The 139,419-nt window shown below is 38.3% G+C and overlaps 1 protein-coding gene across 1 annotated transcript; it reads right to left on the bottom strand.

Moving 5' to 3' along the window:
• Window positions 1-29,988: 29,988 nt before the first annotated feature.
• On the bottom strand, window positions 29,989-117,745 carry ADGRL4 (adhesion G protein-coupled receptor L4). Its single transcript, XM_035537715.1, has 16 exons — window positions 117,693-117,745; window positions 102,224-102,284; window positions 100,506-100,655; window positions 64,958-65,110; window positions 57,854-57,924; window positions 55,937-56,110; window positions 55,664-55,847; window positions 53,248-53,364; window positions 51,917-52,110; window positions 50,455-50,625; window positions 48,743-48,946; window positions 47,499-47,719; window positions 47,333-47,399; window positions 32,703-32,794; window positions 30,926-31,094; window positions 29,989-30,403 (listed from the first exon to the last, which is right to left on the bottom strand). Exons 2-16 carry the CDS (start codon window positions 102,243-102,245, stop codon window positions 30,341-30,343), a joined length of 2,052 nt encoding a protein of 683 aa, XP_035393608.1. The 5' UTR covers window positions 102,246-102,284; window positions 117,693-117,745; the 3' UTR covers window positions 29,989-30,340.
• Between the last annotated feature and the right edge of the window lie 21,674 nt (window positions 117,746-139,419).

Raw genomic sequence — 139,419 nt, 5'->3', positions numbered from 1 at the left:
ATAAGATATGCAGTGTATTATTCCCGAGGAAGAAGCAGATAATGCTCTGCCAGTTCAAACAACAGACATTGACTTTACCCTCAAAAAAAAAAAAAAAAAGGCAAAATCATGTACCAGTATTTAATCAATGACTTTGACTTCCAAAGGTTAAAGGGTCTAACCATATAAAAATAATAACACAGTTTGTTTTTTAAGTTAATGTGAAAGTTAGTTCAGGAATAAATTGAGCACTATATGTTTCATTACTTTGAAGGAAAGTTTCTAGGTTATTATTCACTGTATAGTATGTATTAATCATAATCCTGTTTTCTGTATAAGACAGTTGCAGTTTAAAATACTAAATGGAACACTGATGTTTGTATCTGCTTATTAAGCAAGTGTAGACCCTCAACAGTGCTATGTTTCCACATTGCCTGTGAACATCAGAGGATAAACTAACACTTGAACACATCTTTGGCTAAGACTATGAAGAATTAGTTTCTTTACCCCCAATATAAATAATGAAGGTTGACAAATTCCTACATCCAGGAGAGGTGTGATCTGGATGCAGATCCAGGTCTGCAATTTATAGGTGTCTGGTGCCTTATGCTCTTAAACAATTGCATTTTCACCCTTCTTGCAGAAAATTTCTTACCCATTTGACTGGGCACAATTTTAACTTCGTATGATAAAGACTGCCTTTTGCTGCAGGAAGCATTTAACACAGTCAGAATGCCATGAATGCTGTTCTCCAGCACTGTGTGTGCAGCCTTAATGGGTAACTGCTCAAATTCTATTTTCAAGGCTTTTTAGTCTGAATACAGGCAAAAGTTAAAGGCAGACTCTGGCTGACTACGCTCCCTACCCCACAATGAAGTTTTTCACTCAGTTTAACTGGAGCTCTATCTACTATATACTGACACTAATTTGCTCTTTGAGCAATCTCTGCAACTTTAGTGCAAATATTCAAGGAATTAAATAGTTCTTAATACAAGTAGAATTTGAAAAATCTGCTCTATCGTATGCACCTCTCAGACCATTTTTGAATAGTTCTTTAAGGTTTTATATCAGAAACTGATCAATTTATTAACTGTTTATTTATTTATTTGTGTATTTACTGTAATACCTAAATTCATTTCCTTTGATCATCTCACCATTTAAAGAAAACACTGAGAAGATAATTATTCTCTTGGTGTTTAATTTAATTTTCAAGAAATTCCTGTATGGATCACCAAACAATGTTGATCTGAAAACTGAAATGGGACATAATTATCCAATTCTTTAATTCTTCAGGGAAGGCAATGGAATAAAGACAGGCAGCTAGATTCCGTAGATGTTTCCTACACTTTTTTTCTTGTCAGCTTTTCTTTCTCTTCTGATAATTTATTTTGTGATTCATTCATTCACAGGTTGAGTTTCTTCTGTGATAAACTGATGTAGCTCAGTCAAATTACATGGAATTGGATCAGTTTACCCCAGCTGAGTATCCAACTCAATATTTTTAATTATTTAATGCAGGAATGTGTTGGTTGATGCTACCTTCTTATTTTTCTAGAAGTTTTCTAACAACAACTACATTTCTTTAAATTAGTTATTAGCACCCCATAATTGTTCCAGAGTGCTCATGCTAAAAAACATAGAGCAATGTAGTTGCTACCTCGTACATGCTTCCAACATTCATAATATTTATGCTTTTTTTCCCCCAGAATTTTTGGACACTGACACTAATAACATGGAGTGAAAGAACTAAAAGCAAACAGAAACTAAGTGTCCTCTTTGTTTAAAGACTGATTTAAGACCTTTTCTAGAGATAATAAAACTATTTGGTTTCAGAGTTCTCCAGGTTTTCTGAAGTGAATTTTTCCTTTACCACTTGTAAAGGACTAGTTTACCACTAGTGCACCTAAAAATACATGCAGAGTATAAACTTCTAATAAATATATGCATTAAAAATGCATATATATTTTAATTCCTAACGAGTTGTACAAATGTCCTGTACCACTTACACTCTTTGTCAGACCACTACTGGCAACTACTCTCTTATGCAGATGCCTCTGGCTCCCATCTCACATGCAGTTAAAGCAGAACTGACTATTAACACAACTTAACACAGACTTTTCCATATGTTAAAAAGCTCAAATCTTTTTCTCAGTGAAACTATTACTCATAAATAACAAAATAAATAAATAAATAAACAAAAATCTGGTCATGTTTAGGTTCTACAGACAGCTCCTGGGCTTTCTGTAGTAGTAGCGTGCTCAAGCCATTGTTCTAATGGATGATAGTGGTGCCATTGTTGAACCTGGAGTCAAAAGATTGTATCATTTTAGGTAGAAGTGTTGATACTAAATAATTCAGTGTCTTTCTGGAAGGTAGCAGCCCTATAACCTTTCAGCTCTCCTCACCAAGCAATCTACAAAGAAATGTTGCTAGGAGAAGCTATGGAGGAGTGTGGGAACAGCTCATCTTCCAGGCATAAAAGTAACTGCTAGTAACAACAAAGGGAAATTAAAATATGAGATATACAGCCGTAAAAGAAAATATGCTCTACATGAAAGCACATCAGCAGCTCCATCCTTAAATTTCCACTCACCCAACATGTTGGGAAATGTATAGAAAAAGATAAAACAGAGTGACAGCAGTGCATGTACCAAGACTTAGGCAATGTCTGAAGAGAGAGTAACAAATGCTCTGTCTTAATGAAGCACGGAATAGAAACTGATCTTGGAGTACAGTTGAACAGCCAGACCAGTCACCTGGGAAACAAGAAAAAAGGGAAAACAAGCAAGTAGTCTCAAGCCTCACAAAACATTCACAAAATAAAACTACCACATACTTACAAGTTAGTGGCTAATAGTCTCCAAAATTATAGAACTGTCTATGCTAAATGTAGACATACTACCACAGGTACATAAGCCAACCTTAACATCAAAGAAGATAATTACTGAAACATCACGCACAAAGTACATAGAAAGAATATTAAATAAAAAACATTAAAGGTATTTCTAGAGACATTTTTCCAACTGCAAGGAGCAGTTTAGTGATGGGTTTGAAACAATCTGCCTTTTCATCCTGAAGCTGCAGCAAATGGGAGTTTTTTTTGTCAATTAATGAGTAAATTGCCTCTTCCTCGCAGGAAGGGTGAACCCTGTGGACAGATTTTCAAAATGCACCTGGATTAAGCCCATGGACATCTAGCTGTGAGAAATAAGGTGCCAAAGACAACCACCAAAGGCAAATCAGGGCAGTGTAGGAAGGACAGTCACTGAAGTTGGCCTGAGCTGCCTGCAATGGCATGGTTGCACAAGGGGCAAGGAGAAGACATTCAGCAATGGTATGAAAGGGCAAGTTCTGTGAAGCAGCCACTTTTTCCAAGAGTACTCCCCTCCCTTACCCTGGAAGACAATGGGAGCACACGTCACCGAAGAGCAGGAGACACACAGAAAGCTGACAACAGCTTCAGATTGATCTGGAGGGAGGGGGGGAATAGATGCCAGCCTTCCCAGGTAGGGATGCATTCGATTTCTTATCATAGCACTTTGCACACACTGACACTCATTTTGCCGTGGAGCTTTATAAGATCTTTGACCCAAGACAAGTGTTTTTGTCCCACTAATTATGCTTAACTGGAAATCTATTGTTTTTACAGAGAGACTCTTTGGTCTTCTGAATAGGCAGATGGAAAAAAATATGAGGAAAAAGGGGATTTCAAATGAAACACACAGGTGTTATTTTGTCTGTTTTATTACTTCAATATTAAGTAGTTTATTTTTGGCTCTCTGTCTTGGGGGAAAAATGTTTTGAATTTACCTTTGTAAACAAAAGAATAGGGAGATATTTTAGACAATTTTAATAAATACACACCAAAAACTACTCTGGAAACAAATGAGAATAATTTGAAGCTACACAATAACAAGAAAAGATAGATATATATAGAAAATTCTATTTTTCCACTTTGAAACCCATTTAAAATTCTTCAGATGAGCAGGCTGGAAAAGGTGTCTACTCTAGTTTCTTATCTGAAGCCAGGAGCAAGTGTACAATCAGAAAAAAAGGAACCAAGAATAAACTTTTCTCCCTTTGATCCTTCCCTGGGTCCTTCAGAACAATATAAGAGAGCTTCAGGTATTTTCTTTTTCTTAATCTTGCACTTCTGGAAGACCCCTGAATTTCATATATTCTGCTTTTCCCAGTTGGCTTTTCTCTCTTATCTGGAAAAGTTATTCTAATGTCTCTTACCGTTTTCAGCCTCTCTCTTGCTTTGTGGCATTACAGACACAGTTACTGTGTCCCAAACTCAAAGCTGAATGAGAAGCCCACTACAACAATACCCCTCAGATGGTTCCTTGATCTCTCAAACAGCCCATGCTGTAGTTCTCTAAACCTCTCAGTAATTTACATTGCTTCATGGGGACTTAGACTCTACTAACTACGAAGAAGACTGAATAAAACTGAGTACTCCTCTTAGCAGTGCAGAGAGTGGAAAGGGAGCTGCATTTAAGCCATCCTTTAGGTGCTGCTGCCTCCTCCTGTGGTGCCCTGACTATGCCACTGTCACAAAATTAGACTGCAACCTCGTCCTTTCCCACCCCTGCTTTACATACATAAAGGTGTGGGAGGCACTGTCTTCCCAAACCTCTCCCAAAACTGTTCTTGTGTTTATGGTGGGCATTGCTAATAAACAAATAAGATAAAAAAAGCACGACAAAAATTGCAGAGTTATTTGTATAAAATGTTCTATCCCTTTGCGTGTATGCTATGCTGATTACCATGTATGTTAATGGCTCCATAGCAAAATGTAAATGTTCGTCACTAGAAATATGCTGTATTGTCCCACAGGGACTCTGAAAGGGAAAAAGCCCAGCTTCACCTCATCATTACAAAATAAGGGATTGAGAGAGAGGGAGAAACCACAAACACATGAGACAGCAGTCCAAGCACCTGATTCCCTTGCAGCAACGTTGCTGGCAGCAATTCATGTGCTGTGGTGGGAGGAAGGAACTCCAAGCAGGGATGTAAAGAAAGAGGAAAGAATGCTGACTTCTGTGCTCCAAGTGCTTCACTCTTACAAATAAATGTTGCTGTTTGTTTGTGAAGTACAAGAGACAACAACACTTAAGGTATATCTGCTTGAAGGAGGTTAACAGGGAAGCTCTCTCTCCACATTTCTGTTTCATTCTCTATTTCATTAGGTAAGAACTCTCCAGCAACAGTTTACCTTAACCTCATTAACAGTCTCTGAGAACTGCTTTCTCTCCAGCTTCACTTCCCCCAAATGCTCATGATCAAGAAAGACACAGTTCACAGTTTTCTCTTCCTCGATTTTTTTTTCCCCTTATGAAAGCCTGCAGTATGTAATGAACGATTGCTGCCAGGAGCACACTGCAAAGTGTCTATGTGACGATTATGTGAAAGGTTCATAGTCTTTCACATTCCATAGTGTAGGAGTGAGCCTTTGGGGCACCTCAAAAAGTTTTAAAACACTTGATTTCATTCAGGGAAGAATCAAAGAGTTTCAGTAGAAGAAATTGTCTTTACACACATAAAAAATGAAGGTTTTTAAAGGGATCTTTTAGTTAGATGACAGAAAACCTGCATTTTGTAATACCGCAGGGGTTCTTTTAATAAGTCACTGAAAAGTTCCATTTGACAAGTTAAACCTTGAATTTTTTTTCATACTTATTATAGCCAAGGAGGTGCTAACCTAATACAATGGGCAAAGGAGTGTTATCACAATACAATAGACCAGACAGAGTTAGTACAATACTGGGCAATAAGGGATCTCACTATAATGAGTGAGAGAAGCAGTGTCTGCAACATAAGAAGCAAGTTTCAGAAAAGAGAAAAGAAATGTGTTTGGTTTGTTATTGGTCATTTTATAGCTGCAATTGTAACCCAATGCAAAGACTTCAAGATGCTTAAGAGTCTTCTTTAAAAAGCAGAATGATCGTTTCAAAGGTTCACAGGCCAAAAGAGACCATTACAGTTTCTGAACCAGGGGCCTCAGTAACACAGGCTATAGATTATTGCAAAATGTTGCTTCAATCAAACCTGATATTGGAGTTATATCAGCAGTGTAAGGCTAGAGCTTAGTTTGGTCTTGTGTGTTGCTCACACTGATGCACTGTGAGGACTATGGAAGTCCTTAATTAACACCAGATCTGAAATCAGTTCTTTCTCTCTACACCTCTGATATCTATTTCCGTGATTTATATATATATATATACACATATATATATATATATTCATGGCATTGAAATCATTTTCTCCCATTTATGCTCACTTCCCAGCTCACGTTCAAATTTCAAGGGGCTTTAGATTGGGCATCAAGATAGACCTATTGAAAGTATGAAAGGTGTTTTGCTAGAAGAACATTCTCATCCACCACATCATTCTAAAGCACAACATGGGCAAAGGATGCTCAAAAGAAATTCATACGTTGTGCTATATGTAAATCTGTGCAGTTATTCAGCAAACTAAACTCTGCAAATGTATGTGACCTACTTTTCAGATTGTTTAGCACTTAATAGTATCCCTGCTGCCAATCAAATGGCAACTGCAAATATAATATATGCCCTTGATCTGGGAAGAACAGATCTATGGATAACTTGAATAACACTTGGGAAAGGTATAGGAGAAAACGAGATGGGTACGAGGTTGATTTTACAGTATAGCTGTATGAAGACTTGGCTGGGGAAAATGTGCTGCTCATTCACTTGATAAGTGGCCAGACTGAAGTATTTGGGGTAGAATGGTGATATGGAGCATAACTGTAACATACAGAGATACAATTTGACTCACTAAGTTATGCATATGATAGGCATCTGAAAGTCCAAGTAGCACCTTTCCTGATTACTAAGAAGGTCTAATACAAAGCTTCATACAAAACAGTGACATGCTTGAAAAATGCCTGTTAGCAGTCATAATATACAAAGCACTAATTTTTCTGATGTAGATATGAAAAAGAGGCAAGCAATGTGTTTTGGAGTTACCTGGTATAGTACAGTTTAAGGAGGAGTGAACTGACTTCCGGATTTGAATTTCTGAACATTTTTAATAGGTTGATATAGAGCAAAATGTGCATTCTTATTTAACAGAAAAGCTGCTTAGAGGTTTGTAAGCTTGAATTCAAACATGACAAAACACAGCAAAGTTACAAATATCACTAGAATGGAACAAACCTTCTGGCTTCAGTAAGACCCGATTTATAGGTACTAAGAAAAAGAAACAGAAATATTTCAGAGTTCCAATTGCTAAATAGCCTGCAGGAGTCAGAAAACTTGGTTCTGTGGTTGAGGCAATGGATATACCCTGAGAAGAACCGGTTTCAATTTATGGTTCCATGTTGTTCTTGGAGCAAATCACTCAATACAAAATGTGGATAGTATGTCATGCCTATTGGACTATAAAAGTTTTAAGGCAGGGAAAATCTCTCACTAGGTGAAGACTCAGAATCTACTTCAAAGAAATATCTATTTTGACTGAGAGGCTGAGGTATCTCTATATTAGAAATATTGATCAATAACAAAAACAAATACTTCCCAACCTCCCCTAGTTGCTGGTTCTTAACTCAGATGTGATTGGGAACACAGATCTGCACATAGCTTTTTTTTTTGTAAGGTTCAGGGCAGACAACTCTTGCTTGCTGAAGAAGAGGAAGTCTGGAAAAAGAATAATAAAATGAAGCAGAGAGGTAAGAAAATGCAAGAAAAAGGAGGAAATGATGGAAGCAAATGAGCTGGTGAGGATATTCTACTGGTCTGCTGATGAAGAGCAGTTGCTCCTGAAGACCTCCAGTGAGACAAGGGAAGATATTTGGCCAAGTGATGGTTGGAAAAGTTCTGTTGAAGCAGAAGACAAAGTGCTGGCAAAATAGAGGCAGAGGCTCATGTGATTCACACATGCTGCCTGAAAGGCATTTCCTTGTCCACATTTGCAAGTCAGGAACAAAGACTTTTCAGGTCTTTTTTGCTTAGTATCAGTAAGAACCAGTGCTTATCCCAAACAACTTCCACCTCATAGTCTAGCACTACCTAGAACAGAATTTTGTCAGGTGAAAAATGTTGTTTTCACCTCAAAAATATACCAAATATGGGGATATTGGTTAAGGGGAAAAAATATTATGGAGACAAATATCCACAAATATCCACAATTCATAAACAGGGTACAAAGCATAAGAAACAGCAAGGATGAGATCCTTTTTTTTTCTTTTTTTTTTTTTTTTCCTAGCCAGTACTCCATGCTAAAACTAACCCCTGCTCTGAGTTCTCTTCTTGTGCCTGTATTTGATGCTTCATGCAGCCCTCACCATCCTACCTTTCTCATCTTTTTCTTTCACATATCCCTGCATCTGCAATACTGCTGTTCTTTACAGCATCTCTGTCACACAGGATGGGTGCTAATGGTTTCAACAGATGTAGATGCGTTTTGCTTAGAATGGAAAGGGCATAGGTTACAGAAAGAACTGACCCCTCTCTATCAGCCTTGTTCTCTCCCTTCTCTAAGTGACTTTGGGGTGTAATGTGGTGGGAAGACACGTAACAGATGGATAAAGTATGGTGAGAAGTTGTTTTTATCTGCCTCTAATTAAACATGGAGATAGAGAGAGCAGTTTCTGGGCATTGGGAAGAAGGTTTGTTTGGCAGAGGTTTCGAAACTTGGTCACATACTTTTTGCTTAACAGCTTACAAGATAGTGTATTTTAAGACTGAGTAAGTGTTTATGATCTGTACTGAAAAAAAGACTATGGGATGAAGGTTGCTGGTGAAAGCGGTTTCAGATTATGCCTGAAAAGGCTGGCAAGGATGAAGGAGTCACTATTTAGCCTGGCCCTTAACCTTGGAGAGCTGCATGCTGACCACCCTGCTTCTGTTCAGTGGCTCCTCGCAGGACAGAACAATAGGTGTTACCATCTCAACACGGGAATTCAGCACACAGTGATCACTGCACCCCCATGCTTTTGGAGGAGGACAGCAACTTCCTTAAGTTGATACAGACATGCATTTATTGCTAGGGGAATCTAGCTTCCCATTAAGTGCCTCTCAACTCAAATAGCTCCGATTGTTCTGTCTTAAAGATGTGAGACTTTTTTTTTTTTTGTGAAAGCATGTAGAAAAAGACCTGTACCACCAAAGACAACTTTTCTTGCTTCTTATCCTTTAAATGCTTTGCAAAACGTTCCTATTTAATAACAGTTATCTTTATGTAGTAGCTGAATCTTTTCATAAGCTAATAGTTGCAAAGCACTGTCTACTTTGCTTAATGATACTATTTTCCCAATATAAAACAGGGCTAATGGGTGTCAAATGTGAAAGCAATATTCCTGCAATTTATCACTTAAGCCTTCTTTCACTTTTTTTGGGGTAAATTGTTGTATTTTTAAAGAGGAATTGATTGCCTTGAGTGAATTCTTTTATTCTTCTACATTAACAATTCATGAATGAAGCCAATATCTGCAACACAGTCTTCAGTTCCTTGTCCCACCAATAACCTCGGCTGTGTCCTGGAGGGTAAACTCACACTGCATCAATCAGCAGTCTTCGTGGTCTGCAGAGTAGCCATATGAACTGTGGCTTACACTATGTTCTTGTTTGCTCCCTTGACTTCTGGCAGTTGGGAACTGCACAAAAATGAATTAACTGTTGTAAAGTTTTGTTTCTGGTATGCTGTGCTTTACATGATTGGAAAGTTACATTACTAGAAAGAACAAAGAATATATACATTTACTTTGTGGTTCAGAACCAAATGCCAATGGTCAAATGATCCTTGTGCACCTTTGGTCTCTGCATTTCCTTTCTCCCTGCCATTGTTAAATGTTGGTCGAGTCCAGTTAAGGTTGAAAAGATTCTGGATGAAGGAGATCTTAGTTAAGGGACATTTTGGACTGCTTAAAACAAAACAACAACACCAAGAAACCACCGAACACTATAAAATTGAACTGGAAAAGGCAAAAAAGCCAGCAGTTTAAGAATACATTTAGATTGCACCTGCAAAAGAGTTCATTCAGTTCTTTCCATGAGTAAAACCAGTGCTTCTATTCCCAAATGAGAAATAAGCACACAACACTAGGCAGGCAGACATCCAAATGCCCATACTTAGTGTAGCTGTGTGCCTACAAAACGCATGTAGAAAATGGAATCCATGTCTGCAGTCTTCAGCACACCTTGTGAAGTAAGAGCTCTTGTGGAGATAAACTAATCAAAATGCATTGTAATGGCTGCCTTTGGCTGGTGGTAAATCTCATGTCTGGCATGTCCCTCTCCTCACTGCTGCTGCCTCCTTTTTTGAAGGTGACCTGTCCTTAGGCACATTTTCCTCTTTTACCAACTTTTCTGGCTCAGTCTCCACAGAAACATGTGTGAACATTTGTCTTTTTCTTCCCTCCAGCCAAGTTTGTAGTCTCTGTACGTTGCAGTCCATACCCACACACCCATGTCCTGATTCTGCCCTGGAACTTGGCTGGTTTGCACACCCCAGGCTGTGCTAGAGCAGGCATCATGTAGCAGTAACCCCTTTTGACTTTGTGAACATGTGCACCTTTACATAAGCAGAAAAACATTACTAGTGTTACCACACAAGAGGACACTCCTAAGATCTGGGGCTGATTTTCCACTCATTTGTCTCAGATTTGTACTAGAACTGTGATTTACTGCAGGTCTTAAAAAAGAGAAACACAAATGTGCGCACACTACCTATACTTGTTCAGACTGTTCTATTTCCCTGTATATGATGCTAACTCTTTTCTTCGGACAATTTTTCTAGTTCAGTTTCATCATGCCACTTGATATGGCTGATTATATCCCTGTATAGCAACAAGAACACTCCTTCCCCCCAAAAAACCTACTGTTTTACGACAACAAAAACTTAATGCCTTTCATTAGAAATAACATTTTTTGTGTGTCTGATACCCAATACAACTAAATGAACTGTTACTTTATTTTCTCATGAAAACAACAAATGAAGAAGCAAATAAGTAGCTTCCCCACCCCACCCCCATCATTGAAACTATATTTAAGAGAAGCTGCTGTGGCTTCAGTTCTGAAGCATTTGACCTCCTTGGGATAGAGGAGATATAAAAGATGCTTATTTGTTTGCAGACTGTAAGATAACAAGTAGCACAGCTGAAAATGTAAACCTGAGATGACTCTTCTTACAAATGATCTTGGGAGAAGAGGGGAAGGTACAAGAGAAGAACAAAAATGAAAGCGGCAGAGAAAGGAGTGATAGACATGCAGGTTATATGAATAAAGAGCTAAGAAAAGACCCATGGAAATAATTGATTTTTTCTGATTTACCACTGACATTTCTTAAAAATCCCCAAGTAATTTGACATTTACCTGAACCTGATCTTTTTTTTTAATTATTATTATTTATTATTATTTTTTTCTCAGAATTACCCACAACTGAAACAAAAATTCCTTAGGGTTAAATAAAAACATTTCATTTTTATATGAGCTGTTTTTTAACTTTGATTTGAGCCATTCTTTGAGACTTTGAAGAATAAAATAAGGACTTGAAAACAAAAGGCTTGATTTACAGTGACTTAGGAAGTCACTTACAAAACTGAGGAAGAAGAAGAAGTTATTATGGTGCCTTTCACAAAATGGAGCAGGACCAAAGCCTGACATTTGGAAAACCAATTTCACCTCCACTGAAGCTGTAGCACAGATATTAATTTAGCTCTCCTTTCTTATCCTCATGTCATTTATTCAGACAAACACTAAACAAGATTTTGATTACATGTTCATTATTTAACATGTTACAAAATAACGTCTATAGATCCCAGCTGAGATCAGGGTCTTATGTATGCTAGACAGCATTAAAGAGATGACCTTGCTCCATATGAAGGAGAGAGATTTGCATGCTGTTTATAAGCTGTAGCAAAGACATAGAAAGGCTAAAGGTTTCTCATTTGGCCAAAGCAATCCCTGGAAACCGAGGTCAGAAATCCCAAGTCCAGGTTCAGTTGCTTTTCTGACAAATATTCCACAAGACACTATAAAACTCTCTCCCCTGTCCTTCCATCCCTTTATTCCATAAACTGGTAGTGCTGAGACTCCAGGAAAGCTCTGACCAGATAACCTTGATTGACAAAACATTTTACATGGACAAGGGCAAGGTAAACTTCCCCAGACTAGTCTGTGGTGTCATAAATGTTTGCAGGATTGACTGTTCCCTCCAGAGGCAGCCCCATGCTTCACCGTCCTTGCTGCATACAAATGAAGTCACTCCACAGCACAAGCGAGTGCATATGCTGTGGTGTGACCTCCTGCTTTGTGACATCCATCAGTGAAATGTTCTGTGGTAGCAGCTGCCTGAAAATCATCTGGTACATGAATTTTTACTCTGATTTCACTAAAACCCAATCAATAAGGGCACAGAGCTTTAGTGTTCTCATATACCTGCTCTGCGAATAAGGTAAATGAAATATTTGCGCAGACTTTTGTGATTCGTTTTGAAGCGCCTGACCAGAAATTGGAATGTCAGGAGCTTGAAGGAGGGGGCTACTGACAAGCAGCATCACATGTGCATGAACTGCAAAATCCTCCCTTCTTCTGTGTACTGCTAGAGCAATCCGAAAATCAATCAAAAAGCAAATGAATGCTAAAAAAAAAAAATCTTTAGAGATTCACTTGGCATAAGTTAATATTGTGCTTTGATGCTGGACTCCTAGTGAACATGCATTTTTGATTAAAATAAAGGAGCATTAAAGACAGGTGTTCAAGCATAAGTGTATCCCAGCTATACCCATATTTGCATAGGAACTTGTGAAAAAAATTCTTTGGACAAAATACTTGTAACTATATTATGGGGGAATTCTACTTTTCCTATAAACAGAAAAATGATAAACCAAACTGATTACTTTTTAATTATGGAAAGATTAGATCGAAAATAGAAACAATTTATAGTAACAATTGTTCACTGTCTCCTCTAATAATAAAATGGGAAAATCAAATGAAAGTGCAAGTAGCAGTTTCAAAAGAAAAGGACACTTTACTGAACATGTCATTAAGCTCTGGGGATCCTTTTCCACCTGTGGGTGGCTATTGAAAATTTACATCACAACAAAAAGCAATTGGAAAGTTTCTGAAACAAATGGCCATTAAGGCTAATACAGAGGTACCACACCTGGATCACATAAGACCCGATGCCTCTGGTGGCAGCAATGTGAAAATATCATATAAGCTGCTTATTTTCTTAAGCTCATTCTTAGGTATTCTCTATTATTTATATTCACAGAAAGGACATGTGGCTTTGTGAGTAATAATAATAGTGCCTACATTATGCAGAGGAGTTATTGTTCTTAAATATTTTGTTAGTGTTCTTGAAACATTCTTCTGCTAAAAAACAATGCAACAAGATGAAAAAAAATAGTGGTGTACTTAGAAGACAAAACAGTGGCTTGAAGAAAAATCTGGGAAGGGGAGAAGAGATTTTGCAAAAGAGCTCTTGTTCACTTTAAATATCAGTATTATGTTTTGCTTTGCCATGGTGTACACAGGACCAAACACATGAAACAACTAGAAGCAGAGACTAGAGTGTTTTAAATGAGATATTCAGATGTTTACTAAACAGAAACCTATCTAACAGTTGTTATTAACCATTTCCCTCCTCCCAGCTTTTGATTTTCACACAAGTGTGGGTAAAAGATAAAAATACCTGCTCATGGCGATTACTGTTTTAGGCAGGAATAGACATTTAATTAAAACAGTAATTTACTTTCCAGCAACAGAATTATGTGGTAGACTTTGGTGTTCAATAAGAACTTGTTATGTGATCTGAAGCCTTAAAACTGGTTGGTGCCCTGTCTTAAAGTCCTTCATCTTTCCTGCTTTCTTTATTTTTGCTCCTATCTTTTTTCCTAACTGTCCTTTTCCAGTTTTCCACAATTATAAAAGTAAATGATTTCAATATGATGCAAAAGAGTAAACAAACCCTTGCCCTGCAATTGTTCTAGGCACTGTGAAAGAACAAATAATCATTTTGACAGGTAGACAGGAGACAGGTCAAAGTGATCTGCTCAAAGTCTGCCTTCAAGAAAGGTCAGCAATGTAAAGCTTTTTTCTCTTTTCTTTTATTCCTCTTTGTTTTCTTTCCTTTAGTTTCCCCCCAAATTTCAGGGTGACCCAACAGCTTTTGCAGATATTGAGCTAAATAATCAGTGGTTTTGTTCATAGCAAAGCCATTTCCTTCCTAAGACAGATATTGCAGAAATGTATTATCTTTGCAGTATTTTTTTAAACATAAAATCCCCCTGATATTGCATAATGATATAAAACACCATTGTCATTATGCATTATATATATAAGACCATAAATATGCCCTTAACAGTAACTTAGAGCAATGGCATTAAGTACCTTTCTCCAAGACAGAAAGTTTGGACACTTGAGTGGGAGAAGCCCAGTTCACCAGCTATTAATTTATGCTTCTCATTATTTCATGGAGAGCTCCACAGCTTTTGAAACAAGACCCATGCTTTGAAATAATCCAGAGCCCTACAACAGGGAGGGTAGCTAAAAAAAATCATCATCAAAAAAATCATATACTACTAAATATATTGCATATACATCTTTATGCATATCTGTATACACATATGTATACAAATATTAATTTATACCTGTTTTTAACCACACATGTATACAGATATGTATACATACTAATTTATATAAAAGAGGTTTATATGTATATATTATGAATAATATATATATTTTTTATTCTTCTCAAGTACCTCAGACCTCTTTTTCTGAAACTCCATTCATGTTCTTAATGTTTTCCCTCTCCCCCAGCTATGAAGATTAGGCTTTTCTCCCCTCTCATGGCACCTGGCACCATGCTGCAATCCCTGCTTTCCAGTAACCAGCCTTTTTTAGCTGGTGTGTGAACTGCGTTATCCTGCTCTGGGGACAAGGGGCAGCTGGGATGCTTGTTCTGGCACTCACGGCCTTGTGTCATTCATGTGGGACTGCTGTGGGAGCCGTGGCCACAGTGTTCTGGAGGTGAGGTGGTGGCCAGAGGTCCTGCTGCTCCCCCAGCTAGGGCTGCCAAGAATGAACTGAGGTGTCAGGGCATACTTGTGGCCCAGTGCTGGCCACAGAAGTGACATGGACAAGGTCTGTTTCTGCCTGTGCAGAGGGGTTCCAGGAGGCATCACCAACCCACTTTAGAGAACCCTGTGTTCTGGTAGCGCCTGACTATACATTTGCTTGTGTTATTATTTCTCATGCTAGCTGGATTAAACTAACAAGGGTAATTCTAGGACAAGCTACAATTACACTTGCTTTATGCTGTGCTGACATGCCCTTTGACTGTTTGATTGCAACTGGCTTTGGATCAGGGCCTGAAGCCAAAGCTGCGTCACTAGCATAACATGCAACACTCTGTGCAGAGCCTCCAAGTATAAGCCATCACCTCTCTGATCTAAAATACACATAATTGCAATAAGCTGGCAGATCCTCCAACATTTCACAGCACATAGAAGAGATTTATTAACACAGATTTTCTGTTTGCAGATAGAGAAATACACAGAAGGCCAAATTCTTAGCTTGCATGAAGCATTGAAGCCCGATGCATGGAGAGGAGATGAACCTCTGGTGTGTGAGCGTGCGTGAGGACACACTGCTTCCATTACCACTTTCATTCTTTGAAGATAAATCTTGGAAGGTGCTGAAAAGCCTGACAAAATGGTTGTGGCTTTACAGTCCAGTTTAGACTGAAACACAGCTCCGAGAAAAAGTGATTTGGGCATTCCATAGTCTGGTGCCTGTAGATAAGTTTAGGTCCTGCCTTTTACATACAGCATGGTGGCAAATTCTTACTAGCAATCCATCCATATGACCGAATTGCAGTTTTGATGTTGTGGAAGAAGTGTAGCTAGGACTAGTTCAGCAGCCAGAGATGTTTGGGGGGTACCTTAGCAGCTCAGCTTTCCATGCAGCACAGGGCTGTCCTGGTCAGAGAGACTCTGCCCTTGGCTCTTCTATACTGTGCAAGCTGGGGACAAGCCAGCTCCAACTCTAACACAGTGGGTCTGTCAGAAGAGTACCACAGCTACCAGTACATCACATATCATCGAAGATACCAGCATCAAAAACAAAAACAAAACCACAAAATAAACAACAACCAAGCAACCCCCCAAATCCATCTCAAAAGCAACTGCTTTTTCAATCTACATAATCTCTTTATCTGTCACATGTTTTGTTATGTATCAAGCCATTAATTTCAAGAGGGTCAACTTCACTCTCGCAAAAAAAGGGAACTGGACACAATGAGTAGGTTTTGGTTAGGCATGGTACAAAATTTATGGCATTTTTTCCCCACTACCGTTATGCTACAAATGCATTTTATGTGAGTATATCTTGTTAGACAAGCAGGCATTTGCAAAACATTGCAAATGCAACAGAGTATAATGAGTACACTTCCAGTGAGGATATTCTAGTACCCTCCAGGTCTTGATTGGGCAGCTCATTTAAACATCAGGTTAAATCCTGTTTAAGTGAAGTGCCTTATAGAAGTTTTTCAGCAGTGCTCTTAATGGCTGCAAAAAAAAATGTCAGGAAACGTAACGAAGTCAGTTCTCATTTTCTTTCTCTTTTTCAGCTAACCATCCTAAGAAACACTACTCTCACATTTTTTTCCTTTCCTTTTTTTTTTTTTTTTTTTTTCCTGTCAGATGCTTAGATGAATTCTATGTGGACTCAGAGGGAAATATTTATTTCCTTCCCCCACCAAGCATTGCATCCCCCAATGTCACACCACCACCACCGTTTATTTATACGGCGGCACCGTGCTCCAGCCTCACGCTGCCCACTCCGCCTCCCCGTGCACCTCGGGCTCGGGTCTCCAGCCAGCCGCTGCCGCGTCCAGCTGTGTCCAGCTGTGCCCCCTCCAAGGGGTCGCTGCGGCAGCGATCCCACGGCCGGAGCCGCGTCCCCGGCAGGTGGCACTCGGGCTCTGCCGCTGGCCCCCGCAGGCTGCGGGGCACCGGGCTGTCAGGCAAAGGACGGGGCGTTTGCTTGCAAACACCGGTTTCAGCCCTGGGATAGACGTGGACGGGGGCTTTCCGTGCTTAAATCAGCGGCAGCAGCCGGTGTGAGCGCGGCCGTGCTGTCCCGAAATCACGCCTGCCGGGTGCGCAGCAGGGACGGCGGGGGCTGCGAGGTGCAGCCCCCCCTCCCCGGAAAGAACCGGGGCCGATGGCTGAGCATATGTAATATCACAGCAAACCGTCACGGAACCAGAATTTAAAACGTCTTTATTATCCTCACGGGGGAATCTCTGCAACAAGAGGGGAATATATGTGCATACTGTAACTCCTATTAGTGTTAAAGGGAATTATGTGTGTAAATCCCCAAATCCCAGTGTACAAAAGTGAGAGTGTCCCCGTAAGGGCCTGAAATATGCATTTGAATTAAGCCTGACTGTTGGGAAACTCATAATGCTGTGGCTGGTATTATAAATTTATACTTACTAGGACTAAGTTTCACCTGAAACAACAGAGCCTGAAGTGTTATTTGTTCCAGCAAATTATTTTGTTAGATGTGATAATCAGTTCACAGCAGGACTGCAAGAGACTACTCAGATTGTTGACAATTCTGGGTCCCATCCAGCTTCAAGTAGCTTCTGAAGCGGCTCCAAAGGCCGCAGAGGGGGCTCCCAAAGCCAGCACCGTGGGGAGCCGGAGCAGGGCTGCCTGCCTGCAGACACCCCCAGGGCAGCACAACACTTTCCTAGGGCAGTGTTACCTGTTCTGCCACGCAGCCCCCTGCCAGCATGGGGGGGGGGGGGGGGCGCGGGGGAGGGAGGGGGGGAGGGGCTCAAGGGAGGTGCTGCTGTTCCCAGCCCCCTGTATTTTGCCAAGTGGAGGGGATTTTTTTCTTATGAACTATGCGCCAAAGAAAAGACAGTCTGAGGTGGAGGAGCTGCCGCAAATCTGTTCTCCTTGACTTACTGGGCTACTTTGTAGTTTATTTCAGGAGTTATGTGACCTAAGGGTATGTCTTCCATTAACATCACTTTTCAATTAAGATGATGCTTTTCACAGAAGCTGTTGTCCTGGGTTTCTCATCTCAGTCTCAGATCAGATTCAATCTCAGGACACCCCATTGCCCTGGGGCTGGGAGAAAGGCAAGCCCTGCCCTGCCCCTGGGTGCCAGCAGCTCCACAGGGCAAGCAGTCACGGTGCTGCAGGGGGGATGCCCTCGGGCCTGGGGGCTCCTAATGGGGAAACATGTCCAAAGAAACCACATCTCTAGCCTCAGTCTGTCCTATGTCACCTTCAGCACATTATTATATGCCCCTATACCTTAAGGAACATGAAAGCATAGAAGACGTGGAGAACCAGTGCTACTGGTGCAGCAGCAAGAGTTTCAGGGCCACTGAGTACAGGGACTGCCACAGTGATGGTGGGAAACACCTGCCAAACAGCTCCTCACCCCCTCCCACAGCATCACATTTTCTTCTCCTTGTCTCTTTTCATACCAGTGCCCAGGCTCTCTGTTCTCCTTGTCTAGACCCTTAGAGCAGCCGTGCGTGCCCCTTAATCCTGCACAGTCCCAAGGTTAGGCTGAAGCAGCACATAACACCAGCCTAGCTTCAAATACCATTCACAGAGACAGTGAGCTGCGTTATTCTGAATGAGTCCTTAATCTATTGAGTTCCTTGGAATCGTGCAGTTAATTATTTTAAATCCCTATCTCCTACTCTGAGCCTGGGTGTGACTCCAACAAATTCACTTTCGAGTCCTGTAATGGAACAGAAGTATTTCCAGTCCTCATTAAAAACACCACAAAAGCCACAGCAGCAGCTCTGTGTTCTTGGTAATGATTTGTTTCACTGATAGATCAAACGGCCTGTTGACAATGGTTGACTGCAACCGACAACCTCTTCTAATAAGATAAAAAAGTTGTACATTTTATTGATTATAAAGCAAATTGGTTTTTTGTCCCTTTAAATTTTTTATTGGCTACAAAATGGAGGACTTATGCCTTTGAAATTGCAGCTTGCCATGACATTACAATGAATTATAATCCTAACCTATTCATGCTTCCTCAAAGGCCTAACCCATTTGCCTGCCTTGTAAGCATGTTGTAAAATGCCCCACATTTACATATATATTTTTGGGAGGTTTTTATTCAAGAGCTACAGCAGACATGAGAAAGGGAAAGGGATTGAATGGACAAGAGTTCTCAAGTCCCTGGAATTTTAAGAGACTTGCTATATCTCATTACTAGGTAGGAGCTCAAGACAGATGTTTTTGGATAAGGTTCTTATTTTTTTGCTACACAGGAGGTAAAGTTTTTAATCCCTTCTGGCTCCAAAGATCAACGTTCCCGAACATCCTGGGAAACATAGCTCATATTGCCAAAATAAATCTACCATTTTCCAGATCAGTATTTAGGGTCAGATCTTACAGAAGCCTGAGGCACAAAGAGCTCTTTAAATGCCCACGACAAAAATCTGGACCCCAAAATCTTCTCAACATCTTTCTCACAAGACTAGATATTTATCTCCCTGCCTGACCCAGAGCTCTGCTGGTGCCCCTGTGCAGAGCGCAGCCGTTACGTCAGGGTCTGCAGGGATGCAGAGCCCGAGTGATGCTCAAGGCCTCTGCAAAGAGGGAGGCCAGCAAACACCTATGGCCATCAGGTCAGATTGCCTCAAATGCCATTGTGTCAACCTTACTCTCCTAAAATAACTAGAGGGGGATAGAGGGGAGAAGAAAACAGTTGCAAAGAAGAAAGCCAGAGCACTTGACTCTGGCTGCAGAGCTGTGCAGCTGGGACAGGGGAAGGGAGGATTCCCAACTTCTTGTCTTTCATTTCAGTGCTATTTCTGTTCTCTTACTCTTCCTACTCATCCCTAGTGGCTGGACAATATAAATGCAAACAACAGCAACAGAACCCAATCAACAACAAAAAAGAACCAAAAGGGAAAAACAGCCATTGCTCTGATATTAAAAGAATGGATGTGGGGCACATCTCCTAGAAACACTGGATCCAGAAATACGATGGCAATTGCCTTTCTGGCAATCACCTCTGTGCTGAAAGGACAGACTATCCTCCTTTTTTGACCTTGCTCTTATATATGGGAAATGGGTATAAAACATCAGATACCACATCACCCTGAAAAGCATTGCTCTGCACTGAGCATTCCATCCAAATGACCCTTTGTAAGTTCTCATTTTCATTCTCCTTCAGTAAGGGCAAAAGCACACACACACGCTCAGACACACACAGAGTCCACAGCAGGTGACAAAGGAACAACTGAAAACTCAGTTCCCAGCTGCTTTAGGGTGGGCAGTTCATGAGCAGCAGCCTGCAAAGCAGCAAAGGGCCACAAACTGATGCTCCTGGCCTGCAGCAGCCACAGGGCTGTCACCTTCTTGGCCCTGACTTGTGCAGATCTGGGCGCTGGTCACAGCACTTGCCTGGGCTGTCAGTGTGGCTCCAGAGGTATGCAAACTGGACCTGAAATATAGCCCTTCAATGTGGGAGCTGCTTAGTTCCAGTATTTCCAAGAGTTGTTACCAGTGGACTAAACCTGAGGCATTTATATACCTTATTCTTTTCTAAAATTAGTGGCTGAAGTGGTTTAGTAACTCTTGAATGTCAGGGCATTGATTTCAGTGCTAGTGTTTGAGCTTAGGTGTCTGAGGTTTGAAAATTTTGGCCCAAGTACATGGCTTATTAGCAGGTACCAGCCGTTCACTCACAGAGGATCAGCTGAGAGCAGCTTGCAGCGCAGCAGTTCGTGCTGTCTGTCCTGCAGGGACTGGAAGCCCTTCAGCTTCCTGTTTGTCAATTGGGTGCTCTTGCCGGTGCTCAAGTCAGTCAAAGGGAAAAAAAAAATTAAAAAAAAATGCAGAGCTTCATAGAAATATGGCATTCTTTCCTAGAGTGGAGGCAAAACAAACAAGTTTGAAGTAAACAGTCTCTACCAGCAGATCTTTTCCCCTTTTATTGCGTGCGTTACAATGCCCTTCAGCCAGCAGAAGGCAGAGAAAGTTCTGCCAGGAAAAAGAGTTAGTTGAAAGAGTTTACTTTAAACTTTTGTTTGCTTTGACACACACACACACACGACAGCCCCTTTCTTCTTTTTCAGTGCTTGATAGAAAGAAAGAAAATGGATTTCTCTTTATCGACTGGTATACGGCTGGCAGAAGTAAAGGTAAGTTTCCTTATGGTCATGCCTTTGTGCTCAAACATGGTTTGGGAGAACATTATAAGAGATAAAGCAGGCCTGTCCTGCTCACCTAGGACATGCAGAGCAGTGGAAAAACAAAACAAAACAATAGGCCTGCTCAATAAATATCTTTCTTCGAAGTCTCTGTCCTTTTTGTTATAAAGATGGAAGTTGCATTCAGTTTTCATTCACAATTCTGTAAATCTGGAGTTACTGTAAGTCTACTGGAAGAGAGTTCAAAAAGCTCTGTAGTTGGTTAGGACAGAAATTCTGCCTAAAAGTAAAGCAGCCTCAAAACAAAAAACTATCACCTTTTCTGAAAAATGTTCCCAATTCCAGGCAGTTCTAATGTTTTCTTCTGAAACAGACTCCTTGATCAGAAGTTAATGAAACCATGTCACGTGAAATACACAGAGCACTTTATAAAGCATGTAAGAATAATAGGGTTGTGTCCTGAAGAGTTTATAACAGGCAGAACAAGACACAGAAAAAAGAAAGGAAGACAAAAAGAGATTTCTAACAATGTATAATTGGAGCAAGATAAAACTGAGCAGCAGTTGGATTAGCGCAGCATGAGTTTGTTTTTAAAGTACATCCCTTCTCTACACTTCTACCCTTGCTGTCTGCCCCACTGCCCTGACCTTGTTCCCCCCCATTTCAGAAAAGCTGTCCCTCCTGGTTTCCCTCTGACCTGCATTCCTCATAGCTGGAATGCTCGATAAAGACATCTGTAAACCCAGCCAGCTTGCCTAAGATCAGGAGATAGAGAGGGTGATGTTAGCATATTAACTGATTGGTATAAAACAAAAGGGGGAAAAAAGTTGTCAGGAAGCTGAGAACTTTTGAACCCATTTAAACAAATAAGTGGTAACAGAGCAGGCTCCTCTGTCACAAGCGCCTACTTTGCAGGAGTCAAGCCAGGGCATGGGTGCTACAACCAGATGCAGGGAACATCTGTCAGAGAAACACGAGACCCTGTTGTTCAAAAGGAGGACACGATGGGACTCTGCTGCATGCAGGACATGCAAGGGACAACGCAGCCTCTTTGTGTGCTCCCCTAATGATTATACTTTGAAAGGCCCTGGGCTGGTAAAGAAACTGTGTTATACTAAAAATAATTGCAGTAAGACCTCAAGGTATGCACAGACATTTATCTAGTAATAGTAGCTGGCATTCCTGCTTTTGCATCAGCACTGAGAGGGTTAATACCTTCTTCGGGCTGGCCTCCAGAGATTTTGCTCTCTGTGGCTCCAGATGGCTTTCAGAAATCTCTAAAGTTTTGCTGCCCTCATTAGTGACAGATGTGGGAGTTATAATTTGAAATTTAGGTTCACTAAAGTAAAGCATTGTGAAATCCCAGGAACCCGCGGAAGCACTCTTAAATGCACCAGTGGTACAGATCAGAGAAAACATGTTTTAATGTAATGCTGAACAAGAGACTTTATTATCAACAACATCACTTTTCTTTCCCCCTCCACTTTATCTTGGACTTCCTGTGCAGTTTTCCTGAGAGCCTCCTGCTTTGCTTTTTGCTGCTCTCAAACAGCAGCAGCCCCAGGTCCTCACAGCTGTTGGCTCACTGTGGTGGGCACGCTGGTAGCCAGCCTGCAGGGTTCTCTGCCAGGGCCGAGCCCTGCACACCTTCCACCAGCACAGCAGCAGCCTCCTCCTGCCTCCAGAGATGCTCACTTCCTTGCACAGCTGGAGCCAAGCACTAATTCCGCACTGCTATCAGCCAGTTTCAGTAAATTTACTTCAACAAGCACCTGAAATAACCCCAGCCATTGCTTTTGTCACAACGGTGGGCAGATTTTTTCATTGCCTGCATGCAGCACATTTGGGAACCACAGCCTGAGCGTGCTTCCGTTACAAACTCCTTCCCAGTCTTCCTGCTATAGAAAGGGGAGCTCTGAAATGCGGCCACTCTCCTGGAGAGGATGTTTGCTTTGGCAACCAGCCAGTAACACTCTGCAGCACCAGACAGGTAAAGCCTCCAAGGTCATCTTGTATTGGCACTATATGAGCCCTGGAGAAGATACTATTGCTTCACTGTCATTACATAAAGCCCTTCACCAGCACCTCCTGTACGCAGAACGAGACGCAGTACAACTGTCACTTGCTACATCTTCCGTTAGTGTTGCTTGAACTTTGATCTGAGGGAGGAGGCCTAAAATAACCATGCAACTTGTAATCATTTCTGAATGGGCTAGTAGGTAGTACATAGCTGAGAGATATAACTCTTTGGTCATTCAAGTAGTTAGGATGACATTGACCACTTGAAAGGATGGCTCACAAAAAAAAAAAAAAAAAGGTTTTATATTATTATTGTAGACTATGAATTAGCACAAAGTATATTTCTGATCATCCTTCTCAGTGCACATAGATACATTCTCTGCATGTGCTGAGATGGATGCACCCTTAAGTTGTCAGATCCAGATGGAAGCTATTAATTTATGGCTTACAGAATATGTATTCTACATACACAACTTCTGTATGAAGAAAGTAATAGTTTTAAAAGAGATGAAAATAAACAAGAATATCATATTCAGGCCGTGTGATAGGATAAGTAAATCCCATAGGCTTCCATGGTTTCATGGAAGCTGAGCAGAACCACAGGATCTTTCCCTCTTCCTCTCTTATTGTAAACTTTTTCCTGCATTTTCTGCAGGATAATGCCATCTGATTCACTAGCCTGTAACATTTGTAGCCTGGAAGTGTTGCATACAAATAATTAATTAGAAAGGTAGTATATAGAATATCATTGAGGTTTTCTTTAAGATCCAGTTGATGACTTTTCAATTTTGTTTAGCTTCAGGGGAGACATCCTTGCAAACTGTTACCATTTGATGCTTCTCTCATTTTCTCAATAATCCACATTTTTTCCTCCCTCCTTTAAATTGACACTGCCTTCTCTTCCCCCTTATTATTTGCCTTTTATCAAGTTCAGTTGTTCAGACAGGGAAGTGTGTAGTCCTCTAGATGATCATTCTCTGGTATTTATTTTGTTCCAGAATTTACTCTTCCCCACCCCACCTTGGAAAATTTACATTCTTGAGTTAGGTGACAAAACAAAGGAATGTCTATTTTCCATCAAGCATCACTGAGATTACTTCCTCACTGCAAAGTCAAATGTTCCACTCCAGCCTGCTCAGGTTCAGCTGGGGGCTGGAAACCAACTGCACATGAATTGTGCATCCTGGATTCCCTGTGGAGGTGAGGGGCTGTGGACAGGTATGTAGGTTCTCAGTGGTACCTGCCCCAACCATTCAGAGAGGGTCTGTAGGCACCACTACTTCTGAGAACAAGGAGTTGCACCCTGAGATGTTTTGGAGTTATAATATAAGAATTAAGTGCTGATAATAACAAAGACGAACCAGAGCTGAACATAAGAAGGAAGGTTATCTATCCTTCAGTAGGACATGCACTATAATTTCAGTGAGGATATACTTTGCTTTTCTCTGATTCCATGCAAGACACCTGCTTAAAAGCTGTACAAGCTGCCTCCCTTAGCTGGCACATATTCTAAATGGGTTACAGCTGCTACTAATTTCATTTAGGGCCTAGCCCCTCAATGACAGAAGACACAACTTGTGCACAGGAGTTTGATGAGTCCTAGCTGGGTATTTGCACATGGTGTTTCTGCAGCTCTCATATACAGCAAAGAACATATTTGCAGCTTAAGAAGTGTGACCTGATCTTTCATCACTAGCATAAGTGAGCTGATAATAACGTGTGGAAGGTGGGCATTTATAAGCCCACAGAAGAGCTTATAAATGCGAAGAGGGAGAAAACCCCCCACATATATTAAGGAAAATAAGGATGAAATCAATAATGGCTCAGTAGCAAGAACACTAACTTTAAGTTAGTTTAACCATCTTTAAAAAAAATAAAGCTCATAACATCTGTGAATGAGAAACAGATAAACGAATATCACTATTGATAATGAGCAGGGAGCCCAGTGCCTGGGATCATGAGTTTATGCAAATTTGTTATTACTGCAAATTGGCATCCTAAGACCCTGATCGTGCAACACTTGCACATATGCTTAACTTTATGCACATGAGCAGTCTCATTAACGCCAGAGACTTAGTTGTGCATAAAACCGAGCAAACGCATGAGCATTTGTAAGGCTGGGATTTAAACACAAGGGATGGAAAACAAATTTACTGTATCATCAACAATTATTTCTGAAACCCAACAGAAGCCAAGGTGGTGCCAGAACCCTGCTCAGTGTAGAAACAGTCAAAGAGAGAGGAGAGGGATTTAAGGTTGCTACCTTTAACTCAATCCATGAGCCCCAATAATAGGTGGGGTCAAACTCAGAAGGAATACATCCCTACCCTGGTTAAAATATAATTGCTTTAGAGGTATTAGCATCAAAGTATTTCCCACAACATTTTACAAGATAAGCTGAATTGCCTCCTGAAAACAACAACAAAAACCCTTTTGTATGAGATTTCTAACTTAGTTATTGTAAAGAAGAACTGGTTATAATCAACTTGGATTTGACTAAATTATTCAGCAGTGTCTCACAAAAGTGTTCCAAAATTAATTTAAATAGTATTAGGTTTACATGGATTCAGAGCTGACTGCAGCATTTATATAAATAATTATGATAAATACAAAGGCTTACATTGGAGGGAAGTACCTATTGCACTGCAATGAAGACTAATGGCTAATCTTAGACCTAGTTTTAATTAGAATATCCAGCGATGCTTCAGAAAACAGAAGAACTCCCTTATGTTATGAAACCTGATGAAAATATTCAATTTCCCTGGGAATCCAAAAGAATAAACACAATAAAATTTGAGTACTTACCAGCAAGATGAGAAAAAAACAGAGAACTGTAAAAACAACTTCTATAAAAGCAAAGCTTCTGCCAGGTTTAAAGGGATAGCTCTGGAGAAGGAATGCTGGGAAAAGTGCAACCCTACATTGTGAAGATGTAAAAATAAGGCCTCCACAAAAAATTAAGGTCTTATTATGATAAATAGAATTATTCAGAAATCACATTTATGTTTCATGATAATTTCTGTGCATTTTTTTGGCTTTTCATTTGGTTTTAGATTGCAAAATAGTATATTCTCAGCAGCTTTTTTTATTGATACTTTTTTTTTTCCTTTACTTTCTGTTCTTTTCAGCCAGTAAAATTGCTGCTGTCAATTTTGCTGTGTAAGAGTAAAGTTGACAGAATTACAGTGCTTTGAGTTAGTCACATCTTGTGGCTTGTTCTGAAGCAGCAGTTCCAGGACCTCGGGTACCACGTGTCGCCATGTATCTGACTCCTGGCAAAGTATGGATAGTGCAAGGGCTCTTGGTTCTCTGTATGGTTTTGTTCGGAGGGTTGTCATGGAGATGGAGAGTCTGAAAAAGGCAGCACGGTCTTTCGCTCTGCTGCAGTCTATGTGGACGGGCTGCCCACAGCAATGGCCATGAGAGCTGAGCTGGCACGGAGCCAGGCAACTTGTGAAAATGCTTTAGCACGTTTGCACTTGACATTTTGGTTGTGGTTAAATAGAGTATCGCTGCATTGATGACCAGCTGTTTTCAAGTCTGCATCCATCTTAAAGGCTTAATTTAATATAAAAATAGCTTTGGGGGATGACTTTGGTGAGGTAACATCTTCGCTTCTGTAATCTCACAGCATAGTCACGTTGCGTGTCCTGAATATAAGAAAATAGAGGGAAAAGAGTAATACAGGCTGGAGACGTATGTTGGTGAGGAGTCCTTCCTCCTCCTCCTGCTAGTTCTTTTACTAATGGAAAGAAAGTTTTAACTTTCATCGTGAGTTAAGTTTTCACTTTTTTTTATCTCATCTGTGAAGTTCTAAAAGAATGAGGCAGGACTTCTGTGACTAACAGGCATCTGCCAAGAGTATGGTTCTGAATGGTGCTGTATGGGACTATCATGACAAAGATGCAAAAGTGGCATTATTGGTGAGAAAAGTAAAAGTGTGGAGGTGCAGCAACTGGTGGAACCAGCCCTGTGAATGTTTGCTCATTTTGTCTAATGTCACCATGTGCAACATGGCCTTTTAAGGCTACTCAAAAAGATGCATGAGTTTGCAAATTCCTGTCTTCAAGACACCACCATGTTCTGAGCTGAAGGACTGTGAAAGGAAAGTCTGAAACCAACTTGGACAGTGGTGGTGTTGATGCCTATCTATTTCATCCCAGCAGGTAAAGAGTGCTCCCAGTCTGTGATGACAATTAACTCTTAAATGTTGCAGTTTCTTTGAAATACACTTCTAATTCTTTGAGGAAATGATTATTTCAGAATAGTCATTTTTAATCCAGACATTATTTATTATATTCTGAAGTGCACCTTGAAATGCAACACTGAGCACAAATTTCTCTTTGATTGGTTTAATGGAAACAATTTCTCTCTTCAGCAAGCACTTGCTTTCACAGTGAAACCTTTACATTTTACTTTTATCTGTCTTGTCAATCACTGGTATTTTTTTTCTTTTGCCCCAACTGGAGGTGTCATATACCTCTCAAAAGAATGCAATCTGAAAAGATGCTGAGCAAAGTCTTTATTTTTCAAACCAGACAACTAGTTACAAGTCAATCTGACAAATAGGTCACAGAAAAACAAACTGTTTTTCCATCAGCTGATGCATGGCACTTGAGCACAAGTTTCCTTAACTTGCCCATTACTAATGCCCAGATGTTATTTTTCCAATTTGATATTTCATATCCTAGACTCATGGAATAATTCAGGATGGAAGGGACCTCAGAAGGTCATCTCATCCACCTTCCAGCTCAAAGCAGAAATCAGGTTGCCTGAGGTTTTATCCAGTCCTAAAAACCTCCCAAGGTTTTAATACAACTGCGTAAGCTCTCCAGACAACTGTTTCCAATGCTTGACTATCCTCACAGTGAAAAAGATTTTCCTGATATCTTGTTGAAACCTCTTTTTTTTTTTTTTTTTTCCTTCAGTTTATGTCCATTGTGTCTCCTTTCTGCTAGGGGCTTGTGTTACTAAGGACTGTGACAAATAAACCTTTTTATTTCTCACCAGTATTTCTCTGTGCATTAGGAAGGACAATTACACTATCCTTCAGGCTCAAAGGTGATGAATCTAAACAGAGTTTCTTTGCTCCTTATGTACTGTATTAAAACATGAAAACTCATCTTTGCATGTAAGGAAAACAGAGTTTCAATGAAGATCTGACCCACAGACTGGAGAGCACAGTTTTCCTATACAAGATGTTCTTTCATTAAAAAGACTATTGTAACCTAAACACTTCATGATATATTTTCTTTCCAAAGAACTTTTTCAATCTCACTGAGCACGCTGAAGTCATTATACTAGGGATGATTCTTTGTCCAGCCAGCTTTACTATAGGTTACTTTTCTGCAGGAGATTAAAAATGATGCATTAGTAGATATCATTCTAAAAATACTCTTTTAAGTAATATATAACTACATTTTTGCAAGCCTGGAAGAACATATAGAGCATCGAAGGAAATATAACAAATAATTCAGGATGAATAATATATAACCATGAGAACTTTTCCATTGTATTTATTTAAATCAAAGGAAGTATGTTGAAATGTGAAAGTTAAGCACTTCGGTTTATTCACATATTTTATATTCAAAGGACCAACCAAAATATATATTTTTCTTTTCAGAAAAAGAATTCCTCTTGTGGTTTCCAAAATTTTGACAGAGATATGGAATATACCTAATGAAGCCTGTCATTGTAGTACATACAATGAAAACCTTGTGTATACATATAAAATCCAAACAAACTGACCATTACTAAAAAAGGTTCCCTTTAATATAAATAAAATTCAGAATAGTCCTTTATTTTAACAGATAAAGCAGTGGAATTTATTAACAACTACATATTTACAGTGTCTGACTGGTAAAAATACTGGGCTCCATCTGAGATCCTAGACACTTCCTGAGAAGGCCACATGGGCAAAGGATTGCTCAGCACTTCATATAAGTTATGTGCTAAAAGGATGAAATTAAAGCATACTTTTAAAATGAACACAATGGCAAAATCGGAACTGCTGATGTAACATGGTCATGTCCTGATGCAGCAAAACTTGCATCACAAAACGTTCTCTCTTTGATTTCAGCAGATTTGTGTGTGTTCCTAAGGTTAAACACAGGATAAGCGTTCCAAACTCAGGAGCCTTGGAGGAAGACAACTGTTTGAATCAAAGATGCTACAAATAGAGAAAACTGCTGTAATTACAATTTTACATAATATGGACATACATGACCTCAAATTTAAATCTGTATTCTTCTCCATGGGTGATTTCTACCTCTTTACTTTTCATTTGATCCTACAAGGTCTGGATTCCAACTATCTCTATTGTGACAAACTTTTGAAAGCATCTCCTTCCCACAGCCTCCCAAATCATAGTGCCAGTTTAGCAGATCTCAGTCTTTTTGGCAATTAAATTAAATTAAAACAAGAACCAGATATTTTTCAAAGTATTCACAAAATAATCTTTCACTTACAGAATGGCTGTTCCACCATTCTTGTATCAGATCTGATCTCATCTCTTTAGATCTAAACACTTCTTTAACAGTTACAAAAATAAAGAAATGATTAATATACAAATATATATTTCAGAGTGATAAGAGAATAATATTTTAAAAAATCCTTTTTTTAATCTACTTTAAATTAAAAGAAATGTTTTCAAAAGTCTGGACTGTAGCAGATCTTTATCTATTGACTCTTCAATGGAACTCATTCCCTGCCGATGGCCATATAGAACTTAATGTAAGAAGCTAATTACTATGAAAAGACAGTGAGCAAGATTCTGCTACCAAGCGATTCAAAAAATCTGCTGTGCCAGTTAGTTTCTGGTATCTCTTGTTCAAGAACCTCAGATATTTTTTAATATCAGAAACAAAATATAAGTCACGAAAAGTCCTGAGCTCCTTTAGAAATTTGCTTCTTTCCCTGGTCTTCATTAATACATGTTCTGCAATAATCCAGTTTGTTTTGTATACTCTTTGTATACAGCGCAAAATAAATGCTTTGCATGAATGCACATGTATGTACAAAACAAGTCAGTAATTCAGTTAAGTGATATGTCTGTTCACTGGGTCATTTCATACTTTCACAATACCATATTTTCCTGTAATATCTGTAACGACGTCGTCTAGGTTGCTCCCTTCTAACACCATGATGCTCATGCAGGTTTTCCTTCTGTTTATCTTAAGCAGCCAAAACAGCAAGGAACATTTTTGAACAACCTATAATACTCTTCCTGAATCTGAAATAAAAATATAGATTTGGAACATGAAACATTAATAGGTCTATATATGTTTTAACTAATTGTGCACTGATCCCTTTGCTAGATGTTTTAAGGTGGAGCTATTTTTTTTTTCCTTCTTCTTCTTTCGGACAGGATACTGAAAAAGGATAATCTCAAAATTGTGTGGGTAATACGAATCCCGCTACTAGCTGCAAAGACTGGAATTGAGCTTTACTGAACGCATTACGTTACTTCATCTGGCTAATGATGAGTTCTACATTTTTAAAAAGCATTTTTCTGTATTTCATATTTAATAAAAAAAAGGGAGAAAATTTGTGTGAAGGCAAGAATCAGACAGTTGTTCTGCCTCTACCAAAGGCAACAGCAATATATTTCCCCTCTTCTCTTTCCACCCCCAACAAGGGCACAAGGAATTCCTGCCTTGCTCTTATAAAATGTTTGCACCACAACTTGGCTTCAAGACTGGACATGTGCCTGCATGGTTATACGTGACTTCTCCACAAGGAAGGGGACACTTACCTTTCTAGACAACACACAAAGAAATATGAAGATGAACATCCCCTGAAACGCATTGAAGATTGTAAACAGATATGCAGTCACCACAGATCCCTGTACGACATGGAGGACACCGAAGATCCAGGTAGCCCCAAGAAGGAACAGGAGAGCAAGAGCACCTCGGGCACAGGACCTGGGGGAACATTGCAGACAACATGCAGGCAAGTGCTGTTTCCCTTCCTTCACTGCTTGGAAAGGGGAATGCTGCCTAGGCGATTGGTTTCAGCTGCAACGGCCTGAGAAGTGCAAATGCATGGGCTGCTCTTTAGGGTGTGCTGTAGTACTGTGCCACGAATAAGCTCACACAATCGCTGAAGAAGAGTAAAAGAGTAAAACTGGAGGGCCTGAAAACACTGGCTTCTTTAATCTTCAGATATGTTTTCTCTGGTGTACTGCAGCACCATATGATTTGATTTAAATCTACTGTTAGTGTAATTCCCCAAGGAAAAACATATGTCTGTTATGAAGCATTCCCCCACTTCTCCTCCCCCCTCTTACCCTCCTCAAAAAATAACCCAGAAAAATGTACAGTATGCTTTTAGGTCAGTACATGTGCATGACATCAAAGGGTTCCCAGGCTGCCTCTCAGGTTCACTGCAGAAGATGGTGCAAGTTGTAAAACTAGACTTTGTTTCTTTCATTCTTTGTCTTTTTAAAAATATTTTTTTTTGTTTTTAGAGCATAAATACTCTCAAATATTTCCTGGGTCAGAGTATTGATACTTTAAAATTATAGGAGCTGATTGGCTATGATTTTTTTTCCAACATGCTGTAGAGCCCTGCTCACAGACTTGAGCAAATTGCAGCATGTTGTCTTGGAAATAAAACCACTGATTACTTTCTTATTCTTTCTCAGCCCAGTCATTGCAGGACTTCCTTTGAACAACAGACATTTTTAGCACTGTTCCTCTGAAAATGAATAATTTTCAACTTCATTAAAACCAGCTCACCACATGAAGCTACGAAGGGTGAGGAATAAGAGAAAGTAATCAATCAAACAATTGCTAAATCCTAACTATAAATCTAGTGCAATGCATTGAAACTGCAGGAGCGTTCCTAAGCAACACAAACAGTAAGTTGTTTTCAATGTTCCCTGTAGTACACTTCAGCTTTTCCTGCACAAACGGTTTTCAAGGTCCCTATAAATCAGTTTTAAAGAGAGTGAGTTGATGGAAAAATCATAGCAGCATGCAAAGTAAAAATCCTGGAGAGAAACACCCCTCCACACCCCAACACCACAGAAGCACGATGTCCTACTGTAGATTTTTTTTTTTTTTTTACAAAAAATATGAATGGCCTGATTCTCTTATCACTGGATTTCTACATGCCTTCTTACTTCAAGGCAAATATTTTGGTCCCAATTCAGGCATAAGTTTTGAAATCTGTTTTGACTTTCACAGAGGCTGTAGAAAGTATTTAAGAAAAAAAAAAAAGGAAATTATTACTTTAACCTTTCCATCAGCCTTTACCCTTCAGTTGACATGGGCTACTCATTGTGTTCCTCTAACATCTCCCACAAGCCCAGTGTTACCGCACGAAGCACTGCTCAGAAGGAATAAAGATTGCAAAATCTACCTTTAAATCTATATGAGGGAATAACAGAAAGAGAAGAAAGTCTCCCTCCCCCCCCGATCCCCCCAAATCTTCCAGAAAATTAAATTGTAATTTTTGAATCCTTACTTTTGTCTCCATCTGTATTTAAACTTACAGAAGGTAGAATTTGTATTAAATGACAAACTTACCTTATATTCTCGTAACAACTAACTTCTGGCTTTAACATTGCAGTGTGTCGAAATACTTTATAAATAATCACTCCGAAAGCCAGCAAATTAACCTGGGGGGAGGAAAGAAAAGAACTTTTTTAGTTCAAACCAGGGTGCTTTTGAATTTCAGTAACTGTTACACATTTAAATGAAACAAGTCAGATATAGTTTCTGTGTATATGAAACCTAGAGAATCCAGTGCCAGAAGGGAAAAAAAATCCTTTTCTGATTCACGTCTATTAAAAAAATATGAGCCCTTTAATAAAGATTGATCAAACAGGGCTGTAACTCTATCTTATCTCAACAGTATCACTACCAACAGTCTGCAAATGTTTATTGATTTTATTGGTAAAACTCTTTGATTTCCTGCTGAGATTTTTTTTTGTAAGTAGAGATGTTTAAGCAAAGAGAAGAAATGAGAAGAAATGAGAAAAAAAGAAAAGAGCCCCCCCCCCCCTTCTATTATACTGTGTAGATTTGACAAAATGCATATCTTTTGCTTCTGAATCACATTAATAACATCATATGTTTGGAGGTCTTTTGGGTGTGAAAACTTTTAAGTGGCACAAAAAACTTTGAGGTTTACACACAAAAAAATTAAGAAACTAACTTTGGTTGAAATGTTCTTTGCTCAGTATTCTCTCCTCCATTTTATGTTTGTTTCATTCGTGAATAATATCCGCGTATGTATGTTTATTTTCTGCCTTTATAACGGCATTGTTTTATTTGAGTTTGAAACACAAAAAAGCAACTAAAAGAAGCAGTTTCGTAAATGATGCTCAATTATGGTTCTGAACCTTTGCTTGGATAGGCTTCATTGATCATTCACTTAAATTTCTACTGCATTCCTTTAACAATGTGAATGGGTTTGCTCTCTCGCTTAAAATAAAAAAAAAAAAAGAAAACCCTTATTTTGGTTCACAGCATTTAACATGAAAATCTATTTACAATGTTAATAATTGGACCAAATTTTATCTGGATGTCATCCAGAAACTATTTGTAGATCCTTGGTTGTAATCCCTTGGTTGGTTCCTGGGGGTTTACAGCTGTAGACTGAATAGAATTAATACCTTCCCCAACTTGTTTCTTCAGAAAGACTGTGTTGTTTTCCTCCCTCCTTCTTTTTCTTAAAAAAAAAAAAAAGTGCTTCCAAAATGAAAACAAAAGCCTACTATAGGAGCACAGCATCACTTTAAAAAGAATCACTTTCTTTTGTTAACACTTGTTATGTATGTCCTTAGAACATTTTTGTTATGTCGAGGGGGAGTATCTGATATTAAATTCAGGCTCTGCTTTAATTAGCTGCATGCTCATACTTTAATACGGCATAATGTATTTACAATTTGATAAGACAGGAGATAGAGCTGATTAGCAGTTTAGGGAATTAATCCTTCACTGAATACCTTGTACTTGCACTGATCGTGAGAGCTATTCTGAAGCTCCTTGTATTTAAAATTGTAATCTATAATATCTCCTAAACCAGCAATTTTTCAAAGTTAATTATAAGTCAGTCAGCAGTTGTGGATAATTATATACAGACTTACTTTTTATCTTATATTTGTTGGTGAACAATATATCAAATAACATGGTGCGCACACTATAATCTGTGTAACCCAACTAATGTACTTATTAAAATAATCTGGAAAAGGTAGGGTGAAATGTGATCAAAGTACCACAGGCACAGGGAATATACCCTGCTACTTCTTCAGAAGCTGTCAGCAAGACCGCAGCATGAACCGCACAGCCAGCCTTCCTCCCTGCCGGCCCATCACCGAGATCACTAATGTCAATGAGAGCCTTCCTATTGCTGTTAATAGGCTCTTTATGAAGCTTTGTGGGCCAAAGTCCATTATCCTTTGGCCACAGAAAACAGCTGCAGAACTGGAGAGGTTTTGCTGAGCAAGGATGGGGCTGGCAAGGGGCAGATGTGGGGCCTCGCAGTAGAGGACTCCATTTCTCTTCATCCCAGTGGGGCTCCTTTACACAAATACTATTTACACTGTCTGTTGCACAGGATAATAGGATTTTGCCCTCTGCATTGAAGTAATACCCATTAACTATGATCTTTTCATTCATCAATTCATTCTGATGGGAATAATCTGTACATTTCAGGGGAACGAGAGAGGTTAACACCGGTTCTCGGAGTCAGCTGCCAGAACGCAGTCATGGTGCAATAAGTCTCAGGTAGCCTCGCAGGAGGTAGTGTTACAGGGTAATGAAGGTGAGCTTAACTTCTGAAATACCCACTCATTTCCAAGATTTATTAAAGCCTTAAGTAGGTTTTTGCCCCATTTAGAAGCACTCCATTAATAACAAATATCTGTAGCAAAGTGCATAGGCTGCTTTATACAATGTTCAGTGTCTCAAAACGGTAGCTTTTAGACAACTTTTTTTCTTTTTCTTTGTCTTTTTTTTTTTTTTCTTTTCTTTTCAACCTAAGTTAGAGCCTGCTGGCACTGCATTTTGTCCTTTGGAGGACCTCAGTTAGGTAACAATAAAGTTGTTTTAACTGTCCTGAAGTGCAAAAAATCCAGCAACACTTAGGGGAAAGAATAACACGAAATCATGGGTAAAGCTAGCAGAAAAAAAAAAAAGTTAATGTTAATAATGTGTCAGCTCTAGTCTTTGGAGAAGACTGGTATTTTAACAGGTATCTGAAGTTCAACTTGCTCTGCTTCAGCCTGAGACCCTGCATGCTCTTTACCATGAGCAAACCAGTAACCTCAAAAACTTCACATAGGATGGTTGGACTGAATAGTGCTAAAAGGGAAATGGCCTTCATATAACTGATATCCTCAAAGAGCCATTCAACAGCTGGGCCAGGAAGTCAAAACACCCCAAATGTCTGACCCAAGATATGATCACTTAAGACATATTGCATTTATATTGAAAAGTGAAAATAAATGGAAGTAGATGGCTACAAAGGACATCCAAAATACAAATAGGCCCAAGGAATCCTGGATCTCCAAATTTTCTAGCTGGAACAAAGTGACGACGAGAGACACTGACGCATCTAAAAAAGCCTCCAGCTGCTACTTTTAGCCAAATACCGTGCTTTTTGCTTACTTTGGTTGTAATTGTGCATGTTCACTTTTTGCAGTTAAAGCACAACCTTCAGGTGCCGTTGCCTAAGCCTTCGATGACATTATAATTGAGGCTGCCTTGAGGTGACAGGCACGGTGAATGGGAATAAAATGGCAGGCCCAGAAGCAGCAAGCTGGAACGTAGCAAAGTGTGCAGGCAGCTGTGACACCAAACTAGGGCAGACATTGCACGGGCCTGGCAAGGGCCAGCCTGGGGACTGCTGCTTGCCACAGGCTGGCTTTGGGGAGAAGTTACCTGTATAATGAGCAGAGCCACTCTGCAGCTTTGGGCAAACCCAAAGCATGAAGTGTTGCGGCACAGCCACAGTTTTATCAAGTGAATAACGATGTTACAGCGTGACAGGGCAAATTCTTGTGCCTTTGTTTTCAGAGTTATTACATGGCTGAGCAGTCAGAGAGACTGCTGCATGTCCTGAGAAGGGCTCCTGGGCAAGTGTAATAGGCTAAAAGGGGACTGCAGTGATTCCAAGCCCAGAACTGATTTATTTTATTTTTTTTTTAACAAACAACCTCAAACTGCTATTGAGTAAACACTGCATCCAGTCCTTATTATTTCACAAACCTCAGACTTTGCCATTACAAGCCCAGTCCTGTGGGGTGCTGAGCATCCTCAGCCCTCCCCTTGCCCCCCTTCCCCCTGAGATATCAGTGGGAATCAGATTTCACTCAGTGCTCAGGTGCACTACAAGACTAATTTTAATAATTAATCTATTCCTTTTTTCTAAGTGGTTAATCAAAGACAAGGGTTGATATAGGAGCAGCCTCCATTCTAAACATCTTGAGGGAATCATTTCTCCTTAAAGACATTTGTAAAGTGTTTTTAGCTTTCTTAAATTCTAGAAATGTTGTGGTACATTTATGAGCAAATTGTAGGAAACTTAAAATATGTTTATGTGAAATAGACATTGAATGGGGCAATTCTTAGGATCCCATGGAATCAGGATTTTGTACATACGGGCAACAACATTTATGTATCTATTTCACCCAGAATAACTTCCAGAGACCCACACATCTGGACAAGCTAGGGTTTCTTGTACGCCTGTGACCATGTTTAAATGGAGGATGGTAAGTAGTCAGTACATCTCTTTTCAGATAACCTTTGTGAGGGATCGTGAAGATTTAAGACTTTGGAGGGACTTCTGGCCCCATTTCACAAATGATAGAACTGTTTAGTGGCAAAATTCTCATTGTCTCCCATGTTGTCAAGACTTTACAGTTCACGGAGAGTGGTAGTCCCAACGGATCTGTAGGCAACAGCGAGCACTGTCATGGGTTTTACTAGCATTCGCATGTACCACGGATGCACACTGTGGTGTAGAGCAGAACAGTTAAATCTTCGTGCAGTAGTGTTTTGGGGTTCTGCATGGTTCTGTTCGCATATTCACTACTCTGGTGGTGGTGGGTACCACAAAGCAGGCATGTAAGGAAGAGTGCACAGCTGTCTGAAGTGGTAAAGGTCCTAAGATCTGATCTGACTCACAGCCACAAGTCAGACAGCATCAGTCTGGATAATTTCCTCTTGTAAATAAATTCACAGGACAGAAAAAACAATTGCAAATTCAAAGAAATTTCCCAGTGCTTTCCTAATCGCCTTGTCAACAACAAGGAGGTTTTGCCAAAGGAATTAGTCTGGGCAGCTCTGTTCAATCAATCAGTCACATATATTTTAGGATAGGATGAAAAAATCTGTGATGTTAGCTACCTCTACCCAGAGATAGGATAGCTCTGTACATTTCTTTGCTGATGCCTTCCTGCCTCTGTCTGGATATTACCACAGCTAATTGAACAGAGAACTTCTGCCTAAGCTTCTGTAATGAAGGAAAACTGCTCAACAGTGGGCACGGGTAGAGAAAGATGCTGCTGCTTTGGCTTCTACTCCTAGCAGTTCTGGGACCACCACACTAGAATTTCACCCATCTACAATTTGCAGAAGGAAATAATAGAGTTTTATAGATACCAAAACATAATATTTATTAGGCTCTCTTTCCAAAGATGAGGATCCAGAAAAGCACTGAGAAACAATCTTGTCTATTGTCTGAGCAAATTACAAACCTCCCCGTTGATTACAAACTGTATTTTGCAAACTAAGTAATAATATAAAAATGAGCACATAGGTCCTAAAATGTTAAATGTTCCAAGCTGTTGGAGTTCTGCTAATAGCACATTGCTTAGCAACTGCTATATTTAAAATAGATCCTTAATTCCACTGTTAAATGTACGTATTTTACATACTGGAAGAGTAGCATAATGTTCTATCCTCAAATAAATATGATGTTAGTGCTTCACACTGTATGAAACACTTTCTGTGTAGGTACAGAATGATAGTTATTTTTAGTTGAGCACTGAATGATATGAAATACACAAAATTTAATAAAGCATGCAAAACATCTGCCTGCAAATAAAAATATTTGCACTCATGTTGAAGAGTTGTAGTTTCTTTCATAATTAATTACAATTAAATTGTAAGATACTGAGTGAAGTGATATATCATCATTTTGCCCCATCAAGGTAGCTGACAGCTGTCAAGTTTTGCAACAGAGAAATCTTTTTTTCTATTCCTTCCTCTCTCCTTTTTTTTTTTTTTTTTTTTTTAAAGCAAATCAAAAGAGCACTTGAATGCTCAGAGGGAAATGGTCCATCTTTAATGGAGGTAGCTCACTTAGCACCTGGACATCTTGCAAACTGAGATAGATCTTGATGAGGTATTCAAGAAAATTTTGTCCAACAGTTTTTTGTTGAAAAATGTCAGTTCATCATCAGTAAGATATTTATTGGTTTAGATTACATTTTCACCAGAATAGGCTTTCTGACCAGCATAGCTTTTCTGATTAAAACCAGAAAGGACAGCCACTTCTGAACAATGAAAAATTCCTGTGGACAGGACATTTATCCAGGATGTAGGAGACATGGGCACAATTTTCTGTTGTACTTAATATTCAGACTATAATATGACCCTTCGTTCCTCTAGCCTCTGTACCAGCTATTCACCACTATCGCTCCGTTAGCCCTGCTGGATCTGTTCCATGCCATATAAATAATTAAATATTCACTGGAGCAGGGAGACCTGGATCTCCCTCACCCTGCAGTTTCTCAGCCAGGACTATCTAAAGACAATTCTTGTTTTAATAATGGAGTAATTGTTTAATATGAGACCAAAGAATTGGTAATTTCATGTACAATATTATTGTGTAAAAGATACACTCCAGCCTTTCAAAAGTTATTTAAACACTTTAAACACCAGCCTTTTAAGGCTCTCCAGTGTTACAAAGAAGAGCCAGTATAAGAAAGAGGCAGCTAATTCTAAAGATTCAGATATACTAGTTCTGATTCAGTCTGAGCACTTTACATTCAGACTTCAAAAATGAAGCCCCCAAATCATTCCCTTTTCCTTTCTTAGTCCCTGTCTCAATAATTGATGAAACCATCTATATGCTGATGTCAGATCTCACAAAAAAAAGAATGAGAAAATTTCTCCTGCTGCTCTCTTAGGCATATACTTGAATTTTTTACATATATCATATTGAATTTGTCTCTTTCAAAAAATGTCTGAAGTTCAGAGCAGCTGTATCTGTATCAGTCTTTACAATGACCCTCATTATGAGCGTTTGAATTAATGAGCTTGTGATGGTCTGAATTCTGCCGCAGAGAGCAATACATTTCTGTCTCTCTGTCTGTCTGGCTAATGGCTGGGTAAAATGACAACATTCAGTGGGTCATCGTTATTTCAGTCAGGGGAGAACAGAATTAAGCTATTAACAATACAACAATTTAAGCTTCAAAATGAAAATGTATGCCATATTAATTGCATAAAATTGGACACAAGCTGGCAGTCAAACAGTCTGGGTTTGTCACCTGACTGATTTATCTCATTATCATGTCCCCAGTGAATATACCTTCTCGAATGCTTTAGGTATACAACAGCAGCCTTATTTGGGAGTAGAAAATGTAACAAAAACATTAATAAAACCCCTCCAGGCTGTATTTTGGGGAAATATTTTCAGCAATGCAGGATTAGATTTTTATGATTCTAAGATTTTAATACTTTCACTTGTTTAAAAGCGAAAACACAGCTAACTTAGTTTATTTCAAACCCTGTCTCAGGAAATACATAATTTTCACACAGACTTTCTCTTTCTATATGAATACATGAATATTTCAAAGTTGTGCTTTTACATACCTCAAGCTGTAGGTTTAGATTCAATTTAATAACTAAGTAGTTTTCCTTATATTTTTAGAACACTTATAGAAAGCTCTAAATAAATAAATAAGTAGATGGGAGTTTATATTTTTCATCAGAGTAAACAGCTTCTCACAGTCTTCTGGATTCAGTACTATTTCTTATTGGATTGCAAAGCTAAACACATACTGACCTAAATATTTTAATTTAACCTCAGTTCTGCAGCCAAGGGCAGGAGGGATGAGCCAACATAGAACTGTGTCTGACCTTGGCCATAAATGTTAGCCCAAGTAGATCCAGTGGTAGGGCAGGGATCTGTCTTGCTCTCAGTATAATTGTAATTAGATATGCTCTTCTCCTTTTCCAAGAAGCTCTGAGAAGGTGTACTTACTTGGGAGTTGGTAATTACATAAATCAGGCTGTTTGATGCACTCATTACAGGTGCATCAAAGATTCAGACTACATCTTAGACCTCTCCCATGTGTTTTTCTTTTTTTTTTACAAATGTAAACCTGTCTTACACTGTATCTGAAGCCTTATGCAAGACCACTACAGAAGCATTTTTTAGAGTTGAAAAGGACTGAAGTAGTTGTATTTTATCTTTTAGCACAAGCAGCTCCAGTGAATGGAAGAGCTACCAGAATGGATACAGCAAGAGGAGTGTGACTGAGATATCGGGTCTGACAACAGGCTACTTTGCCATTTTGGAGCTATGAATAGTGGGCAGAAAGCTGTCCATGCCTTCCACAGCCAACCAGATCCTGTGAAGGAGTTGGCCCTTTGCCTTTTAGAAGTATTTATGATTCTGCTGTGGATATGGTCACAAAATTGCCTTCTGTGGATTATGGTTGTACTCAAAGCCACAAAAAGCTCTTTCAATGAGCACTTCTCTTCCAAAGTGAATATTCACATGAAATTACTACTGTGAATATGAATTTACTTTTCTAAATGCCTGCAAATGATGAACCAAAGGGGCAGTAGAAGAGTGAAAGAAAATGTGATTTGAGTGAGAAAATATGCAGTGTGGATATAGTCAGTATGTAATTATTAAGAAAGTAGAGAAAACATCAGTCTGTTAATTATCTATAGCAAATTTTGAGTCCTCTCAATGAAAAATTTAGGGTAAGTGTATGTGTTTATGGTAATTGTACTTATATCAAGGCAACAAAGAATCACTGAAAGCATATTAAGGAACAAAATAATAATAATTAAAAAACAAACAAACGTATGACAATTCAGACAATTGTGGCATTCTTGTAAAAATTCACTGAGGCTGAAGATACATGGATACATTAAAATAGTGTGATGAGTTTGTTCCTATGTAATGACATAAGAGAAAGCAATTTACATTTTTTGGACTAATGGTCACAGACTCTTTTTTCAGGTATTTCCAGGGACCTTAGAACAGGGGTTTTAATGATGGTTTTGAAGGTCAAAGGGAAAGAAGGAAAAACCTCTTTCCCCTGAAGGTCCTGGCCTTGCTGAAAAACTGCATCCATTGGTATGGCAGTGTGGAAACTGTGGTTTGGAGACTAAAGCTGATCCTGTCAACAGAACAGGACCAGTACTTTCAGACTCAGTGACTATTTAGCACAGCAGGTATTGCTGTTTGCTGAACAGCATTGCGGTTTGAAATAATTTGTTTCAAGCAAAGTTGCAGACTCAGTCTCTAATGCCACTGTGTAATTAATTATTTCCACTTTATCCACAATGGCATAAGAAATGCAATGGAGACACCTTTAACTGAAGCCACAGAGGGGCTAATGAAAAGGGACTATTATTTTTTCATAAAGAATAATAAAGCCATTGCTAGTCCCAGTAGGAAATTTATTTCCACTAAAAAGGCAGACTGAGGAACAAGAGTAGATATAAGAAGTGTTTAAAATAGCTATTTTCTAAAACTCATACACTAAACAGTACAGAGTATATTTCCTCATCTAGCTAAGAAACATAATGAGGCATTTGTTACAAATAACCCTTAGGAAAAACAAAAAACAAAAAACAGACTATACAGAATTTTCCAAATCATAAATATTCAGTAAAAAGTGTGAGATGGTGGTATGATTTGTTATGATGGAGGCCAGAGGTCAAACAACTTTTTCAATAGTACTCCTTAGAATATCAAGGGTAGTGAACATGACCTGCTTCACTGAGAACAGGAATAATAATGTGAAGAAGCCTAAGGAGACAGTGTACCTGATTACATTTGTGTGGGATGATTGGCTTTGGGGGGCTGTTTTTTTATTTAAAAGGGAGCAATGGACTGTCAGATCATGCTCAACATTGAAGTGTGGGAAAACGTAAAACTTAAACTCTTTGAATATTTACTTCTCTACAAGAAAGATGTTCATTTTGAATGGCCTAGATTAGAGTATTAAGTACATGAAATTTGTGAGTATATGAGAAAATAGCAGAGTAATGGATTTGCCAGGAAATTTTTCTGCATTGATTGCAGCAGTATTACTAATCCTGAATCAACCTAAATGTACAGAACTGAATAAGTATTAGAGCTGTCCAATAAGATTTGATGAATGCACTATTACATTAATTTTACTTTTTTTGTTGTTGTTGAATAAATTATTTGACAAATAATGGTAAAATTAATCAAATAAATTATCTGATGAATATATTTTTTAAGTAATCGACTAGCTCTAATGAATATGCAGGCAGTTCCTTAATGAAAAGCATTACTCTACTGTTAACCTGCTTTCATCACTCATATGTCACTTTTTTATATTTTGCAACTGCAATCTGTATATTTTATTCATTTACCCATTCATTTATACGTGGGAAGTTCAAAACAGTCTGGTTAATCAATCACTGCAATTCTTAGAGTATTTTTGCTTGAAAGTTGATTATTCATTACATTTATTGCATACAGGAATGCTTAATAAAAGGAACCTGGCTTTTCTGAGGACACCTCTCCCAACAAATACTCTTGGCTTGTATGTTCCAAGTCAAGTTAACAAGAATGCTCTGCAAATTGCAGAGTCCATTTATAAGCCAATTTTGTAGTTTCAAACACTACAATTACCAATTGTTTCAAGAAACTGGAGCTTGAAGTTGAGCCAGACATCTTCAAGGTCCCTGAAAACACACATTAGAGGAGTAAAACAAGGAAGAGCATACAAGAGCAACCCCTTAACTGCACAGTGCTAGGATGTTTAGATAAAAGCCACATACAGGATTATTTGGATGGTGTGCAATTTTGGATGTTCCACCCTCAAAGAACAAGTCTGTATTTTGTCATTACAGAGGTGGTCTCAACAAAAAATACTGATAGATTTGTACTGTTAAATGGCAAATTATACCTGTTAATGTTACATGTCAAACTTCTGAGTCATGGTTCCTCACAAGGGTATGCCAATTTATTGTGGCAGTGATAGTGGGTGGAACAGTCAAGCCTGCACATCTCTGTCAATACTGCAAAGGTGCAAATCAAGATATCATGTGTCCCTTTGAACTTTTTGCACAAAGCTCAACTAAACAGATTTTGAGAGAATGTTGTCAGAAAGAGGCATATTAAAAGGGTCCTCTACCATTACACACAGAGTAGCAGTGATTCTCTTCCAAATTTTCCTGTTAATGGCTCATAGACTTTGGGTAAGTACAGCATTAATAGTCTTTGTCCAGCCTTTCCAAACAGCATAATTTCTGCCACTGGTTGGACATCTACCATATAGCTGTTCCTCACAGTAGGTATGAATGGAGGTACATATCCAAGGTGTTTGAAAGACAAAGTTCCCACAAATGTCAGCGATGTGGAAGAAAGCCCTTACATGTGTCTGCTCCCACTCAATACAGAGTATGCAGTCATGAGAGGTGGGAAAAGCCTTGCAGAAGGCCTGTACAATGGGAAGGAGTCTGTCTTTGGCTGACATTACACGCTCATCAAAACTGCAGCTGCATTACCCTGCAGAAAAATGGTTATTTCAATTCTAGACACTTCCTATTACAGGGAGATTATTATTGTAAGAGTGTATTACAAAAGAAAAGAAAATGTTCTAGGGATTTTTTTTTTCTCTTTCCTACCTTTTATCTCTGGAGCTTATATTTATATTTGCCTCAATCAGGCATAGGTTGTGGTGTGTGTGAGTGTTTGTCCCTTAAAGCTTGTGATAAATTCACTTTTCTATTAAAAAGTTTAAATACTTGTTATAAATAATTTCACCACACTTGTATGCTTTGATCTAATCTACTGCATAGTTTTAGCTAAAATGGTTGTGGTTCTAAAGATTACAAGCATTAGGAGAAAGAAATAAGTTGTGGAAATTATCTTCAGCTTGCAGCTTGCTTTACAAAGGTTTAAGATACCCTTTCTTTTCTAAAGAGCTTCTGACCCACTCTTTTTCATGTACGGTCACCAATCTAATAATAATAATAATTTTTAGACGGGATCAATAAGGCCATTGCTTTACACTTAAGAATTCTAATAGGACTGTAATATTAATAAGCAAACACCTTCAGAAGTAGTCTTACTGCTTAGGCAATCAGAGGAGAACTTAGTTTGTACTCCTGATAAACACTTGAGCTCCTTGTGCTTTGCTATTGTTACTGCAGATTTAAAGCCCAAGCATGTGTTTGAAACAACATGCCTGGAGACAGAAAATCCACTGGTACAGAACCAGTTCTGTTCTTCATCATTTACATGCTGTTTCAACAGCATATTCCAGTATAATCCAAACCACAAATCTCCTGGGGCTCCATTCACAGAAACTAAAAGCACCGTTTGAGTACGTGGGCTTTTGTGCTGACAATGAGTTTAATGTTTTTGTGCAAGAAACAGCTTTGCAGTGAGTGGCTCTCCAGAGTTTTTCTGTCCAAACTCTCCAGGCTATCTTGGAAAACCTGTAGAATCAATGCCATTAGCAGATGAATCTCAGAAATAAAGGTAAGCTTGAAGCTGCCGGAGTTTGTGGTTTTCTACTTGAGGTCCTCTATCTGGTTATCACAGAACAAAAATAACATTACTTTTCAGAGGAATTAGTCTTAATTAGTCTTTTTTTTTTTCTATTTTTTTTCCTTTTTCCCCTTTAATTAGCTATGGGCAAGTTGGGAATCTTAGAAAGATAGGTATATATAATTAAAAGGACTTCCTGATTGGCACTACCTTGGAAAGAGTTTAGTCTTTGTCACAGTGCCCATGCAGTGCAGTCAACAGGAAGGCTGGACAATGGAAACAGAAATAATGTCACCAGTGCGCATTCCACAGAGCAGACATTTAACGCCAACTTTATCATCTAAAGTTAATACCTATTTTCACAAGGTTTTCCATATTTTCCACAGAGAATAACTTGGATAGGACAGAGCTAGCTCTCTGCCCGATTTGAAAACCTCTCTCTTGCAGATCAGGCTTCTATTTGCAATTGCCCCTTAAAAACAAGTAGTCAAAGCTCCCCCCAGAAGAAACAACCACACAGCAGGCTAAGCAGCTCACTGAAAATGGGGTATGTTTCCTCCCCAGTGTAGTAGTGCACATGTACATGGTTATGAAGAGAAATAATACTATGAAAACAAGTATTCACAAAATGTTTCCATAACATAGCCAAACATAGAAAAACAATTGAAGGGCTGTTTCCAGTCCAGCTACAGCCCCTTTATGTGGCTTAACTTAGGCAAGGGAACAGGAAAAAAAAGACACCAGTTGTCTGCTATTCTCTTCCATAGGAAGAGTTCATCTGTACATAGGACCTGTACCTACTTCTGTTGCTTCATAAGAGTTGTCTGTAGCCTCAGCGAAAGGCTATGGACTTCAAAGTCCAGCTTGCAGGATGTGCCTCTGCAGCCAGCTAGACTTACCTCAGAGCCAACACAGACCTGCTCTGCCTCTGTACTGTGTACCTAGGGTCCCGTATCAGGCACAGCTCATCTGGAGCTGAAAACAAGGTTGCAGATGTATACATTTTGGCCATTTTTAATGATTTGATAGCATAGCTTTCTTGTACTAACAGTGCAGTTATATGTCAGTGATCATAAATCTTCACCTGAAGGCAGATGAGGTATAGGAAGGAAAGCAACAAGAAAAAATCTCAACAATGCAAGCTGACTTCATGGAAGAAAGAGATAAGGTCCAAAGATGTAAAAGGAAATTGCCAACTTAAACTTAAGAACTGTAAGAATTTTCAGAAAATGCTGGTCTTTCCCCTTATTAACCTGTCAGTGCCATCTGACCCCAGAAGCACAAAGCAGAGGGAGTTTTGCAGCACCTTGCCTCTCTGGAATTCTGCTGTGCTAACCAGCAGGGTGAAGTGGGGAGGCATCACCTTGTGGTTGCATCTGGCAGGTTGCTCCCAGCCTACCCCCAGTCTACAGTAGGAGCTTGGGATGGAATTGGACCAGACTTATACTTGATACTTTATTCATCTTTGAAACATCTAATGCCCTGAAATAAAACTGTTTTACTATCATCTTGTGTGTGTCGAGCCCTGCCACTTCTTCCTTATACAAATCCTCACATTTATCACCATCAGCTTAAAAAGCAAGGAAGGGTTATTATTGACTTGACCATAGATGTTATAAGGCTTCACCATTGTACCTTCTCCTTCTGTTAGCTCCAGCTATTGCCCAATCACTGTCAACCTAGTCATACAAAATAATGCCCCATTACAGCTGGAATGGTTTGTTAAACTTTATAGCACTTAGAAATGCTCTTGAGGCACCAAAAATGTCTTGATTCAGAATGGAACATATAATACCTGCCAAATTTGCAGGTTTGAAACCACTTCCAATAAGAATTAAAAAAGCCTTCTTCACAGCTGAAATAGGGCTATCAATACTTGACTTGTCTGCCCATGTGAAATAGCGGGTTCTTTTCTCTGACGTCGCAATTTAGTTTAAAATAGCTTTGATGATGACAGGGTACATGCGAGTGATAAAACCATAAAGATGACAGTCTAATCTTACAAAGATGACCGATCACTGATAAGAGATTAAGTCATACAACATTTGAAAAACCAGATTATCTGTCTGCTAGTACAGTGTCTGTGTATACCTCCTGCCGAGCCATGCTGAGATGCCAATGACATACAAAGATACTACTTCTTAAAAATGCTTTTCTCAAACCATTGGATTGAAAAATAAGAAAACAAGTGAGGAAAAAAAAGCTCTGATCTTATATTGAGCTTTTTTTGTCAAACATTTTTTCAGGCTAGTGAAGTATTTAGATGTACAGCATATAAATAATTTAGAGACACTGTAAAAGGGTCTAAATTAGCCAATTCTGCCCTATAATTAGCACTCACAGCTATGCTGGCAATGGGTGGGTGATTATTAAACACCTTTTATTATTGGTTTTATGTACTACAATAAAAAATGAAAATTATACTTACAAGAATTATTAGACATGCTGGTCCTATAAAACTCCATATAAAGTTATTCCTTGTGCTGAGCCAACATCTGAAAAATAAACAGCACAAAACATCTTGAAATGTGCAAGGCTGTTGTGACTATTGCATTCTCACGTATGTTGATTTGAAATCAAAAACAGCAACTTACACTTCTGTGGTGCCATAGTACTTGTATCCCAGTGCAGCAGAGATCCCAACAACCACGGCCGGACTAACATAGCCAAAGACATAAAAATTCTTGTGCAAGAAACCCTTGTTGTAGATGACTCCCACAACTATAAGGTAGAGGTGAATACCTTCAATGCACATCCATGCAAAAGCAGCTAGAAGGAAATAATGGAGTAATCCAGCAGTAATTGAACAGAAGAGCTAGAAATTCAATCAGAAAAAGCAAGAATCATAATTCTATTAGTATGTCTTTCTTAATATTACAGCATAAGCACAGCAACCTAGCAATGCTCAAGTGGTGGCCCAGCAACACAGATGTAAGGCTGATTGACAAGAACTTGACCTGTACCCTCAAGAACACTTGTTCATTAGTGTTTTCTGTAGCAAATAGTAAAATAAGAGGATAACATTCAACTTTTAAAATGGAAGCATGCCTTCCCAGAAAAACTGTGTAAATAAACTGACAAGGTTGATTCCACGGTTACACCTGAGTAGTCTACATGCTTTGCTGATCTAGATAAAGCTTATTTTTATGATTTTGATAACAACACAAATAGGCTTCACAAGTTTTTTATTTATTTTTATTTTTATTGTTATTTTTTATTTATTTTTATTTTTATTTTTTTATTTATTTTTATTTTTATTTTTATTTATTTATTTATTTTTATTTTTATTTTTATTTTTATTTTTTATTTTTTTTGATAACTTATGTATAATTAAATTTCTTAAAACTAATCTGAGACGGAAGAATTAACAATTCTACTTGTATGAAAAGTGACAAGGATTCAAGACCTTACATTTAGAAAGCAAAAGTTCCTCAGCCAACAGTGCAATGTTGCAAAGTCTACCTTGGGACTGTAGCTCTGGCCTGGCTTTTAGGGAAAATTATCATCCAGACAGCCACCATCATTGGTTTATACAGCATTTAAACAGATGGGAAAATACCAAATGCATTGAGTCCACAGTCTCGGTTAAAGTGACAAAGTTTAAATGAAACCCATGGAGCAAAGTCAATTTACATCAGCTCAGATGACAGTTCTACTCCAGATAACAGCAAGCTCAGGTGACTGTTTTATGTTTCCTGTTACTAGACTAAGAAGCCAGTGTCACTAGAATATTCATACTGATACTAGAAGGAACTGGAAGTAGGTGGAAGATGGTATCTCATACTGTATATTTACTTTACAGCACAAAGTCAAGCCACAACAAGTGAAAAATACCCACCTTATTATTGTTCATATTAATTCCAATCAGAAAAATAAGTTCCGCCAGGAAAAGGCTGCAGCAGAGGTTTTTGTGAATTGTAGTTCTAGTGCTTTGAATTTCACTGAAGAACCAGAATGTAAAAATGCACATGGAGAGGCAAATCAGCGAAATAATTATTCCTAGCTGAGTGATTCTTGTAAGAATGTTATAATTTGTAACACCCTGGGGGAAAATTATAATATAATATTTAAAAGAATAGCTTTGTACATTCTTAAGTAAAACCACATTCTATAATACAGATTTTTTTCTTCTTTTTCCACAAAATATTAATCAAAAATATTTGTAGAGCTTCAGTCTAAATGTACACTTTGGATAATCTAATTTTTTTTTTTTTTTTGTGAGGCAGATATAACTGTAGGGGAAATTAGTAATGAACTATATATGTTACTGTTCTTGCATTTTCTGATATTTTCTACCAAAACTTTATTAATATCAGTATCTCCTAATATGATTTTAAAATCAGATCATTTTAGTGAACGACAAACACACTGGTAGTAGGACATATATTAATATGACATGAACATTTTCTAATATAAAAGGACTTATCACAACAGTGACTTAGATAAGCAAAATTGAATAACCGTCTTACTGAATTTACAACATGATCAAAACAAGACTCTGAAATAACAATCACTTCAAACAAATGCTATTCCAGATATGTAACATGAATGTTCTCTAAACAAACACAGGCTATTTTAATATTGGATGTGAGTATTTTCTGTATAGAAACACAGTTACATTTATTGCTTGGTATTCACACAAAAAATCTCTGAAATACATGACTGCTCATCAGCATAAGGATAGCATTCAGCCATCCCGAAATACATCTAAGTATTTTTTTTTTCCTAAATAAAGGACCAGAGATTATCCTCCTCCCATATAAGTACCTGCAAAGGTCTTAAATTTGAACTGAAGACTTAGGATGCTATTTAGCAAGCAGGAAACAGCCTCTATCAGCATGAAATTCACAGCATGAGAGAACTGTCTCAATACAGTATATTCATGCTAATATTCTGCTTGCAGTCAGTTCTGATAACTTATAAAGCTGCCTCCTGAGGCAGGACCCAAGCTCCTGCAGATCCCCACATACACCTTGGAAATCTATGGGGCCTCTTAATGTAAGACGGTCAGAAACTGAGTAGTCATTCTCACAATTTGTGTTAGTTATGAGTGTCCATGTTTAATGGTCATAAAATTCATTCCTTTTACTGTTGATTATGCTCTTCTGATAATGCTATTGCAAATTCTCAGGAGAGCATTTAAAGGAGTTTATAGATGCCAAGGTTAGACAAATGGGTGGCAAAGTTTTGTGCAAGAGAAACTGTGGACCATATGGTTACTGACCACCAATGAATGCCAGTTAAATCCCAAGGTAGTCTTAAAGTGGGATTTAAAATTAAAAGCAATGCACCAAAAATAAGCACAACAGACTGTGTATTTGGAACAAGATCCTTTGCTGCATCACTGCTCTGTAATACTGCAGAGAGGACATACGGAAATTCAAACACATATGGGAGGAATTTTGTTTGCCCTGTGCACAATTGTGTGTTTGTTGAACAACAAAAAAAAATCTAAAGGGGGAAAAGTACATAAATTGCACTGCAATAAAAAATAACAAATGAAGATGGAAGAAAGTATGGGGTAAAACACTAAATTAAAATAGCACTTACAACAGAGCCACCTGAGGACATCAAAACAGCAAAATGAGTCAGATGATTACATTTGCATGAGATATGAGTGGAGTTGGAATGTGTCAGCTCACAGCCTTCTGTAGCCCAGTTGCCATTCATTGTGTCTGCTGAGTAGTTCCAAAATGCACATTTAATATCTTTATCTGCAGTCTGGAACAGAAACAAGATGTTTTACTGACGGCAAAAGGCAGGATATTTCCCATCAAGAGACCTTTCTTACATTACCCAGCACAATTCATTAAAAATTGCATGTTACTATTGGAAGGTTGGGAAACAAAAAGCACATTCAGTAAGGCCTATTCCAAGCAATTAAAATATGGCTCAGAAAGGAAGCATTTTATTCACACAGCTAACATCCCACCAAACATGCAGGCTAATCAGATTACTGAACCCTTCTGGCACTTGCCAAGGTGCTGGAATTTTTACCTACTGAAAACTGTATATATACTACTGCACCTGCTGAACATGGACTAAACCCCAAGGTTACAGCCACATTGCTTGTCCTGTTTGTAGCCCCTTCCAAATGAGCAGTTCAAAAATTGAGACTTATTCTGTGCATTTTACAAAGTAATCTGGGAGAAAGCCAGGGTCATATCACACCTGGTGTATCAGGTGTGATGACAGGGGTGAATAAGATCATTAATATTATTTATTACTGATAGTGCATTCTAACATTAGTCAAAGATCAGGTCCCCACTGTAATAGATGCCGTATAAACATATGCACATTTATAGAAATGTGATCACTGTCTCAAATATTACAAGGCAAGTAACTCATTTAAAAGCTAGGCAATCAAGGTTAACACTTCGTCCTTCTGTCCACCTCCCCGCATACAGTCACTTTCTTGTTATGTTTGAGATAGGTCTTCATTCCATGTAAGAATATTCTTCACATACAAGTAAAGCAAGCAAAATCTGTGTATACTGGAAGTAAAACTTTCAGTTTTAGAATAATGTATTCAGATTTCAGAAATAGTAAGGGTGCTATACTATTGGTTTTGCCATTACCTCCTAGGTGCAAGATAACCTTTTGAATTATTTTTGAAGCATTTCTTCTTTTTCTTTTTTTTTTCCCCAGTATGTATGTTTAATTATCTGATAAAATTTCAGAAAAAAAAAAAGACCTAAATACTAAATAGTGAGGAACCTGTAATATTCTCTGCTTCAGGCAACTGCATTTTATTCATACTGCAGTCCAGCAAAGATGGTATTGTTCTCCTTGCTTTAGTCTAGTAGAACCTTCCAGCAGTATAGTATTTCGTATATTGCACTTAGGATGCCACATTTGAGATTGTCATTTATTTCTCTAATATGATTAAACTCACAAAAGCAAATAACAGAATTATGTCTCAATATATCATACACTGCAGGTATGGTTACATAACACACAACAATTAGCTACTGTTTTGTTTTGAAGTTGATAATAAAAAAAACAAACTTACCTTGGCATACTTTAAGGTAAACGTTATTTTCTCGAGCTCATAGAGCATAGGTGGATTTGAGCTAATTGCAACAGCTATAACTGATGAGCTTACTGTCTGCCTCTGCTCTGAACTATCTTTCGAGGAGCGGTTTTTAGGCGATGAAAGCAAAGAACCAATATTGCTATACCGCAGAAAGACAACTGCAACAGTGCCTATCAATCAAACAGACCATGTTTAGTAGTTTGTGGTTTTTTTATAGAAGAACAAAATTGAAGACATTAAGGAAACAATAAACAATAGACATTATTACTGCTATTGCATAAAATATGCAAAACAGATGGAATCTTTGTGGAATACTTATAAAAATGTTTTAGAGAATGAAATATAGCTTTGTTTAAAACAATGCAACTGCCATTAGAATTAAAAATGTGTGTTCACGCTGGAAATTCTAATTAGATATATATGCATATATATTTTTTTCTAGAGTAATATATATGCTTGCTGCTGTACAGCAATTGGATGCACACGTGGTATCAGGTCTCATGAACCAAAATGGCTCAGACCTGGGCCCCTCTGAAGCACATGGCTTGCTTTGACTTCCATTACAGTCAAGCTAGAAGATGACACAAGAAAAAAGAAAGCAAAATTATTTTAGGGTGCAATACTGGTCAGAAAAAATGTCATGCTTCTCTTCACTGTACCAAGATAAACTTAATTTTAGGTGCTGATAGGTAGTGAGGCTTGGATTATCTGGAAGATTAAGAGTTAAAATATATATATGTGTATATATGTGTATATATATATATATTTGGTGTTTATTGGTTTAGGTGCATTCATTCTGAAACTTTTTAAACACGTTCATTTTATTTTAGTGATAGACTATCACGAGCTATAAGCCATTTCTGTAGCACTTTGAGGTCCAAGCCAAGATCTGAGCCTGTTGATTTTGATACTGGGGAACACATTCTTGTATTAATGAGCTACTCTCTACATAAAAAAGATGGTCCAATTTTTGGAGTGACACAGGGAGCTGAAGGGGCTGGTCCAAAGTCAGACAGCAGATCCCTGGGTAAGAAAAGGGTAAAATTCAGATCCCTGGTACCAGTATCCAGTTATAAAACTAATGGGTCCTCCCTGTGAGATACTCATTGTGTCACTGGAAATAACAGTAGAAATATCAATATTGAGATAAAAAAGGGGTAGGTGAGATGGTGATAAAAATGCCTTGACTCTGTAATTAACAGGGCTGCATCTCAGTTTTGGTAAACTGCACATTTGGGTATTTACTAGTGGTACAATCTATCCAAGGCATTTATTAACCCCCCAGCTCTCTAATCTTTGTTTCTTACCATTGGGATGAGAGTCCTCTCTCTTTTTTGGGGAGATTTTTACATAATCTCCCCCTGTGTATACATGAGGGTGAATGTGTTTCATGTGGTGTGAATCAAAAGTGAAAACCTTGAGTGCTGCAAAAGAAGAAAAATACTGTACAAATCACAGCTACATTATGGTCTAAGATAATTTACAGTTGGGTTAATAAATGTGCTATTGCATTGTATAATTACTGTGAATTTTAAGAATATATCACGGTGCCAAACTTTTCAAGAAAAATGCTATTAATATAGCATGTTTGCTTAAACCTCTAGATTTTGTTATTTCCATGCATACATTTTGGTCTCATACCTTTTACTCTTTCCATGAAAAATATAGTCTTTTATTTACCTTGCATTAAATTAGGCACTGGAAAGAATAATGTAGGTTACTTTAGGAAGAACTATTGCTTTATTAAAAATGCATTTCTGAAAGGGACCACAAATCACAATTATAAAAAGCAAAGCATAAAATTCTCTACTGAATAGTAACTTTTGATAAAAGCCAATTTTTGAAACTTATATATTTTATAGTTATCTATCCATGCTACCAAATGCACATTGCACCATGAAATAATGATGTGTCTTGTCAAAAAGCAAGCAAACAAGCATCACCCCTCAGGACAAAAACTACATTAGAGGACATCTAGCTATTTACTTGGTTCATTATAGTGCTGAGTTTCAATCACCCAGGATGGGAACAAAAAAAAGTCAATCAGCTCTTTTTTAAAAAACAAAATTAAATAACAACAAACAAATCTAAAACTTGACTGATGGAGGACTATCACTAAGTTAGACCATCTGCATTGCTTATAGCACAGCACACAAAAGTAATATGAGCTATTCGATAGACCAGCTGTCAGAAAATGTTTGAGAGGACATAAGAAATAATTTTTTGCAGCTAGAGTTTTGAAAAGCTTGTAGTTCAGGAGCTTGCACCATAAAAAGTAATGGAGAGAGAGAGAGAGGTAACATTGTAGTCTTGTTCCAAAATAGATGTGTGGGGCATATATGAGCCCCACAGAAAATATATTAATGCTGAGAAACAATAGCAAACAATTTCAGTGTTTGGGACTAATTTGGAAAAGAGCTTATAGAATTTCTTACCTTGGAACAAGATAAGCCAGAAAATGATCAAGAATTTGACATGGAGATTCTTTCCTGTTCTCATTATTATTTTTTTTTCTTTTCTTCTTCCTTATGTATTTATTTATTTTTGTCACCTTGGTCTAAGTGCCATCTACGCTACCACCAGAAGTGGCACCTGACTCCTCTCTCCTCTCCACCTTCATGAAACTCAGCTCCATGGTCATGAGAGCCTGTGCCTCCAGCCAGGGTGGAGGAGGAAGAGAAAAGCTCCTGGCACCATTCTGGATCTGCTGCAGTGCAGACCCAGAACTATTCCAAACTTAAGTAATTCTGTTTCTACAGAGTTTATTCCACAGAACAAATCACTCCCTATTTTTTTTTTCTGGATCATTGTTGCTAATTTAATTTCAGAAAGGTGAGAGAAGAACAGTTGGCTTGATCTGCCTTAGAACAAAAGGCAGATCTTTCCCTTCAAGTGATTTTATCATATGGCAAACCAGTAAGAGAGAGTGAAAGACTGTACTGAATCTAAAATCTGAAATCAGGTCAGATCCAGTTTGGGCACATTCAGAAAAACAAAATTGAATGAGTAACCGTAGGCAAAGAAATTGACAATGTTTTATTAGAGTATGGTTTTCAAAAGTGGATGGTATTAGCCTTACTCTGGATCCTAGGAAAACTGGTAAGATTTGGTGTGAAGAAATTAGCATACAGGGAGAAGGTAGAGAGCAAAATGGTGCAGTTAAGATACTGTAGATATAATATACCCAGTAGATATAATATACCCAAGATATATATATTAAGATATAATATACCCAATTCTTGTCCTCTGAAATTTCTCTTAAAATTAGAAATTTCTTTGAAAACAAGGCCACAAAAGATCTGACTCACATTCTTATTCCAAGTTTATTTACAATACTTTCAATGAACCAAAAAGACCCAAAAAGCTTTAAAAGAGCAAATCCAGCTTCTGCTGCAGTTTCTCTGAATATAATGTTCAGGATATTTTTGTGCACATAAGATTAATCCATACTTATTACAACAGTGTGACTATAATGAGAGATTGAAAGAGAATCTGAAAGGACAACTTCCCACAGCCTCTCAAGGTTTTTTTCTGGGCTTAAACGTTCAGTCTTTGAAAATTAGGATACCTATACTGAAAGTCAGGTGTTAGTTATGAAATTCATACAAATTAACACCTGTGTGTTTCACATAACACCATTTCTAATCTTTATAATTGTGCTGAAAAACTCCTCAGTGTAATTCACATCTAAAGTATACCTTAGATTAATTTTCTTTATCTTACCTATGTCACTTGCATTAGCATCTAGCTGTGTTGTCTTTTTGAAGTTCTGTGACATGAGAAGTGTTGCTTGTTCTGCAGTATGCAGCAGCTTAGTCAGGCTCTGTCTTTGGTTGTCTACAGGAAGGGCTTCCCAGACTGTGATTTTGTCTTTTTGTAAAAAATTATTCACAATGTTAACCAAAACCTGTAAATAAAATAATATTTTTAAGTGTAAGAGTCATACACTACTTGTAGAGGAAAGAAAAGCACATCTTTAAGGCTTGATCCACTCACATTAATGGTTGTATTACGAAGTGCTTCGCTGTCAGGAACTGAGTAATGCATGGTATTCAGCGATGAATAAGATAATGCTTCAACATATGAAATCACATCTACAGGTAACAGTGGTCCCAAAGTATTCTTATTAATTTCTTGCAGCATTTCCAGCGGTGTTTTTAGATGACTAATCTGAAAAATACAGGAACCTACATGTTAATAAAACAGGTAAAGCCTCTGTGTGTGAAAGTAAGCCCTGTGCAAATAACTGATTTCTGCAAATTAAAAATAACAGAAGGCATATAAGATGCTTGTGCATAAAAAGTATCACTATTTAAAGCAAGAGTTTAACAAATTAAAAAAAAAAGCGAAAAAAAAGAGACATATCTGGTATAACCCTAACAAGCAACTATGGTAAAAAAAGAATTTGTGTGCTATCATTACACTTTTTTTTTTCTTTTTATCACTACTGCAGCTCAGTTTTATTTAGCATAATGCTCCAAAATGGACTAGTAAATGTTCTGCAAAAATAATTAAATGTCAATGATATGGTAACTCAGTTGACTATTTTCTATTAAAATTTAGGTGAAGAGGTGGGAGCAGATGGGCAGTGTTTGTATGTTTTTTGGTGGTGTTTTTTTTTTTTTTTTTTTTTTTCAAATGCAGATCATAAAGCATGGAGTTCAGTGGAACTCTACCGCCTGTTTCACCCTCACCATTTAAAATTTATGAGCTACTAAATGTACTTACATAAAACGGTTAGTTTAAAAAGTAATAGGCTAAAGAGGGTGAGATGTAGATTGAGACTGCAGTTTCCAGTGTCATGGATGAACAAGAAAAGAATTCATACTTCCTGATACTGAAATCTAATGAGAAATTATTGACCCAAAAACACTCTCAACATAGGATTTGCTAAGACCTAGTCTCTGCTACTGAGTAGCTTTTGTGGGTTTTCCTTTGTCTCTGGTTGCATCTGAGTAGAACTAGAACACAGGCTAAAAAATAGGGTAAAATCTGGAACAGTTATTTACATAACACTGAGGTATTTTGACTTATTGCTTTGATTTGACTTTAGTTTGACCACACATTAAAAAAAGTCTCACTCTAATGATGTGATGTTGGCATTCACCATGTCTTTGCAAGTAAATATTGTACGCATATTAATATGATGTACTATATTGTTGGTTAACACACAAAGCACTTTAAGATAACATAGGCAAATAGAAGCTTTTAATTTAATATCTTTCTGAATCTGGTAACTTGGGCAAACAGACTAATATGAAATGCAAGCATATACAATTGGTTTTAATTTATTTATGCTTATGTTTCATTTATCATTTTAAATTAGACATTACTATAGTTGTAGACTAATAAATACTACTTTATTTATTTATTTATTTTATTTGCATCAGGAAATCTCAGTTTCCGTTGAAAGAATCTAGAATCCTGAGTCTTTGAGTCTATAAAGTCTGTGCCACTTTACATACTATGCTTTGAGAAGCAAATATACTAGCATACCAGGATGTTATTGTTCTATTTTGTCACTTGTTGACATTGCTTTTGTAACCTATCTTGCTGCCTTTCACTCTGAACAAGCAAATAATTGCACATCAGTACCTGCAGCAATGTGTAACTTCAGAAATTACAGAAAGAGTTGAGTGATTACCACACTTCTGAATTTTTCATGCATCATGACTCACTTTGTTTGAAACTGAACACACAGATTCCCAGCAAGTTATTACCATGATTTGAACATGGAACCCAGTTCAAATAATTTGAAATTATTAAAAAGACTTCTGTAAACATGCTTAAGTTCAATTGTATTCTTCAAGCATTCGTTAAGTGTTCCTTAAGAACTATTATAATTGAAATAACAGTTTCAAACAGAAACAATTAAAGGATTTGCAAATTAATCTATAAACCAATGCTACTTACTCCAGCTAAGGTTCTATTAATATGTTCAGATACACAGTCTTTGTATAACTCACACTTGGCCTTTGGATTTTCTGTAAGTTAAAAAGAAATTAATTATATATTGCAGTTTAATTAATATTCAATATATACTCATCGTAAGAACTCTTGTCTCAGCAACTCCCCAAACCACCAGCATTCTGAATCCATGCACATGCTCTTCTGACTCAAAATTCAACCACTAAGACTTGGCCTTGGCCACATTTGCTGCTTGTTCAACACTGAAGCAGCACTGGGTTGGAACCTGAGCTTTTGCTTTGCTCTGGTAGAAAGTTTGGCCCCATTCTTTGGGACTTCCACAAATGAGAGAGAGCTCAGTTTTACAGAGGAATACAGGTCTGATGGCTGTGAGGAGATATCCATTATTCCAAATGGATTTCACCACTCTGTTTAGCAAAAATACATTTATAAAATGATTCTATTCTCAGGAAATGTAGATGTGACTGCCTTGCCTCTTTTTTATGTCTCGCTGATTAATCTAACAGAAGATAAAGAGACACTGGTGGGTTTCTCAGAAGATGTAACTCTATAATAACACATAAACCTTTATAATATCATGTACCTTGGCAGGAAGTGCCATCATTTGGCTTAAACTGCAATTTTCCTGTGGATGGTTGATAACCTTCCTTACAGGAGCAGTTAAACCCTCCATCCACGTTTTCACATTTTGCATGAGCTCCACAGGCAACAGTTCCTTCATTGCTGCACTCATCTACATCTGCAAATATCGTAAGAAATTGAATTTTTTATTAAGTATTTACAGACTAACACCTTGCTGCTTTGTTGATAATAGCCCTGCATACTGCAAGTGGTTTCATAATAAAATTTCATGGAAGAAAAAAAAAAGCAAAAACTAAAAAGGAAAACTTAATGGCCAAACACCTGCCAATTATAATACTTACGGATTAGAAGGATAAATCATAATTGATCATATTTTTATACCACCACATTTATTACTATATAATACTGTATTGTTCATATTTTAAAACCATAAGTTTAAATGTTAATTCTATCATAACAAAATACATGGCATGATGCAAATTATCTGAAATCCATTTTCCAGAGATTAGACTAAATAGATTTGCTCAGCCTTACTATTCAGTTAGTAAAGAGAAAGAAAACAGCAGTCTTTTCTTTTAAGTCACGGCTTTAAAAAGATGCTACAAAAGATCACTCCATACATCTCATTAATCTAAGATTTAAGCTCTGTGCCCTTTAAAGCACTTGCCATTTTTTTTTTTAATTTAATCCACAGTTAAATTGCATATGCCTAAAATGGCTTTTGCCCTTCTAAATAATTTGCTGCTAGGTAGACAGGTTCAGTAACCGTGTGGGGCACTGTCCAAGAGCAAACCTCATGATTTCTGGTAAGGGAATCCACAAATTGATCAGTTTAGGAGGGCTGGGCACTGACTCTCTGGCTGCAGTAGGGATTATTTTGCATTATTTGGTTGGCTGATGACAGAGATCAAATAACTCAATGGATTCACTGGAGAAAGTAAACTGGGAACAACACCATATAATTCTGACGAGTGAAGTAATGGGCTGTGAAATGCTGTGCTGGAAAGGAGAAAAAAGTGAACAGTGTTGGGACAGGTATATCTGACAAAAAGAGTTGAAAAATGAAGTGACAGATGAACAGATTTTAAGGAGCAGACCGGGAGGAAAATAGGCTGAGAACTGAACCAAGGCAAGGTAGAAGTAGAGAGGGGAACAGATGAACCGGAGAAGAAGACAAACCACGTTAAGATCTGGGTTGACAATCAGCTTGGGTAAGACATTGGTGAAAAAAAAAAGGAGAACTGATGAGCTGATTATTGGAGGATAACGGCTACATGAATTGATAGGAGGCCTTTATGCAGCCAGACGGCTTTTAAGATCAAACAAACAGAAGATACAGGGGGCTGGAAATGCACCATTCGCATACAGGAACTATTTTCATACTCTTTTGATACAAGATTGCTAGTGGTTTTCAAAATGGAATAAAACAAAAAGAGCAATAATGTATGTGAAATAAAGTTGCTAGAGAAACAGAAATTTTGGGAGACTAGAAAAATATACTGCATGCCTGTGGATGTATCCAGGGAATGCAGAAAGATGTCTGAAAGGTACCTGGGGGCCATCTGCTTTTTTGGACAACATTCTTGGTAAGTTTGTAAAACATTTCTTACTAATGGCAAGAGAGCCTCCAGAAACAATCAGATTAATTTTTTCCCCCCCTAATATGAGGTAACTGCAAACTATGTTTGAATTTTTAGTGGAATATCCCAACAACTTGTAAGTTCCTGCAACCACACACTTTTTGTTGTTTTGTGCTTAATTTTCCAGCTCCCTGTCTTCTGCTTTTAACCATAAATGTCTCCCTGGGGTTCAAGGAGATGGCCTGAGGTCCCACCTCACTTTCACATCCCTATTTTTCTCACTTAACAGTAGCTCCCCTTTGCACCTGAAACGCTGCATTTTCAACCAGGGGTTCAGAAGCTTCCCTTGAAAAGCCATTGAGATGCCAGCATGGTGCAGCTGGAAGGGCACTGATGATTGAAGCATGGTAGGGCTGGAAGAGCATTTCCCTCCCCAGCAAACCACCTCTGCTCTTCTGGGAGAGTCATGAAGGAATCTGTGCTTGAGTGGGTGGGCATAAGCATGAAGCTTAGAGAATGAGGCTAAATTATTATTATCTGCACTAGGACGATAAGTTGTTTCCATAGTTAATGCCCCCAGCTGCTTATGTTTCTCTTTAAGGAGCTGAGTTTTTTATTATACGAATCTGGACAGTTCCTGTGGCCTCAGTACTCATCATCACAGGGCTAATCATATTATACCTCAATGAATCTGGCAAAAGTGAAGAAAAGGGGGGAAAAATTATGATACAGGCTACCTCATAATTAAATGCTGTCATTTAAAGATAAAGGCTACAGTTCTTGCTCCTGGCATTTAAATAACCTCTCACATCAGTAAATTATAAAGCTCCTTTTGAAACAATTGCCTCTCAGTGCCTTGTTGTATGACTCAGTGTGAAGCAGACAAACTTTGAGTGAAATGAAGTGCCAAGGGTGAAAAACATGACGATACCAGTTTGCATAACAAGAAAACACATCAGCTTTATGTTAAGATTTCTCTGGACTTGTCAGCTACATGAAGGAGGACCAGTTTGTCTTAACAGAATATTCAGTATGTATGTAACACAGTTCTAAAACACCAGCAAATGAAAACAAGCTTTGCTAAAACTTAAAATGACTTCCAAATATACAAATATTTGAATACTTTCCAGGTTGCCATTGCTAGGTATCAGGTTTCCATGTGATTTAATGTTCCAAGTATTTCAAAATTATAATGATAATTTGCTTTTCATGAGCTTAGTTTGATAAATCATTTATTTGTCATTATTGGGCATTCATACAAATTACCCTTCTTTTTGTAATTGTCACATATTAAGTGTAATGGAGATTTTAATGAGAAAGCAGGATTATCCAAAATAACAGCAGAAACTCAAGCACCAAGGCACATCTCTGGCAACAGGATGGCTATTTAAAGTCAGATAGAGACACCCTGTCGAGTATATGCAAATAGACTTTCTGCAGTTGAGTTGCCCATATGGAATGAGTTCATATCATGCCTATCTAATTTACTATTTCCCAGAGAAAAAATCTTCTGGATGAAAAAATTAAAAGGCAATATGCCTGATCTTGCAAGGTACTAATCAGCTTCATATTCCTTCTAAATCAATGAGATTTTCAGGGGCAGCCAATGATTTGTGACAGTTGCAAGAATGCTGCTTTTAAGTTCCTGCTTTGAAATATTCCGTGCAGTAGCTGTAGGTTTTTGTTTCTTTATATTTTGTAGCTATGCCTTTTTAAACAAATATGCAATTGTTGGACCACACATGGACAACAGCTTATCAGTGCTTTCAGCAATTCAATTTCACTGGAGCTTTCAGGCTAGGATCTGAAACCATCCTCCTTGATCTACTATGGGAGCAGGACTGGGCTGCCAAGGCTTGTGTGAGCAGTCTTCACAGACAACATTCCTGAGCAAAGGTTGAAGAACAGCAGCTTTTTAAACAGAAGAGCATTTGCCATAGCTCTGCAAAAAAACCTGGCCTTTTAGTAAATATTCAAAACAAATCCTGGAGCTGAACTTTGAAGCTTTTATAATAGCTCCGATCAGAAAATATCACCAACACCACTTAGGCTAGGGTGAAAATAGATTTATAACCTTTTATTTTATTTCTGTGCTTTGTCACTCCTCATTTCCTGCAGCAGGCAAGGAAATTCCAATTAAATTAAAAGTACTGAGAACAGTTATTATGTTCAGTCTTGCCAATTACTGGATTGTACCTACATCACTTTGATTCTTCACCAGTCAGTCAAGACAGCTTGATGTCTACATTATACCTTCTGCTTATTAGTAGCTTGCAAGTGACTGAAAAGTCCAATTGCAAAGCACTAGATGTCCCTCCCCATGTCTCCATACTGTGGACGGTAGCAGCATACACAAAGTAGAAATGAAAAAGCATAAGAACAGCACAGGTAAAAGAAAACTTGGCAGTGTGGCGTAATATCATATCCTATCCGCTGCACAACTCCCCTGTCAAAGAAAAAGATGTGATGGAGAATGGCTGCCTTCCCAGTACTCTCAGAAGAAGCTGATAAAAAGCTGAAGAAAACTAATAGCATGTTCCTGGAAAAGGCAGAGTGGCATGGATGTCACTTTCATTTTAAAGATGGCCATTTTCACATTTTTACTCTGATGACTGAGGTGAAAAAAGTAGGTTTATATTTCACCTTTTTAACTGCAGCTGAACATTCAATAAAATGTGAAGTCTAAGAAAAAACATGGCTTTTACACAGTAAGTAGATTTTAATAGCTCATATTTAGGACAGCAGAAAAATGTCATCTTCAGCAATACCACATATCTGCATTTCTCCCCACCCCTCCCCCACCCCTTCATTTCCTTTCTCCTCTTTTTCCTCTCACTCCTTTCCTACTCTCCAGTTCCTCCTCTATCTACGTCTTTCATTGTCATCTCTTTACCAGTTCTGCCTGATAACATATTGAAATATTGGCTGATGCTCAATGCAAAACCTAATGTTCTGGTGAACTGACACTTCCCAAAATTCTCTTTTGATCCACTACCTTGAGATTATTGTCACTTTGTAGTTGGAAGATTAGTAATAATGACCAAAGAGGAGAGGAATGAACATGTGTATGCACACAGATTTTGAAATGGACTCACGTAGTGATATACCGCAGTTGTACCACTGGGAATTCCAGACAGGTTTGATGTCATTTGTTTATAAACAAATAGATTGTGTAATGGTGTTTTCTCCAAAATTCAACCACTGTATTTTTAAAGTTACTGCCATATACATTCTATATCACTGTGTGTATATATACATACACACACACATAAATATTAAAAAGAAAACTTAAAGCTTTGCAGAATCTAAAAATACTTGAGTGGGATGGATACCTGGTAGCTTTGTCTTTTTCTTTGTACTGTGTAACTTGTACTGTGGTCAGAATGACAACCTTGGTTTCTGCTTCAGCTGTGTACAGAACAGCCTGAATATGCTACTGTCAGCTGCAAGTCGTATCTACTACCTATAGCAGCAGATCCATTGGGTACAAAATATCTTATTACAATTTTCCTGACTGATAAAGTGGAAAATTAATTGTGGATCAAAAGGTTGTCTTTAGGACTTACTGCTTGGTAAAGTAATTGGTACACTCTTAATGAGAAAAAGTGCCCACAGGTAATTTTTTATTTCAGTGTGAATTTTGGAAGCTCTCACCTCCTCCCATATGGATTTGCAAAAAACAGAAGAATTGTGGTAAACTAACCCTCAGCAGAGGATAAAAAAAGATCAGCCTGTCCAGTAAAGGAAAAAGGGGGGAAAAAGAAGGAAAAAGCAAGCTAATGGTAAAAAGCTAAAGTGACACAAGAACAGTCAGAGAAATAACTTTGAAGAGAAAACTTCTGAAGCTGAGGAAATGTCATAACTGGTAAAAATCAAAGCGTGGGCCAGAAACCATGAGAATATTTACAGCTCAATGTGCTAACAGTCTCAATCTCAGCTAATTTATGAACGATTCATAGTGACTGGGTAAAGCAGAGCTCTTTTAGATGGATGTGAGCAATGGGCCAGAAATGTTGATTAGATCACTTTCTGGCTTAATATGCAGCCATTCTGCTGATATTAAGAACAGTAAGAAGAAGAGAGGTTGTCAGCACTCACAGGCTCACAGAAGACATATCTAGAATGAGAGACAGTCAGTATAAAGGTGTAAAGGGCAATAGATTTATTTCCCATTTTCCCATTCCCTGAGGACTGTTGCAACATACAGAGAAAGTTACCAGGAGTTTGGAAAAAAAAAAAAAGAGAAATAGTTACAGTTCTTCCATTCAAAGGAAATCCTAAAGGATTGCATAGATGTTCACAAATAACATTTTTCCAGAGAACTTTTCTTCCCCTTTAATCTTGAACATGATCCATCCAACTGCTATAGAAACAGAAGCTGATGGATGGATGGGACAGGAGGTAGGAGTACTACTGACTTTTTTTTACTGCTTTTGGTCAGACTTGAAAAATTACTGAAAATATCCAAACAAATGACCCAAACAAAAAATATTTGGAGCAAGCAGGTCACATGTATAGGGAGTTTTGTTGCTCCAGAATGACTTGAACAGAGAATACTTTGTCACTCTGCTTTGTTTTAAGAATATGACCACCAATCAGTGAAACTATGGCTTAAATGCGTGGGGATTGGGGATTTCTGTGTTACGTTAACCATATATATCCATTCTCTAAAACTATGACAAGTGTATTAAAAATATTTCACGTGGAGTCAAGGCTGAAGTGTTATTGAAAACAGTGACACCTGTTGTGTTATCAGCGTACCTGAAAACTGGAATGTTAAATTTGTACCAGTCTAAATTGTGGGAATTTTACATTCAGACTCCAAACTTCATAAATCTGAATGCATTTTGCTAGTTTTCTATAATTAACAGAAGCAATAAGAGAAGAGTGACAATGTAAAGCTAGCTGGTAGACGTTAATAACTTACCCACACAGGAGGTTCCATCATTAGGTACAAAAGTTTGTTGACCATTGCTAGATTTGAAACCAGGTGCACACATGCAGAAATAACTTCCCACAGTGTTTGTGCAATTGGCATGCTCTCCACAAGGCTGAGTAGCATTTTCACATTCATTATCATCTGTCAAGACACAAATTACAGAGAAATATATTTGCATTTACCGATTGAAGAAAACAGCAAAGTAAAAGCTTAATTTGGCCTCCAGTATTTTATTTATATAAGTTTTGAATGCTGAGCCGGCAGTCTTGGTGTTTGTCTGTACAGGTTTCCCGTTGCCAAGGATGTATGCAGGTGTTCAGCAGGTCTTCTCTGCCCTCATCCTGCATGAGCCAACAAATGAGAAAACCGACGGGATACTGAAATGAATGTCTTAATTGGATATTCAGTTGGAATAAAGGATTATTGCAAATGCATATTCTGCCATGGTTGATTTTGATAACATTTTTGGTACCCACATGGTCTTCACAAATCTAGAGGTAGAAAATCACCCTGAGGATGCATCTGGGAATTCAGAATCATAGAAAAACAGTTATCAAAAGGATAACAAGAAGTAACTCACTTCACTCCCTAACACTAAAGCAGGATCAATGTAGCTTACTTGACAGTTCATGAAGACCTTCTGTGGTATTTCTCAGCAATCCCAGACAATAAACTTATAAAATTTGTCTTACTGACTTGAGTCTTCAAATATATTGTTTTTTCTTAGTTATCGCAAAGATCTTAACAAATGGATGAGCATGATTCATGGCTTGATCTTTACATCTTCGTGAGTACTGTGTAAATCATCAATTTTGTACATACAGAATTACATGATTTATTTTACAGGGCTAGTCCCAGGTCTGTAATGATACATGAAAAAAGGAGCCATATGCATGAGTTTTAAGATTACTTATCCTCTGCAGAGTCTCTGCATATACCATCTTTGTGAACATGGGGATCCACTAGCTTGATCAAAGGTCAAATGAAATCATAAAAACATATTTTATACCGTACAGTTGATCTTCTGCAATGACGCAATAAAACTTTTTCCTCTCCAGAATTTTCCAAGGTCTATTAAATAATTTTCAGACCAAACTTGAGAAAATTTCAAAAGCTTTCTCCAGAAACGCTATCTATCAAACTAGGAATAATACTGAATAGCAATAATGTCATCATTCCAAATAGCCTGCTTCTCCCAAAGCACCCCAAAACTCTGAGGCAAGCAAACAAACCAAACTCTCCTAAACAAAAAGACACTGAGTTCTCTATTTTCTGCATCCTGAAAAAGGAAGAGTTAAAGGCTTGCTGAACTCTGCTGGGATTTTGTTCCTGTTCTCAAGCAAAAGGTACTCGTAACATGATGAATGACAGGAAAGAATTCTAACAGGGAGAGAAATAACAATTTACTGCAGAAGAAGAAGGATTAAGGAGCATGACAGGGAGAAGAAATATGACTTCAGAAAAGACACCCAAGGATGAGTTTCAGGAAGGTGCTTCTGCTTCCTGATGGCCAGTGTTCTTATAAGGTGTTTGCAAAGATAGGATACAGATAAGTACAGTGTCATGTAAGTTAGGGAAGTGGTAAGATTAAAGTACATCAAACACTGTAAAGCATCACAGGAATACACTCCTGCAATGTAACTTAGTCTCAGCTCCCAGAGTAACCCTGGCACAGGACATTTTTCAGACCCGAAGTCTGACATGATTTTGAATATTATACAGTTGACTCAAATATCAGTTCAGAATGTCAGCATTCCTCAGGAGAATTTGAGTCAACAATATTAAGTGGATTATGTTCATTATAACTAAAATTGAATATAATTTAATGAGAAATCCAAGTATAAAAACACTCTGCCAACACATGCCAACAATATTTATTTTACAGCTTTGATATTCATGAGAATACAGCAGAGAAGGTGTATAATTTGGATCTTAGAGAATGCCAAGGTAAATCCGAATTAGTTTAAGTGAAAGTAAGACAGGGAGAAAAAAAGTGGTACTAATCTAAGTTCAGAAACTGAGCATGGGAATACGACAAGTCCAGTCTGGCATATGATGTTGGGAAGGCATTATAGTTCATTGAGAGCAATATGTGCTGGCTTTGGAAAGCTCTTGGGACAGGAGTCATGGAAGACAAGAAGTGGAAGAACAGTGATCAGTGGCTTCATTCAAAGTAGGGGAACTATAGAGCTGAGGAGATAAAAGCTACAGGATACATGCAAGAACTCTTCTTTTGGATTTGTTTCCTAGGAACTCAAATATAAGAATTAAGGTCCTCAACCCATCACTATTACCTTTTCAGGTGTCCCAAAGAACTTACAGACATCATCAAATGACTCATGCAGTCATCATCAATAAAATCTTTACAATTCTGCCTAATTAACTACTGGATTATTGGTGTTTTTTTTTCCTCCATTATTAATAATATCTGTAAGAATTTTAATGGTGACTAAATTGTCTTAGAAGGCTTACTGAGAGAACCTTAAGGAAAGGTTTCTCTTACTTTCCTAGGAGAAGACGTCTCTTCTACAGCTAACTTAGAAGACTAGCTTGTCTACATGCATGTTATCAGTGCCAAATAGCAGGATACTTGATTAGTCTGTTCCACAAAACAATAATTTGGGACATTTCATAAATGGTCTTTTTATCCTAAATAGTATATATATAAGAGGTGGGATAGCAAAGGAAATACCAGTCCTACATGTGTACCAGATAAAACAGGATGGATGGAGTCTGCACAAGGTAAAATTTCAGCACCTGTTTACCTGCTTCAGTGGCTTTAAACCATAGAATTGGCAGGATTTAGATTTGAGGAGGAGCTTGATAGTTTATTCTGTAGTACTCTTATTAATGAGCGTGGATCACTGTTTCTTGTCATGCGAAGGGATTTATCCGATTTTCATACTAAATATACTCATTGTGGAAGAACAACAATTAGAAATCATACCATGAACTGTCACATTTAGAATATGTAGACAAATGCAATAAGGTATAATTAAGAAATATGGGGATATATCAAGTGACTGAAAATTCTGTCACAGTCAGAAACAGCAGCAATTTTATTCCATTTTCAGAAGTGGAAAACAAGATGCTTAAATAATAGAAAATGAAGTCCAGCACATCTTTACTACGGTATGATTCCCAGATGCCAGCTGTACATACTGTCAAAGATGTGTGGTCTTGTTTATTATCAGATAATTTAAGAAACCTCAAAAACATCTGAGAAGAATAATAATAACTTAAACTTCAAACACAAGAATGGATATTTTAAGGAGTTAAACTCATAAGGAACTTTCTTTTCACTGTTCCAATGTTCTAATGTTATACTGAGCAGACTGTACTGGGGGATAATTTACTGGACCACATCCTGCTTCCATCAAAATTAATGGTATAAAAGTCACTGACGTAGGTTGGCCCAGAGTGGTGCTCACTGTAGAAAACTACTGGGTTAATGAGAAAGGCAAGTAAGGGAAAGGTTTTCAAGAGAAACAAGTTTCATATGCAGTTTGACTAGATGTGTTTAAATAATCCGCCCGACTTCACACAAAATATATTACAATGGCAATGATGACCAAATATCTTCCAGTTCTCTATATAGACAAATAGATAGTATCTGTATAGTATCTGTGCCAGCATTCATGGCAGGCAGTTTTGGAGCCCATCACATTGGAAAGCCAGCTCTGCAGCTGCACAACCCTTGACATCAATGCTCCTGGCTCTCCTGCAGGAGCTGGAATTCTCAGAAATCTTAGATCAAAGTTAGACCTACATCTCCCAAGGCATTCTACTAGGGCCTTGGCTACAGGCTGAGCTCTCAGGGCTCTCACTGCACTACTTCTCTGGCAGAGGCCATATTTCTGGTTCCCAATGCAGGGTAATTGGTGCTGGGGCCAAGGTGCTTTGCAGGGTCTAACGTGGATAGCAAGGCCAGAAAGGGAACGTTTCCTGAGGCAGCAGAAGCCTGGCTGTTCCAGGTGAACTCTTGACATCTTGACATTTCAAATAAATATTTAAATGAATTAAAGACTCCTGACCAGAGCTTGAGTTTGTTTGGCAGCCTGAGTTTTCCTAAAGCCACACCTGAACAAGCATAGGGGTGATTTTCAGAAGTTTAATGAACATTTGATGCTACTAAGGACCATAAACAGCTCATACCAAGGCCATTACAGTATACTATAATACATTCACAACCTGCTCTATTCTGTGCATTCCCCAGGTGACGTAAAAAGAAGCAATTAAAACATCTGCTAATTTTACTCCAATCCAGACCTTTTAAAAACAGGGTCAGAGGCCTTTCGGGGATACCTGTCCATCAAGCATGGGAGTGGCAGCACAGGGCTGGGGACCAGTACTGCACATAGTAGTCTGAAAAGTGGACAGCCCTGGGTAGGAAGGAAACGCAGCTGGAGCAGCTGGGAAATACATTGATTCATTGCATTTGGCTGTTCTCTTTTGACAGCAGCCTCTGCTGCCAAAGCTGCTATGGAGCCCCTGGGGGAAACTAAAACTACCCTTCCCTAGTGTAACCCTCATGGGAAAACAGTACTTGAAGTGCCTCACTTAACCCCTCAAAAGCAAGGAAATGAAAGGCTTCCTGTAAAACAAATTCCAGTGCTACTCACCCTGCTGTGCTTAGCTTGTCTGGAGGTCTCAGAACAGTGGGTGATCTTACATACATTACTTCTGTGCTGCAGGACTGTGTGTCTACAGCCATCACAGCCTGAGTTAAGAACAGCAATACCATTAACAGCCTTGCCTTGCCTTCCTTGTGATGTGTTTCCATTAATGGTAATTTAACACAATTTGTTTATGATTCTCCAAAGATTCAGCATTCAAGTTTGGTCTAAATCAGCATGAAAGAGCAGATGCTTAGAAAAACCACTTGAGACTGCAGAACAGGGCTGGAAATCTCATTTAAATATGAATTGCTTTCATAATGGGCCCGATTCATCTTTGTCCTACACTGGGGCAGGGGACCATGCAGTTACTGAACAGGAAATCTTGCCACTGAAAGCTCCATCTTGCTTGAATTTCATAGCTCTCTACCTCCTTGTAAGAGCCCTTCACAATGCCTTCTTGGGACATTTGAATAGCTTGCTAGGAGTTTTTGACTGGTTTGAACTTGATGGCTCTGCAGCTAGCTGGACTCCTAGAAGTCCTTGGATCAGCAAACACATTTTCTTTCACATTCTTCACAGGCTATGTGTATGTGCAGAGGTGATTTCAGATAAACAGTTTTTGTGTGTCTGGCTGAACTACAAGTCCTCACAAAAAAATAAAAATAAAAATCCTATGGCCCCATTTTGAGGAATGGGGCAAAACAGTCTAAAAGAAGGAGCAAAGACATGTTCCTACATATCCAAAATACACTTGGGTTGAGTTTTAAAGAAGGGACAAGGTTTGGAAAGGTTAATATATTATTTAAGCTGCTTCCTTCATCTCTTGCTAGTATTTTCAGACATTACAAATTAAACATGAAAAACATTTATTATTGGGTAAGTGCCAGTGATGAGATTGTCACTTGTTTAGCCACACAGAACAACCTGCCTTTTCAATGCTTGTGAAGTATCAAAAAAGAGAAAAAAAATAAAAAAAAGAAAAAGAAAATCTGTAATTTGTGATCACTCATATGTGAAGAACAAGAGGAGGAAAAAAAGTCCTTAGAAGTGCTAGTCATTGACTGGAAACAAAACATATATCCATACAAGCATCTGTAGGATTTTGAGAACAAAAAGGAACAGGGTGCTCAGATTAGTGAAACAGAGGGAAAAGGGGGATAAATAGCTTGAGAGGCCCTGTCAAACCTTCTTCCTAGCACTGTCTCCCCTCCTCCTTCGGAGAGCAGGAGTCTCCAGGCATGTGCCTTGCAGACAGCAACAACCTGACCCACCACTCCTCCCATAGGAGACCTCAGAGCTGCAGCGACCAATGGAGATTCAGAGCTGTACTGCTGCAAGTGGGGAGCTTCAGGTTGGGTGTGAAAACCCCAGATTTGTTATTTGGTGTCTGGATGACACCCCTTTCCTGACAAGATCAAGAAGGGAAGGGCTGTGAGTCCTATGAAGATGCACAATTTCTATTACAGGTACACTTTGGAGCTGATCTGGGTCCCCCTGCTGACGTGGTGAGCAGGGTGCTAGGGCACCTGTCAGGGGTATGGGTGCAGAGCACAACCCACGACATCACAGCACAGGCACGAGGTACAAGGAGCAGCCACTCACTCTTCAAGGAAGCACACCATGACCTCCTCGCACATGCAGCACTCCGGTTCCCCTCCTGCCTTCCCTGTGACATCAATTCACCAGCTCAACACTGGGGCTGATGAGCTGATAAAATGCACAGCTAAAGACGAGAAGAGACTGTAGTGAGGGAATGTCAGAGACAGCAAGGAGTCACAGGTAAATGGGACAGCATCCGCAATAGGGATGAAGTGCTGGAGTTCGCAGCCTAGTCTGGGATATAAGGAGTGACGACCAGATGAATTCACTAGAAAACAGGATTATAGACACCGAGTAGGATAAAACAATAATCCCATCATCAGTACCAGTCATATGCAGCTCCTTGTTAGCTATACTGTGAACTCAAACAACCCAAGGCTTCCATCCAACAGGATGTGTACAAGTGAGATGTCACTACACAAATCTAAACATTTTGGTCCCAAGCAAAAGATAAGCATGAGGAAAAACAGCTTAGCAAACAGTTTGATAAAGGGGAAATGTTTCCAGGCAGCACTTTTCCAAATTCCAGAGCAAAAAGGGAAGATAATTATCCAGATTCTGAACAACACAGACAGGAAATGCATCACCACATTACAGCTTACATATGCAAACCACTGTCGTGCCATTATGGTATGGGTAAAGCAACATGTGAAAAAGGAGGTAAGTTAGAGAGAACACAGCTTGAATGAGGCAGAGGAACATTAAGCACTATCTGATGAGCTTTATCAAACACCCTACAAGCAAGCAGCAAAGGCTTTGATCAGAATCATAGAATCATAGGATATCCCGAGTTGGAAGGGACCCACAAGGATCATTGAGTCCAACTCCTGGCACCGCACAGGTCTACCCAAAAGTTTAGACCATGTGACTAAGTGCACAGTCCAATCGCTTCTTAAATTCAGACAGGCTTGGTGCAGTGACTACTTCACTGGGGAGCCTGGTCCAGTGTGCAACCACCCTCTCGGTGAAGAACCTCTTCCTGATGTCCAGCCTAAACTTCCCCTGACTCAGCTTAACACCGTTCCTGCAGGTCCTATCACTGGTGATTACAGAGAATAGGTCACCTGCCACTCCACTCCCCCTCGCGAGGAAGCTGTAGACTGCGATGAGGTCCCCCCTCAGCCTCCTCTTCTCCAGGATGAACAGGCCCAGTGACCTCAGCCGCTCCTCATGTCTTCCCCTCTAGGCCCTTCACCATCTTCGTCGCCCTCCTCTGGACACTCTCCAACAGTTTAATGTCCTTTTTGTACTGTGGTGCCCAGAACTGCACAAAATACTCGAGGTGAGGCTGCACCAGCGCAGAGTAGAGCGGGACAATCACTTCCCTTGACCGACTAGCAATGCCGTGCTTGATACATCCCAGAATACGGTTGGCCCTCCTGGCTGCCAGGGCACATTGCTGGCTCATATTCAACTTGCTGTCAACCACAATCCCCAGATCCCTCTCGGCGGGGCTGCTCTCCAGCGTGTCGTCGCCCAGTCTGTACGTATAGCCAGGGTTGCCCCGTCCCAGGTGCAGGACCTGGCACTTGCTTTTGTTAAACTTCATGTGGTTGGTGATCGCCCGGCTCTCCAATCTGTCCAGATCTCTCTGCAAGGCCTTTCCACCCTCATCCGAGTCCACAACTCCTCCAATTTTGGTGTTGTCGGCAAATTTGCTCAAAACACCTTCTAGTCCTACATCCAAATCATTTAAAAAAACATTGAAGAGGACTGGCTCTAAAATGGAGCCTTGAGGGACCCCACTAGCGACCATCCGTCAGCCAGATGTGGCCCCATTTACCACAACCCTTTGAGCCCTGCCCGTTGCTCACCCATCGTATGATGTTTTTGTTAAGTTGTATGCTGGACATTTTGTCCAGTAGGATCCTATGGGAAACCGTGTCAAAAGCTTTGCTAAAGTCCAAAAAGATCACATCAGCTGGTTTCCCTTGATCGACTAGATGGGTGATCTTATCATAAAAGGAAATCAAATTTGTTAGGCAGGACCAAACCCTCATGAACCCATGTTGGCTGGGACCAATGAAATAACACTGTTTTTTGTCAGGACATAGACTTATCCATTGCTCACACAGAACTAAAGCCTGGAGTATTTCTGGGGTCTTCCAAAACACCACATGGCAGCAGCAACACTGGGTTTCTGCTGTGCATGGCTGGAAGTGCCCAGATGTCCACAGAGGGCTGTCACCACTCTGCTCAGGGAGCCCTCCACAGAGCACAAAGTGTAGTTTCAAATACTTAATACCAGTGATACAGTGAGGCATGCAAGTTCACTACCCAGACAGGATGTGGTGGCAGACATGGAAGGGAAAGTATATGGAGCTCTGTAAAGATTTATAGAGGAAATATCCAGATAGGTATGTGCTTAAGGGTACTTTTAATTGGAAATGATGCAAATCACTGATGGTCATTTCATATGGGGGTGGTTTGTATTATAGAGTTGGGAGCCAGAAACTAAAATCCAGTTGCTGAATTCCTCCCAGGAGTGGAGAGATGGCTATTTGAATTAAAGGGTGAGTTCAGGTTCATCTCCACCCAATTCTGAAGAAAGCTGTTTGCCAGCTCACCTGCTCCATCACTCCTTCTTGTGGCGGACTTTGGAACAGCAGGGTGGTTTCTGTGCTTATTTGTGAGTGAACAGAACACCACACCCATGTTTAGCTGAAGTGTGAGAGCTCTTTCCATAACCGGGCTTGACCTCAAGCTACCTGATGTCAGAGGAGTGGCTCCCATTAACCTACATCTTTGCTTTTATAGAAGCAGACTCTTGGACAGAAAACCTGTAAAGATCAGAAGTAAAGAATGAAAACCACATTGCTCTTCCTATCCTCACCCCACACAGATCTAATTACCAGGACCCAACCTCAGCACCCTGGAAGGCACCCTGTGTCAAACCTACTTCTGAAGGATTACACAGAATGTAACTGAGACACATGATCAGTTTCTTGATTTGCCTCCATCAGAAACACTGAATTAAAAAAAGGTGAAGTACAGCTGAATGGGAATATGCTGGATATGCAGTGTGCAGTCGTCAATGTTTTTCCTTGGTGCTACCATCAGAAGGGTTTTAGAAACTTCCCAGTTACTGTATTATGTCATTCTCTCTCTCTCTCTCTTTTTTTTTTTTTTTCTAACTCACTTGTTTTCACTAAAACTCATATTTTAACTGGAAAGTAAAACAGCATATGTACAATCAGAGAATAGTTTTGCTTGAAATAGACTGAGCAGAACAGCAGTTCCCTACTGACAGGGATTAATTGGTAGATAACTGTGCCCCTGTAGAACTGAATATGCAGCCCAAGAAAAAGTTCTGTTTCAGCACTGAAAATGGAATCAGATTTTATTAAAAATAATAATATCAAACCTATAGCCAGACACTACCTGCATTGTAATTTCTTACAGACTTCCCGTTGCATTTTCCATGGTGTTGATTCTGTACCAGTATTATGAAAGTAGATGCATCAGAATGTGAGGCTGAAATCTTGATTACGTTGTTTAATACTTTCCATAGTTTATATAAATAAATGCTAAGTTCTGCTGCATACTCATATCCTCACCTATACCACTCTACTGCAGTAGCCACTGCCTAATTACATTCAGGAAAACAAGACTCAAATTTGTTGTTCACTTTGTAATGCAGCTGGCTCTTGGTATTTCTAACACTCACTTCTGAAAACTCCAAATGCAGAACTTTTTGAACCAAAATACATAAACTCCCTATGACACATTCTGGTATTGGTCTAAATCCAAACTTTCTTTTGCATTTCACAACAGAAACTTTAAACTGGCATCTTTTGGAAGAAAAAGTTCCCCATTAGCTGCAAAGCAGTTGAACACTATCACACACCAAATCTTGGCATCCATTGAATTGTATCTAACAGATGCTAAATGCATCTAAAAAGGCAGTATAACCATATTAGCATTACTCTTTCCATATCTAATCCCCAATGACTCTGTGATGGATGTTCCCTGTTGCCAGTTACACACAGGCCATCACTCAGAGGTCTTGATCTCTGGCTTCTTCAACAGCACCCCATCTAAAAAAAATCCAAGTGAAACATAAGGCTGGAAGTCAGGATGAACGCAAGTTCTCATGACTCGCGTGGCCAGACTACCTTCCTGGCCTTGGGGAGATAAACTCTGTCAGCTTACATTCACCACTTCAGTAGTATTTTTGGAATGGAAAAGAAAATGTGAACTCTACCAAAAAGGTTTTGCTAAGTCATGGAGTAGCATGATTTAAGAGCTTTAGTAGGAAGTCTTTATTTGGGCAACAAGAACAGATCCATATGTAGAAAGGAAAACTGGGTTCATTGGTGTTTATCTGGAAATCCCACATGCTTTTGAATCTGCCACTTAAAAAAATAGGTGACGTGTGGTAAAGTGCAGGTGTGATTCTACCCCATTATCTTCAGCAAATTTTGTCCTTTGAAAATTATTTTGCTGTAACATATTGGAAACAGTATTAAAAATGCTTCTTGCTTTTAGATCCCTATCACTGTCCACTTTGGATTTAAAAAGCAAAATATAATAAAAGATGTGGTAAAATTGCTTTGAAAGAAAGAAGTAATAGCTCAAATGGTAAGGAAGGTAATAAAACAGTGACTACAAGAAAAGCTATTTTTTTTTCCATTGTGGAACAGTATTCATTGATTTCTGAAACCACAGGCTAATTATGCTCTGAGTGGACAAAGTACTTTACAGAGTCTAGTCTGGGCATCAGAGACATTGAGTTCATGATGTACTTTTGTCAAACCTAAGTTACAGTACTCAAGACAAGAGTAGCTTGATGAAATTTGATTGCTGGTACTATTCAGGAGGTTAGATGAGGTGACCTAACATTAGTCTATGAGATGCACAGGCCTATATTGCTTTAAGTTAATACCAGTGTTGTATAATTAAAAGAAAATAACCCCTATAGCAGACAATGGCCTCCCTCTTCCTTCCTCTCCACCCTGTATTTTAATAGCCTGTTAAATCTTGTCAAAATTTACATGTGAACTAAGCATCTTCTAAAATGACTCACATACCTTTCATGTGATCTGGTGAAGCTTTTTTTTTTTTTTTTTTTTTTAATATTATCTCTGTAATTTATCCCATTTAAATGCTCTGCAATTCAATAGCTTCACTACTGGATAATAGACTAATCCATGAGAGGAAATCATTTTAATCTGTAACTGAGAAAAAACATTAATTACTGGAAAACATCTAGTCTCCAAACTTGAAGATATCAAATATGGTCTGGCAAGGAGGAGACAATTAGACTGAGGAATTCTACCCAAAGGGAAAACATGCCAACATTACTTCAGCTCGACTAATGACTTCAACAATAACCACTGAAGTATTTCCAGCTACTGTCAATGCTTTAAGCATTTAACTCCATAGTGAAAATGTCTTAACTACTGGCAGTCATATTGTGACAGACTGACCCCAGCAGTTCATTGTGGATAACAAAAGTCTCTATAAAAACATATAGCTTTCATTTCTTGTCTTCTGATGTCAAATAGGGCTAAATATAATGATGCAAATGGAATTACAGGTTATAAAATGCAGCAGTCAGGTCTGTTGTACTGCTCAGTCTCAAGGGTTTCAGATTTCTGTATACTCACAATCAATTTCCCATATAATAATCAAATATCTTAGTGAAATTTATTTGAAAAGTATAACACTTCCTTTGCGGAGCAACGTCTTCCTAAACTGACTGTTGTAAAGCTTGAATTTCTTCTTTCAGACCTCCTTACCGAACCTTACAGCTTTAGAGTGATGGAGCCTGTGGTCTTCTCATGCCACATAGTCTTAATAGCTCTTTTTGGAGCTTTCTTTCTAATGCTCACAATCCAGAAAATTCAAATGGCATAACGAGTTAATGCACTGAGATCCCTTAATGAGTTTTGACTGTGAGAGGACTATAGGATCCTGACTCAAACTAAAGTGACTTTCCCTTGCTGATTACACCAACAGCTCTGTTTTTCAACAGTTATTATGTACTAGTTTGAAATATTTTATTTATGGTTGACATTGTCTACATAACCTTATTTTCTCTTGAATATATATATACACACAGCAAATAAGGACTTTCTTAGACCAAAGATGTGAAACATTTGGCAGGCAAAAATATAGGAGTTCCTTCCATTAAAAGAAAAAGTAAAGAAAAAAGTCCTCAGGTTGGACAGAAGTGGTACTTTTAACAGGCAATAACGTTGAAATGAGGCACAAGACAGAAGTGAAAACACTTCAAGTTTGCCTATCATAATAACACTTCATATGGCAGGTTGTATTATGTGCATTTGCCTGGGAGTATTGGCAGCTGGGAGCGTGTATATGTATCATATAAAAGCTGTGTATCTTTGGTTAACTGGATCCTGTGTACCACACTGGTGAACTAGCAAGTCTTTTGGCTTATGCACCACACAGGAGAGCTGCATGGAGCTCAGAAGTAGGCTGGGTTGCAAGCAGAGATACTGCATTAGTGCTGCTCCCTGTTTAAACACAGTTTTTCATAGCCTGGATGTAGCACTGTGCTGCACAGCAACACGACTTGCTGCTACTTGACCTGGCTTAGCCAGTACTGCGTTGTGTCATTTCAGCAGACTCTGGGAGACAACGTCCCAATTACAAAACACAAAGAAAACACTGCTGCCACTAATTAAAATGAGGGGTATAATTTACATACTAAGAAGACAGAAGCCACAGGAAAAGAGGATTACTGTAACATAGTGAATACAGCAGTGTAAAGCACACAGATCTCTACAGACTACCACGCTGGGGACCTGTCAGAGAGGGAGGCACCACAGAAAGCCTCACTACCAGTATACTAAAGTGCTACTCATGAGCAAAGTTCTCAGTTGGAAATGGTAATAACTTGCTCCCCCTGCAAATCACTCAAGAATAAAGTACTTATTCTTCATTTATTAAAATAAAGCTTGCAAAGTAAACACCTATATTTAAGTTCAAACACTGATAAACATGTTCATTATCAAATACACTAAGTTTCCAGAAACATTGGGTTAGATGTATGTAGCATGTTCAGTACAGCCTGATAACTGGGCCATTTATTAAATATGCAGAAAAGTACTGTAAGTTTCTCTTCCAAGATATGTTGAATAAGAAACTGGTTCAGCAAAAGCAGTAGTAAAGATTGTTTATTTTTAATTCAGGGAAACTATTACATCATGTATCAAATGTTTTGTTCATTAAAAATGTCATTGCCTTTTGTCCTCTGCTTCTGTCTCTGTATGTACCAGCACAGAGAGTTCTATGGGATATCCTTAGTTTTGCTCCAAAAGTCCCAGTTCAGTCAGGATACTGGAGAGCCCAGAACAGTTTGATGGGAAAGGTTTTTCTGTGCTCAGATTTGTTGTGAACTTCATATTATAGTAAGCATTAAACATTTCTCTAATTTATTCTGTCAAGTGGGGTAGGTTTACATTCCAAGTGTAAATGCATACTATACACAGAGAAAAGTAGTGTTTAAATGATTTATTTTCACATGGTCAAGCTGTTAAATATCATAATACTGGATTAGAGTTAAATTCTTACTCCAGCTGCCTTGGCTCCAAATCAGGCACTGTAAAGTCAACCTCCAGGACATCCTCTGGAGACCCGCTGAAAGATCTGGGATAGGGGACAGCTGGAGCCAGGGAAAAAAGGCATGTTGGGTATAAGACAGCAGCATACAGCATCAAGGAAAGGATAATATCGTGGTTTGGAAAAGCTATTTTACAGGCTATTGCTCAGAGGAATGCTTTACTAGTCTTCATATGCACCCAGGAATTCAAATAAGGAGAGGGCAACCCTTCCCTCCTGACCAAGGAGGCCTATGTTACATCTGTTAGAGGCAAGTGGCAAAATTACCCTGTGAGTTAAGGCCCAGGGAAGAAGAAAATCATTTTTAAAGCTGGCCCACTTTTAGGCCAAACTGCAAGATAATGATGGTTTTCTTGAGGAGCAATGAACTTTAGAACTTCATTTGGTGCCTGTTTTAGTCAAAGAGTGCACTGTTGTGTTATTTTCTGTTTAAACATACCCTACTCTGACAGGCCACTGAAGCCTTTAAAGACTTCTCATCTTTATTGCAGAAAGTACTTTGATCTTAATACCAGAAAAGGTCAATGCAAGAAATTCAGAATTAGAGCTGTTTACATCCAATATACAATACAAATAAGTGAATGTGGCAAGGACATCCCTGGCAGATTAAACAAGGCCATGTTTTCCTAGTTCTGCTTAAAACATTTATGTTTTTGCCAACCATTGTGCAAGGAATGTCATCATGAAATCTAGTGAAATTCACTTATTGAAGCTCTTTCCCCCTCAAAACTCTTCATCAATCATATCCCAGAAAGGCTCTGTCGTAGGATAATTGCGACTTGGCGTGCCAACAAAGAGCATCCAAACATCCTCAGCTTCCTTATCTATACAATGGGCAGGGATGACAGCCATTTTATTAGCTGAGATATTGTTACCCCCATCAGATAAAATACTGTGTTTTGTTGCTTTGATGTTTTCTGTCACCATAGCAGAGCTGTCTGTTTCAACTGCATGTTTAAAAACGGCTGCAGTGGCAGCTTGTGTTCCTTCACAATAACACTGCCTACAAACATCTTGCAGAAAGAAGCAAACAATGTACTAATTGCACTTTCTCGGAAAGAGATTGGGAAAAGCAAACAGACTTTCTGATGCAGTTATTTCTAGTCAAGACAAAATTGTGAAGCCATCTCTCTTGTCTACATTTGCTTCCTCAAGGATAAGAAGATCAGACAATGAATACCCTGATTGGACAGCCAATTGAGAAGCCACCCCAAAATGATTTCAGCCATCCCAGTTCTCCTGCCTCCACATACAGTATTATTATTTTAATCTACTAAGTATTCTGTGGATTAAAATGACATTTTAGCATAACTGCTTATATTTAACACTTCTCTACAATAACTACAACTGTTACAGCACTCAGAAATATGTATCTTACTTCCACATGCTTGGCTAGATCATACAGACCTTGAAGGCTAACAAAAAACCTGTCATGCAGAGCAATATGCAAACCCATTTAATTTTCTATTTAAATCCTTCCTGACAGAGTAGACTTTTCTTGAATTCCAAAACAGCAAGTCTGTTAACCAAACTCTGAAGGTGGATAAGTCTGCTTGTTGACATCAAGCTTATCTCACTGTTCTATCATTTGGGCAATAATTATATAAAGTGCTGTAGACACGATTTAATAATTCAACATTTGCCAGCTGCTACTGAACACTTCCCGTCTATACTAAGCACAGGGAAGGGCTGTGGACTCTCCAGTAGACTGCATGATGAATACTGTCCACAACTTTTATCTCAGCAGTGCTCTAGCACACTGATTTCTTCTGAGAGACAATGTTGAGATGGTAATGGAAACAGCACAATTAGAGGTCATCAGCCTAGCAGGACGTCTCATCTCTGGTGGCTGATCAGCAAGAGGTTGCCCCAATGATAAAGGGCAAAATAGGCAAGTATACATTGTGCTGGCAAATACAGGCCTCTCTGATTGTTGAGCTTTGTAATTGTACACATTTCAAAAAACCACAAGGCATTTTGATGGGTGATAAATCCAATAGCTCTGGAAAATGAACAACCCCAACTCCCTCGCCTGTCTTCACAGGAGAGGTGCTTCAGCCCTTTGATGATCTTTGCGGCCGTCCCCTGGACTCATTCCAACACATCCATGTCCTTGTTGTGCTGGGGGCCCCAGAGAAAGCAGTACTCCACAGAGAAAGCAGTACTCCACGTGGAGTCTCATAAGAGCAGAGCAGATGGGGAGAATCACCTCCCACAGTCCGCTGGCCATGCTTCTTTTGATGCAGCCCAGGACACAGCTGACTTTCTGGGCTGCAAGCACACATTGCTGGCTCATGTCAAACTTCTCATCAACCAACACCCCAAGGTCCTTCTCCTCAGGGATGCTCTCAATCCAGTCTTCACCCAGCCTGTATTTCTGCTTGGGATTGCCCTGGCCCAGATACAGGACCTTGTACTTGGCCTTGTTGAACTTCGCAAAGCTCACTGGGCTCATGGGCCCACCTCTCAAGCCTGCCAAGGTCCCTCTGGATAACATCCCTTCCCTCTACCTCATTGACAGCACCACACAGCTTGGTGCCATCAGCAAACTTGCTGAGCCTGCACTTGATCTGTCTATGTCACTGACAAAGATGTTAAACAGTGCCAGTCCTGATACCGACCCCTGAGGAACACCACTCGTTACTGATCTCCACTTGGACTTGAGCTGTTGACCACAACTCTGAGTGTGACCATCCAGCCAATGGAATGTTTTTCCTTTGAGCAAAGGCTCATGTAAATTGTGTAGTTAGGAAGGCACCTGGTTTCTACTATCAAGTAGAACTAGAAGTGAAATTCAAGTCATTGGAAATTTAACCTTGACTACCCTTTAATACCCTGGAAAAATGACACATTGCATGCACTCATTTCTAAGCCCTGTGCTGCTGTTCCCATTATTAAGCACTGGTGATCACCTGGTGGCACCCCAGCCCACAGTCAACAGCCCTTGTTGCAGTGAGTAGTGCACTTCTAAGACCACCAAGACCTTCCCTAAAATATATATATATATTTTTCTGCTTTGGAAAAAACTGTCTAATATAGAACTTAAGGTAAAAATTGTGGTGGTTCAAAGGCTGTAATAGTATATTTTGAGCATAATTGTTATTTTTAAGCATAAATGAGTACCTCAAGGCTACAGTGCTCAGTGCTTTAAAAAAGCCTTCAGTATATGAAGTGAACACTTCTACAATGCTTCTGTTTTTTTCTTGAGGCTTTAACTCCTGAAGTCACATTAACTACATTAATACTCAAACCTCATACAAGAAGAATAAAAGCAAAAGAGAAAACATCTATTAAACTCCTAGCAACAGAGAAAGTCTGTTTTCTTTACCAAAAAAAAAAAGTGTTATTTTTGTTTGTTTGTTTCCAGTTCCTTAGTTTTCAGGGTACATGCATATGAGAGAACTGATTCACAGAGACAACACTTGGCACCAAAGACTCTGCAGATCCAGAGGTACTACAATTTCTCACATAAAGTTCTTTGGCTTTCTAATTTGCTTACGCATCCTGGATACACCACATATCAGACTCTTGAAAGTTAATAAAATATCAAGAATTACATAGCTCAGCTACCTCATTTTGTTAATGTATTTTTAAATCCTTCTCATAAGAATCTAACACATAATAAACTAATGAAAAGGAGAATAGAGACTGGCAAATACTAACTGTGAAAGTCAAGGGCACAGAATTACTCATTTCATTATCTGTGTATGTTCCCTCAAACTACAGCTGCTGCAACACCTCAGACTTACAGCTCTGACTAACACCTATTGGCAGGCTGAGCTCATTTCTGCCTACCTGCTTGACAGGAAGAAAGTAACTATGTATGGGTCTAGCTTGCTGGCTGAGTTTAGAAATATGGAAGCACTTGCCCTAGTCTATATATTTTTTTTTTTCTCCTTAAGCCTTCCACTCTTCATTCTGCCTACATCCCAAAGCAGGCTGTCAGTGGAAAACTCAGCTCTGTTTCCACTTCCTTCTCTTTTAATAGCTAGTTCAAGAAAGAGGTAGTAAATTGGCATTTGGAGTATCGGGGCCCAGGAAAATACTGTGCTGCAATTGAAATCTGGTGTGTGTCAGGTGTGACGAGTTTGGGGGAAAAAGCAGAAACTTCCACAAACTGTGACTGCCAGAATCACAGCACAGTGATGAAAGGTGCTCTTCAATGAACAGAGTGCTCCTTGGTCATTTCTAAAGGATTATTCAATTATCTAATAATTAAACCTTTCGGTAATGAAATATGTTTTAAAAAGAGGAGGGGAAAAACCAGCAGCAAGGACTCTGCTTCAGCAGATGTAAAACTGACACATTTGCCTCCCTTGATACTAGCAAATTGACTCTTTCAATATGTTTCATTTGTTCTCCTGCCAATTGCTGATCTCTTGTCAATTTACTCTCAAACTTGGAAGAAAGTTAAATGGTTTGATGACATACTGGTTTCTGTATTTTATCTTTGAAATGCAAAATATATATGGCAATGATCTTAGAAATGTTTCACGTCTTTGAAATCTTTGCAATTGTAAGATGTTGGGCTTGATCCCCATCTGGAATATAAGGGCATAACTATAACTAAATTAGGCAGTTTATCCCAGCTGGTGATCTTTTCCATAGTTTTTCTACATATTAACATGAAACATATTATGTACTTATTTAGAAATATGCAGTGCGAAAGGGATTGACTCCCTATATGCTTTAGGCATGCTTGAAAATACCTATACAAGATGATTGTCTAAAAATGCTTCCTAATAGCTTTAAATACTCAAAATGAAATGATGGAACTGTCATCACAGCAAATCACATGAGGAAAGAAAAATGATAGCAGCATTAACTGCAACAGCCACCTGCTCCGTAAAGGTTATTAAAATGATAGAAACAGTATGTTGGCTATGCCATAGTATGCAGGCTAAAAACCACAGCAGGTCCAATATTCCATGCTACAAGTTATAATTTATATACCTATAATTTAGACTATACTATGATTTATACAACATTGATCAAAATGCAGGCTAGAAAGGACTGGCTACTGACAGGGATACTCATTTAATGCCTTGCTCTGCAGCCACTTCCTTAGTCTCAACTTGACAAAAGGATTTTTGCAAAAGCCTGTGTCAGAGCCTGTGACTCTGACAGCGATAAACTGGGACAGGGTCCTATAAACATAATATACCTAACACACTGATGGGAACCTGCTCTGTACTCAGCACAGCTGCAGCCACTTTTATTCAAAGACAGGAGGAAGAAAAGGAGAAAGAGAAGGAGGCAGTGGCAATGTCTTCTTCATAAGCAGTTTTAGCATGCTGGAGTTTGAAGTAGTTCTAAATAATTCTGCTCTCCCCTTGTCATGAAAAGCACCCCAGTTGCCTATCTACAGGCAGTACCTGAGCAGAAATGCAACCCGTCTTTCCTGATGAAGTTATGCCACTTGGCAAAAGGCAATTCAATCATCCTGAGCCCACGAGCACATTTCTCCAGCCAGGCAGGAAGGATCTTCATGTGGGAGTCTTGATTTCAGGTTCCTGCCCTAGGGAAGCCTAATGTATTTTATCCAAGAAATGTTTAAAGTAAAATAATCTGTCATAGAAATGAATGGTAAGAGGCTCATTTCCAGAGCCAGTACCACTACGGATGGCCAATACAGATGAAAATGCTTACGTTTAGGCGTTCTTGACCGAAAACAATGGCTTCCCACTCTTTATGCTAAGTTTACCCATCTGTAAAGCAGACACATTACAGTTTACCTAACTCAGAGAAATGGGATAATACAACTTTGGCAAAAGAAAGGCTCCATCACATTGCTATACTAGACATAAAAAGGTAATATGAATATATGATTTTAAATCAACATTAAGATAGTGTAGACTCTGAGACGTTTCTGATATTGCTTTGGCTGGATAATATAATTCATTTTCTAACAGGTCTCTTGCCGTGCTTGATATTCCACAGAGCCAGCCTGTGTTACAAGAGGTACGTAGCTAATCTGCTGAGAAAAGAAATCATAAACAACACTTTATCCTGCATTATTTTATTCATGAGAGCATTATTCCAGTCGGTGCAATCTTGAAGTATGGGTTGGATCCTGGGATCATATAGCCATGATGATATAGCCCAAGTTAGTCTATTTTAAACATTCTTTAATTACAGAGGAGGAAGGTGGTTACAAAGTCTTTAGGCTGTCTTACCTGGTTTAAAACTTACTTATCATGTTTGTTCTTTTTTTTTTTTTTTTTTTTCCCCCACTTCTTTTGCTTTTACAAAGTCGTATAAGCAGAAATCCAATTACGTTATTACCCATACTTTCCTAAGTGAGCAGTCTGAGAAGGATATTAACTTCATTGACAGTTAGTTTCCAGGGTGGAAGTGACAACATTTGTCTCTCTGATTGTCCCCAGCACAGGAAGTTAGGCTTTTTGGAGCTCTCAGAGCATATGGCATTCAGCACAGCAAGAAACAGGAATCTCCTGAGTGAGTTCATGTTGTTTGTTTCCAGGAGCTGCACAGAAAATTTCAAAATATGTACAAAGTGTCCGCACACTCCTTACAAGTCAGCCATCACATGTTTTCAGTAGCATTGTTTTCATGGGATAATCGTTAGCCATATATAAAATGAAGCCTGTTATCTCTTTGATGAATGCATTTTAAAATCCAAGGATAAGCATGGGTAAGAGACACAAAGAAGATAGGGAAGATTTGCAGAGCAGTGACAAGATCTGGAAGAACGGAAAACCAGTTTCTTTAAAAGTGGCTTCCTAGGTGTTATCTCCCCATATAATTTAGCTTTACTAATCCATACTAGTGCAGTATATATAAATTTGTACTAAAACTTCATTAGACATCATCCGTACATTTTTTTTTTTTAAATGTGGGTGGATCCCACATTGACCTTACTAGATCTTACTAGATCAGATACTGAGAGCTGTCTCCCATGACAGTCCTGGATACTAAGCCACTATTAAATGTCTGTCTTGTCACAGATTTATTCTGTATGTGCTTGAAACTGAACCATGTCACATATTTAGCAGAAAATGTAATCCTTCCACAAAGAGGATTTGATCCTCGGTGTGATCCCACCATTTGCAGTCAAGAACAGCTCTCCGTAAAGCCAGTGCAAAGTCTGCCCATGTATTTCAGACCCCAAACATAGGGTTACAAAAGCAAAGTTCCTGTCCCTAATATTCCACATGGCCTAGATGTCATGAGGAGAGAGAGGCTGCAGATACAAAATGCAGAGTGCACAAACAAAATGCCTTCATCTGAATTCATATGGAAGAACTGGGTTATTTTTTAATTGTTTTTCAGAACACCAAGTGGTATGCAATCAAGAAAACAGCATCACAAGAATTACTAGGGAACAGAGCAAGGCATAGCTCTCAGTTTGAAGAGGAACAGACAAAATCACTGAACTAATGACAGATTAGGGATCCTCTGCTAGAGCTGATAGCTCCAGAATTCCCCCATCAACTCAACTCCCAGTTTTGAGAGTCCATCCGCCTTCCCCTGCTCCTTTCTTCTCTTCAGATCTTCATGGCAATCCCCTCCTCCCTCCTTGCAGCCTTTCTGTCCCTCCTCACTGATGTCTCATCTACAGAGAAGGGAGCAGCTGTAATCTGCTCTCAGACACCCCTCTGGCAATACTCCTCATGTGTGACTCCCCGTTGCTGAAGGGTATGCATTTGGGATATATTGCCCCTTTTGCCTTAAAGTCCTAGCTGTGAATCTCAGCAGTTCCTGAAAGGTTTTAAAGAAAAGGAGAAAGGGAGGTAGTGTGAACCCGCTGATATCTTCTGGTACAATTGTTATCAATCTCCTTTAAAATAATGGAATAAATATTATGAACGTAAAAATCATCTGGAACAACAGGGGAACCATGACCAATAAGTATTTTATATTTTCAAAGAACAGATCATGCCAGACAAATGTAATTGCTTCTCCACCATTTTCTGGGTTAGTATATGGAAGGAACAGAGTGGCTGCAATATATCTGGGCTGTAGCATTTGATACAGTGGCTCACGAAATCTTATTAGAAAAATAATTTATAATGTCTTGGATAAGAGTGCTGTCATGTGCATTGAAAACTGGCTGAAGGAATGTAAACAAAGGATAATGAGTCATGACAAACAGCACTGCACTGAGCTGTGAAGAGGTATCCAGTTGGGTTGCCACAGGAATTGGTGTTAAGCCCAGTTTTATTTTACATATTTATTAATGCTCTGGAAAAAGAGATGAACAGCCTGAGAATTAAATTCACAGATGATGCTAAATTACTAGATGTTGTTAACACCAATCAGGACAGAGATATTATATAGAGGGAAGGCAGAGAGGATGGGAATGGGAAGAGTCAGTGACCAGATTTACTTATACAAATATGTGAGGGAGGGTTTTACATTGCAACTCATAATAACAGGAGACCACAGACAAACCAGACAAAAGTAATTTACATCTGGTCTATCAAAGGCTGGACCAGAGAAATAACAATAAAAACAGCAAACATATAATTATTAGCAAACAAAATTTTTTCACAGGACCTGAAAATGTTGAGACCTGGCTTCCTACCATTTTACATCTTAAGTTTGTTGACTTTGATGGCTAGTGAAATGCAAGCTCAAGGTCACATTTTCTCATTATTCAATCCAAAGAAAAATTATACTGCCATGTGGATTCCTTAGTAAATGTGAATTCACAGTGTAACTTTTCAAATGAGGTTATTTAAAGAAAACTTTTTTGTTTGTTTGTTTGTTTGTTTGTCTGATTCAGTGGAAGTCAACAAAGTTCAAGAGTACTGAGGAGAACCACACTTCAATGTCACTCCTGCAGAAAACCTCATCATATCGGCTAAAATAAAGCCTCCAATTAAAGATTTCATTACTCTCTACCTTCCTCCCTGGCTGGTAAGGATTGATGTGGAAAACTGGAGAACCAGCAACCTTTGAGAGTGTTTGTGATTCACACAAGGATGTCTTCAGGTTGTTCCAAGTTATGACATAGGATGACTTCAGCTAGGCACTGAAAACCAAGGCTGGATCCAAGTATGAATCCTGAATGCTTGAAGATCTGATTTCAGGCACTTAGCATGGTACTGTGCAGAGTCTGTCAATGACTGCTGTGAAAGATGAAATGATTCAGCCTTTTGGAACATCTATCACTGCCAGTGGCCACTATGTTTTCATAAAAGTATTTCCAAAGAGACTACTAAGGGAGCAAGGTTAAAAATATCCAGGAGGATTTTAGTTGTAGCAGTATCCAAGTAAATATAAATTTTGGGTTTATACAATGTTATCATTTGCATGACATAAAACAGTACTGTGTGGATCCGTTATTTTTGAAGGGGTTGTTACATCTCATAAAATTCTTATGACTGGCAAGGGAATAATCCCTGTGCCTGAATCTTATTTGATGATAACAGGTATAGTTACTTTGAATTTAAAGAATGCCTATCAAAGATACTGAATTATACTAAATTCTATTGAATTATATTTTTCTCTTTTGTCTCACGACTTCAGCACATGTTATCTGTGGAATATTTGTAGAGGCTTTTCCTTCCACCAAAATTTGTACAGAAGATAAACCCAAATTTGCCTAGAAAAGTTATGTTGATTTTGTTTCTGGCAGTGATCTGGCAGCTTCTTTATATCTGTACAGCATTGTGATTATCTAACAAATTCACAATACTTTAATTCTGTACCATACTATTTTCCATAGAGGCAATATCCTCAGTGCTAGTCTGAATGCTCTGAATGTTAAGTGTCTGGCTCTGGCTGAATTCTCCACATTTTCTGTCCATGAACACGTAGCACATGGCCCTTGATTACTACTTTTAAATTGATCTGTGTCTGCTATGAAAATATATTGCTTCATAAAAGTCTTTCAGAGTATCAGCTTCCAAATTAATGATTTTTCTCTCAAGCTCTGACTTTGAGAGCTTACAGTACAGCATTGTGCAGTCCAGCTACTTGAATCAAATTGAAATCCATCCATCTGCAATTCAGATCCAAATTCTTTCAGTGTTGTTGGCACATCTCTAGGTAAAGAGCAGCTGTTGTCCTGTTAAAGTGACTGTGAATAATTCCAACTTCAAGCTCAGAGAGTGAAACTCACCTTACTTCACTGGGGACCACTTAATCCCTGGGATGTTCCTGGGTTCAGTCTTCAGGTGGTGGGAGCTGCTTAACTCTGCTGTCATCAGTAGAGCTGTGCTGCTATATGCCAGGTGAAGACTTGGCCCTAGGAGAGCCAGTGCACAGAAGTGCCTACAAGTACAGGGGCTGCATGCCAGCTCAGCTGCAGAAATGTGTTACTTGCAGAGGGATGCAAGGTCATTGCACTGAGCCAGAAACTCTGACTTATGCTAACGGCACAAGGCATTTGTACCCAGATCCTCCTGGTAAGAAGGTAAAAAAGGTTAGTGTTTCTTTCTTGTTTTCTTGTGCCATGACTAATGGCCATCTCAATTTTTTTTTTTTTTTTGGGGGGGTGGAGGGTGGGTTACATGTTTTCTGTAGCCCAAACAGTGCAATACCAGAGAAAGACATGTTTACAGCAGCAATTCAATAAGTGTCTAAAGGAAGAATTTTCAAATGAAAAGAGATGGGCCCTAACCATGAAGGAAGGTGCTTGTTAAAGCAACTATATGAGAATAGTGGATGAATCATGATGTGATAGCACTATTTGAAAGAATGTTTTGAATGGAGCTGTCAGCAAGTATTTTAATAGCAAGTCTTCAATTTCTGCTTTATGGGGTTTTTAACCACCAAAAAAAAGACAACGTAAGTAACAAGGAGGGATTTAGGAATTGTTTAGTGTTTGGCTGTTCAAAGAAAGAAAAAGAGCCCTCCACATGCATTGCAGTTAATGAAAATTGCCATTATGTTCCCCCCCCCCCCCCCCCCCCCCCCATTTGCTGATGTCATCAACATCACCCTTTCTGCGGGCAACTATAATAAAGTATATCATTGTACTCATCTGTGCTCTTGCCATTGCTTGCTGCAATGAGAACAGAGGCAGCAGGTATTTCAAGAGACTATTTTTACTACAATGCCAGCAGAAGCAGCAATAGTCCAGCACTTGGGTTTCTGTTGCGGTACACAAAACCAGATATCCATATTACAGCACAGCCCCATCACTAATTTGAATACTGAGCTCCAATGTGAATGCTGCTGTCTGCATGGAATTGCCTGGGGGTAATGTGCCATCCTTAGTTTAAAAGTTTTTAGAATTTAGATCCTTCTAAGGCCAAATCTTAAGCAATAATTCAAGAGCACTTTACAGCTAATAAAAGCTGCAATAACTTTCTCTGAGAACAGAGAACACAGCCCAGAGACCTTTTAGCACATCCCTCGTCAGCATTTGGTGGTATTAGCATACTACCTGTTTATTCAAGACGATGTACAAAAAGTTCAGTTAACAGTTCTTTTCTTTGCAGCCCACAGCTGTGTAAATATTGTCTCAACCTCCCCTTTGACATTCATCTAATTCTTAGACCTCACGTGCAAAATGATACAAACTGAGCTCAACAGTGGGTAGCCCACTACTCTGTCCTAGCACAGCTAGGCCATAATATCTAGCTTCTCCCGTGACAGCCGTGGTACTGTGTGATGCATGCCTAAAGTGACCTCATCTTCTAAAGACAGTTTCACGTAGAAGCTCCTAGATTTTAACCACAGAGCTGAGTATGGTGGAATCAATGTACCACAACTTGCATCACAACTCTAAAAAAGCAGCCAAACTGCAGCTCTACATCATTTACATTTGTTACCCAGTGTCATTTCTATTTTGATTACCCCAGCTCAAAAGCTGTGTTAAGTTTTAGAAACTTCTACCTACCCCTGCTTTCAAGTCAATACTCTTTTGAAGGCTATTTGCCTTTCCTATTTTCTCTGTGGTTGTTAAAGAGATGAAATTCTTTCTGTATGCACCAGGCATCCCTTGCACAATGGGACAGAAGTATTGACATTTTTACATTGCACAGTGGGTCATATTTATGAATTGATGCATGCTTCATCATATCTCTGAATAATGAAACATTTTGGATAGGTACAAAGGGCCCGAACTGTTCACCTGAGTACTTCCAGCTTCCACTGATCTCCCTTCTGAACTTTCTCCAAGCTGATTTTAAAAAGGCAGAGGTTCCTCAGGATCAATGCTACCCACCAAAATGATTTATTCAAGACAAAAAGTAAGGCAAAGCCTCCACTGTAATATGACTTTCCACCTACCCTTTTTCCATCATCACAAAGAACTAATGCAAGGCTTGAGCAGCTCAGAGCTCCTATTTAGGTCCACAGAGCTTAACTGAACTTCTTTCAGTTCACACCAATATACCTGGTAGCTGAACTGTAGTGGGAAATTTCTCTGGTGTTTTTTTAGGACCTCCGAAGTTACAGAGATCAGTGATGAAGATCTTCATGCAATGCAGATATCACTGTGGCACTAGCTCCTGGCTCCCATGACATTCCCGATGCAAGTGGTGAACCAGGACTGTGCTTCCCTCAGCCCATTTGAACTTTAGGTATACACAAAAATTGTCATTATGTTAGGAGAGCAGTGAGGATCACAGTATAATAAACCTCAGAGCCCATGGACTTTCTCCTAAACTGGGATTGAATAGGAGAAGATAAGGTCAGGGGAATGGACCTGCAGATCCTCTGCAGTGATGGGGCAGGAGAGAAGGAGAAGCAGCAGTCTCCGGGTGGGTGATAAATTCACCTTTTCTCTTAGTCTTCGTTTGGTAGCTTCCTGGGAATGAAAACTGAAGTACCTCAGCCTGATTTCACATTCTTTAAAATTGAGATCCAGACACTCTGCCACAAATAAATACTAAGTATATAAACACGCAAATCACCATCTATGCTTATGTTCTCCCTCAATGTAACTTACGAAGATTGCTGCCTATGTGCATAGCTTTCATTACAAATAAAACATAAAAGCCAATGCATATCCTGAAGAGCTATTTTTCTTTATTGCAACACCATTACATGAAGCCAACTAACATAAACAAAGATTGGACTCGGCTGTTTTTGAACAAATAACCATTTATTGTCAAGGCTTTTCAGGAGCTTTCATTTTCCTTTTTGAAAAACATGATCCTGTGCCAACCTAACAAATATGTAACATTAAGTACTAAGCAAAATAATGGGGCACCCTGCCACACTGCTTTATAGAAAACTCTAGACTGTCACAGTTGTATAAATCTAAGCTAAGACAGAAACCCAGCTAAATAAAGCAGACCTATTAATGCTAGAACTGGCCTTTCGAGCAGGAGGATGCCCAGTCCAAGGCCAGAGCAGTTCATGTACTGTTCTCACCTCCCCAGTGCTGATACAGTTTGGGGAAGCTTTTCTCTGGACCACCTCATGCACACTGGCACAGAGCACAGGACAGAGCTGTCTTAGCCCCAGCAAACAGCCACAAGAGTGGTGGTGGGCAGATCCACGGAGCTGTGAATACCTGTCTGCTCGCGCCGTCCTCTGCCCCGCACTGGGTGAAGCTCTGTGCCCGGGTGCTCACTGAATGGTTAATGCCACCAGAAGTCTCCATTTTGAAGCTATCTGAATCTCTTAAACCTAGCCTGAAGTAATCACACAACAACCTATCCATTAGACAATGAACAGAGATTATTCAGCTTCCTTGTAGAACAGCTAAACAGCAGCTTCCTTCCTGCCAGTGCTTATGGTTGTGATTAACTGCACAGTTCAAGGTGAAAGAAGAATACAGTTCCAGGCATATATGGCTTCCTTTAACCTCAGCAAAACACAGTGCCAGATATTTCAATTAGTGTGTACCAAGGTCACAAAATCAATTTCTTATCACCCCAAAACACACATACTGTAAATTTCATTTTCAAGCCATAATCTCTAAATTAAATCTGTACCTAAAAAATATACAGTGCAAAATCACAGTCCTTCAGCACCCTCCTCCTCCTGCAGCCAAGCAACATTTTCACAAACATCACCTGGCTTTGTGCTCTATATTTAGAGCACAATGTTTGGTTAGATTCCAATCTTCTTGGAGAACGTCATTATCTCTTTCTTTGGCAAATAGAGACCCAAAGTGTCAATTACCTTCTTAAACTCTTTTATACATACAGGGTTGAGCAAGGTTTGATATTCTGTCTGCCAACAGCTCAGTCGGCAATTTTTCACAGTCATACACAGAAAAATTGTGCACCAGCATATCATCCTAGATAAATTATAAATTTCAAATGAGGTTACAGACAACTTCACCACTCCTGGCCAGTTTATGTTGGAAGGGGGGGGTTGGAAAGCAACAACAATCCTATGGAGAACACTTTTCCATTATTAAACTCTATGATTTATTGAACAGAGACAAATGAGTATGCCAGGTTGGTGGGATATTATATAAAAATCAATGTAGCTACACAAAGATGGCATCATTCTCTCTTAGGTGTGTAATTCTTTATGATACTTTGTTAGGTGACTTACACTAAATTCATAGCCTCAAAGGCAGATGCAGAATCCGATAGGTGTAGTGAGCTCTACCATGTGTTTTTTATTCACATATACATAGATTGGTGTGTATACATTTGTGTACATGTCATATACATGTATGTATATCCAAAAGTTCTGGAAATATCTACCATCCCTTTACTTTGGACCAGCAAGTTAGAAGAATGTATTGTTATTGCTGGTTATTTTTGGATTGTAGCATTGTATGTGCTAGAGACACAGAAAGTCAGTTATGTCTCTGGTAGGCACAAAGTGAGCAGACTTTGAGATTATAAGTTTTAAGTTCTTTAAATGAATTTTTCCCACATCCTCTAAACATGGACCATATTGATTGATTCCTTGGACCATAAATCAGGATGAAAAAACTATTTTCTCAAGAAAGGAAGTCAGCATTATTTGGCAAGAGTTAAAATGCATTTTGAATTAAACAAATAAGAAACTATCCATGTGCAGCTGATCAGCTTGAAAGTTTGGGTACATTTTTGAGAGAGACAACTAACTCTTTTTCTACTACCACATCATGTACACACATTTAAAAAACTTTTTAGATGCAAACAGGACTAATTTAAAAGAGAGACTGGATATGATTAAAGATATAACAAGAGGAAGTTTAGTTTAGTAATCCATTACTATGTTTTAGTCATGCTCAAAGTAGCATTTCAAAAAAAATGTAAACAAAAAACATGGAAAGCTTTTTTTTTTTTCTTTTTTTTCTGATCTGTGAATGTTACAAGTCTAACATGGGCTTGGTCCAAGCCTTATTAAAGTCAGAGTCAATTTTAAAAGTGATTATAGTGGGCTCTATCTCTGGCCCAGGAAAACAGTATTTTCTGCCAGTAGGAAGCAGGGCTATCCCTCTGAAGATTTCTCTCTATCTCATAGATCTCTCTCTCTTCATAGATCTCACTCTCTTCAAGTGAAAAACTGTAAGATATTTTTTCATACAAGTGAGCTAACTGGATTTGGCACTTTGAATGCATAAAATGTTTACGGACGTTTTTTGGACTCAACCATTTAAAGAGGTAAGACAATTGGAGTAGGACAGCCTCCACTGTGTCTTATTCAGCATGAACATTTTGTTACTTCAAATATCCTGCATTGCTTTCCATCTGACTGATGTTCTTATGCATAGCCAGCCACTGTTGTAATGCCCCCTTCCCTTTCAAACTCCTGATCTACTCTTAAAAGCTTCATATAAAATATACTTTCAATAGTAGCTTGTTACAATAAGCAATTTCAGTTAGTTATAAAAAGTAAACTGTACAAATACTGTTTTGATTAACATTTTTAGCAAAGAGTATGGCTATTTTAAGGAAGATAAACATATCTCAGTCCTTTGCAACTGGAAGGCAATCATGCAACTGCTGGTTAGTCCCCAGCAACCTACACACACCGCAGCTATCAAACCCTTCCCAAAATCACACAAAAGTGTAACTTCTTGTGCATGAACAGCCAAAAGTCTTACACAAAGAAAGGATCCACAAGACAAGAAGTGCCACCAAAGCTGTAGGTCCCCAAATGGCCAGGAACCTGCTATGCTAACTTAGAGTCACAGAATGACTTAGGTTGGAAAAGACCTCCAAGATCATCAAGTCCAACCATTAACCTAGCAAGTCCAACTGTTCCCAGGCAAGTAGACCATTATGCACAGGGTAGAGAATACAAAATCCTCCAGGCTAATTTGCCCAGGTTTTCCTATTTCATAATCTGCCTACAGGTTTAATAATGAATGTTGAGCAAGATACCTCAGCTGGGTAACATCGTACAGCTCAGCAGTCAGTCTGTGTGTTTCAGGAAAAGGTGAAAAACATTCAGCTGTGTTATGACCAATGCAGATGTAGATAAGAAGAAAACTTATTGTTTCCCAAAGAGAAACACTGAATGCATGGACTTAATTAAAAATATAATAACTACATATACGACAAACAGGGTGTGGCCTCGTAACAGTTCTTGGGACCACCAAAAAAGTCAGACACCTAAACACAGAGTATGAATTCTGAATATGAAGATGACTTCTGCCCTTTCATACAGCCCAAACTCTGGTTTTACCAGGCACCACCCTGAAACTGGAAAAGATATGGCAGAATTTGGATGTAGAACAGCAGAGACTAGAAGACAGAGGGGCAAAAAGGAGAAAGGGTAATGAAAAGTGAGAGACAAGCCCAGAGGCTATGAGGAATGTATAAAAAAGGCTTGGAATCAGAGGTCTGCTTTGCCTTCCGGTGTAGCATATCCCAAGTTTTCCAAGCTGTCACCCACTGTGTTGAGCCCCATTATTTGTGTTTGGCTAAGGCATATTTCTCTCCTGCTGTGTTATGCTAGAGCAGCTGCAATTTGCCTTTTTATAGCTTGTGGTAACTGATAGCAGTGAAATGAATTTAGGAAGTGTGTGGGTTGGATCTTCCGTATCAGTGATTTCAGACTATTTGGTAAACACAGAAGTGACATCCAGTGATGTATGCCTGCTGGTAACAACAGAAAAATCTCTGGTGAACCAGCATTTGGATCAGATCATCAGCTACCGAAAGACGCTTCTAAATATAATGAAATGATTGTATACAGTGTTTTTGACAGGGTCAAATTAATTTGAAAGGTAAAATTTCCAAACTCTATATAGTTTCCATAAAACTAGAGACCTATTGAGTGCTATAGAATGGCAATGGTGACACTGGTGAATCAAAACAAATTCAGTGAATACAATAGAAGTTGATTGTGGGACACATCAACATCACCTTAGAGCAAGAAGATAGGAGTCTCACAGGAAAGCTCCTTCTAAGAGCTGGCAAAAGCCAGAGAGTTGGTAGTATGACCCTCACTAAAACAAGAAAATATGTTTATGTTCAGATTTTGAGTAGGATTTCATTTTGATTCAGCTGAGTTTACATAAATTGCTCTGTGTCCTCAGAGGGATTCCATATTTTGATATAAAATACCACTTTTCACTGATGTATTTTTTGCCTCTGGAAAATGATAAATCCTACTGCATTGCACTTCAGAAAGAAAGTCAGCGTCCTGTTACAGTGCAAAGTCGCCCTGATAGCGTAAGTCCCTGCTCGCTATTTCTGGAAGAACTGTAACTATTTTACAAGCAAGACTGATTAATTTTTGCAGTATAATTTGCAAGTGACATTTATAAGGGAATATTGTGCAGGGATATCTGGGAGGGATATTTTGTTCAGGCTTTTCCTGCTTGCCTGCCTACCCTCCTGGAACAAACAACACTGCTTCATTTTCCTTCCGTATTTTACAAAGTTAAAGTAAACACTGTGATCACACTGTTTACTTTAATTTCCTGCAGTGTGCCAGCAAAGCAGCAAATTGGCAGTCAGCAATCAAGAAGCAGCCAGTATTGAAATAGCAATGCTGCTTGGGAAAGCATCAGTGATGCCAACCCATTTTCCCCTCTGTTTTAAAAATAAAATATTAGCTTCTTTGAAGTCTTACTTCCACCCCAATCTTCTCTAAAGGATCTGAAATTTTGTTTTTTTCCCTTTTTTTTTTTTTTTTAGAAGAAAGCTGGGATTATGAGCAACACATAATTTATATGGCTGATTTTTCACATGAAGAAATAGATTACAAAAGTGGAAAATATATGCTGTTTGTCTGTACAAAATCCATGGCCTTTTTTTTTTTTCCACAAAAAGAAGTTAACTATAAATCAGTCTTATTTGTATATATACATATATATACTTTTTTTTTTTTTTTTGCCAAGAGCTTTAGCTATGAAACTTCATTTGCATGTATGATAGTGCGAAGCTAAAGCCTCATACATTACATTCAGAGTACACATCTGCCCAAAAAGAGTCCTAAAAAGAAAACAGTTTTCAGAGGCCATTCTCTCTCATTTTATATTACATAAAACAAGAAATATAAATACAAAAGAAGAATGGGATATTATTTCATACCTCAGAGGTGTAAAGCTTGACAAGGTGACTCATTTATCTTTTTCTAGAAGATATTCTACAGAAGGAATTTATGGCTATGCAAGTTATAATTCCAATATATAACAGAGCCCAGATCCTACAATCAGTTATTCTCCTTACTATGTGCATTCCTGCACATATTCTTAGTGAAGACAATGAGATTATGAAAAGGATTAGCTTTTTGTTAGATTGGCCAAAATATGCCTTTGGAAAGTCCAAAACATGACCTAATTTAAAGTGGTTAAAATCTTGTGGGAAAGATTGTAAGAGGATAATTATTTTAAAAGCCATGACTTTGACACCAGGAAATTAAATTCGTATCTATATGTCTTTATCTATACACAGCAAATCCAATAATCTTGAGCTCTCTACAGTCACTTAGCCAGCTGGCAAAGGGAGCAAAGTAAAAACTAACAAACCCCATTCCTAAGGTATGCTGACATCAGTGATTCATGATTCATCAACAATGGTGCTAGAAAATAAATGTAACAGGGCATTATTGCCTTTTGCAGCACAGTAAACACAAGGGAAAATGTCTAAGTGTATCACATTGAAAAGACAGAGCTAGCAAAGAAATAACTTTTACAAGTATTTAAGAGGTGTTACAAGCAAGTGAAAGTAGAGAAAAAATTGTGAATCCTTTAAATACATTGAGAATGTCTCTATAAATAAAAAGGGACACTTTTCCAGCTATATAAGCTTAATAGAACTAAACTGAAAACAAGTATGTTTTTCTTGTTCAACATTTTTACAAGTAGAAAGAATTTGAGTTGCTGGTTTTAGAAGAAAACCTCAGAACAACCACTGCTGCAGTTTAACTGCCTACCAGGTAAATGCACTGAAGATGGTTCTGCACTATGCAGAATTATTAATGTTGATGACAGTAATTATGATTCTCACAACTCATCTAAATAACAAAAAGGGCAAACATGCAAACATAACGTACCATATATACTCTTTAGAAAATGCCTGTGTTAGCACGTAATTGATGATCTCCTTTGAAGGTGAATGGACTATCATTGTAAAAGCCTAAGATTATTAACTGAAGAAAAATGGGTGGCTATCTGTAGAATAGCAGATACACCTGCAGCATTCCCCATACAGAACAGCAAGATCTAATACATCATTAAATGACTGAGGCTTTGCTTTACATTTTCATAGCTTTAAACTGTTTATGATAGGGTTTAGCCTATATTTCTAATCATTTTTAGAGCCTACCCAATTAAAATTCAGCTTACTTGTTTATGCTATTAGAGGACTACTGCACAATATTAATAACGCACTGTATAATATGCTGCCCTAGAGAAATGTAGGCTCTCTTTCAGGGACAACAGCCATACTTTTCTGATACAAGCTTTGCTACTTAGCTTGAGGGTAAGTGACTTTGGTGGTTGTTGAGCTATTTTACCAGAGAAAATGTTGGTCTCCTGACCTGAGGCTTGCTTCAAACCATTGCCACTTAACTGCAAAGCAGCACATACAAATCTAGTAGCTGGTTTGCCTGGACTGATATTGGAAATTTTGATCAAAAGATTAAGTTTCCAAACATTTAGTACTATTTTTAATAAACAATTAGATGATTTACAAGTTTTGTGAGTGACTGACACTTCTATTTCACTGTACTGAATTTTGTTTAAACGACCAATAAGTGTCCTTCTGATTTTTAATATATATTTCCCCGAGAAAATAAAAGAGAAAATGAAAGTAAGAAAAAGATACTGCATGAGAACAAATAACATGGAAGGCAAGATAAATACATCCTTACATGTGTAGATTTAAGAATGCCATACCTGACATATATAATTTATGGATTTAATAACATCAGTGAGGGACAACAGTTATGTTTATTGTAAATTTAGTTAATGATTCATAATCACAACTTTCTAGAAAATTACTGACAATGTGGTGTATACAAGACTGACCTATATTTATGGCAAGTTTAGCATTATGTTAAAGAAATATATTTATTGACTACATGGCACTTGATGCAAAGAAGCAGCTAGGAAAACAGAGTTTGTTCAGACTTAAGAACAGGCAAAGGGGAAATCTTATTGCCATCTACATGTACCTAATGGGGGAGGTCACGGGGTTCATAGAGAAGATGAAGCTAGGCTATTCTTGGAAATTTAGTAAGGGATGAGTGCACTTGAGAGCATAAGTTACAACAAGAAAAACCCCAGCTAGATATCGGTAAAAAGTTTTCAAAGTTATGGTAGTCAGGCAGTAGAATAGCCAGCCCAGGGACGTGTGGAGACGCTCAAAACTTGTCTGAAGCCCCAAGAAACCCCAAATTGGTCCTGTTCTGAGTGGGAGCTGGACCAGATGACTTCCAGAGGTCTCTTTCAGACTAAATTATTCTACAATTTTTGTGATTCCTTATTGTTTATTATTTTAGACTGCAAAACTTCTGTCTAAGCATTCCAAGCTTATAAAAGGATAGTCAGCTTTCTTATGAGGATGTCTTTGCATTCTAAGTTTTCCAATAAGCATGCTTCCAAATATACCATAGTGAATGATCCATAAAAAAACAAACTAAAGGTGGGCAGCTTGTCTCTGCTTATACTAAACTGAAGTGCCCGTTACTGCTTAATTTCCCAAGATGCATGAAACACAAAAACTGACTAAATGGCTGGTTAATATTCATAACTGTTTCTCAGGACACTAAAAACTGACAATATTCATTTAGCAGTGGAAATAAGTATTAGAGCTACACATAATAGAGGACAACTCAAAAATGAAGGAGGGGAAAATATAATTTTCTTTGGATGGAAGACAAACACATCCAGAAGCAGACCCCTCTGCAGGATTTCTGGCACTTTTACCTTGCTAGCAGCTGAAGTGGAAAAATGAATATTGGCTTCACATGTGGGCATTTCCCCATGGTGCACACACCTCCTCAGTCTTCTAGCATAGCTCAGGAATGGTAGCTTTTTATCATGATTAGCGGCTGGGAAGAGTGAGCTACCACTGTGCGTATATGGATGAAATGTACGGGTTATAAAGTAGCAGTTGTGTCAACCCCAAGCTTTAGAAGTCTGAAGTCACAAGGGCAATTGCTGAAGCTAAATCAGAGAAGATACATCAGCATCTCTATGGAACTGTAATGCACCAAGAATTAAGCTGGAAAACAGGTCATATACAACTGAGATGCATGGTATGCTATATTAAAATAGTAGCTTGAGGCTGAGCTGTAGAATTTCTCAGAAACTGCCAAGACCTTAATTTTTGGCATTGACAGCATGCTAGCATAAGGTGTTGTACCATGAAGTTTAATCCTTCAGTTAATGGGCTCTTGAGTATTCTTTTCAAGCAAGCACATCACAGAAATACATATAGGTAAAATCTGTTTACCGTAACAGAAGGTTATGCCATTTCCCGTATATCCTTGGGCACAATAGCAGCCTTGTGTCCCACCCTGAACTTCACAACGTGCATCTTTGTGGCATGTCATGTTGCAGCTTGCAGTAGTGTAGCCATAGTCCAGCAGACTGGAAACCAGAACTGGAACAAAGGAAAGCCATATTTGTTTCTTTATTTAAAAGCTTCATACTGACCTCTAAAATCAAATCTGGGCAAAAGGTTTCCATGAGATTCGGATATTTCTATAAACTTAATATCATCACAGAGTCAGCTGTGTTTCAGGGTGGGGCTGTGGCCATCAACAGCAGTGGACTCTAGTGAAAATACTCAGGAGCTAGCAACAGCAGACGTTGGAGAATAAGAACCTGCGTATATGTTCAACTAGTATAAAATTGGTAAACAATGTAGAAGTTACTCAGTGATTTGAGGAAAATGTTTGAAAGGCTTTCAAATCTCTCTAGTACTTTCCAGTAAAGCACAGACATTTATTTGCACTCTGAATTATATATGGAGTGTAAGACAAACTGCCCTACACATATCAAGTGAAAATTATCACAGAGGGTTCCCAAGATCATTTTATTTTTATTTTTATAAGCACTTCCATACATACGTAGCTAACACACATGCATGGTCTGAGAGATTAAATTGACATGTCATAGTGTTTAAAACATTGTGGCATTAGGGTTTAAAAACATCTCCAAATTACTTAAAAGTAATCTCTTAAAATACCATTTCCATGTTATAAAAGTACTGCCTTCTTTTTTCTATCCACTGAACAATTCCCACATGATATAACTACTTTCCCATTGTATGAATGCATATAGTTTCCAACACAAAGAAAAGAAAGGAACCTCTCCCTGTCAGAAAACTAACAGCTCATTGAATAATTATACACACCCCATAATGGGTTAGAAATGAGGCAGTTAACTCAGAAGGGAAAGTAAGTTTCTGAATTTGCTCTTTATAAATGGTTAGCTAGACATAATGAAAGTTGCAGAACATGAAGCCCCTTTTAGATGCTGTCTTCCCCTGCAGTTCTGCTTTTCCCTACCCAAATATTATTTTGGATATTTGCTAGCCTAGTGTTACAATTATAGGTTTCATTGCTTCAGGAAATCTCATTGAGGTGTTGTTTTCTTGAATAAATTAAAATTTCATGAAAAATTCAAAAGATTAAAAGTCACACACATTTTTTTAACAACTATATATAATCCAAATCAATTTATGTATCACCAAGTTTCATCTTCTCTGTTTTTGAGAGAGGAGACCATCTATCAGAGATTAAAACAGAAACCTGTAGGATTCTGTTGCCATTTTAGTGTTCATGACAAGTGAAATCTAAAAATCTCACAAGCAGAGAGAGAGAGAGGGATTTAAGACAAAACCAAAACCAACAAACCAGCCAAACAAAAAACACTGAAACCCACAATATTTCTGTTTTTACAGGATAAAACCAACAATGAGACAAAGACTGGCATTTGTGGGATTTGGTTTTGGGACAACCATAACAGTGGGATTGCTGAAGCCTGTAGCAACCAGCACAAGTCACAGCTCTGCGGACCTTGAGTCCTTGTACAAGCAGCCTTCCATTACCTCCAGCACACTCGTTTCTCTCCAGCCCCAGCACAGTTGTTCCCATAGGTTGTCCTGCCAGACCCCACTCCCTTCCCACTTGCCACTCGCTCCCCTGGGAAGGAGATTTCACCTACCTAGGAATGGAAGCAGTTTCATTGGTGATGCTGTTGCTGCGTGGTGCCTGGTGCAGAGCCCCTGTGTCACAGAAAAAAACTCCCTGCCTTAAAATGTACGACCATGTGCAAAATATGCACACATGCCTATTAGGAAAATGATGTCCTGGTGCAGGTGCTGACCTGACACTGCCCTTTATCCCGAGCTTCACGTTCCCAAAAGATCCTAAGACTCACAAGCAGGGCATGGAGGGCTGGGAGGGGCTGAGGACCTCGTGTTCTGACCAGTAGGGAATAAATGAGAAGGGAGTAAATGAGAAAGTAAAAGAAGCAGCAGCCTGGGTCTCACAGGAGGTATCAGAAAAGATGCAGGAGTGAGTGGGTTAGATGAGCACGGGTTAGAGGAAGTGCTTGGGAGAGTGCTCAGGATAGAGGGAGGAAGAGGAAGGAAGGGGTGAGCGGCAGCCTCCTGGCAGAAGGAGTGAAGGAGCAGTAGAAGGATGGTGAAACAAATCAGGGAGGGTGAGGAAGATGTGGAAGAGATTGGTAACTAGCCAGGGTTTACGAGCTCAGAGGTAATGGGCTACATGCTTCCTTCCACCTTTTCCTGGTGAGCTGAGTATACGTGAGCCCCAAGACCCATTTTTTTTTTTTGAGGCAATCCTGCCTGACTGTGATTTTCCTAGAGCTTTCTTCAGTTCTGAGATAGATCCTTTCTGCAGCCAAGAAATGTTGCTTTAAGGGTAATGGCCTGTAAGGAGGTACAGGAAATCCACTGAACTCTGCTTTGTGAGGAAAACAAAGACATATAGGCAGGGAGGAAAGAGGCAGGAAAGCAACTGTATGGCTGGGAATCTCAGGAGCCGAGGGAGACAAAGTTTCTGCAGATTCGTGGGACTGGAGCGGGGTGTTGTATAAAAATATAACAAATTTGGTAAAGCATTTGGCATGTCTTTTTGCTAAACATGAAAGCAATTGTTTCCTCATTATAGCATCCTAATCAATGATACTTTAGCATATGCTTATATTATCCACGGACATGGCAATATTTAATGTAGTTTTGGATGATGTGCATGCCATCATTTCCCAGCTTCCTGGGGATGATAACTCATGCACTGAAACACTGTTAAACTTTAGAATTGATGTATGTCAGTCTTCATAGATGAAAGCAAAGGGAGACGAACAAACAGGCATGCTCCTGGAAGACTGGAGAATCTCTCTAAGTAAACAAAACGGATGAGACTGTAGAACATCATTGTGGCTAAAATACCTCACATCTGACTATGAATTTTTCAAGTTGAGATTTTCGTAGGGAGCAGATGGGGAGGCATCAGCTTGCTTATAAAAAATATTCATGGATGTGGATGTGGCAACATTTTTTTCCAGCTCTGTTATGAATTGTTTGCTCACTATTATTTTCCCGCGTCCTCATTATTGTTGCTGGCTAGAGTTGAATGGGTTAACATCTGCTCAGGCCAGGGAGAAGTGAGGCATGTAGAAACAGCACGTAGGTGTCTGGCTGGCACAAAGTACTTATGCAGCACCTTGGCAAAGAGAGAGGAAGCTCCAGTAACCGGATGTTAATTTTCGATGAACCACAGAATAATGAACAAAGGGTCCAGGTGTAGGAAGGCTGTTTTTCTCTTGTTTGACTTTGTGTGTTGGGGGGAGGACTTAAAGGGGAAGAAAGGAAGGAGCTTGTTAGGCTTTCCCATAATGTAATGCGCAGAGACACAGAGGAACAGAAAGTCAGATGAACCGACAGGAGCTTTGATCTGCATGTCCTGTCCTTCATGCTGACATGCGCTGTATCGAGAGCTTGGCTTGTCTGCACTAACTTGCAGATCCTGGTGCCAAATTGCAGTTGACTCATAAAGGCTTGGTGTGGAAAGCCTGTAATACAGAAATTACATCTATTTGCCCTGTGTCTTTTTACTCCCCCAAATCAAGCTAATAGATGTTTAAGAGTAAGACAGACAGCAATAAGTTACAACCTAAAATTCAGATCTTAAGCGTTGAAAACACATTTTTGGAAAGTCAGAGATGAATGTTTCAGTTCCACCTGGACAGCAGCTTTCTGCAAGGGGTGTTCAGAGAGACAGGTTGGGAAGCAGTTTCTTGAATCATAGTGTTGGTAAATTTATAGTAAGAATTTTAATCCATATTCTGATTCAAGGCCTAGGCATATGGGAGAAATTGTGGATGACAGACAAAACCAAAACCTCACTATAAGAAGGCAAACGTCTTTAATTTTTACAAGAAAAGTATATGCTAACTTGCTTTTTTGATAGTCCAAGGCATAAACCTTTTGTCAGGACCCTTTCCACCTGCAACAGCATTGCTGAATAACTCTACTGTCAGATACAGTGGACAAAGTGAAAGAAGGTGCACAGGTCTAATTGGCAAACAGTTTACATTATAACTGGCAATGGGTGAGGAGGAAGCAAGTAAAGAAGAAAGATGAGGAAGAACAGCATAAGAAGGACACAACAAAGAAGGTTAGGTCAAGAGGAACTCTGGGTGATAAAAGGAGCTTTGATCAGATTTGGAAGGCAATAGGGAGACAGTAAAGAAGGGGGATTTAGGAATATCTTAATGAGATCTCAATACTGGGAGCAGTGGATTACTTTTGCATGAGACTACTTTAAAAACTGGCTAATGTGAGTGTCAGTTAGAGGCTGAAGACAGCAAGGTCGCAGTAGGCATGGATGTGGAGAAGGATGGACTTGACAAAGATTTTATGAGGAGAATGAAGAGGAAAGGGGAGATTTCTGAGACATTTTGGAGATTAAACCAGGAGGATTTACTGATATTATCTATTGGCATATAGGGATAAGGAGTTAAACAAGCAGGTGAACACATAAGAAAGCAGACACTTTCAAATTTGTGCTGTCAAACTTTTCAAAATATGCTGAGAAAAAAATATTGAGGTGTCACAGAACTGAAGTATTGATGGGTGTCTGTCTTTACAGGCAAGGAGGAGGAACATGCACAAACATGCATATTCCTGGAAGACTGAAGAATATGTCAAAACTAAATGAAATGTGTACAAGAATGTTGAACATCAGTACAGAAGAATCCATCCCTGTTTGCTTTAAAATAAAGAGGCATTAAAAATAAATGGTTTGTGGAAACACTCCAAAAAAAAAAAACGCCTTTCCATTATTACAGAGTGGAAACAGACCCCCGATCCTATACTTAAATGTGCAGTTTGTTTTATAAATGGGCCCATTGGTCTTTGCAAGACTGAGTTAGGAGGGCATAAATAAGTGAATATACACACATTAACATGCTTGACTTCAAATCACACGTTTTTGGTTACTGATCATTTTGATTACAATATCTTATGTCTGATTGTAGATTTCTCAATTTGGGTATTTACTGGTGAACTGGTAGGAAGACATCAGCCTACTCATAGAAATTACTGGATATTTTGCTAGCTTTGTATCCTGAAGAAACGTATTCTCAATGATTTTAAAGGTAACTGGGATGCTGATTGTGCAGACAATGCTATGGAACTAACACCCACAGCTGATGAGGAAGGGAAGTTAACACTTCCAAGAACTTAGTCCTAGGAGCTTTCAAAAGATAAAGATAGAGCAACTGCTTTTATTACTGAAGCTGCCTATAGTATCAACAAAAGAGCAAAAACTGAACAAAGCTAGTATTGTATTATTTCCTTCAAATGAACATAAGCACAATCTACTGCATTAAAGACAGATTTATGCCTTTGGTGTGATCAAATTTGGACTGCTTAGCTGGGCATATACCTTAGAGTCTCACCACATTTACAGTTTTATATTATAATGGGGATAAACAAGTGTGTTATATCAGGAAGTATATTTCTTTCTCAAATTACATGTTAAGTATGTATGCCACTGGATACCTAGCAAGAGCCAAAAGCTGTCATCTGATGGGCATCTTACAAATGTATCTGCCGTAGGTTGCTGACCCCACTTTCAGACCACTATGAATCATTTTGAGAGGGGTTGGTGAGAGTGTGTATCACACTGAGAGATCCTGAAAGCTCTAGGTAAGGTTCATACATCTTCAGCCTCCTTGCTGTTCAGCTCCACATATACTCAGCACCCTCAGCCTCTGGTATCTAACCCATCAACAGTATGCTTCTATTAATCCACTCAGCATGTGCAGAACAGCCACAAGCACTTGCACGCACACACTCACACATTTATCTGTATCACATAAGCACATATACGTGTCTGTTACTGAACTGGGCTGATGAATACTTAATACCAATAATAAAAAGATGATCCTGATCTTTGCTTTTGGCCTTTGCATTATTTTTGGCAAATGACTGTTCACTTGAATATCCTAGTTTTCTGCCGAATAGAAAATGAGATGTAAAACAGATTGAGGATGCCCAAATATCTTGGATAAATCTTTATCTCTGATACTTGCTGTTTTTTCTTGTTGTTTTTCTTTTTTTTTCTTTTTCTTTTTTTATATTATATATATATATATCAAATTAATTTATTGTTTCCAAACCAAATCCTATCACTTCAAGAATTTAGATGGTTTTAAAGCTACTTCAGATATGTTTCATTTATCCTAGTCACTAGACCAATTATAGTTTGTTCCTAGTCAATAAAAACTGGATACAGTTGAAAATGCACTTAATGTCAGTTCCAAATAATATATTTCTGTGGTTGGTTAAAATTATTTTCAAATAAAAAATAATCCAGGGAAAACATTTTTAGAACACAGACTAGCCTATTACAGAGCATCCTACCTCAGGTAGGACTCTGCCAAAAAGCAGTTTTAGCATCTGCTTTATAACTGTTCACCTCACCTTCCTGTCTGAGTGCCTCACGAATCCTTATTGTTTTGTGTGCAAACATCATATTCCATCCAAGCATACAGGTCTGAATATATCTCTTGGGAAGATGCAACTCTAGGCAACTCTGAAGCTATAAACACACAAACACACATAAACATATGCGTGCACACATCCTCCTAGAGCTGCGCAGCTATGTCCATCTGAAAGAAATTGAATATTTCAGTGTTCAGACCCAGTTTCTTTCTGCTCTTTGTTTTACCTTGGGTGAAGTCATGAAATGAGGGAATTTAAAGTGAATGCAATGTTTCTAAAAGCCATATCAACTACCCTGAAACTGGGCTCGATTTCCACATCTGCTATAATACAGAAGAGATGTACAGACTGGGTAAAAATATCTTCACAGCTAAAAGGGATAAAGTAATTTGGTTTTCTTGTCTATTTATGTTCTCCTGGGACTGGTCATTCTATGGTAGTGATAATGATAGTCACATCTCTTCAGGAGCAATAGAGAGAACCCCATGAATACTTACACAAGTGAAATGCCAGATTACCAGTTGCTTTTAATCCACACTCATTTTATAACAGAAGTGAAGGGCTCGTACAGTGCAGTGTTAATATGTTAACCACCAGATAACCAGAGTAGCTCCTAGAAGACAACAAGTGCCTCTTCTTTGTTTCATTACATGGGATAAGAGTTTTGACTCTTTTAGTTATTCTAACATGCAGTCTTAGACATGAAGTAATGACAGTCACTGTCAACCTGTCCAGGTGTATACCCTCACAACACTTGGATCAATATTCCACACAGGCCAATATCCTATAAATACACCAAGTCTTTTTACTCCTCAGGCAACAGACTGCCAAACAAGGTTAAATTATAAACTTTATTATAAATTTCAGTCCTTCTTGAATTAACTTCTGTGTCTCTTGAGGAGTGAATAGATCCTAAGCAAGGATATTGGGATTTGGTCCTATACTTCCCAGGAACCTCCATCTGCCCTGGGGCTGTACCTTGCAGAGATGCAGGCCCACAAAGAGCAGAGGAGGAGGTGTGGCCATCTTGATATGGCCACAGGGACTCAGAAGGCTGTGGTCAGATGAGGTATGCACAATTCTGGGATAGAAGATGCTCTTTTTCATCCCCTGAGCCCCTCACAGTTACAAATGTCTCGGTTAACATCTCCTGGTAGCCCTACCTGTCTGCTGCTTTTGTGCTCTGTGTGTTCTTTCTGTGTGGCCAGAGCCCTCTTCCCCTTGCCCCCATTCCTGCCTCCCCCACCTCCCCCCAGCTTCTTCCTTCCTCTCAGTCACTCCTCAGGAATTTGTGCACTTCCTATATGAGAACCCTTACAGAAGGAAAAATGCATGAGGACTGTATCTGGGGAACAAAATAATACTCAGAGGAGGAAAATATTGGATGACCATTTAGGACTTAGAGTACATCCTATGAACTACCAAGAGCGCTATAAGTCAAAACAAAACATGCTAAAAACAATTACCATCACTGACTTTTTCTGTAGGCAGAAAGTTCTCTGTGATGCATGGGCCAAGATACCACTTATTTTGTAATATTTTTTGTCTATGATATCATCCCTTTCATTCCAGGTTTCGGGAACATTGTAGCTCACTGGGAAGCTGCAAGGTTAGAAGGAAAGTTGGCACCACCCCTTAGAACACAAGTCACTGCACTCAAAGATGATGTCGAAGATGGTCTGGTAGAGAGAAGAGCAGAAGGAATGGAAGGGACAGGTCCTCGAGTATCCCTGTAATTACTTGTGTGATTGCTTTTCTAGCATCCAGGTCACCTGGCAAGCCATGATGTTCATGTGGACTGGCTCCAGAAAGGGTCTCTTGACCCCAGTACTATGTAGCAGTACTAGGTAGCAGTTGCAGAAAAGTTCACACTTTGTTGCTGCCCGGGGACAGTGATGTAAAACCATTTTCTCATACAATTCTTCCGGCTACAGGCTCATGTTCCTGCAGTGTTACTGCACTGATGGTGGAGCTCTGGCAAGTCCTGTTGAAGCAGTTGAAAATTAAAGCCTGCAATATGCTGGTTTGACCCTCTGCTAGAGACCACCACTACAACAATTTGTTTCAGTTGCTTCAATGAAAAGCTTAGCATCTTAATTTAAACCTAATTATTCATTGCTAAACCTTTCTGTTTGTTCTCTAATCCTAGCTGCTGGACTGTGGCATGTCTTGAAGAAACTCAAATTATGCCCATCACAGATTTGCATATTATTTTGTATGTCACTGACGCTCTTTTGACTTCGAAAGTAAACTGTTTGCTTAACTTGTATCCTTCAGGCCACTTTTCACGTGTTTGCCTTTTCTCTGGGCATTTTTATTTGTACTGTGTCTTTTCAAAGCTGCCTTTTAGATTAACTGGGTGTAATTCAGTCCGCAATAAGAGAGAGCAATTATAAATAAATAAATCCAGTGATTTTTCTTCTCAGTTACACCCCTGCATAGAGGTCTAGAGGTCTCTACTTCTATGTGAAATTAGGCCTGCTGAAGTAGGACCGAAAGGATCCTTCTGATGTGGACTCACCCTTCCCCAAGAGAGGATTGCAGCCTTTTTTCCTTCCTTGCTGCTGCTGGACAGTTCGTCTATCCTAACCCCTGGATCTCTCTCGGAGAGGTTAGAGCTAATTCATGCCCCATCAATACGTACAAGTAGTTCAAATGATTTCTTCCAATGTTCATTGTCTTGTACTTGTCTGCACTGAGCTTAATCTGGTATCTTGTTACTCAGTCACTCAGGTTTTATTAGTTCCTCCTGAAATTCCTTACTTTGTGCCTTGGTTTATATTAACTTAAATAATCGTGTATTGTCAGCAAATTTCAGCACCTTGTTATTCATCTCATTTCCCATATCATTAAATATGAGTGGTGAGCAAATAGTGGAGGAAATTATTCATGAATATTCATTTGAAGTTAAAAGCAAATTCGATTTTGACAGCATTCGTGACTACTCCTTGTTCACTTTCTGCAAATGGTTGAGTGCTAAAGATTTACTAGTGCAAATGCATGCAAGAAATTCACATTTTACATCCGTATACAAATAATCCCTCCAAACAGAATTCAATGTATATGTTTATGGGCAAATCTCACATTTCAGGGACAGAAGGGATTTCACTAGATAGGGAGTAGAGTCTCAGAAACTAAGAGTATGTTTTGGAAGACCCCTCCCCTTCTCGTGCAGAGGCAGTCTGACACAAGACACATAAGCAGAGAACTGCATTTCTGACACTTCCCATTCACCATTTGTATCATCCACCCAGTGCCAAGTCAAGACCTATGGTTCTGACCAGCCCTTTGTTGCTGTCTGTACTGGCTCCTGACCAGTCCCATATTTCCAACTGTTTTCACTTATAGCTTGACTATTCCATGCATCCTGGCATTCTGGTTCAGTCCCATCTGGTAAAAGATTATGGGGTCTCAGCAGGTTTGGTTGTATGGATGCTACCTGGTACAGGCTGCCAGTTGCTGCATCTCTGCTGTCTCCTGCAGTTGCACAGCCAGACAAAGCCCCAGGGAGGTAACTGGGCTTTGTGGGGCCCTGCTGATCTTACCCAAATAGTAGAGATCACGCTGCTTGCATGAAGCACAGCAGCCTTTTAAATGTGACCCTGTGTACTTCTAAAACATCATCAGATGTGTCATAAATCAAGGTCATAAATGAACGAGATATTTTACAATAGCAGTTAAGAATGGGTGCCGCCTGTTACTGGTTCTGTTATGCATTGTACAGCAGCAGTAACCTAGATCAAGGTTATCTTTGAAACCCATATAGATACCAGAAAGGGAAAACAGAAGCAAAGTCCGTGAATAAGGAAGGGAATACGCAACACTGACACGGTGCACGGGAAACATTGCTATAGCAGAGGGATTATATTGATTTGACTTCTGTAAACCAAGAAGAGGTTAAATGGAGGTAGCTGGTGAGAAGTTTTGATTCTCCTCATCTTTTATTCCTTATTATTTTTAAGTGGAACTGATACTGTGTTAAGTGCACATATAAGGACAAGAAGACTCTTCAGTCTCTTCAGCAAATTCATATCCATGCTCCACATTAAGCTCTGCTTGAAGATGGTGCCAAAGTCCTCATCCACCCACCCACACTCACAGAGGACCATTTGGCCTTTCGGGTGATTAGCCTAAATTGTTTTAAAGTCTGTTCTTCACATTAGTATAATGATGAAAACAGAATGGAATATAGCCTGCAATGCTCAAAAAGCAGCAAGAAGTATGATTTGTTTCAGTCATATATGGTTCAGTATGTAAATGCCCAGGTATACCAGGGCAGTTACTGAATAAATTCCTGCCTGCAAGCTAAAGCTAGCAGAAATTTTGCTTATGCATGGCTATAGGGCTTGTTCTTTAAAAGAACTGGAACACAATGAAGCTATTTATGTACTGCTTGAGCTTGTACACTGGAGTCTTTACTTAGTAATTTGAATGTTTTTGGATGAACTATTTTAAATAAATATTATTTCCAAAAACCACTGCTGTATGCATGTGGCATAGTCAGTGCTGATTATACCATATGACACAGCTTTTTCATAAGGTTTCAGGAAAGCAGACGTGCAGATATTCATATGCAACTTCCTTCACAGAAATGCTTGTATTTAAAGCAAAAGGAAATTAAAATGGGATTCCATTGTTTAGATGAGAAAGTGCAAGGGTTCATGACTAAATTAATGTAATTCTGCATTTGACCTTTAGACAAAGCAGTTAAGAGCTCTCCAATAATGACATCATATTTACTCGGTTCCTATGTCTTAGTATGCATTGTTTAAATTACTTAATGAAAAAAGCAACTATAGGTTTATAGTATATGCATGATATACTATATATGTTACAACCTAAACCCTCATCACAGTTGTTTTAATTCAAATGATGACATGCTGGATTTCAGATCACAAATCCCTTCCTGACAGCATTACAGCCGTGATCCTGGAAACATCTGGGCACACAAATAGATGTGTGCGTTCCAGTGTGTTTTGGGGAACTACAGGGATGTAGAAGATGCACATGTAAATTTGCTTTTCTATATTTCACATTGTTTGCCAATCTCCATCCTTTAAAATACTCCCCTAGGTATCTGAATTTATCTTTTGTTTCAGTATTTTCAAAGCCTCACTATCAAGAGGAGAGTTTCCTTGGAGATTTTAAGAAGATTTTGAGCTCACTCAAACAGCGCAGGGAACCGCGCTGCTTTATGCAAGCAGAGGATCTAGTCTGATAGTGTCATCTTTGTGAATACAGAGCAGAATGAATTTATTCAAACTTATGAAAGCCACATGAATAACTTTGTTTGAACAATTCTGTTGTATCCTCTCTGCGTTTACAGTGTAATTTAGCAGACTGAAATTAATTTTTCTTCCCTGATTATGTTTTCTGCAGACACAGGAAAGGTTGATGAGTACAATATAGTTTTAAATGATGTGCCTTGTTTATGCTTTTTCTTTATGGTCTATTACTGTAGGATTTGAGTGGAACCATATGATTATAGTCTTAGGTTGTCATGCAAATTGACTCATTTTGTTCCATTTCCCATTCCCCTTACTGTCCTTGTCAATGCGGTGGATAAATCTTGCTCTGTGTTCTGTTCCTCATAGACTTGTAAGACTGTCATCAGAGTGGATTAATCTTCTGCCTGTGTTATCACAAAATTCTCTGTCCTAACAATGACTTATCACTGAACTTAAAGCCTGATATACTTTACACTCAATCTGTAGACTTAGTCTTGCAACAAAAATTGTAATGAGAGCTAAAAATGCTACAAAACTAATCCATTCTTATCACAGTCTTTGAATTGTAATTTCATGGATTTCCTTGAATACAGCATTTTACTGAACAATACCAAGAGAGAACATGGTAGAATAATGCACTTGAAATTTCAGTTTTAAATGTCACTTAAAGTAAACTTCCAAATTGTTTAATTAAGTGACCACAACTGTAGTAGAGATTATTTCCAGCAGAATTGCTGCACAAGCAGTTCCTTCGATAAAAGCCAGGATGTGGACAAACTATTACTCAACAGCATATAAAAACTCCATTAAAAATAATGATAATGTTGGGACTTAAACCTAGAATAATAGAGATTTTAGAGTTACTGCTTCCACATACAGTCCCTTAACTCTCCCCTTCATGCTTAGCCATTGTACATTTTTTAAACTGATGTGTGGTTGTTATGCATGCTTGTAACTTACTCTTTTCTCAGGGTTCTCACATGGGTCTATGTTACGAGAAAAAGATGTTTTAAGAACTTCTTTAAAATATATTATTTGTGTGTGTGCTCAAGATGCTAGATGAAATATGAAACACTAAATATTTCTTGCTCTCTGATGTAATATATAAAAGGCCAAAAGAAACTGATTTAAGCTACTCTGGATTAGAATAAAGTCTTTTAAACTTTAAGTTATCTTGATATTTTATAACCATATTAGGCTTGTCTACATGGGGGTTTTAAAGTGAGGAAAAGAAGTTAATGTTAGACTACGTTAAATGGAAGTGCTTCCACACTGCTTCCTTATGCTGATGTACAGAAATTCCCATGTTAACCATTTCAGTTGCAGATTCCGTTTGACCTCATAATTGGCAACTTTGGCCTGGAAACCAGTGCAAACTTTTGCATGCTGGCTCTGTGATTTTTCTCACAGTGCTTTATGAGATGCCTCCTACAACTGGCAGGAGGCCTGAGACTTGCCGTATTAAACTGCCACAATTCTTCTCCTATAACTCAGCTGTGTTTTGCCAGCTTCATTTCTAAACTGCCATGAGAGCAGCCTGGAAGACACACTGCTCACTTACAGCAGTCTTTAATATAAACAGGATAATGTCTTGTATTGGCACTCACACAGTCAGATGGATTTGGCTTTGTAGCTTTGGAGGAGTAGCATTATGGTTTCAGGAGAAGGAAATCTGGAGGATGAAGTAAAAAGATTTTTTTTTCTTTTTTCCTTGGAGGCATTTCTCTACAAATGTTTTCACAAAGTGCATCATTGCTTCTTAACTTGGCGAGCAGTGAGAGTGCCTGGTAGGAGACAATCCTGGGAGAAAAGTCAGTGCTGAAGATTTTAATGCTGGAGAAGGTGACAATCCTGCTAAGCTATTTGGTACTCATTTGAAGTGACAGAACATCCATGTGAAAACCCTTTTTCTCCCCAGAACCTAAAGCAGTGGGATATCCTTTTTGCCTACAATACTGAAAAATGAAACTCTTGAAAGGCAAAGGCAGCAAGCAGGAAATGTACTGGGTAGTTTGAATATTCCCTATAGGCATTAAGAAAATTCAGCCTGCCACCAGGTGAGAAATGACTCCCTCAGGAATGGAAGAAAACCTGGTTAGAAGGACAAGTCTAAGGATAAACCCTGTCTTGAAATGAGCATTCTAGGACAAATCATTGGCTTTGCCATAAGCTCTCCTTCACAACATCCACAACTACAGGTCTCTCTTTGTTGAAATTGTTCCTAAATTAAACATTAACCTATCAACGTCCACATTTACACACTCTGATTTCTCTTTCTTTATCTAAGGTTAAAAAGATTTTGTTCAAATCAGAGCAGAGGTGCTGGAGGATTGTGATGCTGGAGGACAGCCTGCCCCATGGAACGTGGTGCTGCAGGGAAATGGGAGCCTTGCTGTAAGTGTGTGATGTGCCCCATCTCAGACATGTTGGGAAGAGCAGGAGAGGTCTTCTGAGTGAGAATAGGGACACTCCTATAGCACCAATCAGGATGGCAGGCTGGCAGTGGATACCATGCAGTGTTTCTATCCCAGTGCTCTCCCTGCCCCACTGTGCTGATGTGCAGCTCAATATCAAGACACAGATCCCAGATCCTGTTCCTTGCTTTTACATTCTCTGTGGCACAGGCTCAGGAAAGCCTGTGCACAACGAGCTTCTGCCTGCCTCCTAGGTCACATAATTTTGATTGCTGTTAGAAGTCTCCTCCTGCCCAGACATCAGCATGTACACAGAAAGGGTGTATTTTTATTCTTTATGGTCCCTTGGGAGCCTGACACGTTTTATTGGGTGCCTGTCAGGTCAGAGCAATTTGTGAAAAACTTTCCAACACACTGCATGCATGTGTTGGTGGAACAGCTTACCAAAGTACTCCGTTTCCCATGAAGATGGGGAGGTGTTGGGAGCATTGACTGAGGATCTGTCCTGCCCTACCTTCAGTCACTATCACAGAGCATTTTTCTTTTGACATGGCACCGTGAGTAGGAGAGGGAATTACCGTCTCAGTTTTATTTACTTCAATGCCATCTTGTAGACGTTTGCATTTGTGACAGTCCTCCAGATGGGACTGAGCATCCAGCTCTTTGAGTCCCAGAGCTCTGCAGATGTCCAGATGGAAGACTAGGGAGAGCAGCAATCAGTGTGTAATTGGGTAAGTGATAGACCTGCTGCAAAGCAGCATTACCTCAGCCTTAAGGAGGATTAATTACAAAAGACCTATGATGCCAATTAATTCTCTTTAAAAAGTTGTATGTGGATTCAAGACACTTTAAGTCAAAGAAGCTGGAGTTAATTCAACATAATGTGCCTACATAAATAAGCAAGTGTTGCAAGATATTAAGCACTTCATATATTACACAAATGAAAATATCTGAGCTATTTCTTTGTAAGCATGTATTCTTTAAACTGTAAGAAACTGATCCCTTTCCACCAGAGATGGTCCTTCTAAAGCAAACTGTAACCTCCAGTTTTGTCTCACAAACAGCACCCAGTGCGGAATACTGAATGTGAAGTTTGATCCCAAAGTGCTGATAAAATACAGCTGATTTCTCAGCTTAGGCTGACAAGATTTGTTCATGCTTAAAAAAATAACATCTCAAGTGACAAGCCCTCAAGATTTCAAAGGAAGCCTAAGAGAGTTTTGTTCAATCAGAAGGTAACAGAGATGCTCTTCCTGACACATTGTTGCTGTCTCAATGGAATAAGATAGACACCAAGAAGGGGGAAATACTACTGATCAGGTTAACATGAAAACTGTCTATGTGAGTGCTAATTGGAATGCAAATCTCTGTACCATAAAAAACCTGAGCTATGAATAGAGCATAGGAGTTTAATTGATTAAATCTGTCAAATGCTAAAAAAGCAAGAGATAGATGCTCTGATATACATGACTCTCAACAGTTTTATTAATAGGTATAGGGTGCTTTGGCTTCCTGAGAGATGCAAGTATAACACACTGTCTATTTTTACACTTAAGTGGATTTCCTATGAAAGACACACAAGTAAGACAGAGGTCCACAAGCTGAGCTGGTACGTGCCTGGCAATGGCACACTGGCTTTGAAACCATCAGCCCAGCTGCTGGGGCAACAAAAGCATGCAACTACAAGAGGTGGGACTGGCAGCAGCTTAGTGTCATTGAAGTACAGAGGCTTGACATTGTTCCACACAAAAAAAAATTACAATAAAACATATCTTTCAATTAAACTATAAGCTTGTGCAATACAAGGAAATCAAAGAGAAAGACAGAAAAAATGCATTAAGCTAATTGTTGTTTTAATTTCATTGCCAAATAAGTTTGAGCATTAATATAATGATATTTTTCCCAGCTTTGGGAAACTAACAAACTTACGAATCATGTCCTGAGTTATGCACTCACCTTTGGATGATATGACAGAGTGTATGTGTGTATGTGTGCAGGGAGAACATTGGCCCATCTGTACAATGCTTATCAGTATGCAACATGACAGATTCCCCCACAGCTGTTTTCTCATTATAATCCAAGTGGATTATTTTCAAAAATCATATCCAGTAAGTCACTCTACAGATGTTCACTTTCACCCTATGAATCCTTTCCCTGCTTTCCTCCAAATAGATTATATTTTTCTCAAATCCTGGACCAACATTTATCAGAGCATGAATTGGAACTTTTCAAAATTACTATAATTAATGGAAAGCCTGTAAAATCCGTAACTATCCAAGGGCAAGTATAAAATCCTGTAATGAAGTGACATTAAAAATTATGGTATAAATTAAAGCTGAACTAGAATGTGAATCTTCCCTCTACCTCCACTAAAAAGATAAAGAAGTAAAAAAAGGAAAAGAAAAGGAAAAAAAAAAGTTCACGATCCCATAATCCAATATAACAAAACTCAGGTATGTAGCATGATACATGGTATCATGCAGATTCATTAATATGACTGCAATATGACTTGTGTTTTATTACTGGAATAATATTAAATAGATTATCCTTGAATTTTTTGTTGCATACCTGGTCTCACATTATAGCTAAGAGATTTATTTTTTAAAGAAGAGAATATGAAAAGAGGAAATAAAAAAAAGTAAATCAATAGGCTTATGTTTGTACTTTGTGTATAACCACATGAAGCTTTTCTGGTTTTCCAGTAATTCCAAAAAGCCTGAAACAGTTCCAAAAACCTGAGACAAAATGAGAAAGCACGAACTGACTGAAAACAGAATGTATCATTTTCAAAATAAAAATAATAAGGAAAAAAAATTTTCAAATAGAAAAATCCTTTCAATTTCAAATACTGAAATGTCCAGATATTGCATCAGAGCAAAGCATTTTGACTTCTGTTTCAGATTTTACTTTAATTTTCATCCATCCATTCTTGTCACAAGCAATTCAGAGAAATTGAAAGGGAACCAATGAAAAATTCTTGCCACCAAATCTGTGTTTTCCAACAAAAATTGACCTACCCGTAGCTTTTTTTTTTCTTCTGATTCTTGGTGAGGAGATTAATTTCTTCATTCATTTTTCAAGTGTATTTTTTTTTTTCTGGAAAAAAAAAAAAGATTTGTGAAGAAGTGCCAGGCTAAGTCTATTTGAAACTCGTGGAGAGCTAACTTGCTGCTATTAATCCTCCTGGCTAACAACAGTGTAAATCTGCCCTGTACTGAGTCTTTCTTCTGAGAGTATGAACACTTAAGTTTGGAGAGAATAAGTAAAAAGTGACTTGTTACCATGCTGGTGCATTGAGGTTCTGTGGGTGTGGGGAAGGTGCTGGTGATGCCTGGGGGACTGAAACTCAAAGCCTTCATGGGAAACCTTCATGGGAAAGGGCTGGTCCTAGCCAGAGTTTCATGGCCAAAGCTACCACAGCAAGATTAAATTACCAAATAGCCACACCGCCCATCCCTGACCTCACCTAGAAGAACCCTCTACAGCCAGGGAGGAGGGTGGGTGTGAATCCCGTGGGAAGGCAGTGGCAGCAGAGCTGGCTGCGCCCTTTCTGGCAGGGCAGCATGCTCCTGGAGGGGATGAACAAGACAGAAACGTGACACACGAACTGTGCCTCCCTGCTTAGGGAAAATCATCCTGAAGCTTGCATTGTGTGACTTTGTTCAAAATGTCAGAGCAATCAGTTTCAGGGCTCAGAGCATTTCAGCACAGGAGCAGAGGGTATAAATATTGCCATTTAATTAACATTGTACAATATGTTTCCTATACAAGCTGACATAACTGTCTATATTTCAAGTGATAGGTTTATACAGTGATGGTTGGAAACTAGCAGATTTACTGCAAATACTACCATAAATAAACTTTCCCAAACCAACATTGGCAACACAAACAAATGATTACGTCTGTTGTCTGAAACACAGCAAAAAGCAAAGTTGTGGCAGGTGTGACACCTGATAGCTAAATTGAAATTTATAGAATGCATATGGCAGAATTTCATTTTTCTTTTTCATTTAGTGATCAAGAACTAGATGACAGACAGTGTAAAATGAAAACAGATGAAATGAATTTCCGCACGGATCCTGCCAAGTTTCATTTTCTCTGCAAGTTCTTGGAAAGCCCAGAACCTATTCCCACGTGCAGGGCCAGAATTTGCAGATTCTGCGCTTTACCTCTTCATCCTGCTGTCTGACAGTTTGCCAAGTCCTGTGTGTTGCAGAGTGATTGTGAAGACAAGTCTGTTTATTATGGTACAGAGATCTTTCTGTCAGACTTGATAGCCTAATTTTTATATGGAGTATAAATAAAATATAATAATGTATAAATATATATATACACACACACACATACACTAGTTATAAAACTTTTCAAAGTCACAGTCATTATAATGTTTTCTCTGATGAAAGTAGAAAGACTGGATAATAAATGAAGTGTAATGGAAATTTGATACAAGTTTTTAGATGTGTGCTGAGGTAAAAGGTGAACCTAGTTAACTAAGCAACAGATCCTTTTACTCATCTGATATAAAACAAGATTCTCTGTGGAATAAGTTTCAGACAGGCATGGAGAATTTATTTTTAATCAGTTTCAAAATACAGTCTATAATAAGCATGCCCTCAGGCAGTTATACTGTGCATGCCATCATAAAAAGAAGAAAAATAAGCTTACAATGAGGCTTAAGAAAAGTGGTCAACTAGATGCCTTTTTTTTTTTTTTTAATCTGTGGTTGTCTTTGTCCCCAGTGGGATTCCTATGTCATCTTTTCATCAAGAGTGTACAGCAAAGCCACTTGATGATACTGTATGTTGGGATCCACAAGAATCAGTATAGGGGATGTGAAGGCAATTTTTAAATGCTAATGTGTGAAACATTAAGTATCTGTGCAGTATTAACTATGTATAATATTACCAGCTCCACAGCTCAAATGGATCAAATGCAGCAGAAATTGTGGTATATAATGCAATAAAGTGAAATAACCTTTAAGACTGAAGATTGACTGTTTTGGGAAAGTTTTAACAGTGTGGTATATTAAGCACTTCAGATAAAAATAACATGTCTTCACATAACACGGAAATATACTTTTGAAAGAAAACTGGGAAGTGATCTTAGGGGCTAAATGAAAGGGATTGAGCTTATAGGGGAAAATTTCAAATTTTATGTCCTTGGTACAGAGTAGAAGAAAATTATCAAATTGTTTTCTTTTCAGAGCATAATTTCATTTAATTCCAGCTTTGTGATTACGACATACTAGTTAAAACATGCGTAACATCTTCTTGAAGACAACACAATTCAAATAGCATTAAAATTATTTTGTTTAAAGCCTCATATTCATCTTAAACAACTGATGAGTTCTATTGCTAGAAAAAAAATGTCTTTGATAGAGTTTTCATGCACCGAAATTATCCCACTGAAGTCAAGGTGGCCATTTTGGGGAAAAATCAAGTGAAATACATAGCATGTTATAATCTCCCCAGAAAGAAGAAAGATGGGGAGCATTTCTGTCTTGGTAGGGTTAGCTGGAAACCTGAAGAACAGAGAGATAAGGGGACTGGCTACGACTACATAGGAAGCCTTTGGCAAGGCAGGATCTAAATATACGTCTTGGGAGTACTAGAAGGCATGATACTGTGTCATTTTGAATCTAAGTACTCTAATTCAGTGAAATCTTCCAAAACAATTATAGCCTACAGCATATTCACAGTATCCCTTGGAAAACAACAACAAAACAAAAACAAAACAAACAAACAAAAAACCTCACAACACACAACAAAAACCCTATGTATTTTGCATGCAATTCCTAGCACGATTATCCTCCTAGTACTTCTATAAATCAATAATGAATAAGGAGGTAGGTAAAAGGAATCATGTAGGAAGCATTAAAAAAAGGAAAATATCCACCAAAAAACCCACAATCAGACAATGAAAGCAGGATGAGTAAAAGGATCTGTTGCTTAGTTAACTAGGTTCACCTTTTACCTCAGCACACATCTAAAAACTCGTATCAAATTTCCATTACACTTCATTTATTATCCAGTCTTTCTACTTTCATCAGAGAAAACATTATAATGTTTTTAACATCCCTACTGGATTGTCCCTGTACTGGCCTACTAGATCAATGATGCAAAAGATTCAAAATATAAGCCTAATTGGAAATTATCTCAGTTCCTGTACCTACATATATACTATGCCTCAAAAGAGATATACTTTGTAGGTTTGTTTTAGGAATAATATATTTCATGGTTCCTTTTTCAGTTATTTCCTTGAAAACTGTGGAAGGCCCCTGTTAAATCTTTTGCTCTAATGTGAAGTCACAAACACTTTTAATTTTAACATTTTAATATTGTGGGTTTTGTATTTGAAGAATTTCAACTAAAACAATAAAATTCTTCTTCAGAACAGAAGTGTATTAAGTACAGAAGAGATTTGCAGAAGAAATTTAAAGAAAGAGAGAGTGTGATTAAAAATATCCCTAACATCTGAAATACATGCTAGCAGTGAAGAACTGAGGGAAGAAAATGAGATTTTTTAAAACATAATGAGCTCCTGTGTGTTGTAGTAGTAAAGAAGTAAAATAAATAAATAAACAAAAATAAGAGAATCTTCAAAAATAACTAGGGGAAAAGAAAAACAAAAGACTAAGTAAGATTTCTGAATAACAGAGAAGGGGAAAAAATCAACAAGGAATTAGACATGGCAAAATTCTTGTGTAAATTCATCCCCTCATTTTTCTAACAGGAAAGAATCATTGGCAGAGATGTACTGGGAGCAAAATCCAAAAAGACAAAGTGAAAATGTAAAACTTGTCTTCAGTAAAGAGAATGTACATATATACTTAAGAAAAGTTAGCGAAAGAAGACTTCAGAATCTGAAGGGATGTGATCCTTGTGAAAAGGATCTAGCATAGATATTAGCAGGATCATCTAGCAGATTTTACAGACAAAGATCCACTGCCCAAATGTTGAAAAAAATGTAGTGCTCCAGTTCAAACAATGAGGAAAGGATGAGTGACCTAGAGACAAAAACTTTTAACCTGGTATTTGTTCCAGGTGAAGAACTGGAAAGGATCACAGAGGAATTAATTTATGAGAACTGATGGAGTGTAAAGCATCTCACTGGAGCTGGCTTGAGTTTGCTGAGTTCAGGCTAACATTACTGATTGACTTTTTCCACATACTAAATTGGGAAAAAAAGGATGAAGTAAAATTAATCTGGACTTCAGCAAGATGTTTTGATCTAGTTGCAATCAGGAAAACCACTGAGATAATGGAGATGAATTGCTGGCTCAAGACGATGATATGCTGGATGGTGATTAGTTTTCAGATAGAGTATTATCAGGTTGAGTCATGGCTCAGCTCAGCCAGCACTGTACTACATAATCTCTAATGATTTTAAGGCAGTGATTAATTTGGCCTTGATCAAATCTGCCATTGGAATTAGAAGCAGCAATAAATAATTATTTACTTAGAGCTGATGTTATATACATTAAATGCTTCTGAGGAGAACTCTGGATCTGAACTGAGCAGCCGTTATAAGCTCTTTTGTCAAGGAATGGAAGAAAAGGGTGGTGAGTAACAATTTATAAATCTATTTTTAAGTGTTATTTAGAAAATAATTGCAAAGATAGTGATGGAGGGAAAAGCAGTGGATAAAGCAGGGGAAGATTACACATAAAAAGGCCATTGAAAAGTCAGTTTTCTCCTGGGAAGAATACATGGGGACATATCTTATGTTTATAGCATAGCAATCCGTACCTGTGTGAGCTGAGTACAAAGTGCTACCAAGCAGGAGCAGCTGCAGTTTCTAAACACTTTCTGGAGTGTGACAGACTGCTAGTGATATGGAGTGGGAGAATCAGATCAGCAGCATTCCTGATCAAGAGAGAAGCTTCAAAGCAGTTCTGAATTGCCTCAATTATGTTTAGAATACCACAGACTATGAATTTTGTCCAAGTGGAATTTTTTGTAAATGACATCACAGGAGGAGAAGCATTTCATAAGATGCAAATTTAACATGAAATGCAGATTTCCCTAGATGGAATTGAGCCTTCCTTCTCCACAGCAGCTCTACAAAAGCTCTACTGTGCCAGCCAACAACACCATTCCACATAGTCCTATCCTTTATCCTCCATTGCAATGCCCAGGCTAGGATTTCATGATGACCAAAGTGTATAACTACTTGGAGAATCAAATAATTAATTTATACTTGTATAGCGGGAAGGTTCAACATTGCCTTTTGCAATTCCCTGCTGCTGTCTCTGCTTCTGTGGATTCCAAATGCTTCTCCCTAGGTAAAGAACAGCCTTCTGGCCTGTTGGTCTCATCCTTTCCCATACTGGCCACTGTTCTGGTGTGCCGGGTACCCCCAGAGGAGCAGATAGCAGCTCACAGGAGTCACTGATTATTATATGAATATTCAGAACTGGCCCTGCTGCCTTACAATCGGATCAGTTTGGTGGGGGAAGAACCTTTCAAAACCAGAAATGCTGTCAGGAGCAAAATCATCCTGATGTGCCTCGATATGGTCATACAGATCTCAATCATTCTAGTTCCAGTGCAGATCTGCTGGAACTAGAATACTAATTTTTGTTTTATGTTACCTTGATTTTTTTTCTTTGTATATACAGATTTTTATATTCCTATCCCTCTAACAGGATATGGTTTTACTTTTTTTCCAGTCTCCTCTGCATGGCAGGAAACCACAACAACCTCTGTGTATTTAGTGTAAAAAGAGATTAAAGGGTAAACACTGTGGCTTTGGCCAATATTTTGGCATGACTTAATTCTCAGAGGTTGCTACTCAACTGTAGGTACCATTTCCAGAGTATTTCTCCCTGTTCTATTTAGTGTCTTTTCTCCAGGAAAATGAAAAGGAATAACAACATTTCCTTTTGGAGTATCTGCCATCCTGACAACAAAAGAGAAAGAAACCAAGCTGGCTTTATTTTAGAAAATTAACCATATGTCTGACATCAGTGGGAGATGTACCCCGTTGAGAGAAAAGAATAGCCCCTGATTTTATGGAGATTTTTGCCAGGCTACAGGCTTGGCTTCTGATTTGCTCATGGAAATTTTATCGACACCTACAGATTTGTCTGAACATTTCCTCTATGCTTATGCTCATAAATACCATGACAGCTGAGAAGAGGAAGAAACATTAGGTTATCCATACCTACACAGAAGGGACCTATAGTATAATACAATGTTAAAAATCAAGTAGCATTATAAACATGAAGTTACAAGAGAATAGATTATGTCACGGTTAATAAGTTCCAAAATATGGTAATGTTCCAGATTTCTTGACACAGCTGAAAGACAGAAACATCTCCTTCTCCTACCCTTGAGGACAGATAGTCCAAAGATTTTGACCCCAAAAGCACTTGTGCATGTATTCAACTCCTTCTACTAATAGTGATCACTCCTTTCCATTGGTCTCATCACATATTTAAAGTTGAGTATATGTCCAAAGAATTCACAAGGCCAGAAATATGAGTCAGGGTTTACACAGAGAGAACTGAGGTCCAGAGGGATTAAGTGAGTTGCCAGGAAGTGACTATATATCAGAAGTAAAATTGAATTCAGACTGCTGAGACCCAGTCATCCAACTAAATCACAAGAGCACATTTCCTCTATTTAATAATTAGATTAAAAGTGAGAATGGAGAAAAACTTAACTGCAATTTGTTTGGAAAGATTTTTTTTTGCCTCCAATTTTTGGGCCAACTTTCAAAAGTACTTTCAAATTTTTTTCTGTACCTAGACCTATCAAATTCAGAAGGGTAAATGTGCATGGAAAGTGTCAGTGGAAGACTGTAATTTTCTTTCTTTCTTATTTCTTCTTCCCTTAAAAAAAAATCATAAAACAAACAAAAATTTCTGTTGTTTATATCTGAAGTAGACAATGGTTTGAAATATGCATACCTGTTTCTAGCTAGTTGGTATCACAATGTAGCTATGATTTTATTACCATATCTTTTGTTCTCTGTGTTTCTATTTCAAGGGGTTGATCAAAATTAATGTGGTCTCTCTACCCAATGGCATTTATTTTGGTTATAAGATTAGAAATGTAAATTTGCAATAAAAGAAGAAAATAGGAAGCTGTTTTTAATGAATATTTTACACATGACTAATTAACAGAATCCCCTACAGGAATTTGGAAGTAATAAGGAATTGACTGAAAATAAATTAAAAATTAATAAAGGGGTCTCCAAACAACTTTGTTTATGAGCATTACCAGTTGCATTCTTAGTTATGAATATTTCAAGCTGCTTTGCTATTCAGGATGTTTTATTCTTGGAGTGTTCATAATTTTAGAGGTGATTAGACAAAAAAAGAACAACACAAAATGTCTTGAAATGATAAAACCCACCTGGGGAAAACTTGCTAATGTACAAATAATGGCTTAATATCCATTGTTTTTGTCTAATAATACCTGCAGTATGATGCTCCTCTTAATCTTCAGCTTCTAAAGGGAGTGAACAGAAATGCTCACTAATTCATTGAGAAAAATGAAAAACTTTTCCAAGATACTATCTTAAGAACTGCAGACACTCAGCTTAGCATAGCCATTAATACTTGTTAGCTGAGCCTAGAAAGGGGCTTTGGGGCATGTATGGATGGCTGCAGCAATCAGAGCTTTTCCAACAGCAGGTTGTGGATGGGGTGCAGAATCAGAGCTGAGATGCCAGGCAGCCATGGATGAAACCTGCATGAATATGCTTTGCTAATGGCAGAAATTGTGGCTACCACGTAATTAGCTATTCTGTTCCCATTTTTTTTTTTTGGTAAGTCAGTACATCAAAGTACCTTCAAAAGGCAATGAGACTAAAAAAGTATAAATATATATATATCTTCTCTTGTTTAGAGCATATCTTCAATTATATCAGTGTAGCAGAAATGCTACACAGGGGAAAAAACACATGAATTCCAGTTGTTTTCATACGTCTATAAAATTTTATCTTGCTAAAAATCTGAAGTAAAAGTGAGGTGAGTAGAATTCACAGGTATTGCCTCTGATATAAAAAATGATATAACATTTTCTTGGAGAACTTAAGCTAAACCAATACTATGCCAACATTAGTTGTGGAAGATCAGAACATGAAGAATAGAAGAGGAAATAAATGACCACTTAAAACTAACTAAAGGTCCACTTACCCATTAGACGATCTGAGTGCAGAGAATTGAGTTTCAAAAAAGCAACACAGAGGATATTGTTTTTCCTAAAGTAATGATACTTCCTGAAGTTATCACATGTTTATAGTAAAAATAGTTGGGGACATATCTTTAGAAGTAAAAAGCCAATACATTTTAGGGTGATCTGTGAAGACCACACGTATTAAGTACCCTTAATGACAACTTGAAGCTCACTGCCTAGAATAAAATGGTTGGCATAGTATTTGTGTGAACTTATATCTCCAGAGTAAGTATTAGCAAAAACTGTAGTAGTAGTGGTAATGATAGTACGGATACAGATGTAGTCCCATATGAAAAAGAAAAAAGTCACTCATCTTAAAATAAGAAAATTTAACTCCTCATATCAGTGGCACGGTTTCTCTGTAAAACAGAACTAAAATATCTTTCCCAGCTAAACCTCTGTAAAGTATTTGGGCATGTACCAGTCCAATTCCACTTCAGAATTCTAGGCAACTACAGCTGCCAGAGGGTGCATGTCACTAATGTTTGATGGCTCTCTTCGAAAGATGTATCAGACAAGATGTATATGTCATCTCAGCTTTTTCTGCCCACCCAGGTACGTAGATGAATAGCAAGAGGATGCTGCTACCTCCCATGAGAAAATTACTTTGATAGAAAACAGGATTAAAATATATATGTACAGGAAAAAGCAATTCCACCTTCTTACAATTCACTAATTGCTTTTACACTTCCACTGCCACCTGAGAAGTTTAAGGTAGCTTAAAATCATGAATTAAAATAAAGGGTATGAATTCTTTTCTTAAAGAAATCTGCAGATCTCTTGAGAATAAAGAAAATGATGACTCCATTGTGGCTGAATGCAAAACTTCCATCAAAGTCAATAAGACCCCATTACATTTCAGGCACGGCAGTACTCATCAAATTGCAAGTTTCTGGTCCAATGCACGGAGGCACTAGAACTTCTCTGTCACATAGAGGAAGACCATATATTTCCCTGATCAACAGCACAGACTAATTAATTTTGCTTAAGCTTTCTAAAGTAGACCTAGAACTTGCCTGTGCCTTTCAGGATGAAGCATACAATAATCATGGACATTTTACAACAAGATTTAGCTTTAGGTGAAACCTAGAAAAGCTCCTTAGACTCTGAATTCCTACCTGAGCATCATGATCTTTGGATATCATGTATTAGTAGTTGGAAATAACACTGTGTATACTTGAAAAAGCCAAGGAATTCTCTCCACATGTGAGGACACAGATTAATCTCTGGTCTCTTTTTCCACTGCCCTCATCTAACAAAGAACCAACTAGGAAGTAAGTGTTTGACCAGTTTTCACCAATCTAGAAATGCGATAAGGCTGATAAGGTCTTTTATTAAGGACTTCTGAGTTGATTTGCTCTTTTCTTTTAAAAATAAGCTCCAGAACAATACTTTTGGATATTCATTATATTTTCCACAGCCTCTAAATCATTTTTGCCCTTCCTAATGCAAATACTCCCTTTTTTATTATCATGATTTATTTTATTAAAGGTAGGAAATCACCTTGAGTGTTTCTGACTGCTTTGCAAAGACAAAAAAAATGGTTGACATATAAACATGGATGCTTGCCAGTGAAACATTGGCAGGAATTCCAATCATTGGCAAGTTTTTATTGAAGAAATAATACTCATCTTCTTGTTGGGAATTAAGGCCTGTAGCTGTAGTAAGACAGGAGTGGTGTGGCAGGAGCACACCAGGAGCACAGTGTAACCATCAGCGTTAATAGGGATGCGGCGCTAGAGGAGACGGCAGGTAGTGAATGAACAGCTGGGGAACAGTTTGATTCACAGATGCTTCAATATTGCTATATAGGCCTGCGGTGAAATTCATGGATGCTTTACAAACAACAAACCCATAGCTATTCCAGCTGTGAATAGTCAAGTTGCAAATAATAATTTGAGGGTCTAGGCCAATTTTCCCCAGAGCTACAAGATATTGGAGTGGATCACTATGGGGCTCTACAGTACATTTTCCTCAACAGGAGAGGTGGAAATAGGGAGGTGCAGTCTCTCCTCCTCTCCAGTTAGCACCCCAGACCATGAACAGTCCCCGTTGCATGGCAGGTAAGTGCTGAAATCAACTATATGTTTACATAGCTAAATGTCAAACAATAAACATGTTGAACATCAAACATTTCAAGCCATTTTACTAAAGAAATAATTTTTCTTTTAACTTAAGGAAAAGCCAAATGAAAAGATCAAATACAGTTCCTGATTTACACTTTGTGAATGGCCATTTTTCAAAACAAAAGAGCAAATTGTATATATTTTCTTAGGTTTTGATGTATAAATTCTAGAGAAAACTCTGGCAAAACTTTCTCAGAAGAAAGGTGTAACAGAGAAGTGAACACAAACCAGACTTCCCAGGCAAAATTGCTTAACCCAAGAAGACAGGACATAAACAGAATAAACGCTGAAAAGTAAATGACATTTTTGAAATCTCCTAGGTATTATTTCCACAGGTTCTCATCTTACAATAAGTCTGCATAGCAGATATTATGGAGTCAGCCTCCATAATTTGTATGTATAAAACAGGAGCAAGTAGGTGATTAGTAGAGGTAGTAGTAATTTCCACTAGCCATTGTGGTAATGTTTACAAAACGTAACTGTGATGTTCTTTTGAACAAATTATTAAATGCTGGAAAATGGCAAAACAGGCTTATAAGAACATGCTAACCATATATACACCAAGTCATGCTCTATAGAAACAACATAATTCTTTGCCTAAAAAAATAAAAATAAGGAGTAGCAGTGATTTGAAAAGCAGAAGCCTGCCTGTGTATAAAGAGCTAGAGAGTATCAAAAACAGATTGAAAAATGTGTTTAATTGACATTTCTAGCATCTGTTTTATTTTTGTCTTCATTTAGGAGCCAAATCCAAAGAAAAGAAGTGTTTGGCTTTGAGTCAAATTAGATTTTTCTTGCTTTAGTTCATTTTTATCAAATGTAAGTTTACTGATTTCTATTTATTTATTTATTTTTATAGCCCACTGTTTTAGTAGCACATTTTTATCTTCCATATGTGGGTGAATTTTTTATACGTATTATGCATTAATATTTCCAGCTATAGAAATGACATGAAACCCTGACATTCCTTTCACCCGTTCCTCCTCAAACCCCAAAGAGCAGTAATTTATTGCAATTATTTGGATCTGTTCTCTCTCCAAAGCATAAAAAGTCTTCAGTGCTGGCAAGAGTGACAATAAGAAATAATTAAGTAGCCCTTTACTTTAGTTGCCCAGCAGAGCTCTCCCTACAACAAAATGAACATGATTTCCTTCCATATTATGAATCTAGCCCATAATAAGCTGATATCTCTGCAAACACAATCCATCCTATCTTCCGTTCTTTCCCCAGAAGTCAAGATCAACCATTCAGGCTATTTCTGACCCAAGGGTGATTTAATCTTCTAGCTAGTTTTCTTAAGGTTTGGTCCACTCACAGACTTCTCTCCCTAAACTTTTGGGGATTCAGGTGGTGAACTGCCACTGATCAGGGTGGTGGCTGTGATGGAGAAGGGAGCCTGACAGCTCTCATTTCAAAACTCTCTGGAACTCTACAGATCAAAATTCAAACCTTGAATGAACTGAGGAGCCAGTAAGAAGCCAGCAGCTATTATCTCATTAGTACCTGGAAACCTTGCTAGATAGGTAGCCTCCTGTACACAGCAGCTTGTATATGAGTTAACTAAGACAGATGTATGATGGTTCCTTGCAGAAACTAAGGTTGGGATCTCAGAAACAGGATCTTTATTTGAAAAGAAAAGGTCATAAGTTATGAGCAGGTGCCAAGCAATTTTTGTCTTTAATCACAGTACAGTGACAAGGACAGAGCTCTTAAACCAAAACCAACCATTCACTGTAGCAGTGAGTTCAAACAAGCTGTATTTTATTGAATATTTTCCTTGTTGCATTACTGCAATGTAATTTGCTAGTGCCACCAGCCCAATTCAAATACATTAAAACAAGGATTCTTTGCTGTTTTACAAAGAACATAGCCACTTTGTCCTTTGATCTTAAACTTTTATTAAAAATCATGTTTGGATATTAGAATTGTTTTTACAATGAGTAGGCAGGCAGTGTTTTGCAGTGGGTTTCCATAATCAGATATTCACTTCTATCATTCACTTTTAAATAAAGTATAAAGTGTTGGCATGGAGGAAAAGTATAAAACTATTTTAAAATGAAACACTCTGATTAAAAATGAATAAATATGTTCAAATAATGAATCTGACTACAAAAGAAGCTGAAATCTACATTCCAGTGCAGGAACAGAAACGTTCACCTTAAGTTTCTATTTAACTCTACTAACAGCTTTTCTCAGTACTATTGAAATAATGATAAACCCCTTTAATTCTTTTTCCCTTATACATGTGCATATCTATATACACACATACATACATACATACTTATATATATATATAATGGAGAGATAGATACAAGTAGTGGTATCTCTTACAAAAACTTAACTGAGATTCAAACCTCAACCCAGTAGCCTGGGAAACTGAATTACCTCATATCAGTGTTTCCAATGAACATTACTTGTGCACTCACAGGAGCTGAATCCCAGGAATTAAACTGAGCATGAGGTTAAGTGCTTACACCTGTCTTGCCTGGGACCATACCTCTTTGGTACTATATTTAGCTCCTTATAAGAGAGAATTAAGACCCAAAGGTATTTTCATGGGAGACCTTCAAGCATTCACGTACATCAGATCAGGTGTGGAATATCTGGCTGGCTGGTTGAGTCTCTTCCTTCCTCTCATAACATTATTATGATTATTTTTTTTCATGAGCAGTTCTTGAAACTGTTCCTCTATTGCCTAAAAACCATAGCAGAGTCCATTAGATTGTCATATGAAATTGATTAGGCATTAAACTGAAAAATATACTTTTAAAGTCTTCAATTTGTGCTGGTTAGCTTTACACCTGGACTGACCTGTAGCAATAGTCAAGACCCTAAGAAATGGTATAATGGACCATTGTATAAATAGAAACTTGCAATCAATCAGAAGAATTTGCACTTCATTGATCAGCTAAGATGAGAAAAAAAGATCTGTAAGTGCAGTGATGAAAGTCAGGGGAATGCTCCCATGTCTTGTTTACCTGAAGTAGAACTTAAAATGCCTGGATCCCTCAACACTGTGGAGCTGAATTTAAACATTCAGCTAACCAATGAAATACTGCCCCAAAGCAATCTGTAGCAAAAAAAAAACTCAGACAAAAGAAATAGTTAAGCATCTGACTGTCCTGAACATTTCTAAACTGTTATGTGTTAAAAACACAGCTTGCATTTCACACCAAAAACTGAATTACTTTTTGCATAAATATTGGCAATTCTAAAACTCTAGAACAGATACAACTGCTATATACCTGCCAGCATGAATTATGCTTTCAAACATATATAGCAGTTAAAATATATCTACCAGAGGAAACAGGAGAATTTGTTAGAAATCCTGTATAAATGATAAGACTGGGGTTTGGCCAGTAGCATCTCTTATCCAGCACCTTATCAAGTAGAAAGCTCTCCTTCCTGGTGACTGACACATTCTGGGAGGAAGGATGGTAGGAAAGCTGAGCCCTGTAAATACACCGAATGGTTTATTTTATAATGGTGTGTTGCTAATGTTTCCTGAATTAAGATTGGGTTGAGATTTGCATTTAAATCAAGGCTGAAATCCCCTCGTTTCATACTTTAATAGTTGAGTAGTCTCTAAATTTGACACAGCAAACTGCAGAAGAGAATTTTCCTTGTTACTTTCTTTAGCAAATATTTACTACACAGTTATTAAATATTTGCAAAGGAAAGTCGCAAAGGAAACAGCTTTTCTTTTGTGTCTTGTTTTCTTGGCCTTACAGTCTTCAAGCCCAGCAAACTACAAAAATACATGGGTGCATTTATGCATACATCCCTTCATGTCTCTTTTACCTTGTAGCTTACCGTCTATATAGACCATTCTGAATATGAACAGCTGTTTTGCTAAACCAAGCAACCTACTGGAGCTGTACTTACAGGAGACCCTTCATCCTGCTCTTGTTCTGGTAAAAATAACTCCTATATCCTCTGGGTTTGCTATTTTTGTTTTGCCTTTTTTTTTTCTTTTTTTTTTTTTTTTTTCTCTGTGTGGAGCTGAGCGGCTCATCACATTTATAATATTATTTTTGCATTAAAGTTTGCTGTTATAATCATGCATTTTTACGATTGCTTACTTTGATCTATAAAAATGGAGCAATCCTAACTGTCACAGGAAAAAAACAATGTTTTCTTATACAGATGCATATCAGGGTGACAGAATTAAGAGAACTGACCCACAGCTGATCACAAGGACTGTAAAAGTTAGTTCTAAAATTGGATAAAATCTGAATCAATTATGTAGTTCTTTCATTCCTGTTCTGAAGTTGTTTTTGCAGACCTGCTGTTAACCTCATAACTCCTTAACTTATTTTTCTTCTTTATTCTAATGGGCAGATTCCCCACTGCAGGACAGTTCCTGCCCAATGGGTTTCGTCACTGTGATGTGAGTTGAGTTTCCTTTGTACTAAGCTGGAAGAGATTCTCTAGGCTCAAGCCAGGCAAGAGGTGAGGAGAAGAGTTAGGCTAGGTTAAGAAAGGTGGGGAGGGTTAAGGATGAGGCCAGGAAGAGAAATAATGAATAAAATGCCAGCAGAGTATTAGGTAACTTCCAAGCTTATTTGCCTTTCACAGCTTGCATTAGTGGGATGTACAATCTAATAACCCCATTCATGGCGATATATATATGTGTGTGTGTGTGTACTCTATACAGTATAGCAAATATTTGGCTTAATGTATAATACTATAATTGGATTATGAATGAAGAGTGGAATTTCTCTTTGATTAAGTAGAGCTGGATTAGTAAAGGAATAGACTCGGATCAAAGAGCTTGTGGAAAGACCTAACACAGTTCTTGAGAAGCATAGCAACTAGCAAAAAATGAGAGAGGAACATTTAAAGAGCACAACAAACAGTTCCTGACTTCAGAGGGAGACAGCTGGCCTCCAAACAGCAGTGAACCCGGGGTGTAAGGAAGAGGTTGCCGCATCCTGCCCCCTGAGAAGAAGCACTGAAAAGCTATGCACTGGAGGGATTTTCCCCTGTGTCCATTACGTTTCCTGCAGTTCTTCCAGTGTTCTTCTGTGTGAAAGACCCTTTTTTTCAATTACATAAAAGGACAAGAGGAGATAAAAGCTGGGTTCAGGAAGTTATGCTGCCCAGATAATGACCCTTTCTTTGTTAATTCCTAAACGTGAAATCTCAAAGAGAACAAATTCAGACTCTTATCTTCTATTTCCCTTCCTCCTTTTGTTCATGTTGCTGTCAGTCTCTTTGACACATTCTCCTTCAAACACTCCCTATCAACTGTAATATTTCCCAAGAAGGAGGCTCTTTTATGTTCTTCATCATCATGGAGACACCATACATTTCTTCAGGTCAATGAACAACTTTCTTTCTGACCATTCAACCTGACTAATAAATTATACTTAGACTTCAGAAGAAAATAATACATCTATGACCAAGATCAAACAAAAAAACATACTAACAGTATACAATTCACCATGAGACCTTTACTCATTTCAGTGTTACTGGGAATATAACTTATTAATGTTAACTAAACTAAACATTTTTGTTCTTTTAAAATCACAGAAATTTTAAGATATCTGTTATCTCTACTCTACAAAGCCTTTGATTTTTCATTACAGTTTCCACTGATATAATAGCATTAAAAAAAAGCTGCCAGGCCAAGCATAAGGCAAATGAGTAATGTATACTTATCCATCCAGGAGCCTTAACAGACCGTGTAAGAGACACCACCAGTGCATGTTATTTGTGTCCAAGTGGCAATGAAGAGCTGCAGATCATGGAAGGGAAGGCTGGTGACTCTCAGAGAAGAGACTGATGATATAGCATAGGCAAAGTGGTAGACAATGGAAGCAGTGAATATTTAGACTGTAAATAAATATTTCCATGGTAATTTAAAAAATCTTTTAAAAACTTTTTTTTAATTATTTTTTTTTAATGGAAACATTTCAAAATTATTATGTTTGCAACAAAAATTGCACTGCAGGTTTTTCTTGAAGCCTTTATTTAGGCTCACAGTTAAATTCCTGTCCTGTATCATATAACAAACAGACAGCTAAAGCAAATGTGTTGCATGCTTGTCTTAATATTTGAAGGATTAGGGCTATAAATGGTGTGGCATACATCCTTTAGGTGGGAAATAATATGAACTTAAAAGGGTAAGGCTAGTTGTATGTGGGATTTTTACAGCCCGAAGAACATTTCACTGAGACGTGTATAGTTTACCCAGCTATTCTACAGTACTAAAAAACTAACCAAATTTTCAGATACCATTTTTCATAGTCTTGTACAATCCTACTGATAATGAAGCATTTTTTTTGGTTTACAAGAACAACCGTGTTAACCTGTTACCTGAAAATAGTTTCTATGAAATAATCAATGTAATATCATATAAAAACATAGAATGGTTTGGATTGGAAAGGACCTTAAAGACCATCTAGTTCCAACCTTGCTGTCATGGTCAGAGACACCTTGCTCTAGACCAGGTTGTTCAAAGCCCCATCCAACCTGGCCTCTTACACAATTTGTAAACTGAACCAAAAAAAACCAACACCCTGTCAGTCAAATACAGATATTTGCATACAGCTAAAACAGGCAAGTGGAACTCACAAGATACTAGCAAGGACTTAACATTAGATTTTACATCTTCTTCCACAACAACAATCATAATGAAACAATACTAGTGGTTCATACAATCACACAGAGAGATACTCAGCTACTGGGATTTCACTGCTAATGTTTTCCCTATGAAGATTCTGAAGATGTGAATCTTCATGAAACATTTTAACTCCTAGGGATTTTTCAGCAAATTGTACTAAAAAAAAAAAGTTTCTGTTCATACTTTGATAATCAAAACATTCATTTAGCCTATCTTACCTATTATCTTTTTCAGATCAAGCTTACTAACTCTTGATAGCATGTTTTACCTTGTTAAGTAAAATAATATTTTCCATACTAAACGTCACACACATGGAATCAAATCTGGAGTTGAAAAGAAGTGTTGTATAATAAATTTGCTAAAAGACAACAACAAAAAAAAAACCTTCCTGAGTAGGAAGAGAGAACCTCTTAGCAAATTCAGGCTGAATTATGCAAATAGTTTTAGCCAAATAATGATACATTTTATTTTGACATCTTTTGAAACTGAGATGTTCCATTTTGGAAATGCCAAAAGCTTTCACTTTGACATTTTCTAAATGAACCTCTCTGAATTTTTATTTTGAAGTTCATTTTTCATTTGAAACTAATTAAAATACAGCATAGATTAAATAACCTGGAAGGGGGAGCAGAATATTTTGCTGACGGTAAAAGAAAAGTAATTTTTTTCTTACTCAAAAAATAAAGGAAATATTTTTCATTTTTCAGCTTTCCTGGTCTTATACTTTTTCTGCATTTTTACATTTACTATGAAATTTACATTGTAATCAGTTATGTTCAGAATCTAAAATTAATACTACAGTACAGGACCAGTAACTTTCACTGGGCTCTGTTTTTTACTTCAGCTGAAGCTCTGGACCATGCTGTTTATCAAATGAGCAAAAATTAGGATCCTCTCTATTCTCTGTTTAAAAAAGAGAAGAATTCAGAGAGAAAAAGACTGCAGGATATGTTGTCATGTGTGTGTGTCCAACTGTCCATCCATTCCTCTCTCATAGCTGATTCCCCATTTTCCATCTGTTTAATTTGCTTAAGCAGCTAATTATTTTATAGACAGCTTCTGTCAATACACTTAGTTAGCAAGTTGCTGTCACAGGAGTATCCCATCTTTCTAAAAATGCCAAGGCAGCCACAGATTAGTGGGAAGCTGATTTTTGTTCAACAGATGAGGTGAGAATTTAGTGATGTAAAAGTTGGTATTTTGTCAGAAATCCTCCTTTGAATTGTGGTAAGAAGCACAAGATATTCTATCTAACTTTTGCTTATAGGAAATGGATAGATAGTCATATCCCCACGGGAGCTGCCTGCCAGAGAGGTGAAGTGCTCTTTTCTCAGTTGGAAGGCCTCCTCAAAGACATACCTGGGCAGCTTTGTTGCTGTTTATACTTTTTAGAGAACAGTCCTAGAAACTGTCAATGTCCTTGTGAACTGAGAGTTGTTTTCTTTATGTTTTTACAGCAAAAGAGAAATTCCCTCACTGATTCTCTTAAGACCTTTCCTCCCACTGAACTCTGCCCCCATTTGATATTCCATACTTTCCTATTTCACAAGTATTTTTTATTCTCTCACTAGAGTGGGCCATTCATGCATGGAGACATTTATTGCCAAATCAGGCTTGAAATGCCACTGCGCTTTTGCTTTTATTAGCTGCCTTTACATGATGATCATCATCTTGCTCACTGTGACTCAGCACTGAGCATTAGAGATCTATGTGCAGCAGTTCACCAGAGTTGGTGAAAGATCTGGGCTTTTTCCTTTCCTCCCTAATAATTGCAGCTTCACTGAGATAGAGAGAGAGGAAATATTAACACCTGGAACTGAGGAAAAAACAAACAGAGCTTTGTTGAGCTTCACTGTAACTAAGAGCTTTAGTAAAGGGAACATCAGTGCAATTAGGGTGAAATCCAAAGCCCATTAAAGTCATTGGGAATCAGTCCACTGACTTAAATGGGCTTTGGATCAGGCCCATATTGCATATCAGAAGGCAGAGCTATCTGAGAAATATTGCATTTCGACGTGTGAATAACACTGCTGCACACAGCTTTGCTGTTAGAAATTCCAGCTCTGTTACATTTTCTGTTGCTGGCATCCTCCTTTCATCAACATTTGTCTTGTAGCAGATTGTGGTTATTATTCTCAATCCAAAATGCTTTTTGAAAAAACACCATCATCAAGGCAGATTTGCTGGACAGTTATATAACACAGTGGGCATGGCCACGGTGGACACAGCATAGTAATAAAAAGACACCTTGGAAACATGTCACTTTAATGTCCTATCAATTGTATAGACTTCTAAAATGTTTTGTAGATCTGACCAAAACTGAACCTGTATGCAGAAAAACAGGATGATTGTGGTTAATTGTTGAAAATGCCTTAATGTTTTGTGGAAGTGCAGTGTCAAAAGGCCTCTAAATAACCATATATTTCTCCCCATGATGCTGCCAGGAGAGGAAAGGTGGCAGAAAGTATTCTAATCAATAGTAACAACTTTGTCCCTAAAATCATTACTAGTATTGATTACTGGCCCAGCTAATTATGGTGTGTCAGGACAGGACGGAACATTGCATTTGCCGAATTTAGGACAAAAGAAAGGGGAGATTGCTAAGGGAGTTGGTGGTAAACATAACCCCTTTACCAACTTCTAGCACACACCAGGGTGGCAGCTTTCTTCTTTCTGTTTCCAGGTAGATGAAATTATAGGAATTATGTTCTCTGCTAGCTACACTTACCACCATCCACGGGTAGGAGATCTGTGCCGAACTATCATGGCCCAGGAGATACTCAAGGCACCCCTTCAAGCTGTGGTAGTGAACTTTGATTTCTGTTATACACCTTTATGGCTAATCCTACTTTGAATACGGGAGTCGTTGTGAGGAAGAAAATATGAGTCTAGATGGAACAAGTAACTTCAGAACAAAGGGAAGACAGTTTTTTCCCCTCACTGGGCACATTTCCAGGAGGGGTCAAAAACAAGAAGTGGTATTTGTAGGAGAGGTGCCATAAAAGTAAGAAAGTGATGCTTATTGTATGTCTGATAAGGGACTAGGAGATGCATGAACGAACACTTATGAAAGAGAAGCAAATATGGTACCAGAATAACTCTAAGGAAATTCATGCAGCTCACACGATGAGGAAGTCCTCAGATAGGGGATGTTATACAAGTCTTCAACAAATTAACTTTGATATTTCAGGCCAAATGACTCTATGTTAATATTACCACCTAATTTTCATTGTTGTAATTATTTATTCATAACTTTAAAACAGATTTACAAAGGAGATCAGTATCAATATCTAACATACATACAAAGCAACGAAACAGTACATGAACTACGCTTGAAGAGCCTGAACACAGTTTGAACAACCAGGAATAAAAGAGAGAAATAATGGGAAATATGTTTTTTTTTCTTTTTTTTTTCCCCACCCACTTATGACACAATTCAAAATAATTATTAAATAATTATTAAATTCATTTTAAAAGCAGGGAATATTCCTTTATCAATTTATCAATTCCATGACTGCAGTATTAACTCTAGTAATATGACAGCTTAAAAAAAAAAAAAAAAGAAAACTTTTGGAAATGCTGCTACTGAGAGCACAAAGTACTTGTAGCAAGCAATAAAAAATGGGAGGCCAGCATGTAGAGAGTTTGGTATTTGTGTTATAAATATGCATCTTCCTTCACCCAACAGAGGAGATAAATTTAAATTCTTAGTTCTTCAATCCAGCTGCATTATTTGGAATTAATTTCCCCAAAGAAAAAGCAAGGGATCATACAAGGTTGTTCTCTGTTACAGTCACTGAATAAAATTGAACTTGACGCCAAATATCAATAATCCTTGGGCATAACCAATGGCAGCAACAGTACATTTCTGACTCAAGGCAAAATGTGTTAGCCCTTATAAAAAGTCTTGGATTAAGACTATGATCTGATTTGCATATGAAACATCTAACACAATTATATTCTGATGATCTCACATGCAGAAATAAGCTATCTTTTCTGTTATCAGATTGTTTTGTCATGATACCTACCCTCTGTCCTTCTTGGAAGAAGATAAGAGTTTGTACTTCTGTAGCTACTTTGTTTTGAGAACACCAGTATGCCTTATTTATTCAAACAAATGAAGAATGGAAAATTCCAAACTGAAATAAAGCTGTGCCTGGTGTGAAAATCAGAAACACACCACTAAATATGAACAGGTGGGAAGATTATTCTCCAGTGGAAACAGAAATTGCAGTTAGAAAACACAGTCCAGACATGCTTACTTTTATGCAAAGTGGTCAAGACCTCAATTTCCCATTTTACATTAAGATTCACATTCAATAGCTTATTATCCTGACTACTTTCCTGTATCTTTAATTTAATGATAACCAAATACCGAAATGATGCTCATTGAATAACCAATACCACTTCCAACAGCATATTTCTATGCCCGTTTAGAAGGCCTGATAGAATTACAGTAGAAGTAGCATAACAAAGTGTTATCTTATTGTGAAGTGAAGGAAATCAAATCAAATTAATGCCAATAAAATTTTGAATACAAGTGTCCACAATAGGTTCTTAAAGTGATTTAGCTCCACTATTTTAATGGATAATTCAGACTAATTTTCTGGTAATTGTATAGATAAGCTCTTATCCAGTAGTATTTCAATGAATTTAAAAACAAGAAAGGTGTTCATTAAAATGTGATGTATGAAGAAAATTTGGTTACGCCTATGGTAAAGCTCTGGAGAGAACTGATTTTTGTTACTGATAACAACAACAAAAAATCAGAAATCCTAATTTCATTGGTCAAAGACATGTATTT

Source organism: Cygnus atratus, chromosome 8 (genome assembly GCF_013377495.2).
Source record: "Cygnus atratus isolate AKBS03 ecotype Queensland, Australia chromosome 8, CAtr_DNAZoo_HiC_assembly, whole genome shotgun sequence".
NCBI lineage: Eukaryota > Metazoa > Chordata > Aves > Anseriformes > Anatidae > Cygnus > Cygnus atratus.
This window is presented reverse-complemented; position numbering and strand designations above follow the sequence as displayed.

Excerpts from the sequence above, each read along its gene's own strand:
- ADGRL4 (XM_035537715.1), bottom strand. The coding sequence starts at position 102,245 with ATGAAACTGCTTCCATTCCTAG. Across the intron at positions 52,111-53,247 it reads AGAGGACTCTCATCCCAATG|GCACTGTTGCAGTTGTCTTT; the intron begins GTAAGAAACAAA and ends TTTGATTGATAG. Across the intron at positions 50,626-51,916 it reads TTACCTTAAAGTATGCCAAG|ACTGCAGATAAAGATATTAA; the intron begins GTAAGTTTGTTT and ends TTTCTGTTCCAG.